Here is a 135,758-nt window from a genome sequence, read left to right on the forward strand (position 1 = left end):
CCATTACGTGCCAGATATGGGCTTGTAAAATGTGGTTGCCGAGGCAACGCCCCTGACTCGCCAGACAATAGTTCAATAGGGAGGCGTGTCCCTGGGGGAAAATTAAATAGTTGACTTGTTGACATGTTTTTTTCGTTCCTGAGGGGTTAAGCCCCAATACGGACCTAAGGGTTAATTCCACCCCCACATCCCCTCCTCCCCCATTCCTTTCTCATGGAAATGTTCCCTCTAGGTGGCGGGGAAGAGACCTGGGTGTCTGAAGAGAGGGGCCCAGCAATTCCTGCTCATGTGGTCGTGCTTCGGGACCCGAGTTATCCGAGACATGACCCTACACAGCGCGCCCAGCTTCGGTGAGTAGCCGTGAGTCGAGTAGCTGTAACGCCCGTAAATGGACAAGCTAAAGCAGGTTATTTATTTATTTATTTTGGGGGCGGGGGGGTAGCAGGGTATCATTATTTGGGAGGTTAAGCTGATGTCGAAGGCATGAGAAATAGGTGTCCCGGCCCTAGTCAGTATTGCAATGTAACAGTAAAATAGAGCAGACAAAAAGAGTTCCTCCTGTGTGTCCTCAGACCCAATAGACCCTCAGTAAAGATGGCTGCACGGCAGTTCCCTCCTCTTTGCTCGACGAGCCACCAGTGCGTGACTATGAGGACTGAAAGAGATAGGGGTTGTAAAAGACAAAAAAGGAGAAAAGAAAAAGAAAATGGCTTCCCTCCCTCTTGTCCTCCCCCTCCTCTCCCACTGCCCTGTCTGTGAATACCAAAGACACAGCTGGTTGCTGTGTTTTGATAAAGCAGCTCCCTGTGCAAAAACAGCTCATTAACAAAGGTGACCCCCCCTCCCCCCTCCCCTCCCCCCCACTGCAATGTGTTTGTCCGTCTTTCCATTTTATGACCGGGCAGAATGGTTTCCCGTTCCTTGATTACCCAACAGTGTTTATGACGCGCACGCTGGTAGGACTGAGCAGGACAGTGTCAGGACTGTGCCCCCTCTGCGCCCCCTCTGCGCCCCCTCTGCGCCCCCTCTGCGCCCCCTGCCCCAGCCCAAGGGGCATCATTGAGGCAGTGACTTTGCAGCAGGAAACAACCCGGCTACTTTTTAATCACAGAGATCTCCCACCATGTCTCTGTTGAGCTGTGCGGGCGTGAAATAATTCTACGAGGGCCTTCCTGAATTGAAGGAAACCCGTATTACTGACTGCATGACCCAGGAAGTCATATTGCTGCACTCTCTTGGTCGGTGATTTAGCCCTTCCTTATTGTGTTGTTGGAGGATGAGTGGTTGAACGGTTTAACCTCACACTCAAAACCTTCTGACTCAGACTGGACTGAAGAGCTTTGAGTAAAGCGCCATGTTGATTTGCATAACCTATGGGCTTGGTGTATGTAAATAACCTTTAAGCACCCTTCCTTCCTTCTTCCCTCCTCCTTCCCTCCTCCTTCTCTCCTCGTTCCCTCCTGCCTTACCCTTCCTCTTCTTTCTCAGGCTCCTTTCATCTGATCCACCTGATGTTTGACGACTATGTCCTGTACCTGTTGGAGTCTCTGCACTGCCAGGAGAGGGCCAACGATCTCCTCAGGGCCATGAAGGCAGAGGGCAGCACAGGTCAGCCCCTCCACCCCTCCACCCCTTCACCCCTCCACCCTCCTCCCCTCAACCCTCATCCCCCACCCCTCCACCCCTCAACCCTCAACCCCTCACTCCTCACCCTCCACCCCCCCCAACCCTCACCCCCACCCCCACCCCTCTTCCTCTCACTTCCTTCTAAATCTGGGATACAGCCACTTTAGTGAATATTCCCACCTTTCCTCTTGATCTAAACCACACCGGCCTCTCACAAAACCAACAGGCTGCCCTTTTCTAGAGATAGGTAGTACATGCAGTACCTTAGAGTCACTACGCCTGTGTGTTGACGGTCGACCATCTCAATCCTTTCAGCTGAGAGAGAAGAGGAGCTGATGCTAACGGAGACCACGCCAACCTCTGCCTCCCCTGGCCCCTTCTCCCCAGCCAAGTCCGTACCCTCGGTGGGGGTCCCCTCCGTCAGCTCCCCCAACGCAGCCCAATCTCCAGAGTACCCAGGGGCAACATCCAGCACAGGTGAGACTGCACTGGGAGAGGGTTGGGTAGGGGGCGGGGGCGGGGGCGGGGGCGGGGAGGAGGGGTGGGGGGGGGTAGTAGAAAAGCGTAGTAGGAAAGAGAGTGGACGCAGGGGGGTTGGGGAAATGGAGAGGGGCTAGTTCACATGGAGGTCATCTACTGAATTATCACCACCTTGTCGCTTTTACTTTTTTGCATATATTTGATCTTTACCAAAAACACTGTGTATGGTTGCACCTACACTTGCTGTTCCAGGTTTGCTGGACATGAGTAGACCTGGCTTAAAAACTATACAAAGATCAAACTATCAAAACATAGACACAGTCATACCAACTGCAAAGACAGCTAATGGATCAGTGCCATAAGTGCATCATGTGAAATAGCATCTTAATTACTTAATAAATACTCTCAAGTAATGAATCTCTGTATTTGACCCAGGTGTCTGAGTGTGGATTTGCTAAGGGTAATGGCATGTAGGTTTCTCTGTGCCAACAACCCCTGTGTCTCTGTGTGTGTACTTGTGTGTGTGCCAGGCGCAGTTCAGTCATATACCTGGTCCCTTACGTACACAGTGACAACGTCCGGTGGGACCCCCCCCGAGGGCGGACAGCAGCTGCCCTGTATGCGCGGTGGTGCCTCTGTGCCCCCCCCCTCCTCTGCCCTCCGGATGCCGGTCTACGCTCACAGGGATGAGCACGGGTGAGCAATCACAGCAATGACCATGGCACTTATAGCACTGTACTTGTCACTTATGTCACTGTATTTTGCCCTTTTGGCAATTTTGTACTTGCCTGTTTTTGTCCTGGCACTATATGTTTATCGTTATGCGTCATCAAAACCAAAGCAAATTCCTTGTATGTGAAAACCTACTTTGCAATAAACCTATTTCTGGTTCTAACCACTGTATAAGTCAAATAGACTGTGTTGTTTACTGACTTGCTTGTGTGTTTTCATGTTAGGTACACAGGCAGCTACAACTACGGCAGCTACACCAACCAGCACCCCCACTCCATCCAGAGCCAGTACCCCAGTCTGGCCCACGAACCTGGCCTCCCAGCCCCCCTCCACTACCCCTCCTACCATCGCACGTCTGCACAGGTCAGTCACCAACCGCACACACCCAACCACACCACCTACCAACGGTCCACAACCAATACTCTGTGAAATCAGTGAGTCATTTCATGAAATAATGTTAGGTGGCCATCTTGATGAAACACAAGCGTCAGTTTCTGGAGTCAGACCTTCTCCGGTACCAAATGGGAAGATGATTGTGGCGTTCAAGATCACGGTCGGATAAAGGTTTGAATTGCAAACTCCACACCTACGGGCCTTTGTTGCTGTTCTTGGATCTGTATCTCCTTGGTGTTCTTCTGACGTCAAAGTAGGCCATTACGTGTTTCATGTGTGGGCGGAGTGAAGCACAATCGCTTCAACATAGTCCATTTGTTGTCCACAAGTAAATATGAGGTATTTGATTTGGTGTAAATCAACTACACTGTGAACTAAAATTTTTGGGAAGCTTAATTTTTTTAGAACCTCACGATTTTTTTAGAACCTCACGATAACGCGACAACGTCGGTTGTTTATTCTCGATTTGAGGTCGTTACCGAGGTGTGAATTCCACTCTTGCTTTTGTGAGGGTGAACTTACCACAGGCTGTAAATCAGTCAGGAATGTTAATACGGACAGGAGGGGTGACGAACCTGCTCCTTAGTATGCAAGACACTGCTCTGATGCTGACAATGTGGTGCACACTGTGGAGAGGAGACCGTGTGGAGAGAAAAACATGGAGAGTGTGAGAAAAAAAAGGAAAAAAATGGAAAATGAGAGAGACAGAGAGAGAGAGACAGAGAGAGAGAGACAGAGAGAGAGAGAGACAGAGAGAGAGAGAGACAGAGAGAGAGAGAGACAGAGAGAGAGAGACAGAGAGAGAGAGACAGAGAGAGAGAGAGAGAGAGAGAGAGAGAGAGAGAGAGAGAGAGAGAGAGGGAGGGAGGGAGGGAGGGAGGGAGAGGGAGAGAGAGAGAGAGAGGGAGGGAGAGGGAGAGGGAGAGGGAGAGGGAGAGGGAGAGGGAGAGGGAGAGGGAGAGGGAGAGGGAGAGGGAGAGGGAGAGAGAGAGAGAGAGAGAGAGAGAGAGAGAGAGAGAGAGAGAGAGAGAGAGAGAGAAAAACAGAGAATTGATCAGTGTACTGTAAATCCAAGAGCTTTTTTCATATGGAAGAAGAAGGAGAAGAAGACAGGGTCCAGCTGTGACGAGGTGTTGTTGATATCGGGTCTCATGTGGACTGTGCAGGGGCAAGTGGTGTGAGTCGACCCCTCTAAATGTAAATCCTTGTCAAGGACCCTCCAGCCTCCTCCCCAGCCTCCCCTCTATCATCCCCTGCCTGTAATGGAAGGAGATAAACTGGCCCATAGCCGTATCAGCCTCTTTCCCCTCAGCCTCAGTTTCCCCATCCCCCATTCCACTCTGTAGCGGAAGCCGCTAGTGAAAGGTGGCTTGGCTGGAGCCCAGAGGGGCCCTCCTCAGTCCCTCCCCCTTCCCGGCACTCAATAGCCTCTTCATTGGTCCCCTCCTCTGGCCATACAACAGGGTAGGAGGCGTTTATTAAAATATTGTTATTCAATGGTCTCTTTTCTGCGCGTGAACAAGAGGTTACAGAACCAGCCGTCCTGAGTCCTGACCCGGGCCACTGGGTTTTTCCATCCCTATGACAGACCCAACTGTTTCCTGTTTATATTTAGTACGAAAAGAGATAGACTTTTCACTTCCACTTTTTCCCTCTCTGCTCAAAACTTAAATCGGGCACAATGTGTTGTCTTTGTCTTCAGGGACTCTGCCAGTAGGGAGTCATGACGATGACACGAATGGAACACTGTGCTAGATTCCTCAGCTGTCCAAAAATGTTTTCTAAGAGAGTCAGGCTTGATCATGGCGGTTATTGGTTGTGTTACCCAGGGCAACAAAAATAATACCGGAAAGCCACTTATCCAAGTCCAGGTTTTTTGGGGGGGGGAACGTTATTGACATTAACGCACATTTAAAGATAATTAACATGGCAAAACAAAATCACCTTGACCAAGTCCTGTCCTAATCTAGTTTTTATTTTCTCTCCCCAACTTGGCTTCATATGTCAGTGTTTCCATCTATCTGTATCGATAAATATTGATCGTCACGTATCAGCCTGGTTCTAGACGGAATTAATTATTTCTATACCATCATTCAAACTGACTGTTTATTTCCTCTATGTTACAGTACCCCCTCAACAGCCAGATGTCTCGAATGGAGCCATGCTTGATGGGCGGTGCTCCCCGGCTCCACCCTGCTGCTGTGGCTCCTCGTTGGCCGGAGGTCTCTCCTGCAGGCAGCTGCTACGCTAGCCCCCCTATGCACTCCACACGTTACGCTTCCCCAGGGGACATGTACTCTCCCCTGGCCCCGCGCAGGAACTCTGAGTACGAACACTCACAACACTTCCCCGGCTTTGCCTACATCAATGGCGAGGCCACCACCGGGTGGGCTAAATAGCACCGCCCCCCTCCGCTCATCCCTCACTGGATCTGGATGCAGACCTCACACTGCCCCCTGGATGCAGACCTCACACTGCCCCCTGGATGCAGACCTCACACTGCCCCCTGGATGCAGACCTCACACTGCCCCCTGGATGCAGACCTCACACTGCCCCCAGCCGCCCAGCCGCCCAGCCCCAGAAGAAGGCACACGACACAGGAATCACAGGCGGGTGCTTTTGAGACTTGACACAGAATCAATCAAGTGTTTGTGGTGCCATCGCCTGTCAGTCCTTCTTCTTCTCAGGCGTCTTGTTGCTCATGAAGAATAAAGGTTTCAAAGCTAAACATCACGTTTTTACAAAGAAATGACGCCAGTTGTGGTCATAGTGGACGTATGAATCGCATCTGCCGACCTGTGCCTTTATGAATAATGATCCCTCTCAGACAATGATTTTCCCTAAGTAAACACCTTGCCCCCCCCCCCCCCCCCCACACCTCCATCTCCGTCACTAATGTACCAGACTGGAACAGTGTTTACGTAGTTCACAGTGGTTGACGTCAGCACCGTCTTTTAACAACACCGTTGACCCTGTCGGCCAAGTGTGCTGTCAGGAGAAACTCAGCTGCTGCCAAGTTCCAGAAGCATTGACATAAGGATCGCCTGAGGGCTGTGTCATGTCACAGTGTTCTGCCAGAAGCACTGTGTCAAAGTCTTTTTGGCCCAAAAACAACTAAACAATCCCAGAGCCTTTATCAGTTATCTACTCGTGAATAGTATGACTGGGCACTGTGTCTCGGCAAAAAAATATTTGTGTGCATATTTGTCACAAGCTGATTTTGCTGTATTTGTGAGAGAACATACTATAGATGTATTTTCTGTAACTTTGTAACATGGTGTTATGGTCGTTTGTGTCTCTGCATTACAGTTGGTATATTTGATTTCTTTTGTTTGAATAGTAAAAGAAACATTAACCTAGGTTTGTGTGTTATATAATGCACTCAAAGCTACTGTGGACCTTTTACCCTATGGGTAGGTTATAAAGGGAAGGATATCAAAGTGTAACACACATGAACTTTAGTCACTTTTTCTGTAAATAAAAGCACTGGACAACTTATGTGGTGACTGGTAAACTGTTACAGTTTAATCTGATATGTATGTGGAATTATTTGTTGCCACATAAATAATTTTTAAAACCCAAATGACTGTGTGGAATTTGTTTCTTCAAGAATTTCTCATTTATTGTGGAATCAAATCAATTTTAAGATCTCCTCTGCATTGTCTGTGGGTAACATGGAGCTTTGGCCTCATGTCAGAAGTACACAACATATTATTCATGTGCACCACACTGTCGCTGCCTTCTGGGCTTGCATACATTGCAACAATACCCTACATTTATTACTGTCTGATATAGAGCACTGCACTAACAAAAATACATCTAGCATCACAGTCTGAAGCCCAACACTATAGTCAAGAGACAGTTGGTAAAACTGATGGTGTTACATAACATCTCTGGTCTGAATACTTGACTTAACCCCCCCCCCCCCCCCCCCCCCCCCCAACCTCAATTTTGGTTACTCTGTTGACAAAAGAGCCCTGATCTTTTGAAATCATCTGAAATGTTCAGCTTGCAACAGTGGGAAACCAGTGGGAAACCAGTGGGAAACCAGTGGGAAACCAGTGGGAAACCAGTGGGGGTCGGGACAGAAGCGAGAGGGACACACTGCGGAAAGAATTACATTTCTATAGAGAGGAGCTCCCGCTGGGGTCATCGCACCTCCGTCCTGTGACCTTTGAGCCTTGACCTTAGATCCCCTGTGCTGTGGGCTCCCAGCCAGGACAGGGTTGATGGACGGGGGCTGGTTTAGTTGTTTGAGGGTTGGAAAGGTACACAGTCCTGTCAGTATGTCATTGTGCACAATAAGCAGGTTACTGATAAACCCTCACACACCAGCCCTTTAATGTGAGCTAAAATCAGGACAGATGATTAAACTGGAATTATTACCAATTATTTCATAGATTTGGACCCCAAATGTGATGTCATATGGAAGGGGGGGGGGCATATGGAAAAAGAAAGGTAGCCTTTGCTAAAGTTTGAGTAAGGCAGAAGGACAGCAGGAAGGAAGGAATGAAGGTGTATCCAGCATGCGCAGCCTGTCGTAGCACATATTAGTAGTACTACTAGATAGGAAATTGAGCGTTGAACCCACACCGAACTGTCGTTAGTGTAGCTAGCTAGCTACCTCTGCCTTAATTAGATATTCAGCTGTTATTATTTTAAAATGGATTTGAATACTATTTTAACGCAGCTTGACACTGAAAATGACGAGAACATTGAAATGCTTTTGCTCCAATATAATCGAGAAGTAAGTGAAAATGCTTGACATGTCAACTTGTGGACGTGTCTTTTCCTTTTTTCTTAGACAGTTTAAATTCACAACATAATGTCTTAAGAATGCAATTTCTGTGTATATTTATAGCTAATTTGGCAGCTACTAGTAGCTAGGTAGGAATGCTATCTGACTGATAGCCAGCCTATGATTGCAGGTTAGCTGTTATGCTAGTTAGCGGTTAAGCTAGCGTGATTGCTAGCTGTCAGCACGAATGATAGTGCAGTTAGTCCAAGTCAATTGCATTATCTACACAGCTTGCTGTGTTTCATAGAAAATATGTTTATTTGTACGTTATTGGGGTCGGTTGCTAATTATATACGTTCGTAGTGAAATCAGTGCCAGAAGGAGTGGTAAGCAAGCTAAGCTAACTTGATGGCTAAGTCAGCTAGCTTTATTCGTGTTGTCAGGAAGATGTCCAGGTTGCTACCAATCACTCTTATGTAGGTTGCTACCAATCCCTCTTATGTTCTCTTTTGCAGAATAGTCACACTTTCACTTTTGACCAGAACGAGGTGGACCTGCGAAGTGTAAGAGTACAATACTTTGATATTTCCGATTGATAACATTTCGTTTTTTGAACAAAAGTTGAATATGTCCAAATAAGTTATATATACACTTTTCCTCTTTCGGATCCTAACATTCCTCTGCATTCTCCCCACCTTTCCCTCCACATGTCCTCTCCCACTCTCTCTCCCCTTGTCTTTCTCTCTTTATCTTACAGGAGCTGTGCCAGGGCTTGTTGAGGGTCCTGGGGAGGCCGGTAAGGCCTCTGTGCCAAAGTACGTGCCTGGAGACCCTGCGCATCCTGTCCCGGGACAAGCGTGCCCTGGGACCTGTGGCCACGCGGGAGGGCATGCTGGTCCTAGCCCGACTTGCCCAACTAAGGGGAGGCGAAGGGGAGGAAGGGGGAGATGGTGATGGGTGCGCCTTCCCTCAGGGTGAACCGCAGACCGAGGAGGAGGAGCGTGTGGTGGTGGAGGCGCTGAAGTGCCTCTGTAACGTGGTGTTCAACAGCGCCGCGGCTCAGCAGGTGGGTGCCGAGGTGCAGCTCGCCCAGGGCCTGTGCTCCCGCCTGCAGACCGCCCGCGCCGGACGCCACGAGGTGGGCCTCTTCTCCCTGCGCCTGCTCTTCCTGCTCTCGGCCCTGAGGCCTGACGTCCGTGGGGGGCTGTGCCGGGATCTGCATGCCGTCCGGCTCCTCACGGAGGTGCTGCAGCGTACCCTGGAAGTGCGCTGGGTGGGGCCCTACGAGGCTGCTCCTCCAGACAGCCAGGCCCAGGCCATCCCCGCTGAGGACAACGAGAGGGCCATGGAGGCCCTGAAGGCCCTGTTCAACCTCACGCTTTCTGACACCGGAGACCAGGTCAGCTACTCTGCTACCCTCTAAGGGTTGCTCAACCTTGTAGTTGGAGAGCTACCATCCTGCTGTTCATCGCTTTAACCCTGGGGTTAGGGTTGATGCTAATACTTGTGGTGGTTTATGAGGCTTCAAATCCCCTAGCTCACATCCAAAAGTGTTGGTACCCTTTAAACCCTGTTTGCCCCACAGAGTAGACCTGCGAGCCCCTTCTCTGCTTTAGCTTTCGCCCAATGACCTGCTTCTTTACTGATCCTACCGTTGCGCATTCTCCATCCTGATAGGACAGTGAGCCCCAGCTACGCCTTATCACCGCCATCATGCGCCACCTCCTGATGCTGCGGACGCAGACGGAGGAGAAAACGGAGGAAGCGCACAGGTAGGAACACCTGATCGCAGCTGCTTAGTACAGCAGCTGGTTAGCACAGGCCTTCTAGGATTCACCCCATCCCTGTCCTCCTGGTTCATAGGCATGAACTAATATATGAACATTTAGTCATTTAGCAGAGCGACTTAGAGTAAGTACAGGGACATTCCCCCGAGGCAAGTAGGGTGAAGTGCCTTGCCACAACGTCATTTTGCACGGCCAGGAATCGAACTGGCAACCTTCAGATTACTAGCCCGCTTCCCTAACCGCTCAGCCACCTGACTCCCTACATGTGGGTCAAAACTGTTGATATTTACATATCTGTGTGTATCAGACACTTCCTTGATCAAACATTTATTCACTCACACGTGTGTTATAAATCTTGATACTAGTTTTCCGATATGTCGCCCATGATAAGAACGTTGTGCTTGAGGAGAGGGAGGTTACGTGAGGAATGTCTGTCTGGAGCATGGGGGTTGAGATGGTGTCATGTTGGAGTGATCGATGATGTAGCCTGTGCGGCTGCAGCTCTCGTGGTCACAAGGCTCGGCCAGAGGGCCAATGAGCAGATGGACAGCCCTGAACCAATCAAACATTTAGGCTCCACTATAACACCTGTATACAAACAGAAAATATACACAAGTAATTAACTTTAGTATAGCTATTGTGCAATTAAAATTTCAGGTTATATTATAGGACCTATATGATTTTCCCATGCCAACAATGAATACTGTTCAACTTCTGTTTAAAGTGTTAATATGTGGACTCTGCTGACTATTATGATAGTATTGATGATGGTTGCGATGGTGTTGATGATATTGACTGTTAATGGCCATCATGATAGTATTGAAAATAGTAGTGACAGCATGTATAATTCACAGTGTTGATGACGGAGTGTTGACACAGTGTCGTTCCCGCAGTCACGCCATCAACCTGCTGAGCAACCTGCCGGTGAGCTGCCTGGAGGTGCTGATGGACGTGCCGGTGCAGGGCGGCCAGGAGGAGTACGGTGGCAGGAACATGGACGCCGTCCAGGTGCTGCTGGACTTCATGGAGAAGAGAATCGACAAGGTAACGGCCGCCTGGCCTGGAGGGTGGTGGCCATGGTGACGGGTGGAAGGAGCCATCATGCTGGTGTTCTCCAGAGCGCTGGCTGTCACCTGCCTCATGTGTGTCTCATTCCAAGCAGGGTGCCAACTACAGAGAGGGGCTGACGCCGGTGCTCAGCCTGCTGACCGAGGGCTCCCGCCACCACCGGGAGATCCGCAGATACATCAAGACCCAGGTGAACGTTCGTGTAGCGGAAGGGGGTCATTATCGTCCACCTAGCTCTCGACGCTCGTTTGGAGTTTCACAGAAATGGCGACAGAATACAACAGATACGTCACAGCATTGTACTGTAATATGTATATGCACACCTGTATGATAACATTACGGTTTTAAGTTCCAATAGGGATACACCTAGGAATGGTATTTTCCTCATTTTTGCCGTTAGCAAGTTAGCCCCATTATTGTCCGTCCAAACACTTTCAATAGAGAAATGTCAAGTTTGACGCTGCTCAAGACAGATGCTACACATATGGTCACACTCTCATACATGTACCATACACCAGCTATGTTTCAAGTAACGGTCTGTATTTATTCAAACAGAGCGAAGTAACGGTCTGTATTTATTAGCTACAGCTCAAGGAAACCACCTCTTAGATACCAGGCACGGTAATCAGATGTAATACTGTCTTAACAGCAGTGCAACAACAACATCTCAGTTACAAAGTGCAAACAATGTCATACCATTACCAGACATCACCCACCCTCAGTGCTGCTTTCAGCGCCCTTAGCCCAAGCAAAAGGGTAGTTGGTCAAGATGAACTTGAAGTGGAGAGTCTCGAGACCATTCCGCCAGGACCGTAGGGACAGAGAGGTGCGTAGAGGAACGGGGAGGGGCTTCCACTACTAGTCGAGCATGGAAGGAGAAGCAGTGCATGATGGGAAAAGAAGAGGACCCTTTGCGCGGGGGTGGCTAGGTGACTCGGATGTTGCTGAGCGAAGCGCCTGAGTGTCTGTGTACAGTTGGAGGAATGCGGGGCCATAGGTCAGGGGTCAGGGTTTTGTGCCTGATCCGTGCGGCAGCCAGTGGTGCGATCTCAGCAGGGGAGTTGCAAGTGAATACGTAGGGGGCTTAAAGATTAGACGGGCAGGCGTATTTTGGATGATCTGCAGAGGGTGAATGGCTCATCCCGGTAGGACCTCAAGAAAGGGAATTACAGTCATCGAGACAGGGGAATGCTGTGGCGTAGAGGAACAGCTGGGTGGAGTAGTCCTGGTGAATGATCTTACTGTTGCGTAGAGAACATGGGCAGAACACGTCGTGCGAGTAATGTGTTTCGTGAAACCTGGTTGTCATTAAGTCATGACTCCAAGGTTTCTTTGAAGAGCGAGAGGCTGCCAGAGAGCTCTCATGCCGGAGAGGATCTGGCAGAGATGAAGAGTAGCTCTGTCTCGTCCCGATTCGGTTTCAGTTGGTGGGAGGACATCCATGAGATGTCAGCCGGACATGCACAGATGATTTAGTTTACTTGGGGACCGCGAGGGGAGACACGGCTGAGTGTAGACAGCAGCAGTGGTAAGAGAAGCCATGGGATTTCGATGACCAAGCCAAGTGATGGGAACAGATACCAGTGGGAGTTCTGCAGAGAGGGGCCCTGGAAGGTCCTCCAAGACCTGGACCAGGAGAGAGATGTTCCAGCGATGCTCATTTTCGCCGTGAGAATCTGGTGGTGGACAGTGTCCAGGCCGCAGACAGGTCCTCCGTCCCCACCAGTGTCCAGGCCGCAGACAGGTCCTCCGTCCCCACCAGTGTCCAGGCCGCAGACAGGTCCTCCGTCCCCACCAGTGTCCAGGCCGCAGACAGGTCCTCCGTCCCCACCAGTGTCCAGGCCGCAGACAGGTCCTCCGTCCCCACCAGTGTCCAGGCCGCAGACAGGTCCTCCGTCCCCACCAGTAGAGTAATCTCTGTTGAATGTCCGGCTTTACTGAAATATATCTTGTTTGTACATCGGTAGAATAAATCATGTTTCGTCAGCATAACTGTCAAAGAGAGGGAAGGAGTCCACTCGATCTGCTTCGTTTGGTTCAGCGGTTCTTTCTTTTTTTTGCAAACTTTTTTTCTTCTAGTTTAAATAGTTTTAATTGAACAAAGCAATCTATGGGTATTGCCGTGGTATGTAAGTATGTGTAATGGCATTGAATCACATAAATGATGAAGCTAACCAACTAAGATACCACAATCTTACAAAACAAAAGAAAGGTTTACCTAGAACAACACATATTTACATATATGAGACACAGGCGTGCACCTGCGCTTGGAATTAGAATCAGGATGAGCTTTATTTGCCATGTAAGTTCACACAAACAAGCAATTGACTGTAGACTGAGGTGAGCTTCAACTGAGGTTCAGAGGATGTTGTGAGCTCCACTGAAGCCCCTGTCTGGGTTCCCCTTAGGCTCTCCCCCCACTGAAGCCCCTGTCTGGGTTCCCCTTAGGCTCTCCCCCCACTGAAACCCCTGTCTGGGTTCCCCTTAGGCTCTCCCCCCACTGAAACCCCTGTCTGGGTTCCCCTTAGGCTCTCCCCCCACTGAAACCCCTGTCTGGGTTCCCCTTAGGCTCTCCCCCCTCTGAAACCCCTGTCTGGGTTCCCCTTAGGCTCTCCCCCCTCTGAAACCCCTGTCTGGGTTCCCCTTAGGCTCTCCCCCCACTGAAACCCCTGTCTGGGTTCCCCTTAGGTTCTCCCCCCTCTGAAGGACGTGAACATCCGCCCTGAGATCGGCACGACCATCAGGAACAAGCTGGTGCGGCTCATGACCCACGTGGACATGGGCGTGAAGCAGAGCGCCGCCGAGTTCCTCTTTGTCCTCTGCAAAGAGAGCGGTGAGTGACCGCATCGCTGACGCCATCGTACGGCCTGGGGAAGCTTCCGGAAGACGCACACATAACCCAGAACCACTCGTAACTCAGATCCATAAATACAAATGCAACAAAAACAAACAAATCTGCAACAGCAATGGTAATGGTAGGTCGGTGACAGTACTGGGGGTAAGTTTGTTTTGTGTGTGTATGTGTGCTCCCTGCAGTGGACAGCCTGTTGAAGTACACAGGCTACGGGAACGCCGCTGGGCTGCTGGTGGCCAGGGGCCTGCTAGCCGGAGGAAGGGGAGAGACGCAGTATTCTGACGACGAAGACTCGGACACAGAAGAATACAGATCTGCCAGGCCCTTGTGAGTGGCTGCAATCTACCTGTAGTGTCCAGTTGATTTTATATATATATATATATATATATATATACTTAGTAATAATACGTAATAATAATACTAGATCTGTCATCGCTCACGTGACATTTTAATGATTGTTTTATGTTTAATGAAACCCCCCTCTGCTTTTCTCTCCCTCAGCATTAACCCCATCACAGGCCACGTGGAGGAACCGGGCCCCAACCCCATCGAGGAGATGACCGAAGAGCAGAAGGAGTATGAGGCCCAGAAACTTGTCAACATGTTCGACAAGTTGTCCAGGTGATCACCCGGCATCCAGCCTGTCGTTAATGACCCCATGTCATCAGAGACACTTGGTTGACCTTTATTTGTACACACAGCTGTGAATCCAGGTGTGTGCGTGATTGTGTGTCGGACCCGGCGGAGGCTGACCGTGTTCAGACTGACCTTTCCTCTCCCGGCGAAGCCAGCGCTCGTCAGACACCTCTCGGAGGGGTCGAACTGAGCGCGCTCCCTGCCAACCAGTTCATTAAAGGAAGAATCTCCCCCGCCCCTGCTTCTCACACCTCAATTAGGGCCGGCCTTCCACCACCGCCACATTCAGCCCCAGTCAATGGAGCCGCCAGCATCATTACCGACGGCTGGGTCATTACCGGCACGCCACTAATTACGGCCTAATTGGCGAGCGCAGCGGGGTCGCCAACTCTGTCTCCTTTATCTCCCCCGTGTGCTGCATTCAGCTCTTTAATAACATATATACGCGTCCCTGAGCCTTTATCCACCTCTCTACTCATTCATCACAGGAGCCAAACATTGTCCCCCCCACCCCCCCCCACCCCCTCCTCGGGGTGGGTGGGGGGGGTGGTGGGGGGGGCTCTGCCTGCGTTTGCAGGAACAAGAAAGCTGACACTGTCATTGTTGAGTTGTAATGAGACGGACGCGTGTGCTCAGCAGAGGCAGATTCCTCTCCGGGGCTTTCTTCTCTACCCCTATTCTGTTCTCTTTGATTCTGTTCAGCTCTTCTTCTGTGTCGGTGTGAAGGAGAGGAGGGAGGGAGGGAGGGAGGGAGAAAGGGAGAGAAAGGGAACGAGTAGTGTTGTCTCAGCACGATGCTTAGGAGATATCTCACAGGCCCACAAGAATGTACTCCCCTCCATGGTTAACTGGTCCTCCAATTAGCACATGTTCTGTGTTGTGAACACGCATCCACCTGCCAGGCACGGCTCCGTGCTCCTGGAGGTGTGGTGAGGAGCACAGTCTGTTATCGGGGTGTTTAGTTTCCTGGGGACACGCACACACGCTCCCCCTCTGCCTGCACCATTGAAAATGTCTCCGAGGTGAACCTCATTTCTAAGACTGCCTCAGTTGTTTGGGTTGGAATGTGTGCGTGTCGACCTGGCCGTGTCATGTTCTGGTGGCTGGAGAGTGTCATTCACCAGAGCAGGACATGGTGCATAACATGACTGTGTCACCGTTGTCTGAGATATTTGATGTTGTGAAACGTTATTCATTGCTCCAAGCAAACGTGACGCCAGATAAGATCTTCAAATTTCCTTTTTTACCGGAGAGCTACGTTTGTTCCTCCACGCCAAACGATATGGCGTCATCCAGAGATTTCTTAATCATATTTGCCCCTGGATTGACCCTGTCAGATTTCTGTAGGAACTATGCAAGAATTACATATTCATCTTCAATTCCTCCAAATGAATTCAAATGGGTCCTTTTTTCATGAAGTCTTTCATTGGATAATTCTGATAAATCATGTTAAAAGAAGCCAGCGACACTCGGTGCAGATGTAATTGGATTAGAATGGAGGGGCAAGCCGTGTCTTTGAGGAGATTAGAGGGTGCACTGATCCTGTAATTAAACTGCTCCAAGGGTTCTTGAGCGCTGGCAGGATGTAAGAGAACAGAGAGATGCGCCACACAACAACCATGCTTCTTTAGAGGGGGAAGGGTACTCAGGCTGGTCATTTTTTTGTGCCTGTTTGGCATGTAATGTGTGCGATTTGCCATCAATTTTTTGACAACCAATTTTCTCTTTGTCTCCCCCGTCTGTCTGTCTGTATGCCCATCTCTCCCTGTCTCTCTCTCCCAATATACAGACAGCAGCTGATCCGGCCCATGGGAGTGAGACGAGACGGCACGTTAGCGCCCCTAGAGGAGGCCCTGAGAGCGCCAGCTGAGGACAGCTGCAACTCTGACTCCGACTAACACTCCCCACTTCCTGTGCTGCGACTCTGACTCCGACTAGACCCTCCCCACTTCCTGTGCTGCGACTCTGACTCCGACTAGACCCTCCCCACTTCCTGTGCTGCGACTCTGACTAGACCCTCCCCACTTCCTGTGCTGCGACTCTGACTAGACCCTCCCCACTTCCTGTTCTGCGACTCTGACTCCGACTCTCCCCACTTCCTGTGCTGCGACTCTGACTCCGACTAGACCCTCCCCACTTCCTGTGCTGCGACTCTGACTCCGACTAGACCCTCCCCACTTCCTGTGCTGCAACTCTGACTCCGACTAGACCCTCCCCACTTCCTGTGCTGCGACTCTGACTCCGACTAGACCCTCCCCACTTCCTGCAGGCTGTGCCCCCCCTTCCCCCACACCCGAGGGTTTCAGACACCTCTGAGCCCAGGTCCTGCCCAGGGCTGCACCAGATGGACCAATCTGAAGGCTCCATTTAAAATACAAGAAGCAGGCTTTGTTACCATCAGTCCATTCTTTTTTTTTCTTTTTCTATGTTGCCTTGTTTTGATGTACTTCTCCAATCACACCTCTCTCATTTGACACAATGGAAGGTAGCCGTTTTATCAGACTGGAATTTCTTCTGTTAAAATAGACTCACAGAACAAATAATAGCCTGGAGTTTGACCAAAGTAGAATTGCAGTTAGAATAAGAAATCACTCATTCCACATTCAATGTTTATTTGTTGTCTTTTTTCTAGTGAGTGCCCTGTCATGTTGAAATAATCCAATTACATATGCTAGTATGGATAGGAAGAAGCTAACAGCTATGTGTACCCAAACCACTCCATTGTAGTGAATGCTTTTATAGGGCTGAATGAATAAGTGTTAGGTCCCAGAGCCCTGAAACTCACAAGTAGTTGTTAGGATCATTCGATCTTCACAGTGTTGATTATCACTATAGCCTATTTAAATTCACAAGCATCAGGCCGGCACAATCACATCCAGGATCCGCGGACAGGGCCGGATCCTGGATGTGCGGACAGGGCCGGATCCTGGATGTGCGGACAGGGCCGGATCCTGGATGTGCGGACAGGGCCGGATCCTGGATGTGCGGACAGGGCCGGATCGAAGCTTGTTACTGACCAGGATTGGGATGGTTTCTGCCTTACCGGATTATGAATTCTTGAGACGAAAAGAAATACTTTTCTACCGTTCCTCTGCCAATTCTGCACAGTCTTTAAATTGTTGCTCTGAAATCTGTGTGCTTTTTTCTATTTTGAGACTCAATTGATTTTCTATATGTGGTCTACTAGTATATATAGATATAAAAGTTATCTTTCAAATGTTTATTTCTTTGTATGAGTAGGGCTTCATGATCAAGCTGTAAGGTGTGGTTGGTGCAGTATTGGAATGGTCCTGTGTGTCCCATATATTCTCTATAACTGGCATGTTAATAGAATGACCTTTTTTGCCAAGTAACATCCAAGGACGTTGTTTAAGTGACTACTTTTGCGAGAAATCCTTTATTTATTTGCACTATTATGTCGATTCACACTACACTGGGAAACTGAAAAGCAGGGTGACCCAATCTAATGAATCACCACTTTCCTGCTCACCTGAACTTTGACAGAAAACATGAAAATTCTCCCAACATGTTTTGTATTGTTAATCAGATTAGCCAAGTGACACACAAACTGCATGTTGAGTTAAATGGTGAATGTCCCCAACACTGAAGGAGAACAATCTTTTAGATTCTTTTTGTATAGTTTTTTTCCTTCTCTCTGACAGTGTAACCAGGATGCTAAGGAAACGATTGTTTTTATATGTGGAGTGAAGCTTCTCTATTGCAATGTTAATAAAAACTGCTACTTAATGTTAGCATTTCTATTTCAGCTGGGAGTGGTCACAACAATTTCACTAATACTTCCAAGTACTAAATGGAAAAGAAAATGTAATCTGTAATCAAAGTCACACCTTTATTATTAAATAGCATATTTTTTACAGTATAAAACAGGGATACAATAGTATTCATATGTCCAACCTTGAGAGCAACTGCATAGTGGTTTCAAGCATGTGGTCCACGCTGACCAGATGAACTGGCAAACTGCACTATACTACATCACACATGCACGACACGATACACATACGGCCCTTTGTTAAAAGGCAAACAAGTACTACCTTCCCCCAGCTTACTAATGATCTCATCTTTGAATATTCCTAAAGGGGGGAGGGAGGGGGTGGACTGTGTGTCAATTGCTTGGACTAGACGACACTGTGCTCTTGCTGTCCGAGTCGCCCTCCTCGCTGCTGCAACTGGGGGACGCTAGGACCCCCGGCCTGGACTTGGGGGGCCGCCTGCCCCAGGGCTCAGGGGCCCCCCTCCTCCCCAGCCCGCTGGCCCTCCTCTGGTCCCCTGACAGAGAACTCACCATCATGGCACTGACGGCCTGACGAAACACAATACCGTCAACATCAAACTTCTGTGCTACTAACGGGTACTCTGTGACAAACACTGGGACAGTCACTCAAATGTTTCAAATCGACACAGGTGGGCCACAAAAAGTACTAATTCATTTCTTTAAAATGACGGAATGAGTCAAGCACTGCCAACTGTTTGCTATTACGATCATGCAGTGGTGGTCCCAGGTGCTAGCCTTAACCCACCTACCCCGTCCTCCTGCGCCCTCATCAGCCTGGCCACGTCGGAGTGCCAGCCCAGCATGTCCGCGAGCGTCCTCACGGTGTCCGCCAGGTCGCCCAGCTGCACGTGATCTCCACGCCGCAGTGGCGTCTTCAGGAAGGGGCCCACGGCGTCGCGGTTCAGCAGCAGACGAGGGACTCCGGGCCTGACTGTGTTCACCAGGCTGGCGAATGGCTCAATCTGGAACCAAGTTACCAGCAGGACAGCGCGTTATCAGTAATGTCAATGTATTGTACGACTGAAAAACCTACCAAAAATAAAACTGTCGTTCTGTACCTTTACATTGGGGTTGGAAGAGGATAGTTTCTAACTCTCTAATTCCCGTTCCTAACTGTTCAGGAAGTAGTTTGGTTTCTTGTGCCCCCTTGTTAGCCTGGTCCTAACCAGACCCTCGTACATTTCATTTGTACAGATGGTCTGGGATCGCTCCACTGACAAGCGTTAACTTCCTTGAAGGTGGGTACTCTGTTGAAGTTTAAAACTATTGGATCTGCCCAGAGCCACTCTGATCTGCCATAACCAATCGCTAGCGTTCGCCTTAGCCAACTCCTTCACCACGGAGCTAGCTGCCGTAGCTGGAAAATCAAACTTTTCCCAAACCCTGTGGGGAGGAGGGCCACAACATCATGACCACCAACAAAACTCAGCAAGGATTGTTCTTGCTCCGGCTTTAACTTATGGATATTCGGCAGCGTTGCCACAACCGCAGAATAGCTTCGCTCGCATCTTTCTCCGCCGCCATTACTGAACTACAACTCAAACTCAAAACCCACTGATGCACTGAAATCCCAAACCTAGTACAGAAGCAAAATCCAAATTGAGCGGAAGTACGTAGGAGGGCAGAGCCAGGCTACCCTTATGTGTCAGTCTCAGCTCTTTATTCTAGCTACGGTTACAGGAAGGAGTTCATTACCTGTAGTGACGTTCCCATGACGATGAGTAGGTCAGCTTTGGGGAAGTCTGCTGCGTGCTGGAAGTACTTCTGGGGGAGGTCCTCTCCGAAGAACACAACATCAGGCTTGACCGTGCCTGCACAGAACGTGCAGATGGGGACCTGGTCACTCATGATGGTGCTCTGAAAGATGGGGAGGGAGGTGGTGGAGAGGGGGAGGAGAGAAGTGGTGGGGAGAGGGAGGAAGGAGAGAGGTGGTGGAGAGAGAGAGGGAGGAAGGAAGGAGAGGGAGAAAACGTGAGGACAGGCCTCACCAAGACAAGGAGAATTATTTCCACTGATGGCAACCTCTGGCCATTACCTTGGCGTCCTTGGCAGGGAACGGAGTGTAGCACAGGTGACAGGAAGCGGTGGCAAAACTCCCATGAGCCTCCACCAGCTTGTCATCTGGGATTCCGCACACTGCGAAGCGTCAGAAAATAATGGTCACTCCCCGAAATAAAGAGTCAAAAAACAGGCCAATAATGGTGCCCATGTTCCTCTGAGATCACCTGTCTCCAGGCCGTCGATGTTCTGCGTGTACATGCGGAGGAGTATGCCCTTGTGGTGCAGCACGCGGATGAAGTAGTGGATGTAATTGGGCCGGTGGAAGCCGGGGTACAGCTCCTTGGCCAGGGAGAAGAAGGGCCGGGGGTCCTCGGAGAAGTAGTCAATGTTGAAGATGGCCTCCGGGTAAGGGATGCTATACTTTTTTAGGTTGGAGTACAGCCCGGTTCCTGGGGTTCTGGTCCACGGGGTGGTGGTTGGAGAGAAGAGAGGGAGGGAAGGATGGAGGATGAAAGCAGATGTGTGACTGCTGTACGTGTGCGTTTGTGTGCATGTAAGGTGTACATGAGCAGAGCAACGCCCCCACCCACCTGAAGTCCGGTATGCCGCTGGGCGTGCTGATCCCAGCCCCAGCCACCACCACCACGTTCTTGCAGCGGCCCAGCTTCACCAGCCGTGCCACAGAAGCCAGACCCTCTCTAGGGCCATGCGGCCGCTGTTTCGACCCCAGGGACTCACCCCCCTGGGCTGGGGAACTACCGCTATTGCTGCTGCTGGTCTTAAAAGGCCTCCCCTTCCTGAATCAATCAAAACAGTGGTCATTAGGTCAGCTTTGATGTCTTACTAGGATGCCTCTTGACTGTCTAGATGTTCATTTGTGAGGAAACACTCATCACAGTGCAGCATTTAACGTATTATTACCTTGCTGGATGAGCTTCCTGTCCACTCATCGTCATCTGACTGAGGCCCTGGGCCAGAACAGAGTCAGTCTGTTTCCTTGGCTGGACACGGTCGGGGCTAGGCCCTGAAGCCTGGGGCTGGAGTAGTTGCGTCTCGCTGGCCTTGGTGCTGGAGCTGCGGGTAACCCGGGTCACGACAGGCTGGGAAGCCTGCTTGTCCCAGCGAGGCCTGGGCTTGCTCATTACTCTGTTTGCATATAAAATATATTAAGTATTTGAATTTGGGTGCACTTCTTTGCTTTGACACAAGTTGGCCAGATCAATTCACAAACATTACTAGGGTGTTAATCAGAACATCAAAAGTAATATTTTCCTATTCTTACTTGTAAATTTAAGTAATGGTAAAACAAAGTGGAAACAACGTAAACAAGCCATGATTAAACAGTAGAGGTTGACTTTTCCCACTCCTGCAACTTTTGATGCCGTCTTTTCTTCATGTTCGACTACCCCCCCCACTCTCCCCATCCAGCTTACTCTCTGACCCATATTTAAAAAGCATTTACAATAAAATCATAGCAGCACTCCTTTTGTGACTCTTTTCTTTGCCCCGGCAATGTTTTAAAACTGTCACCGTTCGAACAAAAGCCAAAGGCTGTAATATATTTACCCCCCCCACTCCATTCACACTCTGTCTCTCTGCAGCTATGCTAATACAGTCCACAGCTGTGGCCGCTTTACTGTTGAGGGCAGGGGGGGGGGCACAGTTAAAAAGAAGATGGTTGGCAGGGTGAAAGAGAAGTCTAGATTGACCGTGTGTCAACAAACCCAGCTGGGAGAGAAAAGAGGATGACCCCCCTGCCTTGGACTGAGGATAAAGGGAGAGAGGGAGCAGGGATAAATGGTATGAAGGCAGGATTCAATAAAGGACAGGAGGAGGAGGGAAAGAGAGAGGGAGGAATGAAGCGGGGGGGGGGGCGGGGGGATTTCCCAAAGCTTCTCTGGGCCTTCAGACAACTTCCATGAGGGATGGAGTGAGAGAGATCTGGGAGAGAGGTGAAAAGGACACAAAAGAGTGACAACCAATAAAACAAGACTGGCATCAGGGTCCGACAGATAAGGCCCGCTTTAAACTGGAGCGCTCCTTATCGGCCCTGGGGGGACGAGGGGGGGACGGGGCGGGTGGAGTCACTAACACTACACACATGGAATAAAAGCACATAGGCTCCCGCGAGGGGTGGGGAGGAGTGCTGTGTAGATAGAACATCTAAATGGCAATAAGTCAGTTAGCTCGAGGCTCTGAAGGAAAGACCCAACTAATAAGGAATACGGAAGGTGTTTCAGGTTTATTTGATAAAAAAAAAGGTCTTAAGCTGTCCAAGCTTATTTACTTGGGGTTTAGCCTACACCGAGAAGACCTGGAGCCCTCAAGTTTGTCTTGACTCCCCCGGAAAGATTCTGTTGGATAGCAGCAATAAATCACTGGTCTGGTTATTAGCCTCAATGCTCCGGTCCAGTCCTGACCGAACCTCCATTTGGACACCACCAGGCCTGTTGAAAGGCAGAAACAACTTCCGACTTCTCTCAAGTAATTTTCTCTGACTCAGAACTGAACAAGAACGGCAGCATCAGTGTGTTTAGGAGGTTACTGGATGTCATGCAGCGGGGTGAAAGAAGTGTGAACAGGGGCCAGGGACTGGCAGGGTGACAGGACTCGCCACTATAAATCAGCCCCACAGAGAGGAGTGTCTTAATGGACTTAAATTCCATCACCCAAGCTGGATCCAACTTCATTACAAACATAACTCATCCAGAATCCATTCCTGCATGTCAGCCTGACTATGCCTGTCTGTGCTATGTAGCCTGTTAGTAAGGCTGACAACTCAATGCTGACTGAGGAACAATAATTACACTGGCTGACTATTCCCTGAATTTAAGGGACTGCGGTCAAATTAAATGTAATTGAATTTAAATGTCCAGGTCCACAGTGCAGGTTGTAAAGTTATCATAATAGCAAGGTTCTGCTGTTATCTCATGTATAATGGCACCACTGGATACCCCTCTGATCCCGCGTTTGTTCTTTAATGACAGATAAATCCTTGTATAAATGACAAAAAGCTTTAAAGGGGATTTTGAGAGCCCTCCCCTTGCCGGAGCTTTTGAGATGGGGGTCCTAGTCCCCCCCCGCAGTCTGGCCACCCTGTGACAAAGCCCCCTCCACCCCCCATCAGGACCACCAGGAGTGATGCCCCCCACCCATCAGGGTTACAGTAATCTAATTAGAGCTCTGAGGAACACAGCCAAACGTGTCCTCCAGTCAGAGTGGCTCTCTCTTCACCACGACCGTCACCCAGCTTGGATCGAGGCAAACAGCAGTTCCATCCAGCCAACCTTCAGGCCAAGCTGAATGTTGAACCTCAAGGTTTTGACCAGTCTGGAAACAGACACAACTCCTGAGTTTTTATGAACGGTCTTGTTCTCCTTGACTGGATAGAGAATCGTCCTCATTATTTACAGAAACAATTACGAGGTTGATAAGAAATAGTTAAAATAGCAGGTGAAAAACGGAATAACTCTCTTAATTGCCATGGTGTTCATCTGGCCTTCTGATCTCTGTTGCCCCCTAGAGGTTGGTGTCAGCAGGATGGTCACCATGGTGACCTTGAGACCACTTCAACATGTCTGGAGGACGAAAGGTCTATTCTCCTTACCCACCCATGTCCACTAATGATACATCACTTAGTGCTGCATAATTTGTTGGACTCTCAATTGACACAAAGCAGGTAATTTGTGCTGGGTGTATTGTTTGTCTGAGAGGGAGGGTGGATGTTGCTTGACTTGAGTCTAGTTGCCTAGTAAGCAAACTGGGATTTCCAAATCAACACAAACGACTGCAATAATGACTCTCCAGTCATATAGAAGAGAAGGAATTAATAAAGATCACTGGTGGTTATTCTATTTTAAAATGTACGTAAACACCAAAACCTCTTACGTGTTAAACCACTATGGTTAATAAACTCATCAATCCTGGTCTTTATTCAAATTAATCTTTGCTAACGTGTTTTTTTTATATCGTTATTGGTGGTAAGAAGAGGCAAAGGTGGCGTAATTCACAAATTAGTGAAGGTTATTTTGCTGCTGCTCAACAACGAAAACTGAGATTGCCAATGTAGGGGGCATTTGCCAGATTTGTCACTATCACTAGGTTTTTGTGTCGCACAGGAAGATGAAAAGTCACTCAATCTAGCGACAAAATCGCTCAATTGGCAACACTGCATTGAAGTAAGACAGAGTTTGACTACATTGATCATTAAACAGAAGTCAACATCGCCATCTAACGGCTTCTAGGGAGAGATAAATAAATTATGTCAAACTTCTTGGATGATGGAAATTTTTTGGATGGGATGTAGCAAGGTCGGAAGCCCTGATGCTGGGTACACACTAAAATATTTGTGTCATAAGATTGTGAAAAAATGTGAGAGACCACAAACATGAGGAAAAACAAAAAACAATATTTAACCATTTTACTCCTAGTGTGTGTGTGGTGTGCCATTCCCTCCACCCACATCCAGGGGCGGACTTACCCATTAGGCAAAGTAGGCAACCGCCTGTGGCCCCCAGCTGCCAGTGGGCCCCTTGAAAGACTCCATAAAAATACTATATGATCAATAATAACTATAATAATAATACAAATCAATTAAAAGTCATAACCTTCCCCAAAAGTATCAACAAAGATACCCACGGAGCGTTTATTCTATTTGTGTCAACGCAGGCTTCCCCTCCCACCTGATACTACTGTGGACTATTCCATCGATTGCAGCAACTGCGCAGCAAAGCACGTCATTTCAGTTGGTTAATAGGTGTGTTCGACTTCATGCAGCAACGGCGGCGCCGATATCTATGGCGCCGACAGCCGGCTGCAGCCGGCTGCCTTGAAGTTAAGAATGCCATTGGCTGCTTCATGTCAGCCGGGCTGCAGGCGGCTGCAGGTGACGCCGGCGCTGCATGAAGTCGAACTCACCTAATATGAGACAGTAGAACAGTTAAGTGAACGCAAAAACCAATTTGCTAAATGAAACGCAACTCCCCGAGCGGAGCACAATAGAGAAAGACAAAAGAGGAGAGTAAACAAGTAGTTGCCAAACTGAAACTACTGAAGGAAACGTAATTTTCCTCTCCACTGGTAACCAATGACGCGGCAGCTAGCACAAGTGCTGCTCAGTGAAGTTTGGCTAGCAACAGCAGCTAGGCTAGCTTTTTCGTAGCACAATTTACCGGGGTCAGCTTCTCCACGCAGGGCTCTAGACTGAGACCAAATTTGTAATTGTTACTGACAATGATCGCTTCCAACAAACCTTTTTTGAACGCCATGTCCCCCTAAATAAATGTCAAGCTTATTTACGTTTTGGGGGGCATATTTTCAATCAGCAGATGGTACTGTTTGAATCGCGATTCCATCTGAAATACTGCCGGTGACAATGGTGTTACAATAGCTTGTTTCAAAGGGGGTTCGTAATGAATTAATGCAATGAGTAGGCTAAATGCTTGGAAATATCGATAGAAGGGAAAAATTGAAGGTGTCATAGAGGGACCGTTTTGCACTATAGCTTATCAATATTCCTTCTTGCAGGGGAAATGAGAAGACAACCGTTTCATTCTACACTTCAATTGTTGTATTTTGAATTGTAAATGAGCAGCAACAAATGTATGCTTTTAAATCTATGCAATCTTAATAAAAAGTATAGGCATACGCATTTTTATATAAAATATACAGAAATATCAGTTGTAAAAATTACAGTTAATAAACGGAAACATCTGCAACCGACGCTAGCAAGCACACCCTACAATTTCCCCAGAAATGGTACCCTCTCTAGTTATTATTATTATATTAATAATTATTAAATGGATTGAAATGAGTGAGAATAGGAGTTAAGGGGGCCCCATGCCTGTCTTTGCCTATTTTATCAGAAAATCTGATAAAATATTCTGTAGAACCATCAAGATAATCGGGACATTACCTAGGATTGTCGGAAGGGGGGAAATCGGCCCAAAATCAGACCGATTATCTTGTGGTGTGTAGCCTACCCAGCATTAGGTGCCATTCATTCACAATTGTATTTATATTAGGCTACTCAGTTTTCCAGTAATAGCGAGTTAATTTGTTATCTCAAGTTAGTCATCTGGAAGTAACAAATGTTGTTTCCACGAGAAAACTCAGGGTAGCAATGTTACCCCGAGCCATACAGAGATGAATATGGCTATGCATTAGGCGTGGAGAATGTGTGGTTACAATTGAGTGTTTAGGGTATAGTAGAGTGTGTTTGGGTTGGGTACAGCAGGGCCATATTCAAATCTGGTCAAAATGCCCCCCCCCCCCCCCCCCAAATATATTGATATCAAAATTTAAATAAAATATAAATGTGCTATGCTACGACAGGCAACCACGCACGTTGTCCGAAATTATCATAACAAATGTTATCATATTCATAACTAAACGTAAAAAGTTTTCAGGGGGTGACCCTCAGAATCCCCATCAGATTTCCTCCACCAATGTTGACTCCAGGGCTACGGCCTTGGGGTACGGTGTGTATTTGGGTACAGTAGAGTGTGTTTGTAAAGACTATAGCAAAAAAAACGCACATTAGTCTTCGCAAGAAGAAGCTATTTCAGCCTGTGCCAGGGGTCTTGATGGAAGAGCTTTGTGAGAAGGTGACCAATAGCTTCTTCTCCAGCTCCTCTGAGTTAGGCTATTTAATAGCCTATATTTGTTTTCTCAATATCTCGAGTTGTCATTGTTTCGGGAAAACAAAGTTTCGTTATTTCGATATGCAGGTTTTCTCGAGATGTCGAGAAAACAAGAGCTTTACCAACCAATAGGAACGACTAGGAACGGCTGCAGCAAACTAAAGTCAAGTTCGCCAAACATTTTTTTCAACTTTTTCCAATTTGTTTCATACAAAAACTAGTTTAAAGAAAACAATGTATAGATTTACCTGTGTATCTCGAAGGCACAAATTTAGAAGGCTGGTGGGACTCGAGCCAATCGAAGGACAGTATCCTAAGAGCACAGTTGCACCTCCCGGAAAATTGTGCATAAACATCTAACAAAAGATGTGAGTAGTCAAAGCAGCTACCCAGCACGACATTTGCCCGTTCTGTTAACTGCCACCGAAATATTTTTTGTTTTTAATGTAGTCCCGTCGCAACGATTTGAGCTGCATCCCCTCAAAAGAGGTAGCTATAGCTAGCAAGCCTCAGTGCGGGAAAACAATGACATAAACCCTTCGATTTCCCGAAATGGACTCTTTCGTTCCATTTCTATTCAACCGATGTATCCTAAACACTACTTAACACGACTACGCTGTTTCATATGTCAAAACCACTGACTAGTGTAATATGACAGATAACCAATCCGATAACAAGCGGAAATTGTTGCACTTGGCACATCCTATCGTCAAACCATGTCAGATCGCCTCAAACACAGAGCGGTAGAACTCTTGTTCGATTTGGAACCCGGACAGTTCTCTCCCGCCAGAAATAAAATTACACATTCTCATAATTAGCCTACTCAATTACACTCCCTGATGTTGGTGTGATTACGTTTTTTCCTCTCCAGTAAACCGCATTTGGGTTTGTTTCTAACAAAGCGTGCTATTAAAACAAATTAAACAAGTAATGTAAAAGATGTTGAACGCCGAGTGAGTAGAAATCAGTAATGTAGAACCCACGTGTGTCTGGTGTGCAACAGAGTTGCGAACTGGAGCGTGAAGTGAACAAGAGGTAGGAGAGGAGACAACTTTCTGGAATCGAATGCAGCCTTAAAAGTTGCTTTTTCGCGTTGCATGCTGGCGACAGTATAGTTCACGTAAGATTCGTTTCTCTTAAATTTGGCTTGTGACATCGAGGTAAGCATACAAAAACACTATTTATTTTACAACCCTATCGATTGATTGATTTTATAAGTTAATCAATGGAATAGGAAAATAGTATGACATTTTTCTCCAATTCAAGTGTCAGCTAGCTAGGCTATAACGACATTACAAGTGATATGACCTCAAATAATGTCAAAGATAGCCTGGCGTTAGCTGTTCTTCGGCCCTTTCAACATTTAGCTGGATACAAGTGACATTCAGTTTTGAATGTGTTATTTCTAGGAAAGCGTAGAGCCAAAGATGATTCAGGATTGCGTTTCCGAGCGAGTTGGTAGATAACAACATGACTTCTTGTTTGCTTTGATGTATCAACTAGGCCTACATTAGCTAGTGTTAATAGTGTTAATCAGTTTAACTAGTTTCACAATTAGCTTCATATCTGCCCTGACTTTGTTCTAGGCATACATTTTTTTTGACATAGGCTACTTCTGTTTGGAGATGTAGGCTAAGTCATGTGCCACGTCAGTAGCTAGTAACTTTGCAGTTAACGTACTTTAAACTACTTGATGGACTTGGAAATGAATTCAGTGATATTTACAATAATCTAGGCTAAATATGATACAAAGTTTCTAGTATTGGGTCACTATTTGTTAGGTCGGATGTAGGTTGGTGTGGGTTCATTCTGAGATATTGGTTGTTTTTAACATTAGACATTTATTTTAATTTATATGGTTAAATTCAAATGTAATTTCCTTCGGGATTAATAAAGTGTATTTAACTTAAATAAATTCAAGTCTCACGGCCAAGATTCCTTCTTGACATAGGCTTAAATATGTCAGCTTGAACCGGATGATGTGGGATATGGTGTATCCTTGATATGAGGCAACATGCAGAGCCATGTGGAGAGCAAAGTTTGCATAAGATGGAACAGCATTTCCTGTAAAGCGACTTGATTGTGAGGTCTTTGTCACCTGCCACAAGTACACTTGTGTACAAGTGAGTCATGTAGGATGCGTTGACCAGTTTAAACTGTTGTTGTGCAACACAGCCATGTGTAATTATGACTTGAGACTGAATGTCATTAAAAAAATTCTATTAGCTATTTCTTGAGAAATAGCTAGTCTTCTGTATTTAGGCAGTGTGTTACAGCTAGAGTTCTGGTCAGTCCTGGTCCCTGATTATCAGAACATTTAGTTTGCTGTAAGTCATATGTTTTTGAATGTACTCAGTTGACAACAGAAAATAGAATGCATTGTAAGGTCTATCTTAGTTGTGAAAACAAAACAGCCCTTGCTGACCTCAGTGTTTGACCAACGGGTCCGCCTAGTTTTGGTCCGTCAGAAAACGAGCACACCCAACCTCAGGTAATCCTGTTTCTTGTTTTCTCAAACTCGACTCGGAAAGTTGAGTTACGAAAGTGATCTGTTTTCATCGGGTGTAACTTGTTTGTTCTGCCCTTCCCTTCTCTAGAGAGATGAGCCAAGACGGACCTGTGGACGATTCTCCTGCATACCTTTTAGATGAACCGCCAGCTGGTTAGCCCAGTCTCACTCTTAAACACACAGTATACCCATGGGCTTCTCCATGGGATGTTAATTGACAGTGATATGTTACATGCAACTTTGTTTTTCTCCCTCTGTGTAGACACTAATAAAGGCCACCCCGCAGCCCAGCCAGGCATGCTGTCCCGGGTGGCAGGAGGCCTCTTTAGTGCCACCAGGGGGGCCGTGGGGGCCACAGTGGGCGGTGTGGCCTGGATTGGAGGGAAGAGTCTGGATTTGACCAAGACGGCGGTCACCTCCGTGGCCTCTGTACCCGGAGTGGGAGTGGGGTTGGTCAAAGGGAGTGTGTGCGCTGTGGCTGGGGGGGTCAGCGCGATTGGCTCAGCTGTGGCCAGCAAGGTACCCTTTGGAAGAGGGGCCAACAAGAAGGACAAGTCAGACTAAGGGGGCGAAGAATCATTATGTCTGCTGCTCTGTCTGTGTTCTTCTGAAGTGAAAAGGCAAGTGGACGGACAGTGAGGTTCGCTTTATGGGTCTTCTTACCCAGTACTGCAGGCACTACCAACCACCTGTCTGTAATTCACAATGACTTAATAAGTTGGAGCTCTAACTGACGTTTGAGGTTGGTACGTTATACAAAAGGACTGATTGTGTTGCAGGCCACTGCTCATTCCATTCGCCAGCTCCAGGAGGGGAGACTCAGCCCTTGGAAGAGATGGTATATTCACAGTCTAAGTGGTTATCTGTGACTTGATGGTGAAATTCTGACCACCACATGCTGGTCTATAACGACTAGTAAATGATGCCTGGTTTCAAATGAGGTTTAGAGTTGGAGCCACAGGAATGCAGGGTTTGATTGAAGAGGAAATGTGTCACGCTGGAAATCTGAAGTTTGATCTTCAATTATACTATTACATTCAAATTGTTGTTTCTTTGAGAAAGTTACTAAGTTAAAAAGCTTTTACTTATTATTTAGTAAATTGACCTGCATCTATGTGGTGAGCTACAGAGGCACAGAAATGTTTTCAATTGTGTGGTCCTTACAACTTTATTGACAGTTGAAATCATCTATTTTATGTCCTGTGAGTGTGATGAAATTGTTTCATATATTCTATTAGGTTTAGAAAAGTAATCTTTAACCATCTATTGCTTCATTGTATTTTATTATAAGGTTTGTTGAAGTTAGTGATATACTGTGCCATCACTTGTGGAATGTGTTTTCTTGGTCAGGAGGACAGGCTGGAAAGAGTTAGCAAGCAGATGACACCTCTGACCTTAATGAAGACAGTAACCATTGTGGAGACATGGAGGGAACCAGACATGAGGTTGGTCACCTGAGATGGTGATCAGTCCATTGGGGGGGGCACTCCTTTAAATATCAAAGCTGAAGATAGGTTAGGCATCAGAACCTGTGAGACGCTGTTGGGGCTTGCAGTACTTCTGATCCCATCTGATTTATGGCCAGATGGTTTTGTGTATTGTCTGTTTGTGTGTTAAGATGGTTGTTTCTGTGTTTGTTCGATAATAAAGACGTATTTGAATTATATCTAATCTAGTTAACTAGTAATCTAGTTTTTATTACGCATTGATCCTCCAGAATTTCTACCACAGTGAGTCACTTGGGTGTTATCAGATGGATTCCTGTACACTGCGCTACCAATTGTAAGTGTTCAATCTAATTCATTCAAATACCACATTTGTTAAGGACTGCAACAAACATACGTTAGCTTTACCAACTATTGTTACTTATGTCTGATACTGTCATGGTTACTATGTTACTCTGCTCAAAGTGTACAAAAAATATATAGTAAGATTTAAGTTTGGTAGGAGAAGAGCATATGCCATCCTATGACCACACACCTGATGCTCATGAACATAAACCTGGGACCAGTAGACCAGCTAGTACAAGCAAGCAAGTACAGCTATCGTCAACTTGTGTGTTTCTACTTTTTTCCCTTTTACCACTCTTCCTTTCCTAACTCTCTGACATCCAGCAGCTTCTTGGCTGCTCCGAAAAGCCCTTCCAAGAACCCCACAATTAATTATACTTTATATATCTTAAAACAAGAAATATGTATCATGAATTCTATTCCCAGACAACATATATGGAGAAAGCAAGACAATAAGCCATCAATGTAGGTCACAACTCTTGTATTTCTTTCAAGAAAGATACTTGCAGGGTTCAGAAGTTACTACATGTATCAGAGCAAGAATGGATTACTCGAGCTGTTCAACAGAGCCCTCTGTCAGGATCACTGCTCCACTGGAAACCACCACTCCTGTGGACGCCCTGGGGTCGTCAGTCCTGGGTTCCTCAGATACATCTCTCCCTGGAGAACAGACAAGCAAAGGGACAGTCAGAACTCAGCTTCACATACAATTTGATGGCTGACACATTCTTCTAGAGCTTCAGACAGTAATCGGTTATCCAACTGGAATAATGCTGTATAATTGGAATTGATGCAAATCCACATACTTTTCCTGAGGCATGACTGCGCGCAGTTGGCGACAGAAGAGTGGCACACTGTGGCGGAGCAGTGGAAGTACACCTGGGGACAAAGCATCATGTTAGAATGGTGACCAGCAGAACATCAAGGGCAGGGAGACATAGTTATGCTCTGGCACGGATTACCTGATTAGTCATAGGAAGCCTAGTTGAGTGGTCGATAAAGGTGAACATCTTGACAACGAAGCGTTTGTAGTGTGAGGGGAATTGGACGTTGGGAGAGCTGCCCACTTGAACCAAAGTGGTCAGGTACTTGTTGTCATTCGGGTTTGGACAGCTTTTAGAGGAGGAGAAAGGGTGTGAGATGAACTGACAACATAACCATAGTCGGTGACGATGCAGAACGCCTGACACCAGAGGACAGTTCCACGATGCACATTGCGGTAAGTTTAGTAAGAGGTGTACGGTGGAGTAGTTACCCGCCAACCAGGAGGTCCCACTGGGGCATGCTGTGAGGCGTGGGGCTGTTGGTGGCCCAGCAGCGGTTCAAGATCAGCACCATACTGTTGTCTGTCTTATCCTTAACACGCACCTCCACGTACACGGGGTCCCGCAGCACCTTGGTAATGGGATAGTCTGCCATGCTGTAATATGAGGAGTAGTACATGTTTTCTGTTGGGGAGGAGAGTTTGGGTTACTTTTCTCATCAGGACACAAGCAGCTCTGGAATACTGTCAAGACAGACTTGAAGCAACTCACCATCACTACAGCCCTTTACTGTGCACTGGCCATTTGCCAGTCTGAGTTCGAGATTAAGGGGTCCTTCACCATAAACGTCCAGGGGGTTGTTTTTGTCCAATATCTCGACAGTCAGAGTTTGTACGGACATCCCCGTGTATCTGATCTGGAATGCCAGCCTGAAAAGAAGGCAGTTCAATTCAGCCAATTTGAGAATGACATTTTAGTCAATTAAAGTGAGGTGAAACCACATTAAACTCACAATTTTAACCTGGCAACTTACAGATAGTAAAATTATGTTAAAATGTTTTTTTACACATAATTATAGTTTAGTCATTCTAAATTTGCAAACTGAAATAATTTCTGGAAACTAAAAACTATAGATGTGTAATTATTTTTGAGGAACTAATAATCTAGGCATTCTACAGTTAGCGACTGTTGTAACCTCTTAACACACTTTTTATACTTGCCAAAATCCACAAAGTTATGGACTGGGCAGCTAAATCAGGAGGTCCACAGTTATGACTAAATAATGTTCATTATTTTGTAAACCTCAACATCGTGTAAAGATTAAATTATAATGGTATCAAACTTGGCTTAGTCACTGTAAATGGCTCATCTGCACCTACTTGAAGTAGCTGTCCCTTGTAATGTATCCCAGAGGCCCAAAGCTGACATCATAAGAAGACTCCATGCTGTTCTCATAGACTATGAAATCAGTTCCTTCCTACAAGAAACAAAATCATGCAATTTACCAAAGTACCAAAATGTAGTGCAGGCTCCTCTAATAAACTATGAAATAGAGTAGTCGATCCATTTTCAGAGATAACATTTTTTGCAACACCAGTTTATCTTACCATTACGGAGGTTCCACAAGCTGTGACAGCGAACTGGAAGACTATAAAGACAGAGTTAAAGGCAATGGGTCTGCATTGCGGGTCTGCATCATTCCGAAGACGAACCGAGGATAGGTCCAAAGTTGGAAGAGTGGCCTCTTTGGACACCACCACCACAATCTGACCGTCTTTGGTGGCCTGTACAGTCACTGATGAAGAACAACAAACACTACAGTGAAAACCATGCCATAGATATTGACCTCAAGGAGTAGATATTACATGGTCCAAAGAACTCACCTAATTTGCCATAGAAGCATCTCTGGCCATCAAAGCAGCAGTTTATGGCTGTACAACCGGCTGCAGAGGTTATGCCAGATCCACATGTTATCTTGACACTTTGTTCTACATCACAGTTTGGAGGTGTCTGAGGATTCTGGACACCAATGATCGACGACAATGTTGCAAACACAGGCGACATGGTAGCAGGCCACTGGGTTGGGTAAGAAGGCTGCTTTGGCCACTCAGGGCTCTGGGTTGGGTAAGAAGGCTGCTTTGGCCAGACGGGCCTCTGGGTTGGGTACGAAGGCTTCGGCCAGACGGGCCTCTGGGTTGGGTACGAAGGCTTCGGCCAGACGGGCCTCTGGGTTGGGTACGAAGGCTTCGGCCAGACGGGACTCTGGGTTGGGTAGGAAGGCTTCGGCCAGATGGGCCTCTGGGTTGGGTAGGAAGGCTTCGGCCAGACGGGCCTCTGGGTTGGGTAGGAAGGCTTCGGCCAGACGGGCCTCTGGGTTGGGTACGAAGGCTTCGGCCAGACGGGCCTCTGGGTTGGGTACGAAGGCTTCGGCCAGACGGGCCTCTGGGTTGGGTACGAAGGCTTCGGCCAGACGGGCCTCTGGGTTGGGTAGGAAGGCTTCGGCCAGACGGGCCTCTGGGTTGGGTACGAAGGCTTCGGCCAGACGGGCCTCTGGGTCGGAGGCCAGGCGGGCCTCTGGGTCGGCCAGAAGGGCTTCTGGGTTCGAGACGTCTTTTCCCAGGTACCTTGAGCGTCACTCAAAACTCCTAGCAGGACCACCCCCACCAAACAGGTGGTGCAACAGTGAATCATCATGGTTTCACAGCAAAAAGAGACTGTTCAAATCCATGAGTCCCATGCTGCTCCTGGTCCCACTTATATACAGGGCTAGAATTTGTCCCGCCTCCAGATGATGTGAACCTGATTGGTTAAACACCTACTCTATCCGTCCAAGTGATCAGTCGAGTAGCCACTGATGGCCTGTTGATTCTTTTTACTTATCTTAATGTCTAAGTGACCTGAATGTTTGTTTGTTAGTAAATGTTTATTTTTCTAGTGCACTGTGACACTGTGTGTTCTAGTTACATATGTCATTACATCATCGTTTCTTAGAATTGCTATCACACTTTTTAATAATGGCTTAATAGAGCTAAACCACCATTTAAGACATTTTAAATCCATCATCCTGAACATAACAATGTTTACATAATCTATTATATCGATGAAATCATACTGTACTATCTGTATACTGTAGTTTTGTACAGTACTCCAGAACATTAGATTTGAAATTAAACAATAACTCTGAGATCAATTGTCAGATTGTCAGATTATATTTTAGATCATTTACATGTATGAGCCATTTAGATAATAGAGTAAATTAGATAAAGTGTAGTCTACAGATGAATTCAGATTACAACACATTGAAATGCAAAGCATTGACCCTGCTCTCAACTGCTCTGGGACAGGATGAACTAGGCTACTAGTTAACTAAAGTAAGTCACACTACAAGTCATCAACTGTCTGATATAGCAAGTATTAAGGAATTAAGGGCCAAATAAAAATTATCTTTGAGACACATTGAAATGAAAAATGTTTCACCTTAAACATTTGACAGCTAATGAGATGCCATGAGTGGGAGTTGGGTGCTTCTGGTTAATAGATATGCACTATGAAACATTAATATTGTATTTACATTGGACAGTTTAACATTATGTAACTTAACTTAAGTAATCAAAAGGGTCATTCGCAAATACCCTCAAACTAAGTCTGACAGTCTGTACTTTTAAGTTCATGTACAGAGCCAAAACAACAAACGTGTCACTGATACTTGTACTGTAAACAGTTGAGTTTACGGCCTGACAATTTAGGACTGGGTCAAGTTGGTGGACAGACCTATCTATATTTAATCAGAATCAGATCAGAATCAAGATTAATCGCCAAGTAAGTGTACACAAACAAGGACTTTACTTTGGTGGGAAGGTGCATACAATAAACAAACGCAGATTAATGCACTGGCTGTATTAATGCACTGGCTGTATTAATGCACTGGCTGTATTAATAGTACACTGTACCCCCTGTCTGGAGGCCCAGGGGGGTGTTCCATCAACGTAGATTAAGGAAAACCCAGGTTTTTTTGTTAAAGTCTCGCTTACTTCAGCGAGAGTTCCATTCCATTAGGTGGCTTATTCTAGTTTTACCGTTGCGTCGTATACCATCCCGACCAAGATTTTAAAAAAAATCTCAAACAAAATGTCTCTGATGTCAATTGAAAGTGAGGATCTACGTAATTTGGTTTTCATTAGCCTTATTACTAACGACTTTACTTTCCCAGAAGATCAAGGAGGAAGACATTTTAACCCTCCTGTTGTGTTGACCAATTAACAAGTTTTCCCTCTGAAAAATGTAGTTGATTAACTGATTGTCATGAGGTTTTATGACTTTGTCCTTATAGGCCATCTGAACACACAAAATACATTTGGATGATTTCCATACAAAAGTTTCATTTAACTTATTGGGGGAGACTACAATTACTGTTTAAAATTGAGTTCAGGCACATGCCCTTTTATCAGATGGACACACTTGTTGTCCTGTGTTTGAGCACACCCACATTCTTCACTCCCATTCTTGGCTTCCATGGCAACCCCCACAGGAACCGTTCCCAAATAGAATCTTTCACACACAGGAACCTTTCCTCAATATTTTCCCCACAAACTGTTGGAACTTTTCCCTAATATAATCTTTCCCTCTCTGGACACACACACCTGTTGGCATTTTCACGAACAATCTCGACTTAGTTCCAACAATGTACATATCTTTTCTAGCAGCTTTTGTATATTACATTTTTTTGAGGCATTGCTCACAATACATTCTTTGGAAGCACAATGACCAACTGAAATACTGTATGTGAGGCTCTTGATCATATTTTTGATCATGACACTTGAAGAGGTCTGTCATTAAACACTGATCAATTAACAATGATTAAAGTTTACAACTAATGATTTCAAATTTGTATTACTTTTATTCTGTTTTGAATGTTCTGAATACAATAAACAATGTTTGATCTATACCCTGCTATTATGACAAAGGCTGTAGCCATGGAGTCCACATTGGGGGGGTAGGAAATCTGCTGGGGAGTCTGAGGGCCCCCCTGAAAACTTTTTAAGTTTAGTTATGAATATGCTAAAAACATTTATGATCATTTTGGACAGCGTGCGTGGTTGCCTGTCGTAGCGTAGCACATTTATATTTTATTTACATTTTTATATCAATATATTGGGGGGGGGGGACATTTTGACCAGATTTGAATATTGGGGGGGGGGATGTGTTTGCCTGGCTCTGCCCTCCTACGTACCTCCGCTCAATTTAGATTTTGCTTCTGTACTAGGTCTGGCCATGAGGTACTTAAGTCAGTTCCTCCACATCTCTTCTGTACGCTGTCTCAGCCCCACCAGTGATCATTCCAATGACCGTAGTATCATCTGCAAACTTTATGATACTGATGTTTTCCTGGGAGGCCATACAGTCGTGGGGAAGACAACGCAAAGACTTCAGCCACGCTGGGCGCCATCGCATAGGATGGTTTTGTACCTGTGGAGTAAAAATATAAAAGTTGATAGAGTGTGTGCGTGTGGGTTGGGGGGGGGGCACAAAGATTAGCCTTGGGGCCTGTGACCACCTTAATCCACCACTGACAATAAACATATCTTAAAAGATAAGATGTGATAAGTGTCTGCAATAGTTGAGCCAGTTGTCATAATTGTAGGCCTAATTCACCATACAGCGCCTGTACATTTGCAATGTGCTGGCAGTTGACATCAGTAACACACTAATTTATATAATTTATATTGTCGTTCTGGTGGGAAACGTGGCATAAAAAAATAAAAATAAACGTTTTGTCTTTTGACTTTTATTTTTTAATATTTTTGAAACAACCAACCGGAAATAAGATGCCTGGTGGATCCTTCCGTCGGCAGGGTACAGCCGCGATCCCCGCAACAGGGATGGGAAAGAAAACTCGCCCCGGAACAGGAGGACGTAGAACAATACTTCAGCTCTCACCGCCTGGCCTTCGTAGTGGGACTGTCGGAGGTACTAGAGGAGAAGCTTTAGGTTCAAGATCAGACGGTAATAATAAGGATGACGTTAGAGCTTGCTACAGTATCAATATATTTGTGTAGCGTTAGCTCTAGCTGGAACTCGACTCGAGTGTGCAACAAGCTAACAATAACATTAGCTATCATGCGCCTTCAGCATTGGGCCCATTTTCTGATCTGTCTTGTCTAGCTAGCATGCTACATTGCAAGCACACAGTAGCATGCAGTTTAGCTACTTCGATTGAAAATATTAGGGTAGACTAGCTGAGTTACAAAGTCAAAAGTCTGTAGACTAGTCTAGCCCATGCTATTTTCTCTTGCCCGTTCAGTGAACGAGTAGAACCCAACTTCAACTTTGTCCTATTGAGAAGTTAGCTAGCTAGCTAGCTTGTTATAGAAACGTAGACCACTGATATAGCTACAAATGACCAAGAAAAACTATAATTTTTCTTTGAAATTCTAGAAGTCGAAGACGAACGGTTGCTGACCGAGGCAAGGGCCGGTAAAGTTAGTTTTACGTTCAATATATTCGACATTCAACCGCATATAAGGGACAGTCTGCAAAATTAATTGCTTCTCACATAATGTCCGTACTCAACAAAGTGTGTTGAAAGTGTACAGCACAGCAGGAGGGTTAATCTGCGGCTAGGAATTGTTTGATGGCTTTTCGGTCATTGTCGATTTTTCTTTATGTTACAGTAATTACAATTCGTTTTATATAAATAACTGATTGCCAGGGATTGACCCTGGTGTACGCTTTCTGACACTTGGTTTAGTGTGATTTTGACTTTTTATACGGGAAGCTTTAGAATTTTATGAATACACAACTGCACTGCAGATGGATCCTCAAATGCGGTTGAATGTCGAATATTCAATATCAAACTTTAAACTAACTTGGCCACGGTCTGTCGCCACGCTAGGTTTGTCGAGATGCTGTACGAGAAGTCTGATTGTAGCATAAAGAAACGTCATGTGCTGCAAGAAAAAATGACACTAGCTTGTTGATATTTTTAAATCACTTGTCTTAATTTGTGTCGTGATAACTTGAGAATAGCTTTTACATTTTACGTTGTAGATATAATTAGTTGTTAAAGACGAATTATGTTCGATGTTATTCAATTCAGTTAGCCATTCCATCACACCAACCTCTTTCATACCTTTTAGACTTCCTGGCTAACTTCCTGTATCGTTAAGCTACTGGTTGTATAATTGATATAGCTTGACAGACTATTGTGTTTTGCAGAGGAGCAAGAGGCTAATTGTGATGGGCATAAATTAATAGGAGAAGAAACTACAAATATGAGGACCCCCGCAGTGAAGGCCACAGGTGAGATCACATCATGTATGCACTCGATTTTGGGTTTATGTGGCCTTGGATTGACACCTTATTATGAGAGGAAGAGCGTAAGAGTGTAAGATCAGAGCACATTACACTACCTCAGCCATTTTATCTGTTTTTAGAGGGCTTGTCCCTCCTAGGTGCCTATGAGGACAGTGATGATGAGGACACAGATTATCAACCCACAATTGGGAGATCTCAACACAACCAGTCAACGGACATTGACAGCACGCTTGCTAACTTTATGGCTGTAAGTATGAGACTTTAGGAACCCCTGACCCAAGTCTGTCACATGTAATGTTGATTATTACAATATATTGCACTCATTCTTAGGAATGGAACAAAATCATATCCTTCCTTAAAAGTGCCTTATTACTTATCAACACACAAATAAAAATGTTGGGGTAGATTTAAAAATATATATTTTTAAGGATTGATGTACATTGGAGGCCACAAGTTTAAAATAACATACAGATTTTGCTCTCATGGGAAGAAATTGGTAAAGAAGACAACAAGGTAATGAAAGTGAGGTTTCAAAAAATAAATAGGTGTAATATAATAATCATGTTTGCTTTTAAGATGTTTTTATAAACATTTTCAAAAATCTTGTTTCTACAAAAGTGTAATTTAATCAGCCATAAAAATAAGTTATAACCAGTAATGGCTGTTACAGATTTGTCTATTGTTTAATCTGGCAGGAAATCGATGCCATCACCACACAGCCAGGTTCAGAGGAACCGTCGGCAGACCCACAGGCCCCAGCTCCTACCCCTCCACGGCCTGAGCCCAAGGCCCAGCAGCCGGGCACAGACAGTGCAGCAGAGCAGAACAGTACTGGGGCTGAGTTTCAGTATAACACTCAGTGTTCATTAGCTGGAGGTGATGTTTTTATATATACAACTTTTGTCATATCATCAACATCACTGACTTTTCAGCTCTCATCTATACCACCGAATAGACTGTTTGGCATTTGGAACAGGAACACATGGTTGGTGATTACATACTAACTTTGTGTGCCCTGGTTGCAGTTGGGGTTGATATGGGGGACTGGCAGGAGGTCTGGGATGAGAATACTGGTTGCTACTACTACTGGAACACTTTGACCAATGAGGTTGCCTGGGAGCTACCTCACTACCTTGCTGACCAGGTGCAGGGCCTCCAGCACTATGCAGACAGGTGTGGTGCTACTTGTTTATAAATTATTATTATTATTATTATGGGGTCACATAAAAGTGATGTGTATCTGACTTTCATATGGATGTTGGAAAACTGGGATATGAAAGCCCATGTAAACTCAAATTGGATGAAATTTCTTTTCTTTTTGTAGCACAACTGTCAATGGGAATGGTACATCCCAGTCTGCAGGGTATTACTCTGAGCAAAACACATCCACCATCAGTGTCCTGCCATCCAAAAGGGAGACAAAGAAGAAGGCAAGTTTATTGTGGATGTTGCGCCTGCATTATTCTGACACCTTTTGGCATGCTGACCCATGTTACCGATAAATAAAAAGATCAGGACCACTATAGTAAAACCTTTAACACTCTATTCTCTAAGTCTGCTTAGGGTTATACAAGCGTCTTCAATTGAACAACCTCAATTTACTTAAATTATTCAAATGTTGTTCCTTGCAGGAGGTGATGGAGAGTGTTGTGGCACTGACTAGCGAAGAAGAAGAGCATCGTGGTGTGGCTGCAACCCTGCTTGCTCCTCTCATCCCTTCTGAGGTGAAGGAGGAGGAGGATATTTGGAGAAAGAGGTTGTTGGGGGGGCTAGATGACAAAGAGAACAGCCTGGAGTCTGACGGAGAGCGGGTATGCCACCCAGGGTCCCCTGCTGCCCCCCTCCGTGACCTGGACACCCCCTTTAGCCTCAGTCAAAGAGAACAGCGCAGCGGGAATCAATCACAGGACAACTCTGATGCAGAGGAGGAGGAGCCTGAGGAAGATACCATGGAACTGGAGCTGGCATTGGAGAGGAAGAAGGCGAGTATATAAAAACCTGTTGAGTTCTGAATTTCAAACAATGTTCTGTACACTAATACACTGTGGTCGTATTGTTAGAGTTGACTGTCTCCTCTTCGCCCTGATACTTAGGCTGAGCTGCGTGCGCTGGAGGAGGGGGACGGCAGTGGAGGGGGGTCAAGCCCGTGTTCGGAGACCAGTCAAGAGCCCTCTGGCCCCCGTTGCCTACTCCAGAAGAAAGCTCGGTGGAAGACATCCTTCCTGCGCACAGCTAGCCCCGAATCAAACAGCAGGGAGTCGGACACACAGGACAAACCTGAGACAAGTGAGAACCAGATCTGGGTCAAATGCACAATGTTCATGAAATTATTTGAATTCCATTTGAAAATGTTTGTCTTATGGAGCATTATGCCGTATATTGTATTGAATATACCGTATGTATTTTACAAATTCAACCTGAATCACAAATTAGCTTTCATATTCATAAAATTAAAGAAAGAGCTCTTGTTATGGTTCTTGCACTAAGTATTGTTTCTAAGTATACAGTATTAACTCTTGTGTTATCTTCGGGTCATTGTGACCCTTCAGTCATTGTGAGCCCCCTACGTGTTGCGACAACTTTACCTCATACAAAAATAAAGTGAAGCATTTTCTTTTAACAGTCGGGCTGTCTCACACCCCCCACAGTGCAAAGGTTAAAAGATATTGTGACCCGAAGGCAGCACAAGGGTTAAATAAATAAAACAGTATTAAGTAATTGGCCATTAATGCAGGCATCGATAGATATCTGTCCTAGGGTATGGTCAACAAACCACCTCCCTAAAGCCTTCTGAACCTGTGATAACTGTTCTTTGTGTGGCCCTCAGCACATTCCAAAGCCCTAGAGAAGGCCGGGGAGACAGATGAACAGGAGGCAGCCAGGGGGGAGGAGGAAGCTGTGTCTAAGGCAACTCCTAAAGAGGAAGTGGAAACTCCTGAGCTCAAGGTACAGCTGCAGTTTGACAATGTTAATTGTTGGAACATTCCAAATTACATTTCCAATTAATCTATCGGTAAGTGCTAAAATTCAAATGTTATTGTATGCTCAGTTTCAGATTGGAGAACTAGCCAACACTTTAACCAGCAAGATGGAGTTCTTGGGCATCAACAGGAAGGCAATCTCCAACTTTCAACTGCTTCTGTTACAGACTGAGGTGAGAGGACTATACTGATGGCTCAACTTGTAACCAACCTGTTATCCCACATTTATATTTTGAATGTCAAATTCCAAAGGTTTGCTAGTAGCTTTTTTCATCCACCCCAACTCATAATTGTTCTGTTTAATCTTTTGCACACATCTCTCCCACCTTCTTGTCTCATCTTTCACCCCAAAAATCTAAAGATTTGTCTTTGTCTCTCTCCCGTCACTCTCAGATGCGGATCGCCGACTGGCGTGAAGGAGCTCTGAACGGGATCTATCTCCGTCGCAGGCTGCAGGAAGCCGCCGAGCACATTAAACATTACGAACTTAACGCCGCCCCTAAAGGCTGGTCCTGCCACTGGGACAGGTACGCGCTCCTTACCTTTCACAACTCTAACTCCTCCCTCCCCCCATCTGACGGTGACCCCCCTCAGTCCTGGGGTCGCAGCCTTTTGTAACATGATATGGGGAGATGTTTACCAATGCAAGCGGGAAAAAGCCCCAAACAGACTGATGAGGTCTCTGTGATGCCCTGCTGTCACTGTACCCGGTTAAGGAAGCAGCCACACAGGCCAGAGATACAGAGGACCCCTGTCCTGTACTCCTAGCCCAGACTCTGTAGACTGTTATGGGGTCCAGTCAGTGGAAAGGGGTATGGTAGCTCTAGGAAGGTGGTCGCGTGCGAGAGCTTTGCACTTTACAGGACTACAGCCCCCAGAATGCAATGTTGGGCGAATGATTGACACAGAGTGACGCCCCGGAAACGTGGAGTGTCACAGGCGTGAATAAAAGCGAAGACGGAGCGTTGACGGGGACCCAGCAGGTCAGACCAACTCTATTTCCTGTTTCCTGTTATTTTTTTCCTTGATTGTGAAACATTATTTGAATATTTCTGGTGTAAGAACTTTGAGTGCTTGATGGAATTACTTTCCTGGTTTGGTTGTTGTGGATAATGATGCTCTCTCTTTGGCATCAACACATGTTTGGGGGGGATGGTTATCAGAATCTATGTGAGTATTTTGTTATGACAACCAAAATGTCCTCATTTCTGAACGCTGCTGTTGATCAACTTTACAGTACCCAAGCTGATTGTTTTTGGTTTATTTGATTTTGATAAGGTGGGTTCCCTATACATGTCCCCAAACCCTTCTCCAATCTGGCCCCTTCCCTGGATGGCTAATCTAACTGTCCAGCCTAACATTGGCCCTCTCCTGCCCTCAGGGCAGCAGGCTCCCCCTCTCCCTTATCTCACCTGATCAGGGGACCATGCGATGCAGCCAGATGCCAGCTCAGCAATTGAGATTCTGTCTTCTATCTCTGTTGTCCCACTTTCTAGGGAGCACAGGCGCTACTTTTACGTGAATGACCGCACCAGCACCTCCCAGTGGGACTTCCCAAACAAGGAGACAGAGGAGGAGGACCAGAAAGGCAGCCAGACCGCACAGCCCAGGGCTACCAGTGACGGGGAGCCAGCGCCCCCAGCCGTCGCACCGTCGGGTGGGATAGCAGGTCAGTCGTCAGCTCCCTCAACTGGACCTAATGATCCAGAACCATTTTTTTCATTGATCATAATTACCTTGCCTCTTCAGTAATGAGAACCTTCACAGACCTGAACTGAACCACTTTTATTCTAATGAGAGACTTGCATAGAACAGTTATAATCAAGATTCATGAACATTAATGGAAGTAGACTAACTAAACCTTTTGTATGTTTGTTTATTTTAAAGGTTCCTCCACCTTAGCCCCCATGCCCCCCCCTGAGCCTGTCCTCTGGTCTGCACCTCAACCCCCCCTTCCCCCTGACCAGCCCCCTCCCCCTTCAGACTACCCCCCACCACCGCCTCCTCCCCCTGAGTCGCCTCCCCCACCTCCCCCTCCTCCAGACAGTGACGATGGCGAGATCATGGAGGTAGAGATGGAGGATGAAGAGGGAGAGCCCCCAGCACCGGGAACAGAGGAGGATGGCAGTCTAAGGCCTCCCTTACCCCCTGGCTCTTCCAGCACCAAGGTGGGATGCCTGTTTCCTCAAACATGTCCTCTGCTCAGTGCTTTTTTTAATGTAATAGGATATCCTGATTAGAAGATGCTCCTCTCAGCCAGTGTGTGCAGCAATGGATGGCCCTGACCCTTTGCTTTGTGACCATGTTCTACCAATTAAGCTACAAACTATATTTCTAATGCGTCTGTCTTCCTTTTGTGAACAGAATGTTGAGTCCTCAGTTTCCTTGGGTAAGGGTCATAAACGCAAGGCTGCTGGAGCTGGGCAATCTTCCAAGGCAGTAACCATAGGCAGTAGCCCAATCCTATACACCCAAACTGCCAGTGCAGGTGAGGACGGACGGACAGACTGACTGACTGAAAGATGGGTTTTGCCTGTCAATCCTTTTACAGCACAGTCTCAAACTGTAGTCATTGGGGACCTGGAGTTGTAACGTTGTTCCTGTTTGTTTCCTCAGCCCCTGTAATGTGTGGAAGTGCATACTGGGGTGTGCCTGTAGTGGCTGCCCCTTCCCTGCCGGCTGAAACTCTTGCACCGCCTCTCCCTCCACCCCCTACTCAGCCCCCATTGCCCACCTCCCAGCCTCCCTCAGACCCCCCTGGAGCCAAAATGGTGCCCACAGACAAGACCAAGAAGCTAAAGAAGGATAAGGTGGGGGTCTATTTCATGTGGTAGTTTAGTTCAAGTTGGCTGTTGCTAAGTGACAACATTTCAGGCAAGTCTCTGATGTATAAGGCCACACATCAAGCATTGAATCATATCACCACTAAATCACTCTAAACATCGCCTCCCCTTATCCATCTGTCTGCCCTGTTCCTGGGTGCAGTCGAAGAAGAGTAAGACCAAGATGCCATCGCTGGTGCAGAAGTGGCAGAGCATCCAGAAGGAGTTGGACGAGGAGGAGAAGAGCAGCTCCAGTGATGAGGACAGAGATCAGTTGAACAAGAGGGGCATTGAGGAATGGAAGCAGCAGCAGCTCGTCACGTAAGACATGGGAACGCAGACACAGACCCAGTCTAGAAGAAATCTACTTTGCCTTGTAGTCCGTGACCAGATGGTCAAACTCATTTGGCCATCATCTTTGAAATGTGCTTCTTGGTTAATTCTAGTAGGATTGCCCAGGCCATGTGTATGTTCTGTTTCAGAAGGTCCTTTTCATGGTAGACGATGTCATAAGATGTTTTTTAATGTTTATCTGTTCCTACAGAGGGAAAGCTGGGAGGAATGCTAACTTTGAGGCGCTCCCAGAAGACTGGAGGGAAAGAATGCTGAAGAAGAGGAAAATGATGAAGAGCAAATAATGTCTTTATACACACACGCGCACACACACACACACGCACACACCTGACTCCTTAAAATGTTGCCATCCCCATTTCATACAATGGACAATGATCAGTGGGCAACTAGAATAGGGAACTTTAGACTCTTATCGTGTTTTCTGCAAATTCATTGGATTAGTTCGAATGATCTTGTAAAGACTTATTGACTAGCAAACCCACTCTTTTATGAGGTTCCTGTACCTACCAAACCTTTATCCACCACCCTGAACCTAATATGTACCCTCTCTGCCAACAGTTTAATAATTAGACGGGTTCGAAATAGGGAGGTCTATCGAAAGCTAGATAGCAAATCTGTACCTCCCATAAATTTTCAAAATACAAGGTGACATTTTCTTATTAACTTTTAACGTTGCTGTAAGACCTGTGCTTTACAGAAGTAGGACCTTTCATTGAGTGCAGAAGATGAGATCTGTGTTTCCATTACCCTTATGTGATTGCATTGCATATCCTACTTTGTTCTCAGTAAAGTATAGATGTTGTAGAAGTCTATTTGATTTGGTTAAAAACCAGTGGTGGGACCCTATCATTGCTTTGCTTTTCTCAACATTTTAATACTCTACTGAAGACAGGTGAACTGACCAAGATATCTGTTAAACAATTGGTTATTTTGTCTGCCATTTTCTTTAGTGCAGTTTATTTTATGTAATGTTCTCTTGTCCAGTTGCATGATAAAGCGTCCCCAATACTGATGTGCCAATGGCTTTAACATTAATCTGTGCTGGTCATTTTGTAATTTGTCAACAATCACATAATCAACAACAGAGACTTGGTTTTGTGTAGAGGGATGGTCCATTTTCTGATGTCTGTTTAGCTGCTTTGTACAGCTGGAAGTCTTAGTACAATGTGTGATCCTGGTGTTCATTATGTGTTTGGGAGGGAAGGGAATGACGACTTCATTGTATATTTTGTAAAAAAGTAAAACTTTTTGAACTTCTTGATTTGTATTTTTTGTTATTGAAAGTCATAATTTGACATTTGTTGTTCAAATGTATGCTGACACATAAGACACTCGCACACATTGAATAATCTATGAGGACAAATTGCGGGTCCCTTCACTGAAGACGTTCAACGTAGGTTCTTAAACACACCAAAGAGAATGGACTCCATGGTAACGTGTAAAGAACAACTGTTGCTTGGCAATGTGGTAAAAAAAATATGTTGCTGGCATGGTAGTAGCTAGCGAGTCGCTAACGAGAGTTTGGGTAGGGTTAAGTTAACCTGTTCTGTGTATGCGATACAGAACTGGGGTTTGATTTTAAAAGGTAAGTAACATTTTCTCAGTTTGTTGGCAGTTTTGCAAGTTTACATGTTGTACTAAATTGGGAGCAAAACAAGCTGGGATCTCAAGTCTAACGCATTCGCCATGAGACGTCACGCATTTCAACCATTTCTCACGCTCTCACGCAACACCTTTGTATTTCTCACGCATTTCAACCATTTTTCACGCTGAGAAGAGATAACTTGTCCAGCTAAATACAGTTAATGAACGAGGTTCAGGCAGATTGAGGGAACATTTCTGCCGAGTTGATAGTTGTCTTGAGTAGTTACAGTAAAAAATCAGAAACATCACCAGTCCTGTACTGTCTCGCACTTCAAGACAGGTACCTAGAATTGATGCCCGAGTTGATGCTTTTGAAATGTTAAACTGGCAAACTCCATGTTCAAACAGATTTGACTCTTACAGGTCCCTCACAATGTGTCCAGCATTGAGACCAGACACAGAGATACTGGTCAGTTTTTTTCAAAAGTGTTCTACAGTATACAATACCATGTAACTAGTATTGGGCTGTGCTTGTCAAGTATTACGTTTGTCACATTATAGTGTAGGCCTAAATTAAATATCAATGCAATGCAACATAAAGATGAAATCTCGTTTTGCTGTGTTAAGAGGACATCAGAGGATGCGTATGAAAGATTCATCCTACAACACCTTCAACACTACGGACTCTTCACAGGTAGGCTGGTGGAACACTTCAAGGTCAGGTCGAGTGTAGTTTGTAAAGTCATTCGAAGATCAAAAGACTGGCCTTTTTCTGGAAAAACTTGACTTGTCATACTAAGTTGTCAAAATCAGTTTTATTGGCCAAGTATGGACATACAAGGAAGTTGGCTCCGGTTTACAGTGTGCTCTCAATGTACTCACGCAGAATAGACATGAGTTAGAAAAAACAAGGGCGAGTAGACAGTGAAAAATAAAGTTATGGTAAAAAAAAACATAGTTTTCAAAATATATAAAAATCGGTATATATGACAAGTGTAGACAATACAAATTCAAAGGAATAATATTGGATGGATGGCGTGGATAATTATGTACAATATGTGCAAGTATGTCTATGTACTGTAGTGTATTTAAAGTGTCTGTGCATATTTGTGTCATCAACACAATGGCACTAACCCCCAAAGCAGTTGTCCAGAAGTTTCGGGAGGCATTTAATTTACCCTCTCTCATCAGGCAGAGAAAACCCACGCCAGAGAGGTCTCTCCAGAGGCAGCAGATGGAGGAGCCACCGGTACCACCACTCATCCCCCCTCACTGACAGACTGTTCCCAGACAGCCAGGACTCCAACCTGGAGGAGGAGGAAGAGGAGCAAGACTTGGGGAGGCCAAGTACAATGTTTTCATACAGATACATAATGCCCAAGCTCATTTATTTAAAGGTTTTGTGAATCTGTCAAGTAGCCTTAATATTTAAGAGATATAAGAGACATCGGGTTCATCAATGCTGCTCCGCTAATGAAAACAGACAAATTCAACGGAGCCTGATAACCACTGTTTAATATTCAATACCAGATAAGATGATCCTTTAGGCTAATACTGTTGTGTAAATCAAATGATTGAAGCAAGTTCGCACATTCTTTATTTCTGCCAGCCAGAAAGGTTTACAATTGTTTAGAGACTGAAAGGTGTCACCTTGCAGGTCTTATCATGTCTGTGGAATAGCTCTTTTGGGACCCTCTTTTGTTATAAAGATTAATCTTATTTTGTTCCGAGTTTCTAAGATGGCGATGTTTATCCCCCCTAGTCTCCTTGCTCATGGGCCAGGTTCAGAAGACCCGACAACTGATCATAGACCTTGACGGAGAGCGCCCTGTTCACAGGCTGCGGGAGCCGCTGGACCTGTTTGCCATCCCCTCGCCTTCCAGACCCTTCCAGGGCGTCCGCTGGCCCATTGAGTGTGAGGTCATTAAGGAGCCCTCCATTCATCACATAGGTATGAGGTTGTCAGGGAACAAGGCTTAGCAATCCGTCGGAAGTCACATGTCAATCAGTTGTTGTAAACAAAGCAAATGTTGCTGCCCTAAGAGTCCAGGTAGCCCAGCAACCTTGGCCTAGGGGACCAACGGCTGTGCCCCAGCCAACGTTCCTGAGACATCTGATTAACACAACCTTTTAGATTCATAGCCGTGTGAAACACATTACTGTTGTGCTCTGCTCTTTTCAACTCGCTCAGTAGTAAAGTCAAAGATAAGAAAACAGCTTAAATACATTGTGAACCAGAAGGATTGTTAAGCAAATGTCTGCCAAATAAAAACAAATCTTCGCTGCTGTCGTATCCTGTAAAGAATGGAACCCCCCAGATCCAGAGCCCTTCTACCAGCCCACAGGCCACGAGAGAGCTCCCATCCCTGTTGGAAATGAGATGGGAAACGTTGTGTACTGCGTCAACCCAGGTACTTGAAGCAGGACTGAATCACCTCCTTCCATCATCTAGGCCTTTTCACTCCTGGGATTCCCTCCTATCTCTTTCTCATCCGTATTTCTCCCGTTTGACTTGTTATTGTATTTTTTCCTACCTGACCCTTGTTCCTCGCCTGTCAAGCTATGAAAAGCTCCTACTTCACCTGCTCTCGGGTAGGAGGAAGTAGAGGGCCCCTTAAGAATGCTTCGGCCTGTACCTCTCAGCAACGGGAGCCGATCCTGGCCTTCGAGTCACGCTTTGAGAGCGGTAACCTGCAGAAGGCTGTGCAAGTGTGAGTCTCTGGAGCCGGGGCAGCCAGACCCATGTGTTACTTTACAATCACAAAATGAATCATTGCAAACTGATGCTCGCTCGAAGGAATCAACTACAGACATAGAACACACTGCTCCATCCTCCCTCTCTCTGCCATCTCACTCTCTCTTGTCTTTGATCCCTCTCGTTCTCTTGCTCCATCCATCCCTCCCCCCCCCTCCCCAGTGGTGTCCATGACTACGAGCTGACCCTGCGTACAGACATGTACACCACCAAGCACACCCAGTGGTTCTACTTCCGAGTGATGAACATGAAGGCGAGCGTCACATATCGATTCACTATTACAAACCTGATGAAGTCCCGCAGCCTGTATAGCCTGGGCATGAGGCCACTGCTCTACTCTGAGAGGGCTGCCACGGAGACGGGCATCAGCTGGAGGCGGGCCGGCTCCAACATACGCTACTACCGTAACCAACAGCACGTAAGCTTGTTTTATAGGTAGCCAATCGAGCTTTGCAGTCCAACCACATAACTAGGTATACTACGCCACATAAAAGGTGTATCTTTAAAGTCGCCCTCCCTCTCTCCAGGCTGAGCAGGACAACAGTGGCAGCACCAAGGCCCTCTACTGCCTGACTTGGACCTTTCAGTTCCCCTTTGACTCAGACACCTGCTACCTGGCGCACTGCTACCCCTACACCTACACCCAGCTGCAGCGCTACCTCAGCCAGCTGACCTCCGACCCCGACACCGCCGCCTGCTGCAAGCTGCGCGTGCTGTGTCGCAGCCTGGCGGGGAACCCGGTGCACGTCCTCACAGTGACGTCGCCCGGCGGGCGCTGGGAGGAGCGGCGGGCCAGACGGGCGGTGGTGCTGACGGCCAGGGTGCATCCTGGGGAGACCAACGCGTCCTGGATGATGCAGGGATTCCTGGACTTCCTGCTCGGTCCTTCTGATGACGCGCGGCTGCTCAGGGACACGTTTGTGTTCAAGGTGAGTCGGTCAATTGAGTCAATCGGGCCTAGATAAGCCCCTTCCTCCACTAACACTTTCTCCTGTCTGTCCATCCCAATTCTAGATTGTGCAGTAGAACAGTTTGTACACATTGTAGTGATGTACTTGCTCTCTCTTGAACCTTAAGCAAGGTTATTTAATCCATATCTCATTGTCTAGAGCCAAAGGTTTGTAACTGTAGACGGCCAGCATACTCATAGCCACTTCTGCATTCCCACATACCACAAAACTGTCCCAATGTGATCCTAGTTAAATCAAGTCTTATATTGGTTGAAACCTAATCTGTGAATCTGTTGCTCTGCGTGTGACAGGTGGTACCAATGCTTAACCCAGATGGGGTGGTGGTAGGGAACTATCGCTGCTCTCTGGCAGGTCGTGACCTCAACAGGAACTACCGGACCCTGCTCCGAGACTCCTTCCCTTGTGTCTGGCACACCAGGAACATGGTCAAGAGGTGGGGTCAAAGGACAGACCACACATGCACAGACATACACATACATTGAAGCCAAACTGGCAATGATGTGTGTGTGTGTGTGTGTGTCCAGGCTGATGTCAGAGAGGGATGTGGTGCTGTACTGTGACTTCCACGGCCACAGCCGTAAGAACAACGTCTTTATGTACGGCTGCGACAACCGCCACGACGCCTCACGCCGCCTCCAAGAGAGAGTGTTCCCACTAATGATGAGCAAGAACGCCAACGACAAGGTAGCGTTGTGGCAGACCCCTCTGTTTTGTCCTTCTCCTTCCCGTATTCCCCTCTGTCTGGTGTCTCTCGTACACTCTCTCCAGTCCCTCGCACGGTGTCCCCGGACGCCGTGCGTTCAATGCGAGAGAATGCCTGTGTTCCTCAGTTCTCGTTCAGGAGCTGTAAGTTCCGGGTGCAGAAGACTAAGGAGGGGACGGGTCGCATTGTCATGTGGAAGCTGGGCATCAAGAACAGCTACACCATGGAGTCCACCTTCGGAGGCTCCACTCTGGGTCAGCACAAAGGATGTGTGTGCGTGTATTTGCTGTTTTTATCCTCACTTCATTCTTTCTGAAACCAATATTTCTTACCACAGGAAATAGAAAGGGGACACATTTCACCACGGGTGACTTGAAGTCTTTGGGATACTGCTTCTGTGACACCCTGCTGGACTTCTGTGATCCAGACTCTACCAAGGTGAGTGACAACACAACGCTGACAACCTGTGCTGCGGCCCTTTGAATGTTTCACTGGGTTTGTTTGTTTATGCATGTGCTGTCTCAACTATACTAGTTTGGGGCTTTGATACTAGTGTATTAAGCAGTTGGACATGTCAGATATATTTTATGCCTTTCTTTTTCCATTCAAATTAATTTTCCCAATACTTACACTCACATACAATGGGGGGATGGGAGCACTTTTGGGGACATTTTTATTATTAATAAAACATATCATTCCAAGTATTGAAGCAGACAGAAATAGAAGGTGTGCATATCCAATTAGCAGTTTGACTTAACGGTCTCATTACTTATGGAAAGCTCTGTCTGTGTGGGTGTGTGTGTGTCTGTGTGTGTGTGTGTGTCTGTGTGCGTGTGTGTGTGTCTGTGGGTGTGTGTTTTAGAAGAGTCAATGCCTGGCAGAGTTGGAAATGTTACTGAGGCAGGAGGTCAAGCAGAGACTTGGACGAGAACTCGACTTAGGCAGGTCTCTCTGTGGTGTCTCAGTCTCTGACATGGAGTCCAGGTAACATACAGACACACACATGCAGTACAACACACACGTCTTCAAACTCTCAAGCACACAGACTCACACAAACATGCAGGCTAAACCTGTTCTACTGTCCACAGTACCAGTGGGTCCAACAGCACAGAGTCAGATGGCCTCCCTGCTCATCTGCTGAACCTACCAAGGGAGGTACGGTAAACACACTATACTAGTTTGGGGCTTTCTCCCTCATCATAAATACTATTGTAATACATGTTTTACAATACGTGTTTTTGTTTTAATTTAACGTCTATAATTCGCAATTCTATGACCTAAATCTGTGATGCTCTCTCTCTACTCTCCTCAGTCAAGCTCTGTCAAGAAAAAACACCTGCGGAGTCGTAAGGAGAGAAACCGTCTGAGGCTGGAGAGACACAGGACTGCAGAACCCAAGAACCGCAACATCAGACAGGTGGTCAGACATGTTCCCGCATGTTATGTTCTGTGTTCTACACAGGGTTCTGCTATAGAGGCCAGTGTTTCACAGCCACTGCACTGTTTTGGCCGCTGGTTCATTTGAAAAGAGATGTTGATGTCCGTGTGAGTTTCCATGAACAGAAAGCGTAATGGGTGTGTAGCATTCATAGACTGTGTGATGAGAATCATGCTACCGTTCTTTTCCCGTTGGCTTCGTCTACAGAAGCTGGTCCTAGCACAGGAGCTGGAGGAGGCTGCCATTGAGATCCAGAAGAAGACTGTGGCTTCAAGGAAATCAAAGCTTAGGAGAGATAGGGTATGGAGGACAGTGGAGAGAGAGATGGTGGTGGTGAAAGGTAGGGTCCAGCAGGCATATGACTGCTGTCCTGCTGTGCCGACAGGTGCCCTTTGTAGTGAAGATCAGCAGCCAATCAGTACGCAGCTGGATTCCCAACCCAGCCAATCGTGTTGGAGTCCTTGGTCAGGTTACCCTGTGGCAGGACGACAGTTCTGACAAGGTAACTGTAATTACATTTTTTACATTTACATTTACTCATTTAGCAGACGCTCTTATCCAGAGCGACTTACAGTAAGTACAGGGACATTCCCCCGAGGCAAGTAGGGTGAAGTGCCTTGCCCAAGGACACAACATCAGTTGGCATGACCGGGAATCGAACTGGCAACCTTCGGATTACTAGTCCGACTCCCTTACCGCTCAGCCACCTGACTCCCACTTTTTGCCACTTAATTTGAGTTAATCAAAACTAAGTATGGCCCAGGAGCCTGTTGCATACCTGATGCAACCCTTTCCATGATTGTTCCTAACCTACTCAGTTTTGAGTAGGTTAGAATTTAAAAAAACAAACAAGCTTTTGTTGCAATGGTTTCATGTGGAGTGGTGTGTTTTCCAGAAAAACGACCTGAAAGCAGTGACTGCTGCATACCTGAACAGGGAGCAGCCCAGGCAGATAAGCCCAAAGACAGACAAAACAGGTAAGAGACACAGCAGGTCTGTTTACAGGGCCGAATACAAGGAAGATCATTATGTTTTTTGATAAAGCTCACTTCACTCATGATCGAGGAGAATCCCCACCATTATGAAGATAGCCCACAGAGGGGCCACTCTAAATCTCTCAGTGTGGGGATGGGCTCCTCTCTAAGTGTGGGGATGGGCTCCTCTCTCAGAGTGGGGATGGGCTCCTCTCTCAGAGTGGGGATGGGCTCCTCTCTCAGTGTGGGGATGGGCTCCTCTCTCAGTGTGGGGATGGGCTCCTCTCTCAGAGTGGGGATGGGCTCCTCTCTCAGAGTGGGGATGGGCTCCTCTCTCAGTGTGGGGATGGGCTCCTCTCTCAGTGTGGGGATGGGCTCCTCTCTCAGAGTGGGGATGGGCTCCTCTCTCAGAGTGGGGATGGGCTCCTCTCTCAGTGTGGGGATGGGCTCCTCTCAGAGTGGGGATGGGCTCCTCTCTCAGTGTGGGGATGGGCTCCTCTCAGTGTGGGGATGGGCTCCTCTCTCAGTGTGGGGATGGGCTCCTCTCTCAGTGTGGGGATGGGCTCCTCTCTCAGTGTGGGGATGGGCTCCTCTCTCAGAGTGGGGATGGGCTCCTCTCTCAGTGTGGGGATGGGCTCCTCTCTCAGTGTGGGGATGGGCTCCTCTCTCAGTGTGGGGATGGGCTCCTCTCTCAGTGTGGGGATGGGCTCCTCTCTCAGTGTGGGGATGGGCTCCTCTCTCAGTGTGGGGATGGGCTCCTCTCTCAGTGTGGGGATGGGCTCCTCTCTCAGTGTGGGGATGGGCTCCTCTCTCAGTGTGGGGATGGGCTCCTCTCTCAGTGTGGGGATGGGCTCCTCTCTCAGTGTGGGGATGGGCTCCTCTCTCAGTGTGGGGATGGGCTCCTCTCTCAGTGTGGGGATGGGCTCCTCTCTCAGTGTGGGGATGGGCTCCTTCCGGTACCCCCTGCAAGGCTGGAGAAAGACCTGATGTTTTCTCTCCTCAGAAGAGCTGGAGGGAGAGAAGCCTCAATGCCGCAACAACCAACTAAGGTTTCGCTCCTACCATCCCTTGATTGTGACACCTATCCAGCATTACAACCCAGCTGGGCCTATCCAGCCTCAGACACTGCCCTTCAACCACTCAGCGCTAAGAGGTGATTCAGGACTAGAGCACAGAACACTTATATATATATATATTGGCACAGAAAATGGACAGAGTCCACTGGAATACTTTCATGAAGCATTAGGGAGTCAGGTGGCTGAGCGGTGAGGGAATTGGGCTAGTAATCCGAAGGTTGCCTGTTCGATTCCCGGTCAAGCAAACTGACGTTGTGTCCTTGGGCAAGGCACTTCACCCTACTTGCCTCGGGGGAATGTCCCTGTACTTACTGTAAGTCGCTCTGGATAAGAGCGTCTGCTAAATGACTAAATGTAAATTACCCCTACATCCAAAATCGGGGTGATGTTTTGTGTTGACTCATCCATTCTGTCTTCCAGGCAGGCTCACAGCTCACCCCTCTGCAGCCCGCAGGTACCACATACTGTATAGCCAGGCTGTCATCGTTCTAATACAACTTTCAGTGTCAGTATTAGTGAGTAACAGTTCAGTGCTGGGCCATACTCGAGTATAATTATCTGTATTTTTCTAAAAGGGCTATTTAATTGACTTGAAATGTCCAGGAAATGAACCATCCATTCATGAAAATAAAAAAACACCTTGTCAGGTTTGCTTCGGTGGTCCCTGGCCTGCAGTGCAAGGTGGTTCCAGAGTGTGTCCCCTCCAGATCCCTGGAGTTCTGCCCTCCCTCCAACTTCTACCGTGCCAAGTCCCACTACCAGCAGGCTTCTTCCTGTGAGACGCAGGGCCAGGCGTCGCGGGTCTCCGTACGCTACTACTTACCTGAGGGCTCCTCCTATACAGACAACTCTGCAAGCCAACACAGGAGCATCAACAGGGCGATGGCAGCAGGTAACACAGCAACACACACATCATTTACACGTGCATACACACCTGATCTATCTCCTCACTGCCTGGGGTGTTTCACCCGCAGGTTCTCCTGTGGGTGTGGGTGCGGCGGAGGCTGGCGCTCTGGAGGAGCAGGACCATAGAGCAGGAGCCCCTGGACCAGATAACCTGTTCAGAAATTCTCGCGCAGATATGAACTGCTTCCTTCGTGAACTGAGGACTATGGACTTCAGAGGGAGAAGGTGACAGGCATTGTTATGACAGGGCGATTTTAGAATTCTGTGATTTGTTTTGATACTATATCTTTCCCTTAACATGTATTACCTGAGCATATCTCCCTCATCTCCTGCCTTTGAATGTACAGTACGTTTATTCTACAACCCTGGCAAGTGATGGCTTCCTGAAAGGAGGGGGGTTGATATCAAAAAGAAAAATGGAGGATCGAACAAGCTACCTAACCTCTCTGGTTTCTCCCACTGCCTCCACAGCCAGCCATGGGGGGACCAGGCTGGGCTGGGGTTACAAAGGACTGGACCCTCCAAGAGAGACCAGCTGAGGGGAGGGGGGCTCAGAGAGCCTAGAGGAGACACTGTCCCAGACACAACCAGGAGCCTGAATAACATCCACAGGTATGGAGAACAGTCAGTAGTTCCTCGGTAGCCTTTGCTGGGTCCTACATGATAGCCTCTCCTTCCTTTTCCCCTCAGGTCTGAGGGACATGCCAGGCCTGGGTTGGAGCAGGTGCCAGAGGGTGACGGCACCACAAGACCATCAGAGTCGGCTCCTCCCTCCGGTTCTGGACCTCTGGGCTAATTCCTAGGAACACTTCTCTCAGTTTGGATAGACATGCATCTTGTCTTTTGTTTTTAAGTAATATGTATAAGTCTCTACAGCACATGTTTGCTTATTGTATGCTTTCATCATAGAAGCATGAATATAAAAAGCATATAGCAGAACATTTGTATTTCTTACAAATGACTGAAATAACATTATTTGCCATGAGTCTGTGCCTATCCCATTTCACAACCAAATAAGACAACTATTATTTGTTTAAAAATAATTATACTGTAATGTTTATGAATCTCATAATGAAAGGACAACCTATCTTGGTATGGTTTGTATTAACAATGGGCCAAAGTACATACATTTATGTCATAACATAACCATAGAAATTGTATTTTCAGTGCACTGTATTGATATAAAGTCATGTAAAAAAAACTTTTATTTATTTATTATAGAACACAGTACCGGTAACTAGAAATCCTATCTTCACAGAAGACACTGCCGCTTCTTAAATATATTTAGTAGCGTTTAAATATATGAAAAATGTATCAAGCCAAACATTGGATGAATGTCTTTACAACTGTACAAACTCAAGGCACATACACATGGTGTGAAAGACAATAAAAAAGTAAGTATAAACAGTAAGTACTAAGGAGACCCAAAGACATGTTTTGTGCTCTGTTTGTGTCATCTGAGCCCTGGGCGCGTCAGGCTCGAAGCTCCTGGACTCCATCAAACTGACGCAGGTGAAAGTGTCTCTCTGTGTGCCGGACCATACACCTGAGGGCTACAAAGCCTGACAAGGCCTTTAGGAGAGGAGGAGATGAGCCGGAGGAACAGGTTGTGTGGAAGAAAAGTCCAATTAAACACAAGCAGGATAAAACATGTTAGTACCAATACTGTTGGTATAATCACCAAAGGGATGATGGCGGTAGGGATATTGTATTATTAAAGCCATATGGAGCAGAATGGTGTTATTATTCTTAATATTACGAGTGAAGGGTCAGTGTGAGTCACCTTACCTGTGTAAGTAGGAAGAGAGCCAGGACGATGTGGACTCCTCTCTCCAGAGGCTGGATAAGAATGGCCTCATTGAACAGCTGGAAAAGGATCAGAGGAAACTGGAGGAGGAGACTAAGCAGCCAGAATCCGGCCAGTTCTGGAACCTAGCAGAACACAAAACACATGATTTGAATTTAGGGCAGAAACATACGGAGGCTGCGTGTGTATGCGTGTTTGCTGCTGACCTTTTCTTGCAAATTTCCTGCATATCCCAAGTAGAGCCTGATGGCTTCTATGAAAGTCATGAGGATGAGGACGGTGATGAGGATGAACTTGTAGTAGTCGGGAAGAGCAGAATACTGAGAACAGGGAAGGATGTCATAATATAAGTTATATTTCAATTCTACGTACATCCTTACACACACAAATGCTAACATTTTGCGAACTTAGAACTATTTGCTACCTTGAGGTGCAGCATCAGTACCTCGCTGATCCACCACAACGGGAAAAAACACATGTTGAAGAACAGAGACATCTGGAGAGGGAGGCTTGAGACCACCTCTCTATCTGGAAACACCGTCACAAGACATTAGTTAAGATCCTGCAGATAACCTACTAGTAACCTTGTAGCCATAGAAAAACGGAAATATAAGCCAACTTAGATAGTCAACTAATTTGTTATTTCTCTGCGGGAAGTCGAGAGGTACCTACAGCAGCTAGCTCTAAAGTCTGTCTACATTAGCAAGCTAAATTAGCTACAGTTGCTAGCATGCCAATAAGGCACGCCTTGTAAACTTGCATTCTGTAATGTTAAATTTCACCCACTGTGTCCCAAGAACGTGACATTATCTTCGTGTGTAGGCTGAGTACGGGTCGGATCAACGAAAACTGTCCGGGATAAATCCCCAAGACGTTTTCTGATCGGCTCCGGTAGCTCCATAGCTATGATGGGCAATGCAATAGTTGTATGAAATCATCTCACCACCAGACAAATACAAAGCTCCCGCAGTTTCCTAGGCTACGGGGAAATCTCGCGGTCTACATTAACATCCCGTAGGATGTTAAAAGTTACATCCATTACGTTAGTAATTAACACAGGTAGCTAATTAAACAACGGGTAAAAGAGCCTCTTATAAGCAGTTCAGGTAAATATGCACATAGTCTTCTTATATACGCACAGTGACAAGGTGTAGATAAAATAATGCCACAAATGAATAGAACAGGTTTTGGCCTACACAGCACCAAAGAATGATTGGCCAACGATATTCCGTGTCTAGTAAAAATACTCTTTTGGACCTACAATAAGGAACAGAACAGTGGCCTATGTTAGATGTGATGTAGCCCTTTTACTTTGTCGTATATGTGAGGGTATCTTTTATTAAAGCTTAGTTTGATTTTATTATTTTTTTTACATTGTATAGTCGTGGTTTGAATTACTTAGATACTGTTGTACATTTTCAACATTTTGATATATTCTACATTTTATATTTAAAACTCATGTTTACCGTATGTACCTTCCCGCCATAGTAAATGTTGTTTGTGCAAAGTGCAAACTTAAAGCTGATTCTGATTCTGATTACCAGGCCATAAGACGAGTAACGCCACTCCCACTTCTGTGCTCTCATTACAACGAAAACGAAACTTAACTGAGTTGTGCTCTGTTTTCACTTCAATATCGATCAGGATGGCAGAAGTAGTTCTAAATAACCAAGATCCATTCATTTGTTCTATATGTTTAGATCTACTGAAGGATCCGGTTACTATTCCATGCGGGCACAGCTACTGTTTAGTATGCATTGATGGATGTTGGGATCAGAACAGTCAAACAGACGTCTTCAGCTGCCCTCAGTGTCGTCAAAGCTACACCTCGAGGCCTGTTCTTAACAAGAGCACTGTGCTAACTGAGGTGCTGGACAATCTGAGGAAGTCAGGAGTCCACATCAACGCACACAGTTATGCTGGACCTGGCGATGTGGAATGTGATGCCTGCGCTGGAAGGAAACACAAAGCTGTGAAGTCCTGTCTGGTCTGTCTGGCTTCATACTGTGCGCCTCACCTTCAGCCTCACTATGAATCACAAGCCTTTAAGAAACACAAGCTGGTTAAAGCCTCCTTCAAACTAGAGGAGAAGATCTGCCCTCGACATGACAAACTGCTAGAGGTCTACTGCTCCACCGACCAGCAATGTGTCTGTCTGCTGTGTGTAATGGACGAACACAAAGGCCATGATACAGTCTCAGCTGCAGGAGAAAGACTTGGAAAACAGGTACAGTATTAACATTTGCACACTGTAGTGAATCTAAAAGGACTGCCCAAACCAGAAAATAGCAACCACAAACTCCATTTGGTTCCAAAACAAGGTCATTTGGTTGGCAAACGTGTGGTTTTCATTTGACAGTGCTTCCAAAACAGTAGGCAAGTCAATGTCATGTTGTGCAACGTGTCATGAACAGAAGCAGGTGGGTGAGTTCCAGAAGACTCTCCAGAACATCATCCAGAAGACAGAACAGGAGGCCCAGGACCTGAGACAGGCTGTGAAGACTGTTATGGTAAACATTGTTTACAGTATGATACCTACGGCATGAAAAGACCAATGACATATCTGTAAGACTGTGTGCCGGATGCTGAGGCATGTTTAATGTCAAAATAAGTCCAGTAGGTGCTGTGTGTAAATTAACTGTAAGTTAACCAACCCTAACTTTCAAATTTCAAATACATCTTCCGAACCACAGTTTTACATTTACATTTACATTTAGTCATTTAGCAGACGCTCTTATCCAGAGCGACTTACAGTAAGTACAGGGACATTCCCCCGAGGCAAGTAGGGTGAAGTGCCTTGCCCAAGGACACAACGTCAGTTGGCATGACCGGGAATCGAACTGGCAACCTTCGGATTACTAGCCCGATTCCCTCACCGCTAAGCCACCTGACTACCTAGTTTTAGCAGTTATCAGTCTTTGCATTAGCCTATTTTGTTGTTTTGACCATCTCCACTTCAGATGTTTATCAGTTACATTTTCTGTCCTGAAATCAGTTTTTGCACTTAAGGCCTCAACATGCTAAATGGGTTCTCCCATTTTTTCTGTGTCAACAGCAATCTGCACAGGCGACAGTGGATGACAGTGAGAGAATCTTCAATGAGATGATCCGCTCCATGGAGAAGAAGCGTTCGGAGGTGAAGGAGCAGATCAGGGCCCAGGAGAAGGCTGCTGTGCAAAGAGTTGAAGAAGTGCTGAAGCTACTGGAGAAGGAGATTCTAGAGTTGAAGAATCAAAGCGCTGAATTGGACAAGCTCTCACATACAGAGGACCACATACATTTCCTCCAGGTAACACTGACACATCTATGTTTTGTTATGGTACGATTCCTGTTGACCTCTTAGTCGGCTCATGTCTTGTTAATGGAAAATGTTTGTCTTTCCTTGCCGTAGAGTTTTCCGTCTCTCTTGTCCCAAGCTAAGCCTGAAGCTTTACCCAGCATTAGCATTAAGCCAAACTTGTCTTTCGACCAAGTGCGGAAACTGGTGTCGGGACTGAAAGTGCAACTGAATAACATTTATGATAAGGAGATGAGCAAGATATCAAAAAAAGGTAAAGCCAAACTGTATTTCTTTAAAGTCATTCAATACAATTATTTGTTCAATTGTATTGATTGGTGTCAAAAATAATCCTTATCCCTACAGTGACTGAAGTTCAAATAATTCTACCTTTTGAACCCAAGACCCGAGAGGAGTTCTTAGAATGTAAGTAACATACACACACACACTCACACCCACACCCACACCACACTGTTCATTTAAGTAATACACACTCTGTCCTCTCAAGATACAGTTCCCTGCCAACCCACTTTCAACAGTAACACAGCAAGTGGAGCATTGTGGTGTTCGGAAGAGGGTCGGAAGGTAACGTGGACTGAAGGGGAAAAGTATCCTGATCATCCTGAACGATTTACTCATTTTGATCAAATCCTGTGCGAGGAAGGTCTGTTAGAAAGATGCTACTGGGAGGTTGAGTTTCGTGGCTGGATTGCTGTCGGAGTGGCATATCAAACCATGGAGAGGAAAGGAGATGGTAAAGAAAGTAAATTAGGAGGTAATGACCTGTCGTGGAGTTTGGAGTGCTCCCCATCCTCATGCTATTTCCTCCATGATAATATTAAGACTAAAATACGCTGTCGCTGTCCTCCCACAAAGGTAGGAGTGTATTTAGATCACAAGGCAGGTACTTTGTCTTTCTACAATACCTCTAAAAAAGTTAGCCTCCTTCACAAAGTGCAGGCTACTTTCACTCAGCCCCTATATCCTGGGTTTGGGGTGGGCTTGGAGTCTTATGTAAGAATCACATCCTCCTAAAGGTATATTGAGAGTTGATACAGCGGTAGTTATTGTTTCGGTCGGCACATTATTCGATGTAAAAAATCCCCAAAATATAACTGCTAATATTTACCACTGTATTCACAACCAATCGCACAACCCTTTCAGAGAGCTATACTTATAACCCCCAAAAGTGTTATATCTAGAACTGTCTGGGAAAGATTCCACCCAGAACTCCCTATGCGAGGTTCTACAGAGAACTCTTCTATGATGTGATGGTTCCACCCAGAATTTTCACATTCTAAGAGTGCTTACAAGAACCCACCTAGGGGGTTCCACCAAAAACTTTTATACTTCAAGGGTTTCTAGAACCCACCCAGAATGATTGAATCCCAACATATTGTAAATTGTAATCATCCATCACTTTAACAAACTATGTTACAATTAACATTAGCATTTTTTTAATGAGAAACAATAGTATTTACAAATGATGGAACAATGATGGATATGGAGGGGAGACTGACAGTAAGCCAACAGAACAGGTGAGGCTGTGTAGGTCCCATGAGGAACAAGTCAAATGTTAGCATTTGAAGAATAGTGGAATCAGCAACAGAACAGATAGGACACCAGCCATGTCAGACCATCCTGTCAGACTATCCTCAGCAGGGGAAGTCATGTCCAGGTATTGTGACATACTGGAGCAGAGAGGGAAGAGGGACAAACACAATCAGTAGCAACATGCCAAGGTCCACTCACCACACCAGATAAGGCAGTAAGCCATCTACAACCAACGTGTTATAGGGTCCAATGAGAGCAGTACGACTTCTTAATAATGGTGACCGTGGAAATTATTGTAAATGCCTTGTCCTCCAGCTCCTATATTAACAGTTGAATATTTTTCAAAGAAGAAAACATATATATATATACTGTATTTGTGTTCTGGTTTTGATAGGACAAGCAGACATTGATAACACATAATAGCATCTCACCAGAAAAGGCATTTCTGCAGTGACCCAAACCCTCTTGTTTAAGCCACGGCACACTTTAACTTACCTTCTCTGAAGTTTCTCATCTGTTAGTCAGTCATGCTTTGTATGAACAGAGTATAGGGGTATTACCAAATGTGGAATCTTAGAAGGTACTAGAATTGTAAAGATGCCCAAATAATCACTATTGATATGTTACCCCTTTTTAGAGGTCATGTGATGACCTGGATTCTGCTGGGTAGATTGGTAATGTAGTTGTTATGTATCTCAGCCTGCATGCTTTTTGTAAGTGATTTTCTAATTAGTTCACCTACTGTATATCTTCACATCAGTTGTGTTTGTACCTATGCTCTTTCTTTAATGTTTTAAGCATAGTAAATAAATATAAATAAAACAAATGTATGTCTGCAGGATGTTTTTAATTTTTATTGGCAGCAACATTGAATACATGTACTGTACATGGATATACCTACCATCTTTGGTGGTGTTAGCTCACACCTACAAGTATACAGACATTTCATTGTGGGCTTATCCACTCTCAGGCGATAAGTGCCATCTGAGCCCTGCCTCTCAAAGAAGGATATTTGATAAATACTATTCCAATAGGGATATTGTAAATACCAATATAATAATCCACAGGAAAAAATCCAATCAGACATATATGTACATATTCTCTAGTTGTAACGCCAGCGCTACAGCATTTAAATCATCGGGAGGTTACAAAATAGTTTCAATGGAGGCAGTGGTGTAGGAATGTTCCATGGTGTCATAGTAACGCAGACAGGTCTTGTAGCGTTGTAGCTTCTCCGCTAGCAAGCTGCAGCGCATCGCTCTGCCGTGCACCACGCTCAGATCCTTGTACCTTGAAGGAAACCAGGACATACTCAAACACTGAACACACGCTCATGCAGATGCTCATGCACACCCATGATTTGTGCCCTATTTACCTATATGAGATCCACCAGAAAACCAGGGTGTTGATGGCCATCAGCGTAGCCAGGAAGAAGAAGAATCTCTCCAAGTTCCCATCATGCAGTGTGTTAGGGTAGAAGTTACCTGATCAGAAAGATTCGTCAGTGACTTGAGCCCCTAGAATGAACAACACTGAAGAAGGTGAGACTGTCTCGTTGTCTCAAACCTTTAATTTGCTAGCCTCTATTAAGCAAAAATTCATACATCAGATACTTATATTTCAGAAACGCGTCATCATTTTCCAACCTCCAGGACTGATCAAGTGGGTTTCATTGTGTAGCTGATGTCAGGGATCTAAATAAAACGCATCACAAGAAATAGAGACTGTCATGCTTACCTCCAGAGAGCAAATAAACCAGCTGAATGATGAGGGCACCTAGGAAACAGCCCCCTCCGTATGACAGCGTGAGGAAGTGCAGGGAAATGCCTCTGATATGGCTGGGGGTCAGGTGGAAGGAAATGAGAGAACCTGCCAGAGAGGAGGAAGCAAAGCTATGGCGTGTTCAGAGAGAATATCACAAACACACATACAAAGAGAGCAGATAGACTCAGTTGGGAATCAACAGCTTCAGTGGTATAACAAAAGAGTTATTTGGTGTGTAACCATTTTTTCCACAGCAAATTAGCTATGAATAGTCCCATAATTTTATTATTATGAATCTAAATGAATTAAACAAGTAACATTTTGGACAGCCACTGAATGTGGTTATTATTTCCCCTGGAGTTAATTAAGAAAGCTCTGTGACTCACAGGCAGGGGTGACCAGGGCCTCGGCTAGGCCCAGTAGGATGTACTGAGGAGCTAGCTGGAAGCAGGCCATGGAAGACACCTGGATCACCTTCCCTGACAAGGCCTGCTCCACCAAGGGATAGCCCTTCCTGTGTATCTCCAAAATGCCTGCCACCAGCATAGACAAGGCTGCACATGCATGGCCTAGAGCTGGAATGAAGATAAAGGGGTGAGTTTGTGTGTGTGTGTGTATGGGTGTGCATACTTAAAAAGTGAGTGAGTTTGGGAGGTGCACTACTGACTTATAACTTGTGCTGGGGCCAGTGGTGTTTTCTCCATGGTGAGATAACAGGTGGTCACACACTCTATAAGCGGGGCCAGCAGCAGCAGAGGCAAGATGCTGATCACGTTCATGGCCGCTATGGGCAGCAGGAAGCCGTTCAGGTGCAGGTTAGAGTTCATGGTCTGAATGTAGTAACCTGAGGGAATCTGAGGGACACAGCCAGGAGCCATCGAAATCAGAACATTTAAAGACAAAGATTTAAAAACATAGTATGTACTGGTACAAAGAAATAGGCTACTTATAGCCGTAAATGGATATGCTAAATGGTTGTTCCTGTGGGAAAGGTCTCAGAAAACATTTGTTTACAACCCTTTCGAGGGTAAAACCACAAAGGTTTTTGCCAGAACTATTTGACCAATAAAATGCCAAAAAGGGGCCAAGTAGATCCAAAGATTCCAGTCTTCCCAGTCCCATACCTGAGTGATGCAGGCTCGGTAGAGGAGCTGGAGGCCATAGAGGGGGAAGAGACGAGCCAACACCTTGACGTTCTCCACATGGGTCTCACTGTAGCAGCCTCCGTTGTTCTCCTTGGCACGATCCAGCCAACTGCCCACATCTCCTCCCAGGTGGTGGCGGCGCAGGCAACACATCTTCAGAGAGTTTAGGAACACACCCAGCGTGGTGAGCAGAGAACTGCCTGCATAGAACAGACACACCATGTCCAACACTGGCCAACCAAAGAAGAAAGTTGTAAAAACCCTGGAGACTTGGCGGTACCTTTCTTGGGCTTGAAAGTGAGGTTGTTGCGGACCATGTGGATGGCCAACAGAGCTAGCAGGACGGAGGTGAAGGGGATAAGGAAGCCCAGGTTCCTGGCCACAGACTGCTGGATGTAGGCAATGCCCAGGAACACCACAGTGGAGTTCAGGTTCACCAGCCAGTAGAACCTTTTTGAAAAGATGAGTATCAATAAACCAGCATTCCTGTTTCTGGATAATATTGCTTATACTCTGCTTGAAGTATGCGGAGGGGGTTATAGGAGAAAAGGAAGGAGCACATCCATTACTACTGAATATTGAATGTTTGAAAAGTCTGTGAAAAAACGTTTGTAGTTTTTTACATGTCTTTCTGAGACTCCTCCTCTCATGATATCTCTACACAACCACTCCCCCTCGTAACTCGAAGCACAAACATGCAGTCATGTGGGTTGCACTTCCTAGTTGAAACAGAAAGAGAACTCTCTTTGTAGACGGAAAGAAAATGGCGGACGATCAGGAACATTTTAGCTGTCCTATGTGTTTGGAGCTATTAAAAGATCCTGTGACGACTGCCTGTGGTCATACCTACTGTATGAGCTGTATCAATACCTTTTGGGATCAAGACAATGAGATAAATGCTAAGTACTGCTGTCCGCTGTGCAGACAGACTTTCACTTTAAGGCCTGTTCTGAAGAAAAATACCCTGCTGGCTGAAATGGTGGAAAAACTGAGGAACACAACGTTCAAAGATATGACTCTTGATTTTAATAAGGCTGAACATGGCGATGTGGAGTGTGACATCTGCGCTGGGGAAAAACGCAAAGCTGTTAAATCATGTCTGGTGTGTTTGGTTTCTTACTGTGAACCTCACCTCCAGCCCCACTTGGAGTTGCCTATCCTCAGGAAACATAGGATGATTAATGCCCACAAAAAACTAGATGAGAAGATCTGCCCTCACCACGACAAACTGCTGGAGGTCTACTGTCGTACTGACCAGCAATGCATCTGTTTTCTGTGTGCTATGGATGAACATAAAGACCACAAGACAGTCTCAGCTGCAGCAGAAAGATCAGAGAAACAAGTCAGACATACATACTCTACATCTTCGAATGGGGATTTTCTATTATTTGATGTTACCCTTGTAAACACTGAAAGTGAAATTGACGTGTCCCAACAGATGCAGCTAAGTGAGACCCAGCAGAAAGTCCTGCTAAGAAGATTGGAGATAAGTGTGGAGATACAAAAGATAAGAGAGGCAGAAGACTCCATCACAGTAGGTGCCACCCATTACAATCTACTGCTGACTACTATGCTTCATTCTTTATTCCTTTTTGTATCTTTATGCTTTAATAACTGAACAGATATTTTCGGTAGGGAGAGGTATAGTGAGTAGGTGAATCTTTAGTTCTCTGTATGCACCTGACAGAACTCTGCATGGACAGCAGTAGATGACTTTGACAGGGCCTGTGACGAGCACATCCGTGTGTGTGTTCGCTCCGTGGAAAGAAGACGTTCAGAGGTGAAGGAGCTCGTCAGAGCCCAGCAGGGGGCAGCATGGTCGCAGGCTGGGAGTCTGACAGAGAGGCTGATTAAGGTGGATTGTGAGCTGACTAAGAGAGACCGTGAGATGAAACAGCTTTCTCAGACAGAGGACCCCATACACTTCCTAAGGGTAATTACATTCTATAAATCAACTTGTTTTATCCAGTAGTGTCAGACTGGCTTTAGCTAATATGTGTTTGAACTGCTTGAAAATCTATGAGCAGAGTTTCCAGTCACTTGGTGATCTTCCTGGATCTCAGACCTCATCTGCAAACTCTGTGGTAAAGTGTATTACTGAACAAAGAGAAAAACTGGAAAATATGGTCAAGGAAGAAACGAGGAAGATGTTCAACTCTCTGCCTCTTCATAATGATATGGGTATGCCAGTCTCACAGTATGACTAGAGTCACGAAAGCTTGAAAGAATGTCATAGAGCTCACTTACCTATATTTATACATATGACTATTTTATGCACTGAGTTCTGGCTCAACATCATTCTGTTGAAACTGTCTGATGTAAGTTTATGGTAAAACTTAACTTTATTTTCACAGTGACAGAAAGCCCACATCTTTTTCCAATCATAGAGATCAAATCAAAGAGAGATATAAGCGGTGAGTCAGTCACTCACACACATATACAAACACACACACACACGCTCAGACACAGCTAACTCTGGGTTTATATTAACTGTATATATATTCTGATCTACAGCTTGCTACTGCAATGTGGAGGTGGATCCCATTACAGTGTGTCCATGTCTCCACCTCTGTGATGAAAACAGAACAATCTCCTGGAGTGACCAGGTCATGTCCCACCCAGACCACCCAGACAGGTTCAGCTACTACCAGCAGGCCCTGAGCAGGGAGGGTCTGTCAGGGACCTGCTACTGGGAAGTGGAGTGGAGTGGTGGTGTTGTTAATGTGGCTGTCTCCTACAGAAGCATCAGGAGGAAAGGCTGGGGGAACGACTGCTGCTTCGGGCACAACGACCAGTCCTGGTGTCTAGCCTGTTCTTCATCATCTTGTTTATTCTGGCATGATAAGATGTTCAAGCCTGTTCCTTTCCCTTGCTCCTCCAGAGTGGGAGTGTATCTCAACCACAAGGCAGGGGTTCTGTGCTTCTACAGCGTCTCTGACACAGGCACAATGAGGCTCCTGCACAGAGCGCAGACTATATTCAGCGAGCCCCTCTACCCTGGCTTTAGTGTTGACCAAGGAGCAATGTTAAAGATATGTGCAGCTAAGAAGATAAACTGACAATTTGATACCTTTCATTTTAATGATGTACTTCTGCCATTCATACAGTATTTTGTATTAGTTCAAGGATAAACATGAGATTTGTTTTAAGTTGAATTAACTATTTTAAGCAATGGATGGCAAATAGAAATATCGTAAATTAAAGATTCAATGCATAAATTGAGCTGAATAACAACTAAAGGAACGGTTTTGTGTCCACCCAAATGTAACAGTCCAATTTGACAACGACAAAATTCTTGAATGTCAGCCTTAAAATGTTATGAAAGTAAATGATTTCTTATTTTTGGTTGTCAAGTTGATTGTATGAAAAATTGCTGTATATGAATATTAAAGGACATACTTTAAAATGGGATCTCCACTGGAGATTGTTCTAAGTATGGTAATAATTTTTAGACCTGTAGAACATTCCTGTTATTTGACAACAGTAGAATGACACCCACAACTTGTCTTGGAATCGAACATCACGGAACATCAGAGGTTTGCAAAAGCATATAGACATCGGCTCTGTCGGAAAACTTCTTAAATGCAACCTTCCTCCCTCTCTTCCTCTCAATCAATCAATCATGTTTGGGAGAAAAGCTGCATTTCTGGAGAATCCAATGAAGCCATCCAGAGGATAGTCTCACTCACCAGTTGAAGAATGAGAGGAGCTGGTGCTGATCGTAGCCCTGCAGGCTGTAGGCCCCCATGGGACAGAGGATGGCTCTGACGCCCCCGATGCCGAGCGCGGCGGCCAGCAAGCCCGTGTAGAACAGAACCTGCTGCTCATGAGGTTCCAGATGGTGGGTCATGTGGTGCGTGTCGATGTAGAAGTCCTCGAACGGGAAGGCCACCACTGGCAGCATGGCAGTGCCTGCAAGGATGGAGAGCTATAGGATCGACACTTTCTTTTTGATTTCACGTTCTTAAATCATCCTATGTTCGAGTGTCTGTCTTGAGATTTGCCCAGTTGATTGATGCAGTGTGCAGTTACAATTCTCCAGACTTAAACTTACTCATGGGTAACCCAAGATAACTGACACTGTCACTGACACTTACCAAGAAAGTGGAGAAACGCACAGAGGTAGAGAACCTTGGTCCTGCCCAGGCAGGTCTCAGCAAACCATCCCACAAGGACAGGAGTCAAGGTGCTGGCTCCCACAAAGCACAGGTTAACAGTGGCAGCTTGGTGGTTGTCATAGCCCAGCTTCACGGTGCAGAACAGGATCATGTTACAGACGATGCCGAAGAAGGTGAACCTCTCACACAGTTCCACCAGCAGGACGCAGATGATCACCTGGAGCTTTTTACGGGACTGCCGAGGACGGTCCTGGTGGGACCTTCGCTCGGCACGCGCGGACTTGGAGGAACGACGTGGCTGGGGGTGTGTCCCCTCCGGCACCCCCCTACGGTCCACGGCTACCATGCTGTCCGCTTGGCCTGGCCGTCTGGCTGCTTGGTTGCCTGACTGGCTGTACGTATCACAGGCTTGGTTTCTTCAACCTTGCTTGCTTCCTCCCCCAGAGGCAGACTGACTGTAGAGAGCCCGGGTTGGAATTCTGCAGTCCTCTGTGAGTGTTCTAAATCAGTGCTGGGGTGTGGAGGATCAAAGAGCCTGTAAACACTCATCTGCATGTTGCATGTGCTAAGGCTGTGTGCTTGGTCAGGATGGGCATCAGGTCATTCGGATTTGGGTGGGGGAGCGGGGGGGGGGAGGCGAAGGTGGGCACCAAGCAAAGGGTTACAAGCCTGGACTTTAAATACAATTGTTAAGGATGCACGCTATTTATTAAGTATCCTTGACATAGTTGCTAAATTAATTTCTGGAATTTCTGCACGTGTTGATACAAACAAAACACAGCAGACATCAGACGTAAGGACAATAACTATTGTTGTTTTGATTGCAGGTGCTGACAATTGTATTATTCACTTTTCAGTGTAACAGATTTGGGTCAACATAGCCTGTAGTCAATAAGACAATGTAATATATGGCCTATTTACAAGTCTTTCCTTTAAGGTAACTCATTATATGCATGGCACCTTAATAGGTCACACACATCAACAAAGCAAGTAGAACCAGAGGTCAACACATTACAAATTCTTAGAAAATGTCACACCCTTCTGTCAGAGCAGCAGTCCACAGAGGCAGTTAATTTGTGTTTACTTTGAAGAGGTACAGTCACAATTAGATCACTGGTGTGAAATATAAAACCGTGTCCCTTGGATGTCACCCTAAATAGGACTGGGCTGTTCACTCTGCAAGTTTAATTCCAGAAAAATAGGGGGGTAAAAAAATGTAAACCTGGCAACCCTATCAAAAAAGACAATAGTGATGTTGTTCACTTTCCTTCCAGTGGTTGGCGATAAAGAACTTGCGTGCGGGTCGAGTAACGTTGTCAGTCTGAGACAGAAAGCTTTATGACTACAATTCCCGTAGACCTTTTAGCAAGTGAGGAATGCGGGGGTCTATGTTTTCGGGGTCTGCCATCGGGGTCTGCGCCGAACACTGTAGCTGTCCTCATCTCGCTAATATTGCCAGACCTGTCGAATTTAGGATCAGAGGAGGCTTAAAGAGAAGCAAAATCCTTAATCAGACATTTTGGTATTTTAATTACGGCTACAATACACTTCTTGCTTCGTTGCATGGATGGAAAACGTCATATCACAGTACATTTTGCTGAATGCACGGTTGTATTGTTCCTCACACTGAATCGTTTACAGAAAAAGTGAAAAAATGCATTTAGATTCAGACAGCGTGATCGAACCGTGGCTGGCAAACGCCGTCAGATGCGCGAGACCATCGAACCCTGAGCATCTTTTTGTCAATGAAGGACAGCACCAGTAAAGAGGGTCGCTCGTGCATTAAGAGTTTTGTAAACTGGACAGCGCAGGATCTTTGTTTGGTAAGAATTTTTACAATTTGGCTTTATTTAATATGTAATAGTTCAAGCAGTAGCATATAGCAGTTCTATGGCGACTATGGATGTGAGGGATTTAAGCATGGACTTGCATGGTTTTGTTCGGGTGTCCTATCTTGTTCACATGTACCAGCTTTATTGTAACCTATATCGGTTCCTTAATCTCTGCACAACCCCAATTCCCACCCCATATCGATCCGCCAGCGTTGCTAAGATACTGCAGCAGTATCGGGAAGGATGGATGGACTGCTCGAGCAGAAGAATGCCAAAGACCAGACTTTCACACTGCCTTTCGTTATAGCCTATAAGTTCCCCTGTCAGGCAACACATCCAGAGCCAGAAATCATGCAGTATATAATACATATGTACTTGTGCGTTCCAAAATGCTCACATAGTAGGCTATGTACATATTATCTAGGCTACAACTATTTATACAACTATTTCTTTCTGTTTGTTCGCACTTCGCATACAAGTTACAAGAGCAAATTAAGTCATATAAGATCCTTAACATTCCAATTAGTTTGTCACGCCGCCGTTCTTAGCTCTATTAACGGCCCGACAAATTTAACAAAGATTACTGGGAAACTCATAAATAGCCCGATTAAAGCGATTATAGCAAGTAAACTACGTTAAATTACAATAGGATTATCTCCAGGTGCCGGCACCAAGGTGGTATGTATGTATGTAGCGGTACCGTAGCCAAGCTTAGACACCGTGTGGTGATTTAAAATACAAATCCTGCTTGCTAAATTCATAGAATGTGCCTTGAGCCCTTGTGTCACACGGTCTGCGATGGCATGGCCAACCTACCGGTCTGTCTGCATTCAAATATACTTTTATTGTCAGATACACAACCATGACACTTATATAGGTTTTAAGCTCTTGGTAATACACTGCTAGAGCTAATAGGCTTGTGTACTGAAGTCTAAACAGAAGAAAAGTACCTAGAGCCTACTTAAGCATAGCCTACTGTGAGAACATGTCTCCTTTATTTACTTAATGATGCTGTCATTGTTCCAATCACCTATTCTTAACCAACCAACTGGTGTTGAACCATTACACTATGGGAATGATGGACCCGTAACAAAGATTTACGGGAGCTATGGGGGTGAGATGAGCATCACGAGAAAAACACAATTTTCTTTAGACAGACTTTATCAGGGTTGTCAACCCACAATTTGGGGTTCAAGGGCCTTGTCGAAACCTGTGATTGGAAAACTGGGTCTTCTGGTTGTCGGACTCAGAGCCAGTACTGAGTTACTGGACAAAACATGTATGTCATGTGGACTATTACTGTATAGACTGATTTAGAACTAGACTTTGATGCTGCACTGTAAAGCAGACATTCTGAGACTCGTTTCAAAGAGCGTCCAGAAATGTGAATTTATATTTGAACAAGACGCTCTGAAGTCTTTTCCAATCTTACTCCAAACATTCATCCATTTTAGGCCCAACTAGGTTAATCTGGTGCTTGGGGACTGGAGAGTGGCAACAGCAGCAGATACCACTGTAACTGGGTTAGCTCAATGTGCCAGACTACGCCAGCCCAGCTAGGCCCCTCCAGGATGCGGCTGTCAGGTGGTCCGCTGGGGCTGCTAAATAGGTTACCACGCAGAGTTGAACTACCCCTCCGTCACTGCCTCAAATAGGTTAGAGCACACAGAACGGTGGTGTGGCTGGCTCACTGCCGAATCCAAATAACTGGAGCTTCTCTGAATATTTGGATGGCTGGAAGGAAGGATGTGTTAGGAGCACATGACTCCAAACACTGGACCGGAGTGTGTGTGCTGTCTTCGTCTGGAACCTGCCTGACCGAACGAATGCAGAGTGAGAGTATGAAAGACTTGTAAAAAGAGAGCAGGACAAGGGGAGTCATCAGGAGACGTGAAGCAGAAGGACAGGAGGTTACCACGACGATCGATCCAGAGATATCAGAACACAGATCTGCAGAGGAGAGGGTCAAGAAAGGTTGAGGGGGAAAGGAAGACACGGGGAGGAGGAAGAGTAGGACACCCGTAACCTGAGACGGCAAGGTGGGGGAGTGGTGAGACGACAAGGAGGGACATGCAGCAGGGGTTCGACCTTCTGGGATTAAGGTGATTTTACAACTCACCTCTCAGCCTTCTGCAACATCATATTCAGCCTGTGAAAAAAACGATGTGTGTTTATGTTTACGTGCGTCAATTTGATCTCTATAGAGACCAGACAACAGTTACGACAGGCCTCACCAGTAAGGAAACACTACCAAGCCTGGATGAACTCATTAGTCACCATGTTGTTATCAGTGAGGAAGGGAAGAACAGGAAGAAAGGTATGGGGAGATTAGAAGTAGAGAAAAAGAGACACACAAGGAGAGAAAGAGGCCGATGGAGTGTTAATGTCTGGCTGCTGTAAGTAGTCAGAAAGATTCTGAGGAAACCTGCTACCAGTTATGTCTGGGCTTCTGTGTGTGTGTGTGTGTTTGAGGTGTTCATGTTTGTGGCAAGTGCCTGTCCGGACATTTGGAAGGTCTGCCTGCAAACCTGCACTGACTGATTCATTATTTCTCTCCCACTCTGCTCTTTTTGATACATTGCCATGGCAGCCAGCTGTGATGTGATGTTACCAGGGTAACAAGGAAACCTCTGCCCCCTCTTTCCATCACCCTGTATTTCCCATCAGTTTGGACAGTATGCCCCTGCTATGTGTGCTTGTGTATGTATGAATGTATTCATTTACGTTAAGTGTAAAAATCAAGTCCACTATCTTGATGTATGAAGGGTAAGAGATCTTCTGTGTGAGTGTGTGTGTGTGTGCGCGTGTGCGCGCATTTCAGTTAATCTGGCAGTCCATGTGTTCCTTTGAGTTTAGGCAGTCTGGATAAGGTCACTCATGGCTTTGCAACAGGTCAGCTGCATGTAGACATCCAGCACTTACCCAGGTCGATAGTCAGGTTGGTCTGAGCTTTCACTGTCTGCTCCCATACTAACTGATCAGAGGAAGGTGAGTAAAGAAGAGGGGAGGAGAGAAAAGGAGAGGAAATGACAGAAGAAGAGAGAAGAGAAGGGCGGGGTCATGTTGTGTTTGTGCTCTAGAGCCAAATCAAGCGTTTCCCGCAGTGTGTGTTCAATTGGTATGTGTTGTGTTGTATATCAGTATATAAGATGAAAGAAAGCGACATTGACGTCAGTGATTTGATCAGATAATCTTCAGTTTGCCACGGTCAAGATTTCCTTTCACTGTATGTACTGCAGGGGTGAGTCACAGTAGCCACCCAGCCCTCAGGGCCGTCCGTCCAATACCCACCACCCCTCTCCTCTCCACCTTTCTTTCCCTTTCCTCTCATCTTCCCTTCCCCAAGCACACTGGTTGGTCTTTTCTCCATGGATGGGTATCTATAAGAAAGCCCCCCAAGAGATCATCCCAACAGGCCCCTACAATCAACAATATAATCTAAACAGTCACTCAGTTGTCTCTCTGCATCCCTCTGTCCTGCTCACGTTTCTGTCTCTCTGCATCCCTCTGTCCTGCTCATGTTTCTGTCTCTCTGCATCCCTCTGTCCTGCTCATGTTTCTGTCTCTCTGCATCCCTCTGTCCTGCTCATGTTTCTGTCTCTCTCCATCCCTCTGTCCTGTCTCTCTGCATCCCTCTGTCCTGCTCATGTTTCTGTCTCTCTCCATCCCTCTGTCCTGTCTCTCTGCATCCCTCTGTCCTGCTCATGTTTCTGTCTCCCTCCATCCCTCTGTCCTGCTCATGTTTCTGTGTCTCTCTCCATCCCTCTGTCCTGCTCATGTTTCTGTCTCTCTGCATCCCTCTGTCCTGCTCATGTTTCTGTCTCTCTGCATCCCTCTGTCCTGCTCATGTTTTTGTCTCTCTGCATCCCTCTGTCCTGCTCATGTTTCTGTGTCTCTCTCCATCCCTCTGTCCTGCTCATGTTTCTGTCTCTCTGCATCCCTCTGTCCTGCTCATGTTTCTGTCTCTCTGCATCCCTCTGTCCTGCTCATGTTTTTGTCTCTCTGCATCCCTCTGTCCTGCTCATGTTTCTGTCTCTCTGCATCCCTCTGTCCTGCTCATGTTTCTGTCTCTCTGCATCCCTCTGTCCTGCTCATGTTTCTGTCTCTCTGCATCCCTCTGTCCTGCTCATGGTTCTGTCTCTCTGCATCCCTCTGTCCTGCTCATGTTTCTGTCTCTCTGCATCCCTCTGTCCTGCTCATGTTTCTGTCTCTCTCCATCCCTCTGTCCTGCTCATGTTTCTGTCTCTCTGCATCCCTCTGTCCTGCTCATGGTTCTGTCTCTCTGCATCCCTCTGTCCTGCTCATGTTTCTGTCTCTCTGCATCCCTCTGGCCTGCTCATGTTTCTGTCTCTCTGCATCCCTCTGTCCTGCTCATGTTTCTGTCTCTCTCCATCCCTCTGTCCTGCTCATGTTTCTGTCTCTCTCCATCCCTCTGTCCTGCTCATGTTTCTGTCTCCCTCCATCCCTCTGTCCTGCTCATGTTTCTGTCTCTCTGCATCCCTCTGTCCTGCTCATGTTTCTGTCTCTCTCCATCCCTCTGTCCTGCTCATGGTTCTGTCTCTCTGCATCCCTCTGTCCTGCTCATGTTTCTGTCTCTCTGCATCCCTCTGTCCTGCTCCTGTTTCTGTCTCTCTGCATCCCTCTGTCCTGGTCATGTTTCTGTCTCTCTGCATCCCTCTGTCCTGCTCATGTTTCTGTCTCTCTGCATCCCTCTGTCCTGCTCATGTTTCTGTCCCTCTGCATCCCTCTGTCCTGCTCATGTTTCTGTCTCTCTGCATCCCTCTGTCCTGCTCATGGTTCTGTCTCTCTGCATCCCTCTGTCCTGCTCATGTTTCTGTCTCTCTGCATCCCTCTGTCCTGCTCATGTTTCTGTCTCTCTGCATCCCTCTGTCCTGCTCATGTTTCTGTCTCTCTGCATCCCTCTGTCCTGCTCATGGTTCTGTCTCTCTCCATCCCTCTGTCCTGCTCATGTTTCTGTCTCTCTCCATCCCTCTGTCCTGCTCATGGTTCTGTGTCTCTGCATCCCTCTGTCCTGCTCATGTTTCTGTCTCCCTCCATCCCTCTGTCCTGCTCATGTTTCTGTCTCTCTGCATCCCTCTGTCCTGCTCATGGTTCTGTGTGTCTCTGCGCTCAGACAGCCTGTGAGTGTGTGTCTATGTGTGAGTGTGCAGCTTTAAGGGGCTGGAGTACGGAACATCTACGCCGCTTCAGGAACTGTAATCTCAAATTCATTTTTCTAATTGAGAACAAAGAGAGGCATTATGGGAGATTTGCTGCTACGCCCGCAGACGCAATCACAGAAGCCTGTCCTAATCATAGGATGGAGACAGGGCTGTGGATATTGTCAATACTGAGATACAGTAATAGACATTCCCTACATACCACATAGCATGCTTTATCTTTTTACTTTTTCTAATACTGCAGCTGGAGTTAAAAAGCATGTACTGTTGCATGCAGATGCATACAATTAGGACATACTACTTCATCAAAACATTGTGCCTTGAACTTTGACCCTCTAGCTCATACATTTGTCACGGTTCGTAGCACTGAATTTGCATATTGTTGAAAAAAGGTGTATACATTGTTTACCTTGGATATTAAAAACCCACCATGGAACTTACCAGAAACCTGCACACTGTCGGAAGGCAACCAGGAGCGCTCTGTTGTTGTTACTTTGTAATGTATGTAGTTCAGGTGACGTTTCATTTGCTATGCTGAGGATTGTGGGTCAGAATAGCCAGGAAAGCATGCGACTGGACATCCTGGTATTTTGGCATACTGTATTGGACATACTATGTATTGGGACATAAAATATTTTATTTCTGTCATACTAAATAGTTCGGATATTGGGACGTACCCTATGTATCTAAAATGCTTGTAACAAGGGTCTATTTAGTCTTGGTTATTCTAGGGGTTATCTAAACAGCCAAGTACGATAGGCTTAAATAGACATGTTTGTTTAGTTTGTAGCCTTGTAACTGCTGCTTAGTGTTTTATAGAACCTATATTGGTTGCCATGTTGGCTTTAGCAACACTGTCTCAACCACTCCCCTTGAGAGCATTGATAGCAACTCTTCACTTGCAGTATGGAGTTATGGAAGCCTTCACCCTGTAACCTTCTGTAGCCTGCAGCACCTGGAGGATGCAGCCACCTGTGCTGTGGATCGCAGGTGGCTGCATCCTCCCTGGCTGCCAGCAGAACTGGCCTTTTGTATTTGTTTGTTTTGTGTGTTTGCCGTTCTGTTTTGGTGTCTGCTTCGACTTGATTTGGGAGCCTTTTTTGGTCTGTAAAACCAATTCCTTGTTCTTAGAGATGTTGACGTGTGGGGTGGATTAATAGTATTATCTACTCCATGTTGCTCTTACATTTTTTATCTGTCTATTATCCGTTGTAGAATGTGCGTGGAAATGTGTGTCTTTTTTGTGTAATTCCCCATCAAATTATACATGAAAATGCGAGCACACACACACCGTACACATACATACAAGTGCAGGCAGCTCAGTTCAGCACTGTAGGTATCCATGGAAACCTGTGGTCGTTTCTTTGTCAAGAGAAAATTCGTTTTGTGGTGAACGGTGATGCTGTGTGTGATGGATTGAAGGACTAAACTCTCTGGTAAACTAACGCATGGTTTCAAGCATGCATTGTCAGTTTAAGAGCTGTATTTGTCCTACCTGCCACTGTAGCCAGTCAGAGTGTAATCTTTCTCTTTCTCCCTCCCATCTGTCCAGGAGTCTACAACCACCTGAGGAGCAGCGAGCTGGTGTCTGACACACGCACAGTTCCTCGGTCTCCAGACCGTGGACAAGATCAGTCGTGGCCTGGCTAACTGGGGGGCTGATTGTGGAGGGCTGGCAAGGAAGAGGGTACAAGGAGGTCACCTGGGTGTCTTGGGAGCAGGCAAGCGCCGGCAGAACACATATTACAGATTAGGAGATTACAGAGAGCAAATTACCAGGCCACATCAGCCCAAACCAAATCTACATTTCCTCACCCAAACACACACACACAGTCACCAGAATTCTATCCCAGCTGCTACTGGTGGGCCGTGCTCAAACAACACACACACACACACAAACACACACACACACACACACACACACACTGCTGCAGGACAGCTGTTGCCCTCTTCCCTGGACTGGCCAGCTGGACGAAGATGAGATTGTTGTGGGATTGGTTTGTCTTTTCCACTCCTTTCAACCCTGTCTTGGAGATTGGAGACTGGTGCTCGCTAAACCCTTAACCAGTTATCATATATTCGTCGTAGACCAACCAGCCAATAGCCTTGCTAGATTATCACAGTCTCATCCAATCCCTGTGCAGTGTGATCACAATCTCGATGCCTTGATTACATTTGTTTCTATTCTTGGCAGCGCCCTTCTTTGTTTCTCCGTGGCGGTTGGACCGATACGATCACCACCCCTCTGATAGGCTAACAGCTTTTCTGAGGGGCCGTCTTGCAGTGACTTCTCCTCTCCTGTCAGTCGGGCGGTCAGACACAGCCAGTAGGATTGGTATTTGTGGGGTTGGTAGGTGCTCAGTGTGCCAGTTTAGGAACAGACACTTCCTCCCATGCGTGGACTCCAGCTGCTCAGCTGTGTCTGGACGGCTCTGCTCGTCTGGATATAGTCACAGAGGGGAGCGACTGAGGAGAAGAAAAAAGCAACAGCAAAGGAAAGAAGAAGAGGGAAAGTACAAAGCACAGAAGAGAAGAAAAGGCACACAGAACAGACAGGAGAGGGGGGGGGGTAAACGCGAGGAGAGAGAGAGTGTTATTTTAATAGGATGACTGAATACTGAATTGAGCGGTCTTCATGCAAGGCTGCTCTTTGTCTCCTCCCCCGTTAACTCTCTATCCTGGCTAGCCTGCTGGTGTCTGTCACTATCGCTGCTGCGAGTGTCAGATAGAGAGACACTGGAGAGAGAGAGAGAGAAAGAGAGAGAGAGAAAAGGAAACGAGACCTGGATATCGCGCCACCCACATGTCTGGGAGAGCAGTATGGACTAGCTACCAGGCTGAACACAAGACAACGGGGCTACTGACATGCAGGCTGATTCACGGTGACAGAGAGAGTTGACTAAGTCGTAGCTCAACTGCATCTCTCAGAATTGAGCTGGAATAGAATCTGGAGGGAGGTGTGAGAACCGGTAAATAGAGCGAGGGGGGGGGAGGAGAGAAGAGGACAGTGACGAGGAGCGAGCTTCTGCTGGGGCCCAAGTGAGAGATCCACAGGGCAGAATAGACAAGAAGACTGACAGACGGTGAAGCGAGGTCTAACTCCGTGCACGGAACCGTACCTGTTTGTTGGAGTTTGGGAAGCGCAGCACACTGAGCGGGCCCGAGGCCAGCGGGAGGGTGGGGACGGTGGCAGGCAGCGGGGCGTGGCCGTGGGGAGGCCGCCTCCCGCCCTCCCTGCACCGGGATGGGCGCTGGGGCTGGGGGGGCTGGGCGCATGGTTTAAATAGGGCTGCACAGCTGCGACCCTGGCTGACCGGCGGACCCGGGCAGGGATTAGGTGTGGAGCGGGGGGCTCGTATTGGCACCAGTGGACCTAGCCCGCCCCCGAGTAGTGGTGGTGGGGTGAGGTGCTCCCTGAGGGTGTGGGTCCTGCTGGGCTCGCTGGCCCTCGTCTTCCTCACCTCGCTCTTCTTCTCCGTCTCGCTGCGCGGGGGCGGCAGCCTGCCATACCTCGACCCCTCCGGCTGGGAGGAGTCTCGGAGGGTGAAGCTGGTTCCCAGCTACGCAGGGGCGCAGCGCCACCCCGGGCCTGTGGAGGGCGCTCCACAGAAGACCTGCGCCTGCGACCACTGCGTAGGAGACCCTGGAGTCTCGGATTGGTTTGATGAGAACTATGACCCGGACATCTCGCCAGTCTGGACTCGAGACAACATCCAGCTCCCCTCCGATGTGTACTACTGGTGGGTGGTAAGTGGTCCAAATGGAGTCAGGTGGCTGAGCGGATAGGGAATCGGGCTAGTAATCTGAAGGTTGCCAGTTCGATTCCCGGCCGTTCCAAAATGACATTGTGTCCTTGGGCAAGTCACTTCACCCTACTTGCCTCGTGGGAATGTCACTGTACTTGCTGTAAGTCGCTCTGGATAAGAGCGTCTGCTAAATGACTAAATGAAATGGATTTGGGTTTTGTTAATGAGAATTGGCCGTTCCACTAGTGATGGTTCAACTATTGTCGCACACTCACCCTACCCTTTGCTTTGCCAGCTTTGGAAGTTCCCATGTTACAGATCTTCAGTGGAGCATCGAAACTTTAACCCATATACAGTGACAGACTTTTCCAAACTAACTTATGGTCTATGTTCATAAGCCATGCCAGCCTGGCTTCTATTTAATAAATGGAGAGCTTTGCCAATTATATTAACAAGGGAGAGTGCTGGGTGGGTCCAGAGAGAAGACATTGAGTAATGTCTGAATACTGAAATGACCAAGTCAGCAAAGCCCTGTGGAAAAACAGCTTGCTTGTGTGTGTGTCTGTGTGTGAGAGTGAGTGAGAAAGACAGAGAGAAATCGAAAAAGATATTTACTGCTAGAAAAGACCTGTCTTTGTAAAACTGGGTTTTATAGAGTTCTGTTCCTGGTGTTCAGTAGGCTACCTTCCAATTAATGAGCAGAAGGGGTTACGGGTGTGAGTGTTTATGTGTACGTGGGTTCTTAGTCCGAATCCTCTCAAATTGAGTGTGTTGTCCTTGAGTTGCTGACCAGCTGTTTTGTGCTGTGCTGTAGCTACAGTCCAGCTGTAATAGGCTCAAAGTGCTAACGCAGGCAGAGTGGTGCCAACTGGCCAGTAAGTCACAGAGTACGCCACAAATGATATAGTGGAGGACTACCGAGAGGAGAGGGAGGGAGGGATGGGGGAGGGAGGGATGGGGGAGGTAGGGAGGGCGTGGGGGAGGGAGGGCGTGGGAACAGTGTGTGTTGGTAGAAACTGTTCAGACTTAAGATCAACAAGCACTTGGCCTCCTGAGATGAGTCAGAGGATGTTGTAAAACTCTCTCTCTCTCTTTCTCTCTCTCGCTCTCGCTCTTGCTCGCTCTCTCGTGTGTCAGGATTTTAGATAGGACAGAGGCAATGTTTGGCTTGCCGGTACAACATCAGCCAAGTGTCAGCATGTAGAATGCTGTTGAGCTGTACAAGGTGGTTCTGGCCCTGCCTTCCATGAGAGAATGAGGATAGGAAGATATGAGGGGGATATGAAACAGAACAGTAGGTTGGTTGGAAGGAAAGCAGTTATGGAGGTAGCAGAATTAGCTAACCTTCTGTGCTTACCTAGCTATCTTCTCTACAGTATCACCACACACACACACACACACACACTAGTCACCCTCCATTCCGCTGATGGCCTTGTCTCTCTGCTGCCCTCTCTAGATGCTCCAGCCCCAGTTCAAGCCCCACAGTATCCAGCAGGTTCTGCAGCGCCTCTTCCAGGTGATCCCTGGCCACTCCCCCTACGGCTCCTGGGACCCCGCCCGATGCCTCCGCTGTGCCGTGGTGGGTAACTCTGGCAACCTGCGGGGGGCGGGGTACGGCCCCGCCATCGACAAACACAACTACGTCATGAGGTGAGAGGGTGTTTGTGGAGGACGGGAGGTCCTGTCAGGTGTTGTCAGAGAAGGAGAGATTGAAGTGACCACACCATCCCACATGTGCCACCACTCAAACTATTGAGATTCCTTTTAGCCTAGTCACCCATTGGCTGGCTGCCTGGCAGGTCATGTGACCTGTGCCGGGGTCCCTGCAGGGCTGTACTAGTGAAGGCTTTGTGTGTTAAGAAGATCAGAGTGGAGTGATATATATAGATTATAATAAACATGAATAGACACAGATCAGAAGTGTGTGCAGCTCAGCTAAAGCCTTCTGTCCCAGTAGTGTCACACAAACATGCACTGTCGTACACAAACACACACAGCACATTGTGTCCATGTAAATTCATACAGCCTGTATATTGAAGTATATACATCCATGCAGCATTTGCACAAAGCACAGTGAGGTGCAAGAACAAAAAACTTATACTCTATTCATTATTATTAATTTGCGTTGGAGGGTGTTTTTGTGAAAGGAGTGTGAAAGATTTATGAAGAAGGGGAGATGGAGAATAATAAGAAAAATGAATTTCAATAACGATGCGAGAATTCTGTGTGTGTTGGGGGCGGCATAACAAACTGTAATTAAATCCCTTAGCAACATCAGCAGCCATTTGCTTCTTTCTGAAACCTGAGTGGGCTGAACCTGCCACCGGTTTGACAGACTGGAACCCTGCCACCGACTCTTTCCTTTTTTTTACTCCCTCTCTCTCCCTCTTTATTCCCTATCTCTCTTAACCTACCCGTGTCTGCCTTCTATCTCTTCCCCTCCCTCCCTCTCCATGCCTTTCTTTTCCTTCTCTGTCTTCTCCTCCCACCCTCCTTCCCTCCTTTATCTCTCTCCCCCCCCCCTCTCCCTTCCCTCTCCCAGGATCAACCTGGCCCCTACTGTCGGCTATGAGGAGGATGTGGGCAGCCACACCACCCACCACTTCATGTACCCAGAGAGTGCCAAGAACCTGGCCGCCAACGTAAGCTTTGTCCTGGTGCCCTTCAAGACGCTGGATCTGCTCTGGATCACCAGCGCACTTTCCACTGGACAGATACGCTTGTAAGAGACCCCCACACACACACACACATACACACTATCCTGACCGATCTTCTCTGTAATGCACCCTTTTCACATGGTGCAGCCACGTGGACTGTTAGAATCACACAGCCGCGTGCACATTGCTTTCATCCCTCTTGTCACTCTCTCTCCCTCTCTTCACACTCTCCCCTCCCTCGGTCTCTCCCTCCTCCTCAGCACCTACGCTCCAGTCAAGCAGTTCCTGAGGGTGGACAAGGACAAGGTACCTCATCGTCCTCGTCTGCGGGCCCGTCCTGTTACTGTCTGTGCTCCTTCTGATCACACAGGGGGTTCTGTAAAAGTCAGCACCTTGATTTTGTTTTCCTTTTCCTTTTTACTTGGTTTGCTGTCTTTTAAAATCTCGAAACCCCCCCCCCCCCCCCCCCCCCTCCCCGCCCCCAGGTCCAGATCTTCAACCCCGCCTTCTTCAAGTACATCCATGACCACTGGACGAGGCATCACGGACGCTACCCCTCCACTGGCATGCTGGTCCTGTTCTTTGCCTTGCACGTCTGTGACGAGGTCAGCGTCATCCACATGCACCCTCAGACACACGCTCACACACACACGCACTCACACACAGAGGCAAACACGCTCACGTGTTGATTGTGGAAATGAACAGGAGAGTGATCCCTGTGTATGATCTAACACCGCAGGTGAATGTGTTTGGGTTCGGTGCCGACAGCCGGGGAAACTGGCACCACTATTGGGAGCAAAACCGCTACTCGGGAGAGTTCCGGAAGACGGGGGTCCATGACGCCGACTATGAGGCCCAGATCATCCAGAACCTGGTTAAGGCCGGCAAGATCACCGTGTTCCCTGGGAAGTGAGAGCTCCGCTCCTGGGGAGAGAGGACAGTGGGTGGGGGGGTGAGCAGGACGTGGGGGCAGGAGAGCTTGGACCTTGGGAGGGTGAGGAGGAGAACCATGGAAGGGATTTGGGACATGAACACTGTCGAAAACAAGTCTGCTGGTCGTTTGTTGGTGTACAGGATGGAGATTGGGTTGCGTGATGTGCAAAGATACTCTGACAGCCCCCAGAATCTCACCCCCCCCTGATGTTTGAGGAGGACAAACACACCTCCTGAGGTCCTGGTGAGGTTGGACATTGCCCCTCTGCTCTGCTCTCTCTGCCAATAAAGGACACAAGGACATCCAGGGACACCTGCTCCCATATCCGGAACAATCTATATCAAGGACCCTGAGAGTTGTGGCCTTTCCCCTGGATAAACATGTCAACATGACCCGTCAACCCCACTCTTTTGCTCAATCATGATGCGCCTTAGGGTCTCTTCAGCTCAGAGGCTCCACCTCCCAGTGACAAGCCACACCCACCTGTAGAGTTGCTGCTGTTGCCGCTCCTCTGGGGGCGGGGATTAGCTAGTTGAAGTTGACATGCTGTATATGTGAGACTGTAGAAATTCTGAATGACAGTGTCCGTGTTGTAACTAGGTGACTATCATGGTATAGGTAAGACCCACAGACAGGGATATGACCACACATATAATTATATTAACCCTTTTTCTTTCAGTATTGTTTAATAGTTCTAGTCGACTAATCATCCTGCTGATTGGATTGGATAGACGGATCACATGCACATGAAACCCCACTAGCGCAGGTATCAGTTGGACTAAACCACTTGGTCACAGTCCTTCGCAAACACGCGCACAAGAAGATCATTTCAGCGGTGTCTAGCAGTTATTGTTAGCCACATGTCGCTTAAACTGAGCACCTAGTGCTGAAAGGCAGAGAATGGTCATAATCGGCCTGCTGCCCTCTGCTGGTATAAGAAAGAAATGCTACTCACTATTTCAATCAGACAGGATGTGTAACATTGTATAGTAATAACATGATGATGATAACCACACTATTATATACTACCTTCCATCTGCTTTAGTTATGTTTTTTACTTTTGTACATGTTTAGTTTATATCTGACACTAGAGATATGTGCTGGACTGGTCTTAAATTCCAGTATTCAGTGAGTGAGTTAAGTTGAGTGAGACAGACAAAAAGACTGTCCATCATTTTCCTGTCGTATTTTCTGGTTTCTCTTGTCTTGTATCAGTGAGTCTTTACATATGTATGTGTGTCTAAAGTTTAGACTCGAAACACACACACATCCATGCTTACGTGCCTTGTCCTGCTGATGGACACACCAGCCCTGCAGTGTATCATTGACCTCAGCCACACAAATACATCCACACACACACACACACACACACTACATGGTCATATGTAACCTGTACATTCAATGCTTCAAGTTCATCACTCACACACATCTCGGTCTTGGCCTTGCTAAGAGCTGTGCCTTTCGATCTTCACTCCAACACACACACACACACACACAAACGGACACATACACTCTCTGCCTAGTGGAGTGGAATACGTATCACTGTACTCTGCCTTTCTGGAGGTTTGTAGAAACCTCCCTCACCTCCTGGTATTTGCTCTTCACCTTGGCAGTATTTCTTCTTGATGACACGGGACTGTGATAGACAGATGTAACCATATTCCTTTTGAACCTGTGGCTGTATTTAAATGCTACTCTTGCAGTGTTCTATTCTCTGTCTGTGACTGTGGTAATTTTCCGTGGATGCTAATGTGTTGAACATGACAGAGAAGCCTGTGTAGGGGAAATGTGTGTGGTGGCTCCTCAAACATATCTTCACCAGACATCCAATAAAGGACGTTTGAATGACTGGTCTGAAATCACATTCAGCACTGTCCATTCACGTAAAGCAGTGAATGAAGCACCACAGAAAACCAAACGACATGGTGAGGTATTACCAGTAACTAGTAATCTGTTCAATATGCTCACAGTACAGTTATCTGGAGGAGATTGCATTGTCATGTTTTCTCAGGATAAGGACACCATTTTTCCTTTCAGTGCTGTTCCACTGCAGAAGGTTCACCTCTGGGAGCAGGCTTAGCTCCACCCTGCTCTGTTGCCCCACATTACAAAAGTGGATAGACTCTAATTTGGGGTGTGCTTAATTTACCTTTCTTGAAAAAGCAGGGAAGCCTTCCTCCTATTCAAGCAGCTCAGGCACAAACCAGGAAATGAATGGAGGGTGAGGGAGGAATCGAGGAGACAGGTTTAACCGCTCAGCTCAGCATCTCCACGTTCAGGCAGAGTCTGCATAGTGACTCTTCAGAGCACTGCGGCATACACGGACATTAACCTCCAGATCATTGTGTTCCTCCATTACAGCAGTATTACCATAAGTATCCTTGTGTGTTGTTTGGGCTATTGCAGGGTTAGCAGTGTCTGATATACTGTTGCTTAGCACCAGTGCATATGTGATAAAGGACTCTTTCTGATTATACGTGCAAACAAACACCTAGTGAGACTTGATGTCAGTGGTCACGTGGGCTTTGGTCATGTTAGCGGGTCACTTCCGTGAGTCAGTACATCACATCCTGGAGGGAGAATGGCGTTGCAATATAGGCATCAGAAAATCGGAATTTCTCAGGATGGCATAATCTTCATTTGCAGACTCCTACAAATAAAATAAATAAGATTACACAAGTGGTGGTATAGACAGATGGCACAACACAGCATTCAAGCATTACCAGTAGTTTTTATTCCACATAATAGGCTTCATCAGGTCAGAACTAGCATCAGTGACACTAGTATAGAGCAGTATACTGCGATAGCCCATACATGTCAATGTTACAGAACAGGTGGAAAATATTAGGTTGTTACTTGAATCACTAAATGAATCCTATGGCGTTACTTATGAAAGAGACTACTAATCTGACAAGACAATGAGGTGATGGTAAGATAGTGGCTCTGATGCCGACAATCGTAGAGCTCTGACAGACAAAAATGATTATTGCAAGGTGCTTTTGTGATCGAGTTATGGGCCAGATTCTAACACTTAATCAAAAAAACATCTTCCAATGCTAGGTCTTGGCTAGTCACTTGTCCCGACTTCCCTTAGACAAGGCTAAACAACAGTGGCTCAAAGAGACCAGGACTAGACACCAGCTCACAAATGAACCATTTGGACAGCGAGAACAACGGACAGACTAAGAAGGGAGTCAATAAAGAGAAGAGGACGTTCTTTTTACAGCGGCAAAGTTCAGGGAGAATGCATCCTTTAAAACGTGTCATTTATTCAGGAGCCAACCAAAAGAAGTAATTAGTCAGAGATTGGCCCTGCCTCTCCCTGTGTGCTTTAGGCAATTCTGCTGAATTCATACATGTCCGTTGATATCATCTCAATGACATCAACATCTCCCCAATAAGAATGTAGATTATTTCCATTTTGTCTACAAAAATCAAATAATGTTGAGTCTATGGTGGTCAAGGGTATTGATTAGGAACAGTATACCATGTCCCTCTCCTGCATGCACACCCTTCCTAGGCGGGTTCCCTTTCTAAACAATGGGATGAGAACGCTCCTGTCTGAAGCATCCACAGATCAGGACAGTGAGGGTTATGGGGAGCTAGAGGGGTCCGTCAAGCTCTCATAGAACACTTTCATGCATCTTTCCACCCTGCCTTCGCTCCTCCATTTCTCCTATCACAACTCTCCTCATCCCAGATCTGACAGCACAAGATGGGCACCAGCAGCCAGACACCTGTGTGTTTTTCCATCCAGGTCACGTCAGATCAGGGATTACCCTACGGAAGATCCCAAAGGATGCACATTTAAAACCCTCCAGCAGGGGCTTCGAGACCCCTCTTCACCCCCCCCCCCCCCCCCCACCTCTTCTTCCTTGGTTTAGTTCTCGCCTAGTTTGAGGCGAGCAAACTCGTTGGCTAGTTGCAGCGCCTCCTGCAGGCAGTGTGTGTTCCTGCCAGTGGCCTGAGCGGACATGTCTTTGCCTCCTCCCTTCCCATCCAGCAGGGGGCAGAGCTCCTGGACCCACTCGCTGGCCTTCAGGCCCCGGCTAGCCACCTCCTGGAGCACACAGGTCAGAGGACAGACACTGATTTAGGCGTGGACAAACTCCCAGAAATGGAGAGAGCGAGGGAAAGAGCGGAAGAGGGAGCTGACATCAACAGTCAGGTGGACTCTCGTCCCCAGACGGTGTCTTACCTGAGGCACCTGACAAAGACAGATGATCTTGCCGGCGTCGGGGTCGACTGTGAAGAGCATGGCAGCGGTCTGGGGGGAGTTGGTCTTCAGCAGCTTCAAAGACTCATTTAGGGCCTGGGAGATGGGGGGCAGAAAGAGGGTCAGAGGTCAAATCTTTGACCCTTTGATCAGACAAAGAGATGCTGAAGAACCACAACCCTTCTGCTAAGTGAAACTCATTGCCAGATGGGACAAATAGAGCACATTATAGGCACATGAAAGCAGTGTCCATCTTTACCTGATCCAGATCCATCTCATCATCTGTTAGATACAGGGAAAAACAGCATGTCAATACCTTAGCAGAGGCTCCACTCTCCATCTCCATGACAACCAGAGGCTGATTTGGGCTGCTGTCAATCATCTCCTTTGTCTTTTCCAGAACCTGAGGGACAGAAGGTAGGATGAGGAAGAGAGTTGTCCCTGAGTCTATCTCTGATAATCCCATATGACCATAACCCCCCCCCCCCCCCCCCCCCCCATCCATCCCACCCCCCCCCCCTCGATCCATCCCCCCCTCCCCCCCCATCCTCACCCTCTTCTGGACGTCGGCCTTGCTGGCACGGTCCAGGTCATCCATGACCTTCTTCAGGCCTTTCAGAGCCTCCCTCATCTCATCTTTCTGCCACTGGGAAATCACTGCTGTTCCCAGGGACTGGAACACACACACACACGAGAATAGGCATGTCTGCTCCCAACACTACAGCCATGACAAAACAACACCAGCCCCTCACTGCAGACACCTCCTACCTCAGTCATGTCAGCGATCTCCTTCTGTACATCCTTGTTTGGGGCGGTCTGGGCGTTGACCTTGTCCCCCAGGGCAGACAGGCTCTGTTTGAGGGCCTCTGCTTTCCTCTGGGCCTGGAGGGGGGAGGGGGGCCCTTTAAAAGAATCCCTTACCGTACCTAAACCTCACCGACAGTCCTGAACTGTAATATACAATCTTTACTACTGGTGTGTGTGTGTGTGTGTTCCGACCTTGTGGGCCTCCGCTCCTGTGACGGCGACAATGCGTCTGATGCCCTTAGCGATGGCCTCCTCTGACACGATGACAAACGGAGCAGCGTGGCTGGAGTTCCGGAGGTGGCTGTGTGGAGACGGCAGTGCTCACAGTCCAGCTCTGCTGCACGGCAGCTTTAATACACCTCATCTACTGATCTACTGACACCACAGCAGGGGTGGGTCCATACAGTTGCCAAAAATACACTTTTAAAAAGGCAAGCGTTCCCACATGAATCGTCTTATATCTTCTGCGATTCGTCAGGATCCACTAGAAGGTCTCTGCGCCTGTGAAACTCACGTTCCTCCGCAGAACTCGATGGAGGTGAGGGAACCGGCGGCGCTGTTGGGGTCCGACAGCAGGTCCTCCACACGGATGCCGATGGAGACCACCCGGACGGGGTCAGGGTAGGTCTCATCAAACACGGCCCGCAGACCCTGGATGGCCTTGGCTTCAGCCAGAGGGGTGTCCATGGCGTACACTGGCTACAGGGCACAGGGAAACAAACTCATCAGTACACTCCATGTGGTGGTGATTGGGGAGGGGGGGGGGGGGATAGAGGGAGTGCCCTCTGACCTTGGCGTCCTGGATCATGGCGCAGGCGATCTCCTCGGCGCGGCGGACCTCGCCCGTGCTTAGCGCTCCCTTGGCGGTGAAGTCGAAGCGCAGGCGGTCGGGCGCCACCAGAGAGCCGCGCTGGTCCGCCTCCCCCAGGACCCCGCGGAGGGCAAAGTTCAAGATGTGGGTGGCGGTGTGGTTACTCATGATTGGACGGCGACGCGCCTGGAGGGAGGGGAGGCAGACAGGGGGAAGAGAGGGGGTCAGGGAGGGGAGGAAGAGAGGGGGAAGAGAGGGGAGGCAGACAGGGGGAAGAGAGGGGTCAGGGAGGGGAGGAAGAGAGGGGGAAGAGAGGGGAGGCAGACAGGGGGAAGAGAGGGGTCAGGGAGGGGAGGAAGAGAGGGGGAAGAGAGGGGAGGCAGACAGGGGGAAGAGAGGGGTCAGGGAGGGGAGGAAGAGAGGGGGAAGAGAGGGGAGGCAGACAGGGGGAAGAGAGGGGTCAGGGAGGGGAGGAAGAGAGGGGGAAGAGAGGGGAGGCAGACAGGGGGAAGAGAGGGGTCAGGGAGGGGAGGAAGAGAGGGGGTCAGGGAGGGGAGGCAGACAGTGGGAAGAGAGGGGTCAGGGAGGGGAGGAAGAGAGGGGGTCAGGGAGGGGGAAGAGAGGGGGTCAGGGAGGGGAGGCAGACAGTGGGAAGAGAGGGGTCAGGGAGGGGAGGAAGAGAGGGGGTCAGGGAGGGGGAAGAGAGGGGTCAGGGAGGGGAGGAAGAGAGGGGTCAGGGAGGGGAGGCAGACAGGGGGAAGAGAGGGGTCAGGGAGGGGAGGAAGAGAGGGGGTCAGGGAGGGGAGGCAGACAGTGGGAAGAGAGGGGTCAGGGAGGGGAGGAAGAGAGGGGGTCAGGGAGGGGGAAGAGAGGGGGTCAGGGAGGGGAGGAAGACAGGGGGAAGAGAGGGGGTCAGGGAGGGGAGGAAGACAGGGGGAAGAGAGGGGGTCAGGGAGGGGGAAGAGAGGGGGTCAGGGAGGGGAGGAAGACAGGAGGAAGAGAGGGGGTCAGGGAGGGGAGGCAGACAGGGGGAAGAGATGGGGTCAGGGAGGGGGAAGAGAGGGGGTCAGGGAGGGGAGGAAGACAGGAGGAAGAGAGGGGGTCAGGGAGGGGAGGAAGAGAGGGGGTCAGGGAGGGGGAAGAGAGGGGGTCAGGGAGGGGAGGAAGACAGGGGGAAGAGAGGGGGTCAGGGAGGGGAGGAAGACAGGGGGAAGAGATGGGGTCAGGGAGGGGGAAGAGAGGGGGTCAGGGAGGGGAGGAAGACAGGAGGAAGAGAGGGGGTCAGGGAGGGGAGGCAGACAGGGGGAAGAGAGGGGGTCAGGGAGGGGAGGCAGACAGGGGGAAGAGATGGGGTCAGGGAGGGGAGGCAGACAGGGGGAAGAGATGGGGTCAGGGAGGGGGAAGAGAGGGGGTCAGGGAGGGGAGGAAGACAGGAGGAAGAGAGGGGGTCAGGGAGGGGAGGAAGAGAGGGGGTCAGGGAGGGGGAAGAGAGGGGGTCAGGGAGGGGAGGAAGACAGGGGGAAGAGAGGGGGTCAGGGAGGGGAGGAAGACAGGGGGAAGAGATGGGGTCAGGGAGGGGGAAGAGAGGGGGTCAGGGAGGGGAGGAAGACAGGGGGAAGAGAGGGGGTCAGGGAGGGGAGGCAGACAGGGGGAAGAGAGGGGGTCAGGGAGGGGAGGCAGACAGGAGGAAGAGAGGGGGTCAGGGAGGGGAGGCAGACAGGAGGAAGAGAGGGGGTCAGGCTAGAGGGTGAAGACCTCCTGATATGGCAGGTGGATGTGTTGTATAACCCGTGTTGTATAACCCGTGTTGTATAACCCGTGTGCTTTACAACCAGTTGTGATGAAGGTACCTCATCGACGTGCAACGTGACGCGGTCTCCGACCTTCAGGGTTCCGTACACCGTCCCAACATGCAGCACGTACCCTCCTCGGACCTGAGTGTTCTTCACCGTGAACTCCATCCTCTGGAAGCGGGGAAGGGGGTCGGGTTAGACGAGGTCACACTTTTAAAACACAACAGAAAGGGTGTTTACACCCCTGTGTGTGTGTGTGCGTGTGTGTGTGGGGGGCCTCACGTCGTCAGCAGAGTCGTTCTCCCTCAGCATGTAGCCCTCGTCAAAGCTCTGTCCTCCCTGCTCGGCGTAGAAGGACGTCCGGTCCAGCAGCACGCCGCACTCCTGGCCGGTGCACGCCTCGTCGCAGAAGGCCCGCTCCCGCCTCAGGGCCAGCACCGTGCCCACCGTCTGCTCCATAGCTGGACGATGCGTGGAGGGGGAGAAAGAGGAGAAGAAGAACATAATTAAAATAAGCACGAACCCAACCACCACGAGGCCACGAGCGCGTCCGAATGGGCGACTCGCCACACTTCTTGTTGGGTGTGATGCGTGTGCGTGTGTCTAACCGTAGCTTCCAGAGTCATCTGAGCTGTAGCTGTATTTGGGGGCATCATCTGTGGCAGCGATGCCCTTGTTCCTCAGGTCCTCGATAGCATAGATGTCCAACATGAGGTGGTCTGCATCGCCCGACCCCTTACCCTGGGATTTCACCTAGGGCACAAACACACACACATTAGCCTTTCAGCCTTATGATGATATTATAAATGATAAAAATGATTACGATCTTGTGAAGCAGAGGCCGCTTGGAGTGGAGACAGTTTACAGACACACAGTTGGGCTGCAGTAAGGTTTACTGTGCCGTGTACGTGAGGCTACGAGCTACCGTGCACCAAGGGGTTAACATCTGGATCATAAACACACACAATCACCTTTATCCAATGAGCCGAGCCAGGCTATTCTGTTCTACAGTGAGCACTCAAGAGGGCTGGCACAGCCAGTAGAAGCCAAGTTTGGAGACAAAGCAGTATTTGGAGTTTCCCCCCTCCCCCGCTCATACGTACGCTGAATCAATCCACTCTCTCCTGGTTTGAACTGGGGCTGCATATCAATACGAGGACTGCAAAATCCCGGTTCTCCACGGAACGGTTCTCACCTGCGCAGCCTTCTTCTCCTCCTCAAAGGCCTTGACGTCCACCCCCATGCCCCTCTCCTCAGCGATGAGGGCCGTCAGGTCCAGGGGGAAGCCGTAGGTGTCGTACAGCAGCCAGGCCGTGTCCCCTGGAGAGAGGGCGAAGAGGGGGGGGTTAGCCTCCGCATCACACCGGGGGGCGGGGCTGAGGGCGAGGACAGAGAGAGCAGGTGGCAACTGGGCACGTCCGTCACACCTGGGATGGTCGTGCTCTCCCCCAGGCTCTGGATCTTCCTGTCCAGGATGCGGCGCCCTCTGCTGAGAGTCTTGAGGAACTGCGCCTCCTCTTCGTTGACGATGTCCTTCACCATGTCGGGGTCCTTCTTCAGCTCGGGGAACGCGTCGCCCTGGGGACGGAGGGACAGCTTGGATGAAAAACAACCGGGAATAACGCTGTGCTTGGGAGGACTGTCACCGTCTACTATGATCCTGGCTAGGGAACAGAGCAAACAGGAGGGAGGGTTAGAGGGGTTCTCACCAGGGACTCCACCACCACGTCCACCAGGGAGGCAAAGAAGCCCCTCTGAGCGCCGAGCTTCTCGTGGGAGTACCTGACGGCTCGGCGCAGGATCCTGCGCAACACGTACCTGGGGGGATGGGTGGTCAGACAGACATCAGACTCCTGTTCTCAGATACAGAGCCACGTGGAGAAAATAAACATTTACATTTAGTCATTTAGCAGACGCTCTTATCCAGAGCGACTTACAGTAAGTACAGGGACATTCTCCCAGAGGCAAGTAGGGTGAAGTGCCTTGCCCAAGGACACAACGTCATTTGGCAAAGCCGGGAATCGAACCAACAACCTTCTGATTAATAGCCCGACTCCCCAACCGCTCAGCCATCTGACCCCCTGAAACATGCACACCAGAACGCTGCACGCACGCAAACATGTACCCGTACGCTCAAGAGCGTTCAGGGAGCGGAAAGGAGAGCCCCTCTCACCCTCTTCCCGTGTTGTCGGGTCTCCCTCCGTCTGACAGGGCGATGGTGATGGTGCGCGCGTGGTCCGCCAGGACGCGGTAGGCCATGTCGATGCCGTCTGTGTCCTCGGCGCCAACTTTCCCCGTGTAAGCCCTGGCGCCTGTTCCCTACAGGTCAACGCAGTCATACAGAACCTCAATCACAATCATCATGAGAGGTCAGTGAGTATACTAGGAATAACTAAGTTAATTATGACAGTTATATTCATTTCCATCGGCTGGACTTTGGGGGATTTAAGCATTACACAAGACAGACACTAGTTCCAGACCTCAAGTCAGATTTCACTAACATTAAATGTTTTCTCCAAAGCTACATGCAGGGGGTGTTTAAACTTGCAAACCATCAATCCGTAATCAAATGCTCTACCGGTGAGCTTTACCAATCTGATACCTCCTTATACATACACACATATATGGATTGTAACTATACCAATCCCTCTCATTAAGTCAAATAGGGCCCCCAGACAGCTATGTTGCGTGCTCACCTTCTGGATGGCCTGAAAGTACGGGATGAAGAGGTCAGTGTCATAGTTGGACATCTTGTTCTGCAGCACCGACACCAGGCGCTCCAGCCCCATGCCTGTGTCAATGCTCTTCTTAGGAAGAGGCTTCAGCTCCGTCTCCGACTCCCTAGACACACACACAGGGCAGGGTACATGGAACATACGGTGTGGTAGTGCGGTAGTGAGAAAGTGAAGAAGGATAGTGTTTTGTGTGTAGCAGGCCTTGACAACAGCAGGCCTTGGCAACAGTATTGCAGTCTTAAGACTTAAGTTCATGTATGTTTAGGAAGTGTCTAGAAGCGTGTGCGTTACCTGTTGAACTGGATAAAGACCAGGTTCCAGATCTCAAGGACATTGGGGTCATCCATATTGACAAGGTGGGAGGCGTCGCGGCCCCCGATACGGTCAAAGTGGATCTCGCTGCAGGGGCCGCAGGGACCAGTGTCCCCCATCTCCCAGAAGTTATCCTTCATGCTGCCCGGCAGGATACGAGCCTCATCCATCCTGACACACACGCACACACACAGAGTGAGGAGTCACCCAAGAGCGCCAGACGGGCCCAGCCTCCCCCTCCAGACCCAGCCTCCCCCTCCAGCCTCCAGACCCAGCCTCCCCCTCCAGCCTCCTCCCTCCCCCTCCAGACCCAGCCTCCTCCCTCCCCCTCCAGGCCCAACCTCAACCTCCAGACCCAGCCTCCCCCTTCCAGACCCAGCCTCCCCCCTCCAGACCCAGCCTCCCCCTTCCAGACCCAGCCTCCAGACCCAGCCTCCCCCTCCAGACCCAGCCTCCCCCTCCAGACCCAGCCTCCCCCTTCCAGACCCAGCCTCAACCTCCAGACCCAGCCTCAACCTCCAGACCCAGCCTCCCCCTTCCAGACCCAGCCTCCCCCCTCCAGACCCAGCCTCCCCCTTCCAGACCCAGCCTCAACCTCCAGACCCAGCCTCAACCTCCAGACCCAGCCTCAACCTCCAGACCCAGCCTCCTCTCTCCAGACCCAGCCTCCTCGCTCCAGACCCAGCCTCAACCTCCAGACCCAGCCTCAACCTCCAGACCCAGCCTCCCCCCTCCAGACCCAGCCTCAACCTCCAGACCCAGCCTCAACCTCCAGACCCAGCCTCCCCCCTCCAGACCCAGCCTCAACCTCCAGACCCAGCCTCACCCCAAGTCCACCCAGATTTGTTTGCACTCCAGGTCGGGCTCCAGGCCTGCGTCAGGGTGGCCTCCAAAGTAGGTAACGTACAGACGCTCAATGGGGATGCCAAACTCCTGAGTCAGCAGCTCGAGGGCCATCGTACAGGCCAGTTTCTGCAGGACATAGGATGAGGAGAGGGCAGTGATTCACTGTTGTTTTTTTACCAACCCATTAAGGACACACCCAGTATAGATATCAGGCTAAGGTCAGGTCAAAAAGAAACAGCTCAGTAAACTACAGTTAACCAGCACATCTCCCTCTGTGTTAACTTTTCCCCAGCTTACCTTGAAATAGTCCCCAAAGGACCACGAACCCAGCATCTCAAAGAAGGTGTGGTGGTAGACGTCCTTCCCTACGTCGTCCAGGTCGTTGTGCTTGCCCCCGGCGCGGATACATTTCTGAGTGTTTGCTGCCCGACGTAGGCGAGCCATGGGGTGGGAGGGGTCTATGGTGTTCAGGAAGATGGGCTTGAACTGGGAAGAAAAAGAAGGAATTGGACAGAAAAAGCCAGATAGGGTGAGTGTGTGAGGACCGAGACGTGTAGGCGGATCCAAAATCACCACGGCAACGAAAACAAAAAAAACAGTTATGATAAGCAAGATGGAGGGAATAAAGGAGTGATGCCTGAGTGGTCGCCTGGTACCTGGTTCATGCCGGCGTTGGCAAACAGCAGAGTGGGGTCATCTAGCGGGATGGTGGCAGATGAATGGACGTACTGGTGCTCATGGCGACGGAAGAAGTTGATGAACTTCTCACGGATCTGAGAAGCAGTCAGGGAAGAGTCCATCCTGGCAGAGCTGCTCGAAGAGACACAAACATTGGCATTGAGACACAAACACACATATAGCACATATGGACATATAACACATGTTGTTCAATAACAATTAGCAAACTGATGCAATAGCAGTCCTGTGGGCCTCTGAAAAAAACAGGCTTGGGACAAATTCAGATATATGGAAACATGTGCTCCCCTAAGGAGACCCGGCTCTGCAACAACATTGGAAATAATGCTCCCATGTTTTGATATCTTAAGCCCATAGCATATCTGCATTAAACTAGCATCTATATTCCATTGCAATTGGGGCTACAAGCCCTCTTAGTTCTATGGTTGGTTCTCGTTTATGTGTTAGTGAGTTAGACTGTCTGAAGCTGTGGTCATAGACAAGTTTATTTGGCTTGAGACCCCACGACAACTAACCAACCCATATCATAAACCCTTGTCTGGGAGGCCTCCCACCATCACCATTATAAACACCCCAACAAAACAAAGCTTTAAGGCATTGGCTTATCAATCAGGTCTAGGTCTACAACACGACACTACAACTTTCATTCATTTAACCGTCAAGGGCTAAATCTGTGTGTTTTATATTCATATTGTTCAAGAATATGACACGTATCTTGATCTGAAGGTGGAAGGAACCTGAACACCGACACAGAACTGTTAGGACAATCTAATCCTCCCAAATTAACTAACGACCCAAATTTCCCTGAGTGAAGATTAATAGTTTTATTTTAACTCCATAAAGACAATCAGCCTTTATCCAAAAAACATGTTCCTAAATCTTATATGTTACTCTTCCAAAGCTGAAAAAAGAATGTAGCAGGTGGAAACTCCAGAGCTGGCGTCTCGAATCTCATAGTACTAAGTAAGAAGATACGAAGACGATGTTCCCATCCTGCCAACGCAACAAGCTACCTCGTTGTTAATAACCGTGAACGGAATGCCATTACATTTACATTTACATTTAGTCATTTAGCAGACGCTCTTATCCAGAGCGACTTACAGTAATTACAGGGACATTCCCCCGAGGCAAGTAGGGTGAAGTGCCTTGCCCAAGGACACAACGTCAATTTGCATGACCGGGAATCGAACTGGCAACCTTCGGATTACTAGCCCGATTCCCTCACCGCTCAGCCACCTGACTCCACATTACCTCACTTGCCAGTGGTACCTGCCGTTTCAATGCCTAGTTATAACAGGATAAACTGATAGTGTTAGAACATGGATGAGTGGTATTTGGTATTTAACATTGTGCTGTTTCACAAGTTGTCTTCTGATAATGTTTTGTGCCGACAACAGCTAAACAGTCCAGCCCAAAGACAAGAAATTCCTGCGTAAGGCGGGAGCAACCTGGAAACGGTATATTAACTTGGTGCAAGCCAACCATCTCACCTAACCAACTAGCTAACCAGTACCGGCTAAACTACTGTATGATAGCACGCAATATGGCTTGCTAAGCTAATAGCTAGTAGCATTGATTGAGTCAGGTTTGTAACGTCAGCCGAAGCGATTCGCCAATGAATCGGCTACGCAAACAGTAACTGCTACCTCAATTCTACAATACTGCTGAGCATTTGAAACATATTTGATTCAATAAAACATTGGTGTATTAGACAATTGTAAGAAATACTTACAGAAGTCGCAATTCCTTAGATATTACTCTGTCACTGATCACACTGTCAGCCTCCCCACGCTGCTGCACTCAAAGGGGTGTTCACAGCCATAAGCAAATCCTATTGGTTGAACTACACCGGTACTTTACTGAGACTGCGTTTCTATTGGCTAAGCCTCATATCCATCATCACTCCACCAGAGATCTTTTTAGCTTGAACCGCAGAAGTCGTCTGATGCAATGAAAAAGAAATTGATGTTTGTAGGCCTACTTATAGTGATGCAACATCTTGTATCTTGATTGTGACAATACTACTCTGCATGGTCATCTTAATTTCCCCCCCAAATCTATACTTGAAATTGATTCTAAATTATAACCATACCTCACACAATTAATTTGTGTTTCCAAACGGAGTGTATGCTGCAATCATTTTGTTTGTAATTAGTAAACTGCCGAAGCTCATAATTGCAGCCATTTTCACTGCATTGAAATCTACTCGTCAAGGACTGACTTTCCTTGCAGATGCAGCGGAACTCGCAAGATCTCAGTGCACTGCATATGCAGCAAGCGTGGAACCTTCTTTTGCTTGCCATGTTGTACGGGGGAACCGTCTGCGCTGCGTAACCAGAAATCATTTTGAATTACAGGATAACCAGACGTAAATCACGTGGACAAACATCACGTTTGCAACTAACTTGACCAAGAATGCCGACAGACACTAAAAGGGTACGAGGCCCAGAAGTATCTCAAAGTCCGTCTATCTTCTGCCAATCGTCACCAAAGCGTCCCGTTGCCGATTCTCGGATAGATGGGAGGCAACGAGGCCAATTGGACGTCCGACCCGTGTTTGTCCGCTGCGGGCTGGTCAGTCAAGCAAAAGGGTCAGCCTATATAGAAGCGGGGAACACAAAACTGATGTGCTGTGTCTACGGCCCCAAGGAAATTGAACGAAAGGACGAGCTAGATATGAAATGCGGGAGAATGATGACTGACATGAGATTTGCCCCGTTCTCCTGTAGGGAGAGGGGGTCGTGGATCCAGGGCAGCGAAGAGAAAGACCTGTCGCTGATGCTACTAGAAAGCCTGAGGCCAGGGGTCCGCCTCCACAAGTACCCCCGTTCCCAGATCGAGGTGAACGTAATGGTGCTGGAAAATGACGGTTCAGTCTTGGCTCACGCCGTCACGTGTGCATCCCTCGCACTAGCGGATGCTGGTATCGAGATGTACGACCTGGTCCTTGGGTGCTCAATCCGACAGGACGGCGCCACCTACCTGATAGACCCCACTTGCGTAGAGGAGAGCAGCAGCACAGTGGCTTCGGGAAGCGGTGAGAACCAAGGCAACCTTACCGTTGCTTTCCTCCCTAGCCTAAACCAGATATCGGGTTTGCAGTCGGACGGCGAGATGGACGAGGAGACTCTGACTTCCGGAGTGCGCATCTGCATCGAGGGCTGCTTTAAATTATACCCAGTCATCCAGCAAGCTCTGTCCAGAGCCGTAAGGGGGAAAGCCCCTCTACCCGAGAGTTGAGACTGGGTTTCATTAACCCAAACCAATGCATAGTGTTTTCATGCAATGTTGGTTGTCAGTGATTAAGATGTAAATTCTTTATTAAAAAAGTAAAACAAGTCTTACATAGTTGTATTTAAAACCCACACATGTAAATTCAGTATAAAATGTTCTGCTTCAGCTATACAATGCAAGTTGCTTTCTTTAGGACATGAAGGTGGAAGGCTACAATGTTATGATCAGAATCAAAACTTCTCAAGTGCAATGCAATTATCAGGGACTGATATACAATGTAAGACTGAAAGGTTATTTCACAACAGTTTGCAAGGCCTACATTGGCCAATGCTCATGTTTATTAATGAGCTATTATTTATAGGCTTTAGCTATTTATATAATAAAAACAATAACCTTAGATACTGTGGACTCTATACTAATACTACTTCCTCCTGACAATCACAGTGACCACACCCTTCACATCCTTCAGCCTGTCAGAGTCAAAGTCCACCAGCAGCTTCCTCAAACCAGGGCGACTGGGCTTGAAGGACAGCTTGACAGACACCTCCTCACCCGGACCAATATTACCCCTGGCAGAGAGAAGGGAAAGAGAAATGGGGAATTAGTCTTATTTTATCATGTGCACCCCTTTAATGACTCCGCAGGGCCTAGGTACAATCGTAAAATCTGTATGGGGCCTTTTACGACAAAGTTAGGTTGGTATTTTTCTCACAAGACTAGAGCTAATGTGGTGTTTACTAGTCCAGAAGGCTGCCTCGGTCCAGAGAATGTTTACATTGGTTTTGAATTATTCCCTTCCCAGCAGTATATGTTGTAATAGAACAAGAAGACCCTGAATAATAAACTTCATGAAATACTGCCCGTAACAGCCAACTGGTCAGCTGCAACCCAGCTGGATCTTAGAAAATGGTGTTTAGTCTGTGAGAGTTGGTATGCACTGACTTCTATCCATGTGTTGGAATGGTGTGTGTTTTCCTGGTTTCAGCTGAACAGTGGTCCTGGAAGGCAGGCAGCCTCACTGTGAGGGATTCAGTGTTCTTTGGCCTAAGGTTCAGGGGCCCTGTCTGGCTGGATGTCCTTGTCTCTCCAGGGGAGGTAGGAGACAGAGAGAGCAGGCCGTGTTCTCTCGTCTGAGGAATTCACCCTGGCTGCCAGGAGAGCAGAGCTGTGACCTGGCAGAGCCCTGCTCTCAACTCCCAACATCTGCCCAGGCTCACCTTCCAGGCCTTGAGACAGGCTTTACTGTGTCAGGTCTACACTTTAAACAGCTACATCTACAATCAGCCCCTCTACTATTATCTTTAAAGGTGCATAGAAGGTGTTTGTTGAAACAGACTGATTTTCACAAGCATTCTTATGTAGAGAGACTGGTTTTCATAAGCATCCTTATGTATATTGTGTATATATTATATAAGAAAGAGGGATTATTGAGATACTTACGGTGCAGGGATTTCTTGTGCAGACGTCAACCCTGCCCCCTCCACAGTGAACACGCCTCCTTTCAGCGTCACTGGCAGTGGATTGTTGAAGATGATGTAAGCCGTCAGTTTCCTGGATACAACTGCTTCTCCTACTACCTGAAGAGCAGAGGAAGGCAGAATATCACCTCTGTGCTGTTCCACGTGTTTTATCCCCCCGCTGTGTACAGCTTCCCCCTTCTGAGGAACCTGTCCGGTTACCTTGACGTGGAGCTGGGGCGTGCTCAGTGGGATGTTGACCTCCTGCAGGATGAGGTCACTGTGTCCGCTGACTTGGAGGAGCGCTGTGACCCTGATCAGGTGGTGCTCCGACACACACGCTCCGTAGTGGTCGTAGCGCAGACGCAGCACCTCCTTGTGAGCTGGGGGGGGGGGGGGAGGGGGGGGGGGGGCGAGAGGGGGTTACAGTTCACCTCTGCTTCTTTTGTCTCATACAGTTGTACAGTTGTCCTAATATGTAGCTCTGTTTTTCTGGGGTTTCTCCTGTTGCACTACTGTCCTGTTGTGTTGGAACTGGGAGACTGGAACCTCAGGCTCAGTACGACCCAACGCAGGTGACCTGGACGACACTGGGACTACCACAACTCCCCCTTAGCACTGGGACTACCACAACTCCCCCTTAGCACTGGGACTACCACAACTCCCCCTTAGCACTGGGACTACCACAACGCCCCCTACGCACTGGGACTACCACAACTCCCCCTTAGCACTGGGACTACCACAACTCCCCCTTAGCACTGGGACTACCACAACTCCCCCTTAGCACTGGGACTACCACAACCCCCTTAGCACTGGGACTACCACACCTCCCCCTTAGCACTGGGACTACCACAACTCCCCCTTAGCACTGGGACTACCACAACTCCCCCTTAGCACTGGGACTACCACAACTCCCCCTTAGCACTGGGACTACCACAACTCCCCCTTAGCACTGGGACTACCACAACGCCCCCTACGCACTGGGACTACCACAACTCCCCCTTAGCACTGGGACTACCACAACTCCCCCTTAGCACTGGGATTACCACAACTCCCCCTTAGCACTGGGACTACCACAACCCCCTTAGCACTGGGACTACCACAACCCCCTTAGCACTGGGACTACCACACCTCCCCCTTAGCACTGGGACTACCACACCTCCCCCTTAGCACTGGGACTACCACAACCCCCTTAGCACTGGGACTACCACACCTCCCCCTTAGCACTGGGACTACCACACCTCCCCCTTAGCACTGGGACTACCACAACCCCCTTAGCACTGGGACTACCACACCTCCCCCTTAGCACTGGGACTACCACACCTCCCCCTTAGCACTGGGACTACCACAACCCCCTTAGCACTGGGACTACCACACCTCCCCCTTAGCACTGGGACTACCACACCTCCCCCTTAGCACTGGGACTACCACACCTCCCCCTTAGCACTGGGACTACCACACCTCCCCCTTAGCACTGGGACTACCACAACCCCCTTAGCACTGGGACTACCACACCTCCCCCTTAGCACTGGGACTACCACACCTCCCCCTTAGCACTGGGACTGGCCATATGAAGCACCTAAAAGCCTTTTAATAACACTGATATGACACAATAATGAGGGCTTGGCTCCAGGCATCATGAGGTTGCCACCCACCCTTCTGTGCTGGCACGGTCACACTGGCAGTGCGCCTCTCACACTCCCCCCGGTGGAGGCTGTTGTAGGTGACAGCGTTGGACATGACGGTCAGCTTTGCCAGGGCGTCCTGCCCGCCCACATTGTGCACCTCCACGATCACGTCAAAGTCGGTCCCGTGGACGGCCTGGGCATGCTTGATGGACAGTTCCAGCTGCCCTGGTTCACCGTCCATCTGAGACACTCGACGTCCTGCCTTCTCGTACACCTCGCGCTCTTGAATTGAACCTGGAATGAAAGAGGAGACAGACATAATGCTATAATAATAACACTCTTTATAATTCCCTTTGTATTAGCTAAAATCTCAAAGCGCTACAGGTTAAAAACGAGAAAGGGCGCAAAAAGAAAATGTCGGCGTTTATCCGTTTTTCTTTGTTTGGCGCATCTGCATATTGGTTCCCGTAGGAACTAACCAGGTGTATATTATTCAGGAGAGCGCCGCACCTTCAGGGTATTTGTAGTGTGAGGTGACGTCCTCTCGGTAATCTCCGTAAACACTCTTGGTGCTGATGTTGCGTCCGACGGTACGGCTGCTTAGGGAGGCCCGCGAGCGCTGGCCGTCGGGACGAACGACCCAGTACACCAGGTCGGCGTTCACCTCAGAGAACACAAAGGCGGCGTCATACTTCACGCCTACGTTCCCTTCTCTCACCGCACGCACGGGACAAGGGCCGCAGCAGTACACACCTGGAGGGACAAAATCGTGATGTGAGTGTGACGGAAACAAAACAACAACAAATGCTGTTCTAAATAGGCCTTTCCATAAAGTGGAAACACATGAAACACAGTTTTAGTGAACTGATGACCGGTAGCTTATGAGTGAACATTGTACCATCACTCCTCTCCTGAGGAGTGGGGTCCAGAGCCTGCCACCCATCATAGCCTTTACTAAGATCCTCTCTGTCCATCCAAGACTCCACCCAACAGTGATAGTTCCTGCACACAGAAAAGACAGGAAAGGTCAAAGGTCACTCCTTAAGGGATATCACACTGGAGAAAACTGGGATTTTTCAACGAATTCTCTCCTTGATCCGTACCAGATCATGTCCTTACGTCCGGTGGCCACACTCTCCAACTGTTCGTCGTACAGGAAGTCCACTGCCAGGTTGCCATCTGTGTCATGGGCAGAGGAGTAGTTGGTCACGGAGCGCGTTGGAATGCCCAGGCAGCGCAGCACTGGGGAGGGAGAAGAGGGAGGAACCAATCAGCAAACAGGACATGACAGCTCTGGAATCACAATGACAAATGTAGTCGGAACAAATCTTGACCCACAATGTTGGTGACAGTCTCTGACGTGTCTCTGTTTTAGTGTCGTTCTGTGCATACTCCAGTCTCCCTTGATGTTTAACTGTATGACATGATGTATTTACTTTGACAGTGTACTCCCTTACGTGTTCCATCTCCTCACCTGTGCAGGCCACACCAGAGAACACCCAGCATTGCCCATATCTGACCCTCTTGGCGCCAGCCTCGCTCCAGCGTCTCAAAATGGGTACGCTCCCTGTCCAACGCGTCGGTGCCACCCCGTCCTTGTACTCTCCGTCCCAACGCCCGGACACCACGCCACGGTCGTCGTTGGAGTTCACCTGCAGAGAGACGGAAAGAATATCAGTCTGGATAAGTTTGGCTGTCTGCTGGGAGGTAGTGAGAAGGAATTCTAGCTGTAAAGGTACGCTAGGTCATTCAAACTGGGTCTCACCATGGCTGTGATGGTGCGGCTGACATAGACAGGGTCAGCCCTGTTTTCTGTGTCCATCTCTGGGTTCTTTAGAGCAGCGGGAGAGTTGTCCAGGATCTCAAAACAAATGTCCACAATGCCGTCCTCAAACTAGGAAATCATAGGACATGAGAGGACTCTCCATAAACCACCTCCATACTCCATAACAGTTATAAGAGAAACTCAACCAATAGTTTCTTGGGAATATATATACAGTATGTCAGCTTCCCCATTCTATGTTTGCTCTGCAGTCAGTTGTGACAACCAGAACATTGCTTTTTGTCCGGAGGAATGTTCACTTGAGAGAAAGATCAAGCCATACTGTACTACTGAAAAAACTGAAACTGAAAAAATATTTTTTATTTGTCCTTGAGTGGGTCTGTCTTTGTTTGACTGTCTCTCAGCCTCTAGCTATCACCCCCTCCCCACACTTTTCTCTCTCTCTCTCTATTCTTGTCTTTGCGTCCTCCCCGTCTAGAAAGACAAGCCCTTGTTTGTGTGGTCTGTTGAAATTCTCACACGTCCAGACCAGAAATGCCTTACATCCTCCAAAGACATGTCTTGCCCTAGCCCTGCTCCCACCCAGGGCAGATAGACTGCCCTGTCACTGAGCTCTGACACACAGGCCACATCCGTCACCAGACAGTGAACCCAAGCCCCCCTCCCCACACACCCACACCCACACAGTGCACTGTAACTAGTTAGAGAAAGCCATCTCCAACGCCAACAGCAACATCAACATTGTATTTATCTACTGTCTTTTGTCTGGACCTCAGACTTTGTTTGTATGCGTGTTTCACCTGTCCATAGTTCCAGGGCAAGGCAGAGATCTGGTCCCAGGAGCCCTGATACAGAACACCGCTCTCATTCAGGATGTACTCCTGCAGCTGCTCGTCATCAGGGAGATGAACTGCATCACCTGGGACACACGCAAACATGTTATTACAAAAACATACACTCACGTGTTTAGCTCTGCCTTATTCCTAATTAAACCATAGGAAGACAGGCTAGGGAACACAAACACACAGGAGTGTGTCCCAAGGAACTTCCAAAGGTGTGATTGTGTGTGTCTAGCAGCTGACCTTTACACCAGGGGTTAAAGAGCAGGTGGAAGCTCTGAGGCGGGGTCTGCTCCAGGATGTCTCCATCAAGTGAAGTCATCAACACCACTAGTTGATACTGACCAATGGGAGCGTTTGCTGGGCTATAAACTGTCAGCAGCATCTCGCTTTGCTCCGCCCCCTGCTGTCGGAACCACCACTGGCCACGCCCCCCTCGCACATCCAGAACCTTCACAACCATCTCCTTACCTAAAAACAAACACGTACACACATTACAGTCCACTCATTTCCATCGCTGTCTTCCTCTTGATCTGAGTCTTTATAGAAACCATCCCTATAGATAAACTGCATCTTCGCCCCATCATCCCCTCCTGTTGGTGTTTCCTCTCTCCGTCTGGGATGCTAATTGGCTCACCCAGGTGGAGGACCAAGGCAAGGCGGTGCCCGGGTGGCGGGGGGGCAGAGCACTGCAGGGTCAGAGAGAAGGGTTGTCCCCTGCGGACAATCAGCCTATCCTGATCCATCTCCTCAGTACGGTGGGCCTGGTTATTCACCTGGCAACGCAGGTCCACACCCATGAACACACCTGTCAGGTGGAGAAGACGAGAGAGGGAAACACTAGTGACTTAGAGGTTAGGTAAAGACATGGAACAAATAGACAATACAAACATCAGCAACGCTCTCCAATGAGGTTACATTACCTATCATGTAATTATATAGCAATACCTTTAGTAAAAACATTGTAGGTACATAGGAATTGCTATGTATTTAAATGGTATTAATTTGCTAGAGGTACAGGTTATACCAACAGTGTAAGAATGTACATAATGAGGGAGGGGTATAAGGAGTAATTAGATGTTGTAAAGGCAGAGTTGAAGGTTGTATCTTTTTAAAACAAGATCAATGCTAACATCCACTTGCCCAATCTCCCCCATACCAAGTTTCACTCGTGTAACAACTTATAAAATTCCTTAGGGATTGCTTTTTAGTTGCATGGTAGTTAATGTCACTTCAGCGTAAAGTGTTTCCCAAACTTAAAACAACAAGAGAATAACCATGAACTGTTAACTTGGTGAAAGGTGCAGTCTTCACAGTCACCTGAGAGCACCCTCCCCTGCTCTAACCATGTCCAGACCAGCCCTATAGCGGCCAGACCACTCAGCAGTCACACTGAAACTACTTATTACTAGAAGTATAAAAAGTCACGTCGCTCTCTGTCCAATCGAGAAAGATGTAACCATCATCCATGTTGGTCAACACAACACAGTGTGAAAATCACCCCTCTGCTGTCATGGTTCTGGAATGTTTTAAAATCATAAAGAAAAGTACTTTAGAATGTATACAGTAGTCCTATGACATGGATAAGAGAGCTGTTTCTCTAGAGATTTGATGTGATCTTGATAGAACACTGTATGGATCTCATCACAGAGGACGAGGTAAATGCTGCTCTTTAACGCGCCACGTTCGACTGCCAAACGAGACAACAGTTTGAGCCATGGACCTGAGGTCATCATCATTCTTGAGGTTGCTCACACAGAGTTTCGTGCCACACACACACAGACAAGACACTAATGGGATGTGACATACATATGACATTATACAGTACATACAGTTTGAATACACATATCACGCTTTAACTCACAGGTATTCTGTGTAAGGGCAATGTGCAATGAGGATCAATGACATCACACACATTTGTGAATTCATTCAGCCTCGCACTCATAACAGATCCACTGCATGTGATGCGATAGTTGAAGGGACTGTGTCGCTGGGTTAGACAAATGAAAAAATTGACCCAAAAAATGTTGAGAGAGGAGATTGTTGGAGAGTTGTAATATTGCTAACACACTTACTGTTATGGTTTTCCATTGTTTAGCTCCTTGATGTTAGAGTGGACGTTGGATGCTCCTTTCTCTCTGGTTGGAGTCTCTCGCTGGAAGCCTCTCTGTTCACACGGTCTTGGAGTTGGCTTGGGCACCTCTCTGGCCCACTCTCCTTCACATCCCTGTATTTATACTGGGAAAGACTGGCCTCATCCCACCACTATGGCAGACACACACACACAACATACACACCCACATACACTTTCTCTAGCCTCGGTAACCTCTGACATCACAAATCCCCTCCACAACTTACAGTTCCTCCTGTGTGTGTGTGTGTCTGTCTGTCTGTCTGCACTGCCTACGTCAATATTTTGCAACAAATAGAGACAAAAGGGGTGGGAGCTCAAGAGTGCAAGTTGTCCCTGTAGCTGCTGCCCTCCCTGCTCCTCTGCTCCAGGCCCACACAGTGGGCTCTTTGTGGGACGGGGTGGGTGGGTCCACGTGGGGGTCTCAGGGAACACCTCCACATCACCAAGCCCATTCCAGTCAAATGTTCTACATCATTTACTGTTTCCTGTTTTAGAGTCTGTCCCACATCCTGCGCATACGAATGTACCTGTGAACCCAGGTCATACGCCAATGGCAGCCCAGAAAAGATCTGCTTTAATTTATTCGTCATGCATGCTTTTATTTGTACGTCACACTAAAGAGGGAAAATAAGCTGTGATTCCAAGTTTAAATTCACATGAAATTTTGTCAGAGACCTAGATAGGAACAGGTTTTTTCCTGGTGTTCAGAAGGGCAGTTTGGAGCTAATTTCACCATTTACTCTGTCGGAATGTCTTCAGTTCCATAGCAGAGAGCGGTGATGTTATTGTAGAGCTGCACCATCTACAATAGATCTATAACAGATGTATGCATGTGTGCAGTTCTTCCATTACTCTAACATCATAATTGAAGATCATTAAAGTCACTTTTGATCAACATCGCCCAACAACATCATATCAAATCAAACTATATTTATATCGCGCATTTCATACCAAGAGGCAACCAATGCGCTTCACACATGTCTTTAGAAGGTATTTGTGCTTTTTTAATACAATATAATTGAACACATTACTAAAGTACTCAATTATAAAGAAAATAGATCATTGTTCTGTTTTCACGACGGTGCTAGATTCCCCTACTTTAGTGTGTCGCGTCTGGTTGGTTCAGTTACTATTAATAAAGAGTGATGGAAGTTACATTGTCTGAGAGGGACGGAAAAGAAGGAACAATACACTCTGAAATCAGAGTCCTGACAGAGGATTCACACTCTGCTGTCACATAGCTGGAGTGGTACTGCTGTGTGCTGACACAAACACACATGCATGCACACACACAAACACACACACACACACACACACACTGTGCATGGACGGGTGTGTGGTGACGTGACGCCAATCTGAGGAATGTTGGGATAGTCATGTTTCGGGAAATTGGGGTGTCCAGTATCTCCCTGTACACAACCACACATCTTGCCTCTCACACTCGCACCTAGTTGATGATGTGACGGCTTAAAAACCAACTCTGGACCTATCAATACACACTGCATTAATTATTCCATTCCTCTCTGTACTCCTTTAAATGTAATTTAATCTGAATATTTTATGTTTTTTGTTATTGTAAGAGTTTGGAATGGAACTAAAGAGGAACTCTTCAACTAATACAGGAACACAATGACACAGAGCCCAGAAGGGGGTCTGAAGTATGTGGTAGAACAATAGGGGGTACAGGGTAGAACAGTATGTGGTAGAACAGGAGGGGATACAGGGTAGAACAGGCCTTATGTTAAATAACCACTGGTCAGGTCAGCATGTAGTGAACCCCTTTAGAAACAGTACATGTTTCTAGACTTTTACTGAAGAAATAAACTCTCCTTTTATCTTCCTCAGAACTAGGGACTGGAGCTGGCACCAACACAGGCTAAGGCTGTAGCCTAGGCCAGGTTAGAGCTAGTATACTAGTGCTAGGGTTAAAGACAATACTGTCAAGATGATTCACATTTACTTAGGGATTTGTAGCAAATGGACAGACTAACATTGGCAGACCAGACATCCAGAAATGAAAGAGAAATATTTGCCTCTGAACTTTTTGGCCTTCAACTGTTTCTAAACTTGAGTTTTGGCGTAGAAAGGAGATTCGTTGAATTTCAAACCACAGATGGTGTGAAGCAGTTGAAGAGCAAGTGACCCCAACGGACCCGGTGTGACACAGCCCAGTGAGTCACCAGTATCCCTAGGTGAGTCATAAATCCACTCTTTCAGTGAGAAAAGACTGACTCAGACAGACAGACAGACAGACAGACAGACAGACAGACAGACAGACAGACAGACAGACAGACAGACATGCTGACAGACAGGTAGACACAGGAATGGTTGACACAATGAAAGATGATGAGACAGACAGGTCAGTCAACATGTACCCTGCCTTGAGCTCCACAGTGATGCTTGCTGTCTCTCCTCTGACCAATACCTACAGAAAGAAAAGTAGTCAGGCTAGGGCACTTGGTGCGCAGACATCTTCCACATTAGCAAAATAGTAGTATGGCCAAAACCCAACCACCCAGCTGTGGTGGGATCCTAATCAAGCAAACTGCTTACCTCATCTGAAACACCAAGCAAATGTATCAGAGACGGGTGAGTTCTACTAGCTAGCGTTTGAAGGGTGAGTTCTACTAGCTAGTGTTTGAAGGGTGAGTTCTACTAGCTAGAGTTTGAAGGGTGAGTTCTACTAGCGAGCGTTTGAAGGGTGAGTTCTACTAGCTAGTATTTGAAGGGTGAGTTCTACTAGTGAGCGTTTGAAGGGTGAGTTCTACTAGCTAGCGTTTGAAGGGTGAGTTCTACTAGCGAGCGTTTGAAGGGTGAGTTCTACTAGCTAGCGTTTGAAGGGTGAGTTCTACTAGCTAGCGTTTGAAGGGTGAGTTCTACTAGCGAGCGTTTGAAGGGTGAGTTCTACTAGCGAGCGTTTGAAGGGTGAGTTCTACTAGCTAGCGTTTGAAGGGTGAGTTCTACTAGCGAGCGTTTGAAGGGTGAGTTCTACTAGCTAGCGTTTGAAGGGTGAGTTCTACTATCTAGCGTTTGAAGGGTGAGTTCTACTAGCGAGCGTTTGAAGGGTGAGTTCTACTAGCGAGCATTTGAAGGCTGAGTTCTACTAGCTAGCGTTTGAAGGGTGAGTTCTACTAGCTAGCGTTTGAAGGGTGAGTTCTACTAGCTAGCGTTTGAAGGGTGAGTTCTACTAGCTAGCGTTTGAAGGGTGAGTTCTACTAGCTAGAGTTTGAAGGGTGAGTTCTACTAGCGAGCGTTTGAAGGGTGAGTTCTACTAGCTAGTATTTGAAGGGTGAGTTCTACTAGTGAGCGTTTGAAGGGTGAGTTCTACTAGCTAGTATTTGAAGGGTGAGTTCTACTAGTGAGCGTTTGAAGGGTGAGTTCTACTAGCTAGCGTTTGAAGGGTGAGTTCTACTAGCGAGCGTTTGAAGGGTGAGTTCTACTAGCTAGCGTTTGAAGGGTGAGTTCTACTAGCTAGCGTTTGAAGGGTGAGTTCTACTAGCGAGCGTTTGAAGGGTGAGTTCTACTAGCGAGCGTTTGAAGGGTGAGTTCTACTAGCTAGTATTTGAAGGGTGAGTTCTACTAGTGAGCGTTTGAAGGGTGAGTTCTACTAGCTAGCGTTTGAAGGGTGAGTTCTACTAGCGAGCGTTTGAAGGGTGAGTTCTACTAGCTAGCGTTTGAAGGGTGAGTTCTACTAGCTAGCGTTTGAAGGGTGAGTTCTACTAGCGAGCGTTTGAAGGGTGAGTTCTACTAGCGAGCGTTTGAAGGGTGAGTTCTACTAGCTAGCGTTTGAAGGGTGAGTTCTACTAGCGAGCGTTTGAAGGGTGAGTTCTACTAGCTAGCGTTTGAAGGGTGAGTTCTACTATCTAGCGTTTGAAGGGTGAGTTCTACTAGCGAGCGTTTGAAGGGTGAGTTCTACTAGCGAGCATTTGAAGGCTGAGTTCTACTAGCTAGCGTTTGAAGGGTGAGTTCTACTAGCTAGCGTTTGAAGGGTGAGTTCTACTAGCTAGCGTTTGAAGGGTGAGTTCTACTAGCGAGCGTTTGAAGGGTGAGTTCTACTAGCGAGCGTTTGAAGGGTGAGTTCTACTTGTTAGCGTTTGAAGGGTGAGTTCTACTAGCTAGTGTTTGAAGCCTGCACTTGCTCGCCATCTAGAGGATGCTTAGTACAGTGTGAATTTGTGTTGCATTTGCAAACTGATTTTGATTAATACTGGTAAGTCACACTCTTTGGGAAGTTCGGGATAAACAATGCTGTAATTGATTTCTAGTACAGATAGGCCTATGCCAAATGTTGTCATGCAATGTAGGCTACTTGTAATGATTACATGTTGTTACATTGGGGCCAGTGGTTCTGTTAGAGGGGCCAGTTACATTAAACATTATTGTTGTCATATAGTTTGCTTCAAAGAAAATGCTTCACTTTGTTTTTGTATGAGGTAAATTTGTCGCAATACGACGGTGGGTCACAATGACTGATGGGTCAGAATGACCCGAAGATAACACAAGGGTTAAACATTATTGTTGTCATATAGTTTGCTTCACTGCAGTGCAGGCATTAACAGGCAAAAGCAGTGGCGCCCCTCAGAAATGTTTCATCGAAGTAGCCAGATGGGGCCACTGACAATCTTGGGGTGGCACTCCAAAATCAAAAGCCATAACTGAATTTCAGGAATTGTATTCTGCTGTTGTAGTATACAGGTTAGTTGAAAACAGCAGCGGGCTGGGGAAAGGTGATCTGAGTGTGGAGATACGTGGATTTATATGCCGGAATGTTTTGATATACAGTACACAGTCATCTTTTGTGCAGAATGCAGAGAAAATATAGTGTAGAGACTTGTCTAAACTATTTGAAAGTGTGAGAAGGTAAGAAGTGAGTGGAGAAAAAGAGAAGCAGAAAAGTGCAACACCCTCCCATTACCATCATCTCTAATTCACTCTCCTCAGTCTCATCTGTGTTGTATGTCTGCAGACTGCTATAGTATGGGCCTACACCAAAGTTATAAAGTCATTGTGTGGGGAGGGTTTGACAAGTGTGATGACTGTATTCCTCCACAGATACCATGGGCTTGGACATGGAGTTGGACCAGTTACTATTCGCTTTGACTTGATGGGTGTGATCTGTGAAGAATGAATGGCACCATGCAATGGTGAAGGGCTATAACCCAGGGCTGACTGTAACTGGTGTTGGAAAACACGTCTAGTATGGCAGAATAGAAGAACTGGGAACAAGGTACTGGTATGGAAAGTCCCCCAAAATGTTGCAGAATCAGCAGAAAAGATTAGATGGCATTGCATCAAGGCCCAATTGGGGCAGGTCATAGGAGATTTACAATTGTAGTAGGCCAATAGATCTGTTTTAAAAGTTCAGTAATTTGTTGGATATAAAAGGTGTCACACAGACAAGAACCCTCTTGTTGCTGCTCCGTGCTGTTTTTGGACTTTGAAGAAGAGAATTTGGACTTTGAATATGATCAGAACATTGAAAAAACAGTGCCTGTTTCACTTGTGTGTCTGTTAACTGCAACTGTATCCCACATGACCTCACCTTGCTCGCTATGGTGTCCTCAATGCACTTCATTAAAACCTACAACAGAGCTGAAAGCGGTCATTTAGGTAGGGGGGGAGAGAGGGTGGGGGAGGGTTTCTTGCACGGGTGTGATTGTCTTTTTCAACTGATACCGTTCTGCACTTTTGGCCTTGTTAGAACACACACTGGAGCCCTGTCTTGTAATGTTTCTAATATATATTAAAGAAACTTGGGTTCATCAAAGATCATTGTTTGTTAACTCGGTATCAACTAGCAAACTCTGTCAACATGTGCACCCAGCTTGGTGTGTGTCTCTTCTACTACAGAACCTGCTGCTGTGTCCTTGCTGCCCTCTGGTGTTCGGAAGTAATAATCAGAATCAGAATCAGAATTCGGTTTATTCGCAATGTATGTTATACAAACACAGAATTTACTGTGGCAGGGAGGTGCAAAACACTAAACATATACGAATCTTAAATTAAGTAAAGTACAAAAATGTAACTATTTCTAAGAACTAAACAATCTAAGAATAAAATAATTTAAATATAAAATAAAATATATATAAAAATAAGAATAAGAATGAGCAGCGTGTTCAACATCGGATACTGAGATAAAGTGGCTTATGCATACTGTAATTGCCATTAGATGGACTTATAATAGTTAAATAAGTGAATAAATGTCAATGGGAGTCCTTGGCCTTGTTGAAGAGGCCAGTAGCAGATGGAAAGAAACTGTTCTTATGGCGTGAGGTTTTGGTCCTGATGGACCGCAGCCTTCTGCCAGAGGGGAGTAGCTGGAACAGGGAGTGACCAGGGTGGGAGGGGTCCTCATATTCAACCTCACATTCCCACCACTGGGTACCATCAGCGCGATCATCCCCAGACTGCACTCTGATTGGCTGTACAAGTGGAGCCATAAGGGATGCATGCACTAACGGAATGACCCAGCAGCAGCGAAAGGGCTGTTCACGTGTACAGTCTAAGGGGCAAACCATCAGTCCTTTGCAACAGACGAAGTGTTAAGGTGTGTCAAAATGGGTAGTGGAAAATGATACAAGGTTAAACACCGGACCAAGTTATTTGTAGTTTAATAATAAGAAATGATGCAATCACAAGAATACACAATGAAAACAACACACCAGGATGTTCTTCGTCTAATACAGTGAATCAGTCGATGATGCCAATGCAGCTTCACAGAAACTCAAAAGAGTCTCAGAATAGATCAAACAAAGGCCTTCGTTGAGAAAGTGGTCGTGACAGAGATCAGAGAGAGTTCTGCCCAGTCCAAGTTCTGTCTCCCTGTCCTCGGGAGACAGGTCTTGTACCCCCCTGACAGGGAGAACTCTGATAGGTGATTGGTCAGAAGACCATGGGGTGGGAATGTGGCAGTCCAATTAAATGTCCAGGGCGTTCATGGTGGCACACGGGGGCAGTCCAAGGATCTGGTGATGTTCAGAGAGGGAGGGGGCGGAGAAGACCCACAGGTCTGCTCAGGGAGGGGGGAGACAAGACCCACAGGTCTGAGGTAATCCAAGGGGTTCTCCAGGGAAGGGAGTAGATCACCCAAAGGTCCTGATGGCGTGCAGGGAGATGGGAGCTGCGTCTCCAGGGAAGGAAGGGGGGGGTTGTGTCTCCAGGAGAAGGGGTGAGGCCGACCAGGCCAGGGTCGATGATGTATAGGGGGAGGTGGGGCAGGGTCTCCAAGGGGATGCAGGTGGGGCAGGGTCTCCAAGTGGAAGGGGTAGATCATCCAGTGAGAAAGGGGGGGGCAGGGTCTCCAAGGGGATGTGACCTCAGAACAGAGTAAATGAGAGTAAGGTAGGCAGACCGGCCGGTCCTGCAGCAGAGAAGAATTACAGTCCCAGCATTACCTTATCCCTCATTTTGACACTCTGCTCCCAAGAGCTGAGTAGCCCATTGTTCTTGCACCACTCCCTGAACGCCACAAACTCGACTCCCATGTTGCTTACTTGACCGTCGGCATTCTTGCACGCACACCACAGTGTTACTTAGAAGGAAACATTTCAGCAGGACATTTTGGTGCCTTCTTGTTTTGTGGTTATGGCCCCCACCCATTGGTCTTGTGTCTATGCGTTGAGTGGCATCTGCCCCACATGTGGCATCTGGGGTGGATTGCTTGGTGGTTACTGTGGTTGTTGTGGCATGCATGTTCCTCTTTCTCTTCTTCGCTTGTTGTAAGCAGCTCTATGTCTCTGTTTGTTGTTGTAGTAGTTATGGCCTTGAGGGCAGTCTCTGGCCCAATGATTTAAATTCCCACATGTGAAACATCCAGGCTGGTTTTGAATGGAGGAACCTCTTGTTGGGCCTGCTCTTCCGCTGCCTCTCGGGTGGCCTTGTTGGTATGGTCTATAGTTTCCAGGTGGGGAAGGAAGGACACAGCGGCGGCTCTGGGTGACGATACTGAGGAGCATATTGTTGAGGTGACACAGGTGGATACTGATATTGAGGTTGTGGCGGTGGATATTGGGGATGATATAGGGGTTGTGGGTATTGGGGTTGTGGGTATTGGGGTTGAGGGTATTGGGGTTGAGGGTATTGGGCTTGAGGGTATTGGGGTTGTGGGTATTGGGGTTGTGGGTATTGGGGTTGAGGGTATTGGGGTTGAGGGTATTGGGGTTGAGGGTATTGGGGTTGTGGGTATTGGGGTTGAGGGTATTGGGGTTGTGGGTATTGGGGTTGTGGGTATTGGGGTTGAGGGTATTGGGGTTGAGGGTATTGGGGTTGAGGGTATTGGGGTTGTTGGGGTTGTGGGTATTGGGGTTGAGGTTGTTGGGGTTGTGGCTGTGGGGGTTTTACTTCCATTGCAGTTCCTGTTATTGTTACGGAACCTGTATTTCCCTGGCGGCTTGTCCTTGTTTCCGCTGCTTTCCACTGACTCTGTTTGAGTAGTTGTTGTCTTTCCTTTTCCTCCAGTCTTTCCAGTCTGTCTTCCAGCGCTCTCCGTTCTTCTTCTGGCATTTCATCTCCACACTCCCCGTCAATCAGGCTGCTCTGGTCGGATGCATAGCCAGTTCTTTGGGGGAGGTCGAACTGAATCAGGCTGTAGTCGCGTTTACATTTACATTTTACATTTACATTTAGTCATTTAGCAGACGCTCTTATCCAGAGCGACTTACAGTAAGTACAGGGACATTCCCCCCGAGGCAAGTAGGGTGAAGTGCCTTGCCCAAGGACACAACGTCATTTGACACGGCCAGGAATCAAACTGGCAACCTTCAGATTACTAGCCCGACTCCCTCACCGCTCAGCCACCTGACTCCTCCGCGTTGTCTTGTTTGGCTGCATAGAGAAACTGGGGTTCGACAACCCCTTGATTCATTCTCTTCCCTCATTTCTCGCTCTTTCATCATGCTTATCTCAGTCCTGATGATCCTGTCTTCCAGCCTTGATGCCATTTCCGTCAGCTGATCCGCTGAGAGGTCATCTGAGATATCCGAATGTCTTTCGTTAAGTTCTAGGTTTCCAGACTTGACTTCGAACACTGGGGCTTGGGTAAATGGATTGTTGGGTGAATAGGGAGGGGGAGCTGTTGGAGTTCTTGCCTCTGTGATATCTGGATACAATTTCCTCTCCTTTTTAACTTCATTTGTTCTTGGCGGCTCGTGGACTTCTTCAAATGTTGGTGGTTTTGTTGTTGCTTGTTGGTTATCCTGTATGGTCAACATCATTATTAATTCTGTTGCTCTTGCATGTCTTATCTTAGCTTGTTCAAAAGCCTGCTTGCTTCCTCCGATTTTGTGGCTGCCTGCCTTTTCCCACTCATTTTTCTTAGTACTCATTTCTTGTCTTTCGAATTCAGCTATCTTCTTCCTGTCGGTCAGTGCTACTTCTATCCTGTCATTATTTTGAATCAGCCCCCTACTTTCCCAATCCAGATATAACTCCTGGATGCAGTCAAGTCAGTGATGTCGTCAGGGTCGATGATGTCTCTGGATGCAGTCAAGTCAGTGATGTCGTCAGGGTCGATGATGTCTCTGGATGCGGTCAAGTCAGTGATGTCGTCAGGGTCGATGATGTCTCTGCTGTGACCCAATTGATTGTCTTCCTGCTGCCTTCAATTGGCCGCATTTTTTCTAGTAGTGCTTTCTGGTCGTCGGTTCGCCTCCCCAGTACTACTACCCGGTAATCTGGGTAGCCAATTCTTCAATATACTCTGCTTGTGATGGATATTGTTCCTTTATTTCCTCCTTGTTTATGCACTGAAGTGATCCTGCAAATACAAGTTTGTATTCTTCCTCAGTTAATTGAAAAACCCTCTTCTGTTGGTCGAGGTTTTTTTTGTGACCACTGCCCTCCTTAAACCCTGTACTTGGGTTCACTGTATACTTAGTTTGCCACCAGCCTAGATTTATATAACCTGGCCTTAATTCAACATGAGATGGACGCCATTCATCCATTTGTTCTCCCTTTAGAAACATACAGACACACACTTACTACACACATAATATTCATTGTTCAGTTCAAGACAAACACAAAACAGACAGTACAAACACATTCAGGACAAACAAGGTCACGTCTGACCAGAAGGTACCAAATCCAGGGATTTCACTACCCTGCCACCAGTCGGAGCCAAACAAGAAACCGTTGTAGTACCACCTGACTGACACTAGTCGGAGCCAAACGAGAAACAGCTGGAATATCACCCAACTGCCCCTAGTCGGATCCAGACCAGAAACAGCCGCAATACCACCCAACTGCCACTAGTAGGAGCCAGACAAGAAACAGTAGTACCACCATCAATCTGCCACCAGTCGGAGCCAACCACAGCAACCTGACCTCACAATCTATTCGTAACATAGTGTACGTCTTTCTGTGTCCCTCGATTTCGTATACTATGTTACGAAAAACCGAACCACAAGGTGGCGCTTCACCCGAAATGTCACCCCAAATTTGTGTATCTTATCGTAAATTAATATTCAAACACTGCATTCATATCCACAATAACAATTATACAAATATAAAATATATATTACTTTACAATATTTACATATTGCTCTCTGCTTTAAAGATAAATTCCGAAGTGCTTTGCGAGCACCCGTTTGTGGCATTTTAACGGGACGGATCTTCAGTATTTTCAGTATGGAATTACGCCTTGACCTTCATCAATCGCCTGTCAATCAAAATGTGACATCCTTGGTTACGGCGCTGACAAGTGACGTCCATTGTTTTAGAAGTTGGCGGTAAGTACCTACCTAAAGATGTTCAGATTTTTTTAATTTATTGTAAATGCACCCTTTCAGGCCGAAGATGTGTCAAAATAAAAAACTGTTCTTAGTTTAATATCTGATAGGTCCCCTACTCGGGGACCATATATTACATTTATTTTTGGAACAGGGAGATGGAAGAGGGGCTTGCTCTGTCCACCACGCATCGACCTGGTATTGCAGTACCTCCAGGAACGGTGCACTTCTCCTCCTGGGGAAAACAAGATGTCTGAGATAAAGTCCTCATATATTGGATAAGGTTAGGAGATGGTGGTGTGTTGATCGCAGCTAGTACTATGTATTTCACGTTCTGGTAAGGCAGTCATGAAACGCTGCCAAACCAACTACTTCTGATTTTCGAACATTAAAAACCTAGTGCCACAGAGAGATTTTTGGAAACAGGTTTTCTCTGAATACGGGTGGGGACCCGCCTCTATGAGAAGTCCAACCACTGTCAGGAAGGCTCTGTGGTCCTCTCATCTTCATCTGGGTTTCTGTTCAGGCTTTGACTGGATATTTCATGTGACTGGTGTGTTGGTACTGCAAGCTCTCTCCACCACAGCCAAGAGAACGCGGACTGAGCTGGCTCCTCAAGTCAACCTGGCAGAAATACTAACGTTTCTGCTGTCAGTTTAACCACAGCTAATGAAACATAGATCCATAAACACTGACTGGAGTCAAGCTGACGTGTAGTCCTGCAGGGATGTTGTTGTTTCAGCCTTTCATAAGCAGACAAAGTTCAGAACAGAGCATTTTTGTGAGTGCCTGTGTGCTATTCATGAACACAAGATGTTTCCCAAGGAAAGCTGGACTCAATATATAAAATATATGTCTGTTATGAAAATGGCAGCAAATGAAAAGCATACAGGGAAGTATTGAGAAGTTTGCTATAACTAGACAGTGTGTGGACAGTTTAAAAGATGGTGATGAATATAAATATGATGATAATGATGATGAGATTTTGGGTGACTGGGGGGAAGTTTTTGTGGCTACTAGCGATCATCCGGGAGAGAGAAATGCAGTTGGGGCCCTTTCTCTCTTTCTCTCACTCAGAGAAGCTGATAACTACCATCTGTCAGTACTGACAGACTGGAAATCAGCTGACCAGAGGGAGAGAGAGGGAGGGAGGGACAGAGAGAAAGAGAGAGGGAGACATAGGGAGAGAGAGAGAGGGAGACAGAGAGAGGGACAGAAAGAGAGAGGTGGACATAGGGAGACAGAGAGAGGGAGACAGAGAGAAGGAGGGAGGGAGAGAGAGAGGGAGGGACAGAGAGAGGGAGGGAGGGAGACAGAGGGAGGGAGAGAAGGAGTCCGGCTCTATGCACTGAGGCGAATTGAGTCTGAGGATTCTGATGAAGGATGTCTGAGGTCTGATTCTGTGGTGTCTGTGGCACTGACGTGTCTAGAGACAGAAGAGACTAGACAGGAGACTGCGTGGGGGTTACAGGTCACACTTGGGAGTGGGTCGTGCTCCACTCCATCCTGGGTCTGGAAGCAGGGGGCCAGGTCACCATGGCACCCTGGAAGGTGGTCGTGGTAACTCTGTTCTACTGCGTGATGGAAGCGTGCATGGCTCAGCGGCGGAACAAAGGTGAGACGTTGTTCTGTTTAGTCCATTATGTGGCTGCAGTTTCTTGATATTTCTAAAATTAACATTTGAAATGTCCTTAATAGGTATTGAAAATGTGTATTTTTCCTAAAGACTATTTTGCATTGATGTGTTAACAATATATAGTCTCTAGATTACTTAGACATTTACTTATTTGAAAATGCTAAACCCTTTATTTCTATATCTGTATTTAGTTATGAAAAGGCAACATAAATCAACTGCTTTCAGTTGATACAGATGACAGGTTAATGACCACTGTTATGATAGCAGGAGCGCCCTATATTATTCCAATGATCATATATCAAGATAAAGTTCTTTTAAACTTGTCTTGGCCACAGCAGGGACTCCTGCAGACACAGGGTCCTATCAGACCTGCAGACTGATATAGTACAGGTTCAAGACCCACACACTCTAGGAAGCACAGGGTCCTATCAGACCTGCAGACTGATATAGTACAGGTTCAAGACCCACACACTCTAGGAAGCACAGGGTCCTATCAGACCTGCAGACTGAGAGTACAGGTTCAAGACCCACACACTCTAGGAAGCACAGGGTCCTATCAGACCTGCAGACTGATATAGTACAGGTTCAAGACCCACACACTCTAGGAAGCACAGGGTCCTATCAGACCTGCAGACTGATATAGTACAGGTTCAAGACCCACACACTCTAGGAAGCACAGGGTCCTATCAGACCTGTAGACTGAGAGTACAGGTTCAAGACCCAAACACTCTAGGAAGCACAGGGTCCTATCAGATCTGTAGACTGAGAGTACAGGTTCAAGACCCAAACACTCTAGGAAGCACAGGGTCCTATCAGACCTGCAGACTGAGAGTACAGGTTCAAGACCCACACACTCTAGGAAGCACAGGGTCCTATCAGACCTGTAGACTGAGAGTACAGGTTCAAGACCCACACACTCTAGCCCTGTAAGACCCGACCCTATACTTTCGGAACGACAACATTTACATAACCAATGGGTCCTATTGTTTCGCCTTGCAATGCTATTGGATAAATTTGGTCTTTCAAAAAAAAGAAACAAGCAATTAAAGAGCTCAAGGTGACGTTGTCATTTTACAACAAGGGGTCTTACAGGGCTAGGCAACACAGATCCCTGTCACATCTCTGCTAACACAGTAGAGAGCCCTGTGTTCAATACAGTACAGAGAGGCCTGTGTTCAATACAGTACAGAGAGGCCTGTGTTCAATACAGTACAGAGAGGCCTGTGTTCAATACAGTACAGAGAGGCCTGTGTTCAATACAGTACAGAGAGGCCTGTGTTCACTACAGTACAGAGAGGCCTGTGTTCAATACAGTACAGAGAGGCCTGTGTTCAATACAGTACAGAGAGGCCTGTGTTCAATACAGTACAGAGAGGCCTGTGTTCAATACAGTAGAGAGAGGCCTGTGTTCAATACAGTACAGAGAGGCCTGTGTTCAATACAGTACAGAGAGGCCTGTGTTCAATACAGTACAGAGAGGCCTGTGTTCAACACAGTAGAGAGGCCTGTGTTCAATACAGTACAGAGAGCCCTGTGTTCAATACAGTACAGAGAGGCCTGTGTTCAATACAGTACAGAGAGGCCTGTGTTCAATACAGTAGAGAGAGGCCTGTGTTCAATAGCATCTTACTCATCATCGTCCTGCCACATCTGATAGTCTCCTGAAATTCGTAGCACATACTAACATATAAGATTATCATCGGGTGTACGTTTCCTGACATTTTTGTCAGTTTCTTCTGTTCAAATGAATCTGGTGTTTTTACTTGATGAGGTTCTGAAGAAATCCATTTAGCAAAGATGGAATTCCTGTTAAGTGACTCACACTGTGTTTAATTCCATCCTTATCGCTCAGAGCTCTTCTGCTGTCTTTGGGATAAACATTGGGACAGTTTTGTCCCAAATTAGGATTTTCACCAAAGTTTTCAAAGGCTTAGCTCAAATTCCAGGACATCAGCCAGTTTGTGAATTCATCCTTTGGCAACCGCAGTTCAGTGCTTCTGTGTTATTACAACATTGTGAACACAATTTATAATCCTATGATTATGGTTGTATTGTATTTTTCAACACTAAAAAACACACACACACACACACACACAGCATCCCTTATCCCACCCTGTGGACACACCAGCACGACAGACTCTCTCTTGATATTTTTGGACCGCCAGACCCATCTGTGTTGGTTTAAGGTGGTGGAGGAGGAGAGAGGATGTGACATGGAAGTAGTCTCTCTCTCCAGCTGGCCTGATCTCTCTGAAGTGCAGATGTATCCCAGATGGGCAACACTGATGTTTAGATACTGGAAGAATTCTTAGCACACACCTAACCTTGGTATTCCTACAGGATAGGATACCTCCAACCACATTCAGATACGGTCTGTGGTAGACGTTTTGGACGGTTGTTCTGTATTGTTATGGATATTTGAGACTGGTTCTTTTTTTCCTATTCACTCACTGGCATTTATCTTGTGTTGGAAAGCAGCTTCCTCATCAGGATGACCTTTCATTTAAAAAATACTTTTTTAAAGACTGTAACAGATGTCTAATGTAATGGTTCACTGTAGTTTGACACTTCCCAGCACCATCAGTTCTACTGAATAACTGGTTCCTTAAACGCTGACTGATTGAACCTACGGTTGTTGACATGTTTAAACCTTCATTCCAGTTCTACTGTCGGCTACTGAGTGTGTTTTAACTGTTAGCAGCTGCTGCGTATATGAAAATATTTGAAACATTCCAACCATTAGCTGCTGCAGGAAACTGATAGCCACCAAAGAATGACGACTATGTCTCCAAGATTTCTACTGATGTAGATCTGGTCAAATACAGGGGCGGACTGGCCATCGGGGATACCAAGGGAATCCCCAATGGGCCAACGCGGTTGGGATGGTCCAAAATACCGGCCCACTTCCATCACCAACCGGCCATCCCTCTGACATCGCCGGCACCTCCAACTATTCCATATTACACAGCTTGAACACGTATAATTTGCTCTAAGACCTATAACATTGTGATTCACTGACTGACTTTTATACTCCTCCTCCTCACGATCTGTATTTACACTCACGGTGCCTATTTTTCGAAAATGTTCTAAAGTGTCTTCTGAAATGTGTTCTTACGGACTTCGGAAGTTCAAAGATCCAAATGTTCTTAAAAAAAACAAACATATATGATGTAATTTCTTTGTAATCATCCAAAATACTGTTAAGTCTATGGGTATTTTTACAAGTTGGACACTGACTGATCGATACAGTACGTGCGATGTATTGATTGGTAACGCTCCGTGTATTGAGTGGGCCGGTCTGACAGTAACTCCCGGGCCACTTTTTTCCCCCAGTCAAATATACAGCATATGTGTTTTTTATGTAGGTTATTTGAAAGATGTCTCGGTTCGTACAGCAAGAGGAAATAATAACTATATCATAACTTGTGATTTGGTTTCACTTGTTGTCTTGGCTACAATATTATTATTCCAAGGATTAAATCTTTTAAAAACTGTGAATGTTTTTAAAAGTGACAGATGAAAGTGACTAATGATCAAACAGTGTTTGATCATTTGTTGCTTTAACGTTCATTCTAAATAGATACCCGTTGCTAAGTAACATCAAATAAGCTATCTACTGAAACACAAGCACACAATGACCACTTAAATTGTCATGGAAATGTTGAGCAAAGGTTGGACAATAGTCAGTTGAAGGTTGGCCAAAGGTCGTCCAGATCTGGACCTGTAAGAAGCCTTTCGTCATATTTTAGCAAAAAACGTGACCTGGCAGTGTCGGTGAAAATGACCTCACTGAGCTGTAGGCTAACTAGGGCTTAGAGAGTATTATGATTGCTAACTCTATTAGTCCAGCAGTTCCTGGAGGAACGATGTTAGCCCAGCGACAGACTAAGGAACACAATTTGAACTCATTCTTTGAACTCATTTAAAATATTTTCTTGCTAATCAATTCTTTGCACAGTGGTCTGAAGGATGCCTGCTATGCTGGTTAAAAGTAAAATGTCTGCTGGTCTTTTTGCTGTAAGCAAATAAAAAAGACCAGAAACCATTTCCTTAGATAGTCAGTTCATCTTCAAGTAGGAATCCCTAGTCCGTCTGTTCCTGGGTTCTTGGCTGCCTGCTTGACTGTCTGCTCACTACATCTTCAACTCATCTGGGATATTATGACCCCCCCCCCCCCATACCTCCTGAACTGTACGTCTTAACAGGTCCAGATTTAACACTCAAGTCTGAACCCTGGCTCAGTTCTAGGGAGGAGGAGACCTGGTGCTGTTAAAGGGTTTTACTGGACAATAAGTGGAAACAGTAGCTACACCGTGTCTGGATCCTCTCCATCTACTGTACCTTCCTGTCTCTCCTCTCCAGCTTTCTTCATCCTCTCTCACCCCCTCTTTCTCTTTCACACTGTTGTCTCTCTCTTTTTCTCTGTCTCTCTCCTTTCTGTCTCTGTCTCTTTCTCTCTGTCTCTCCTCTCTGTCTCTCTGTCTCTCATTCTCTCTCTCTCTGATAAATGATAACAACGCTTACCTGTTATATTAACTATTATACAGTGTTTCAGTCTAAGACACAGGTTTTGGACCAAACAAGCATGCTGTTCTCATTTACGCTCACATCAAAACTACGGTCCGATTACGACCCGTCCTGAGCTGCATTTGTCTGAAGGACAAACTTGGGCTCGGCTCGGCTTCTGCCCTGCGTTCATCCACAATCTGCTGCCCACGTGCTGGTCTGACGGGGTGACACGTCTGCAGTACCAGCCTCTGGACTGGGCCTCTAACAGGTCTGACGGGGGGACACATGTCTGCAGTACCTGCGTCTGGACTGGGCCTCTAACAGGTCTGACGGGGGGGGGACATGTCTGCAGTACCAGCCCCTGGACTGGGCCTCTAACAGGTCTGACCTCGACCTGCACTGATACGCTGTGTTAGTCTTGCCCTGGGAAGAAGAGAAGAAGAATTCTGCTGTTTTGTGAAAAAGTGGTGCAAGAAACAGAAAAAGTGTGAGAAAAAGTTGGTTGGTTCTTTTTTTCTCATTCCATCCCTCTCTCCTTAATCTATTTCTCTCTCTTTTCATGATCAGCTCTCTTTCCGTCTGCGGTCCGAGTGAAGAGAGGGATGGCATCGATGGTGAACCCAACCTTCCACAACTCCATACAAGACGTCAACCTACTCTTCGAAGTGAGCACTTGTATAAGGACCAACTAACGCACTGTATACTGAGTAGTACCTAACCTCTGAGTTTCTCTCATCCGTCTGGCCATGCTAGATCCTGCTGGCAGGCCTGCAGTTCGGGGGCGAGGCGGGCCCCTTTTCCCTGCCGGACGCAGAACTGGCCTCCCTGCGCCAGACCAGGAAGCTGGAGGTCATCTGTGAGGACGTGATCCCCAGGAAGCTGACCGAGGTGCGACGCCTGACCTCTGACCTCAGCAGTCACCTGGGCCACCTGAGACCAGAAGACTTCGAGCGCACAGTGCTGACCATGGTGTACACTGCCCAACGAATCTCCAATTCCACCTCCGGCCACCAGAGGGAGGTGTGGGCAGAGTCTTTTGTCAGTTTGTTCCAAGCCATCAAACAAGACCTGATTCCGGAATAAGAACCTCTTGCCGGGGACCTGCAAAACCACCACCGAAATGACAGTTTGTCTGTGGAGGTGTTTGGCATGTGGTTCTGGAGGACTCCTAGCCTATGCCAGGGAAGGTTAGTCAGACTTGACTTCAGACTGTAGATCTGCCTTTTTGTGTGAGATTTTTCCATGACTATGATTTTTTTTTTTTTATCTGGACTTCCTGGTTTGAATTTTAAATGATGTGTACAGATTGTAGCAGTTGTAACCAGGAAAAACACTGTGGAGATTTTTGGACAGGGCCTATACAGCCACCTTGAATGAAACAAACAATATTAGTGCCGGGTAAACATATTACAGATTCTAATTGTTGAGAAGTTTAGTATTGCTATTGATCTGCATTTATTTACATTTAATTTCCATTTATATTGATTATTAGCACCGTGGCAATGTTGTTTGACTTGACAACAGGCACATATTGTGAACATGCTCTTTGCAAACTTGAAAATGTATATATAAAGGAATCAATATGTTTACAGTCTGTTAATGTTTAAGAAATATATCTCCTTGAAAAAACACATTTTGTAAAATTCCTGTACAGTTTTTAAACATTTAGGATAAATGTACAACATCTTATGCATAAACATTTGCCATACATTCATTTTCCATACACACATGCCATACAACTCAAATATTTTGCTTCACACACTCCCTGACCAATCCGTAAAGAAATCACTTATTTTCAACACAAAGTAACACATACCGTATTTCTTCGAATAAACGCTGCGGCCTTTATTAAATAACGTTCATTTTTGGTGCAGCGTTTATTCGAGGGCGACGTTTATTCGAGGGCGGCGTTTATTCGAAGAAATACGGTATCTGACAAAACCCAATAGTAAAGCACAGCAAACAGATTGTGCTTTTACAGTGACGTTAAGTGTCTGCAGAGCGGGACCCTTAGGTCCATACTCAGCCTCTGTTCATCCAGTGTCTCGACCGCCCGATAGCTCATAGAGCCGCAGCTTTAATGATCTGTGGCGCCTCAGGATTCCCAGGAAGCTGCCTGACCTCCAGTGAGTTAGCGCCTGCTTTAGAATTAGTGTTAGCATGATTGTTAGCATTAGCGTCAGCGCTAGCCTCGTCCAGTGATCTAGTGGCGTTGGGAGGGCAGAAGGGCACATAGCGGACCCAGGACGAGGACGAGAGATGTGAACTGATGCCGAAGGGCAGGTTGTAGACCTCTCCGCTCTCCAGCGTGTTGCTGGAGTCGTCCTGATGTGCCTGGTTCCATGCTACGATACCTCGCTCCCGCTTCGATCCTGACCAACACCAAACAGAAGGGGGAGGGACACACACACACAAGGAAAGGGGGAAGGAGAGAGGAATGATGAAATGAGATGAGTGATTTCATACCACATATCAAAAACACAATTGACTGTTTTGTTGGTTTATCTGCCGGAGTGACTGACTGACTGGCTGGATGGCTAGCTGACTGGCTGACTGACTGAGTGGGTCTCACCAGGTATGGTGTTGTCCAGGAAGAAGCCGAAGAAGCCTCCCACAAACATGCTGGTGGTCAGGAGCACCTGCAGCACCTGGTCTAGCTCCACCACTCCTGTTATTGTCATGGTAACAGTACACAGGGTCATTCCGGGCTATGACCTTATTTTGACATGGCAAGCAACAGCTACTTATTGGCAAATATAATGCAACAACAACAACACACACAAATATAAAAAAACTGCAATATAACAATACTAAAATGGTAACAACACTATACATATGACGTGAAGAGTCCCAGACAGTTTGTATGTTAAGTTAGGTTAATTTTGGCTATTGCAAATATTGAGGTGATCGTGTGAACAATGGTTAGCTGAGATTAATGTTGTTGGTTTGAGAGGCCTGATCGCCTGGGGGGAAGAAACTGTTAGTGAGTCTGGTAGCCTCATATGAAGCCAAATATAAACCATGGCATGGCTCCTACCTGTGGCTATTGCTTTGGGGTTCTTGAACAGCCAGTTGGGTATGACTAGCCCAGAGAACATGGAGAATCCGAAGATGAAGATGTTTCTGGACGAGTTCATGTCTGCATACTGAGAACACCAGGGATATATTTGTCAATTTTTAATCAGTGGTGACAACCATGATGTCTGGACAGTCACCAGAATCTACTCATTTCGAGGGACCCCTTTGTAGTAAATGTAAAGCCATATAGTCAATCAAGGAAGTGCCCATACACATAATTCTCGCCTAATGAAAGTTAGCAGTAACAACTTTTAATATTTCCACATTTTAACTGTGAGAGATAAAAGTTCACCTGGAGGTTGGAGACTCCAGCAGCCGATATGACCCCGAACATGACCATGAACATTCCCCCCACCACAGGGGTGGGGATGGTGGTGAAGATGGCCCCCACCTTACCAAACACCCCCATGACGATCATCATCACACCGCTGGCCACGATCACCATGCGACTGCCCACCTGTGAGGAGGCCCAGCATGCCTGTGTTGAGGTCACCAAGACACACCCTGACTGTGCTCGCTGTTATGTTAGGAGGATGTACCAAGACACACCCTGACTGTGCTCACTGTTATGTTAGGAGGATGTACCAAGACACACCCTGACTGTGCTCACTGTTATGTTAGGAGGATGTACCAAGACACACCCTGACTGTGCTCGCTGTTATGTTAGGAGGATGTACCAAGACACACCCTGACTGTGCTCGCTGTTATGTTAGGAGGATGTTGACGACCTTGGAGACAAGCTGAAATAACTCTCACTCTGAGAATGAACAATCTCCACTCTGCAAAAACTCTACTACCCTACTGAATTTGATCATCTTGTTTTTAGATTTTCAATCTAGTTGTTTGACTTGTTTCTATAAATTGCTTGTCTAGTGAATTAACCAAATGAAACATTTTAAGAAATGATATCAAGGGGAAACTGCACTGGCAGTCAAATATACTTGTTTTAAGTATAAGCAAGCTCATTACTAATATTTGTGCACTTCAAGTTGATAGGGCACGTTTGCACTCAAGCCATCAGTGTGTCTGGGTCTCACCTTGGTGATGCCCAGCGCTCCTACGTTCTCACTGTAAGAGGTGGTGCCGTTGCCCGTGCCCCAGGCTCCGGCCAGCAGACACCCCAGTCCCTCGATGCCGATCCCCCGGTTGATGGCATGTTTGGGGGGAGGAGGTGCCCCTGACAGCCTGGCGCAGGCATGGTAGTCGCCCACGGACTCGATCATGGAGGATATCACCCCCGCCAAGATCCCCACCACCCCCGCCAGACTCACGGTGGGAAGACCCCACTGACCTGGGGAGAGATTCAGCGGATGGTCAGTGTAGTTATATAACATTTTATGTCTGCCTTTCTATATTTATATACCATGGGCCTGAGACGTCATTTCAGGTTGAAAGCTCACTGAGTGGATGTGATAAACATCCTGTTTTCGGTCAGGTTTCAAAACCTTTTGCCATTTGGAACAAGTACAGGTACATTGGAATTATTTTGGTCCATCGCATGACATTTTCTTCCTGCACTGGCAGCTAAATGTACTTGTTTTAAGCATAAGCAAGCTCAAAACTTCAATTTGATAGGGCATTCCTGCAGCGTGTCTGGCTCGGATTGACCAGCTCAAGAGTGTGTGTTGCCGTGGCGTCCGCCCTACCTGGGTACGGGAAGCGGAACCAGGGGGCGTGGCCCACCACATCCCCCTTCAGGTCGGTGCGCGCCAGGTGCCCGTACTGCTCCGGGTTGGGCGGGAAGACATCGTACACCGTCAGGATGTAGCAGATGAGCCAGGACAGCGTGATGCCCAGCAGCACCTGGAGACAGGTAACACATACACACCTTATAGAACTCACACACCTGGATTAGCTTGCGCTGTTTGTCTTCCTGTTCGACACATTTTCAACCCGGTTCCCAGACACATAAGAAGTGAGGCATTCGGAGGAAGAGATTTATCACCCCACCTGGGACCCAGAATTCAGGTTCTTTCATTTGGCAAAGTTACACTAGCCGTTAAAAAAGGCTGACGTTCCACAGGACTTACAGGGAGGATCTGGAAGATGTATATCCTGGAGGTGTGGAGCTTCTTGGTTTTGGTGTACGTGGGGAACGGGACTGGGATGTGACGCAGATACTGGGAGAACAGGATGATCAGCACTGTAGTCCTGTGGGGGAGAGAGAGAGGGGAAGAGAGAGAGAGAGGGAGGGGGAGAGCGAGAGCGAGAGAGAAGGAGAAGGAGAGAGAGAGAGAGAGAGAGAGAGAGAGAGAGAGAGAGAGAGAGGGGAAGAGAGAGAGAAGGAGGGAGAGAGAGAGAGAGAGAGAGAGAGAGAGGGAGGGGGAGAGCGAGAGCGAGAGAGAAGGAGAAGGAGAGAGAGAGAGAGAGAGAGAGAGAGAGAGAGAGAGAGAGAGGGGAAGAGAGAGAGAAGGAGGGAGAGAGAGAGAGAGAGAGAGAGAGAGAGAGAGGGAGGGGGAGAGCGAGAGAGAGAGAGAGAGGGAGGGAGAGAGAGAGAGAGAGAGAGAGAGGGGAAGAGAGAGAGAAGGAGGGAGAGAGAGAGAGAGAGAGAGAGGGAGGGGGAGAGCGAGAGAGAGAGAGAGAGAGAGAGAGAGAGAGAGAGAGAGAGAGGGAGAGATGGGGGGAGACATCTCTCCATTGTTACTACACTTGACCTGCTGTTCAGACCCAGGAGGCCTCATCAACTCTGAGGCTCACGTACATGGAGGAGATGCCCCAGTGGTTTCCAGCGCTGGTGCCGGCAGAGTCGAACAGGGACAGGCCAATCAGGGCGATGGTGGGGGCGATGGTGAGAGGGCCGATGAAGCGCATGAAGAGGCCGATCAGGCCAGAGAACCCAACCAGAATCTGGAACAGAGAACCCACCATGATGGAACCCTGCAACTGGAGACAGGAGACATGAAGGATGGTCAGTGTCAATCAATCAATAAAGAACATCTGTCCATAAATATATCATTTAGTAATTTAACATATTTATCTATCCAATACAGAATATCAAAGGGCAATTGATGGTTATTCCATAATCAAAAAGAACAACTTTGCAATGTGGTTTAGTTCAAGTTTGTGTTGGTCTCTCTCCATTGGACTTCACCCTCCTGTACAGTGGGTGGCAGTGATGCACCTTTAGGACCACTTATAGAGAAGAAGAAGAGGACTCACAGCTCGCATGCGGCTCTGCCACACCTCTATGAAGACGGGCGAGGAGGCGTTGACCAGAGATGCATTCTGGGTCCAGGCTGGGCAGGTCCACTCCGGCATGGAGAGCATAGCCATGGAGGGAGCGAGCAGGGTAAAGGTACCCCCCTGGAGGATGGGCAATCTAGATGTGTGTGTGTAGGTTTGTGTATATGTGTGTATATGTGTGTAGGTGTGTGTGTATGTGTGTGTGTATGTGTGTGTATATGTATTTGTGTGTGTGTGTGTGTTTGGGGGGAGGTGGCAGACAGACGGACAGGTACACAAAGACACAGAGCGTCAGAGAGGTACAGAGAGGTCTGGTTTGGGCGGTGAAGTGAAGTGGAACCGTTGTGTGCTAAAGTGAGGCGTTGTGTGCTAAAGTGAGGCGTTGTGTGCTAAAGACAGGCGCTGTGTGCTAAAGTGAGGCGTTGTGTGCTAAAGTGAGTCGTTGTGTGCTAAAGTGAGGCGTTGTGTGCTAAAGTGAGGCGTTGCAGAGAGCTCTCCTGTACAGTTCAGTGGACAACGGCCCTTTTTCCTCATGGCGGCCCCTTCTCCTCCAAGGCTGATTTGAGTCTCGTGAGGAGATGAAGAGAGCATGTTTCTCTAATCTGCAGTTACACAACCTCTGTGTTTCTCCCCCAAAAATACTGTGTTGCCCACATATTGATGAACAACCAGGAGACTTAGCAGAGTCAATAATCTAGTCATTTTCTAACTGACATGAACATTACCTTCACAACAACATTGATGAAAACCCGAATGTAACCTTTCAACCTTGCTAATCTTAGCGCCGTTCAGGTCCAGCTTGTGGAGAGAGGGGCGTGCAACCACAAGGTTCAGTTGACTTTCCAGTGTGCCCTGAGCGTGTGTTCTATAGGCCGTATTGACCCTGGTTAGATCTGGCCTGTGTTGTGGTCACCACACTCCAGCCAATGTGTTCAACACACACATTGGTCCCCCACAGCTGATCTCCAGTTATTTGAAGAAAGACACCAAAGCATCCGTGCTGATAAGCTTGAGGAATGTGTGGATTTAATGTGAACCAGATTCCAAACCTAATAAGATGGAAATTCCAACCTAATCCTATTATGATACTAATACATGGGCCAAGTTGGACCTTCCAGAACTTCGGTACACTGACACCTGGAATCCCCACAATGCTGATGCTACCAGATAGTTCTAGAATTAAGCGTCAAAACGCCATGAGAAAATTGTAACCTTTACATTATATTATACTATGTATATTCAGTATGTTATATTTGATTGATGTCATCAATATCAATTTGATGATGTGGCTTTGGGAGAGTCCCATTAAACATGTTAACTGCAGTTTTATGGGACTCTTTATAAGTTATCTCATTTTTGGTAACTTGAACTTTAGACATTAATGAACCATCCAGTAATATCTCACCTCCTATTATCACTCTCATATAGAAGAGTAACTGATAGTGTTAGGCTATCAAAACAAGCAAAAAGTCCTTGGCATCCAAGATTTTGTACATGAATTTTATCTTATTTCTGTATTTGTACGGCAATACTGCAAGTTCAACATTGTTAGTGTTTAGCCTTTTCATTTGATGGACTTGTGATGGATGAATGAGTCCCTTCATGTTGAGATAATCCCTCGGTTGACATTGTGGCCAGAGCAGAATATCCTATTGTGTTGTGAATCATAAGCCTAGGCCACTGACCTGAATAGTGCAGCTGACCACAGCCAGGGAAGACTGAGAGGAAAACAGCTAGTTCTCCTCTGGCTGGTTCATCACATGGTATGGCTGTGTTGGGCTTTTTAGGATAGCCCTATTACTCCTGTTGCTAGGACAACAGGAAGTGTAGCGACACAAGATAGCCGCTTGGGAACGTTGTTCCTGGTGATGATGTGGGTTTTGTGTGACTGACGCGCTCGTGTCGGCTAAACTACCCCCTCTCTATCTCTGCTTTCTTTTCCCGCCAAACAAAGGGAATTCTTTGAAGACTGTCCCCCAAAACAGGACCATAGAATTCCTCCTACAGCGCTACTTTGACATGTTAGAGCCCTCCACTGTCAACATACTCACCATCTGTTCCCTCCCTGCTAATTGTACACGTTTTTTATAGTAATGTGTAACAACAGATACACACCCATGACTGGTGATTTGGATCAAATCACCCGTAACAACCCTACCTGTCTAATACTGTACATCTCTGTGATTCAGGTGGCTGAGCGGTTAGGGGGATCGGGCTCGTAATCTGAAGGTTGCCAGTTAGATTCCAGGCCGTGCCAAATGATGTTGTGTCTATTGGCAAGGCACTTCACCCTACTTGCCTCGGGGGAATGTCCCTGTACTTACTGTAAGTCGCTCTGGATAAGAGCGTCTGCTAAATGACTAAATGTAAATCTCTACTCAACTTTACCTTCCTGTTAACGTCCAGACAATCTCTATATTGCTGTTGTATCGGTTTAATCATTATCCCTCTATAGGCTCTATATTGTGCTGTGAAGCAATCCTATGGTCTATACTCACACATTTTATGACCCTGCAACACCATATGCACATATGCACACACACACCCAAACACACAGAGACACACCCACAGAGACGCCCACACACACCTGACTCCAAAGGTGACCTGCAGCAGTGTGCAGACTCCGGACACAAAGAAGATGGTGCTGATGAGGTGGCTCTGAGTGAGGCCGTCGTGCTGCAGACACAGGCCCTGGGACAGGATCAGGGGGATGGCTATGATGCCGCCGAACGCAGTCAGGCAGTGCTGGAGACACAAACGGACGGGGTTCAACAGCGGGGAGGGAAAGAGACGTCACTGTTCGAAGGGACAGTTTGAGCCGTAGAAAGGAATGGATGAAAAGCACAGTTAAAGTCAGGGAGAATACTCAAGGAACGTATCGGGTTATCAAATCGGGATCAGAATTTGGCGGTTAGCATCGCATCTCTCTGGATTAGCAGTAGTCCTTCAACAACTCGTGCTGCATTCGGTCTGACTGAAACATACTGTAATTGCTGAGAATGTACAGGTCCGCTAGAGCTTGTCATGTGACGCTGTAGATGATGTCCTTTCCGTTTTCCTCCACATCCTACTAATTAACTGCTGATATGATCATGTGGGTTAATTACATAAATGGATCCCAAGGGACCCCCAGCCTCAACCATATCTGCATATTCAGCGTCTGAGGAAGGGCTTTTAGGAGTACATGGTAGTGGAAACAATGTTGAAATAGAATACAGTAGAGAAGAATAGAGTAGATTGTAATATAGTAGGGTAGAGATTCGTAGATTATGCTGCAGTATGGTTGAGTAGAGTAGGGCAGAGCATGAGAGGGCAGGCCAGGGCAGGGTAGATCAGGACAGGGCAGGGGAGAGCATGAGAGGGCAGGCCAGGACAGGGTATATCAGGGCAGGGCAGGGGAGAGCATGAGAGGGCAGGCCAGGACAAGAGGCAGGGTTGGTACCTGGATGCCCAGGATGATGCAGAGGTACCACGGAGGGACGTCGGTCACGCAGTAGGCCAGTTTGTTCCTGTTCTCTTCCCCGGAAAACTCAGACTCGTCGCCATCCTTCTCCTCTGACAGGTCGCACAAATGGCTGTCGGTCTGCATCACACACACGTACGCACACACAAACGCACACACACATGTACATGCACACACACATATAAACACGCACACACAAACGCACCCATGTGTTCATGTTTCAATACAACTGACAGTATGTTGCTTGGCAACAGAATGTTTTATAAGATGAACGTATACGATTATCTGGTAAAGATTAACATCAACATTGTTAACACTACATTTGTTTCACGACAACAATAATAATAATATGCCCTTAAACAATATGCATCAAAGACGCAGACAAGTGCAAATATCTCGAGAACCCCCTGATCTCTGTCAACTCCTTGTTTGAGTTTCATTTCTCTCAATGTACCTGTGCAGATTGTGATAAGCTTGCTTTCCTCATACCAACAAAGCCTGCATCATTGATTAATCCTGCATTCCAGAAGTTTCACACATTTTATTAGCTAACTCTCCAACCCATTTAGATATAGTGTTGCATAAGATGTTCATAAGATGTTCCCAACATAAGGTCAACTTTTCTCAGAAAAAGTAATGATGGCAAAATACCGCTTTAGTATTTTCTAAGGGGTAACAGTCCATTGTAAATCTCTATCGTATCATATAATTGGCATTTTCATACTTACAAACACCCGTAAAAGAAGAATGTAAATAATTTTTTTAATACTCACAGCGAATGCATAGCTGTCCAGGCCATTGCTGTCTTTCTCAGGGGGCATTGTCTAATCTCAGGTAGAATTCTGGGCCAGGGTCCCAATTTCAATAAATACAGAAAGAGAGAGAGAGAGTGTGTGGATGGTTTATGTTTGAGAAGTGTTTGTGTACAAGCAAGAGAAGGTGGGAGGAAAGGGGCAAGGGGTGGGACTAAGAGAGAGAGGGAGAGAGAAAGAGAGGGAGGAGTGACAGAGACACAGAAGGCAAGAGAGAAAGAGGGGGAGGGAGTTAAAGAGGGAGTGAGAGACAGGAAGAGAGAGAGGGGGAGGAAGAAGGAAAGAGCGATAAGGGGAGGGAGGGAGACTGAGTAAGCAAGAGAGAGAGGGAGAGAGAGAGAGAGAGAGAGAGAGAGAGAGAGAGAGAGAGAGGGAGAGAGAGATAGAGAGAGGGAGGGAGGGAGGGAGACAGAGTGAGGGAGCTAAGACACGAGACTACTGCTGTTGCTGATTGTGAGTCAAATGAATCTCACCAGATACACATGTGAACCCAATTTCAGACAGGCAGCTGATCACCCCTACGGAAACTCAGGGCAGGTTGAGAACTGAGGACTGGTTTCTCTTACTCTTGTTTCTCTTTCTTCCCCCCCTCTCATCTCTCTCTCTCTCTCTCTCTCTCTCTCTCTCTCTCTCTCTCTCTCTCTCTCTCTCTCTCTCTCTTCACCAATAGTATCACAAGACAAGGGTCCTTGTAGGCATACACTTGAAATATGCTCCCTCTATATTATCCCTGGAACATGGTCCACAGTCCCATTGTTTTACACCGCGTTTGTTTAAGTAGATGCGCTGTTATATCGCAATTTCTGTGCTTCAGTGTTTGTTCAGTGGCTGAGGGGCCTTGATGAAGGGTCTTGGGTAGCACTCTCCAGCTTTAGGGTTACTTTGGTCATGTACTTATGTACGTATGAAGTGTTGAAAACAAATATGCAAATGCATTATCACTGACAAGCCGTTTTGACAGCTACATCCCAGTGTGTGCCAATGCTAGTCTCCAAATAGAAGACCTTTTTCACTTACACATCTGAGTGGTTTATGAATATTTAAACGTGATGTCATCGTGTCATGTGCTTCTGTAACAGCTCATCAGTAATGTCTTGGAAATGTTTAAACAAATGTTAAACTATGAATGAAAACTACGAATAACTGATCGACTCAAGTCAAATGACAGCATAACCTCATTTCCTCAATTACTGGAAAAAAGTAGGCTAGATAATGAGTAGCCATGCTACTCATTATCAATTATTCAGTTAGTTAAGAAGATTAGACATTTTTGCTTCTAAAATGCACAATTAGAGCGGTTTTATTCTTATGAAACAAAGGATTCAGAATGTGTATATCAACAGTAAGATAGATATGAC

General features: G+C 47.1%; 17 protein-coding genes and 1 non-coding gene across 26 annotated transcripts in view; 11 read left to right on the plus strand and 7 right to left on the minus strand.

Moving 5' to 3' along the window:
- Window positions 1-5,671, plus strand: part of rfx4 (regulatory factor X, 4) — a 14,629-nt gene extending 8,958 nt beyond the window's left edge. The window contains exons 13-18 of the mRNA XM_067234806.1: window positions 233-350; window positions 1,489-1,608; window positions 1,942-2,103; window positions 2,637-2,802; window positions 3,063-3,201; window positions 5,358-5,671. Of these exons, the coding sequence (XP_067090907.1) occupies window positions 233-350; window positions 1,489-1,608; window positions 1,942-2,103; window positions 2,637-2,802; window positions 3,063-3,201; window positions 5,358-5,630 (978 nt within the window). The 3' untranslated portion in view covers window positions 5,631-5,671. The remainder of the gene's footprint in view (window positions 1-232; window positions 351-1,488; window positions 1,609-1,941; window positions 2,104-2,636; window positions 2,803-3,062; window positions 3,202-5,357) is intronic.
- A 2,072-nt stretch (window positions 5,672-7,743) lies between these two features.
- Window positions 7,744-18,161, plus strand: ric8b (RIC8 guanine nucleotide exchange factor B). Of its 2 annotated transcripts, none has more exons than XM_067234431.1 (10): window positions 7,744-7,978; window positions 8,485-8,532; window positions 8,727-9,368; window positions 9,647-9,741; window positions 10,650-10,800; window positions 10,916-11,014; window positions 13,513-13,657; window positions 13,861-14,005; window positions 14,180-14,299; window positions 16,104-18,161. In XM_067234431.1, exons 1-10 carry the CDS (start codon window positions 7,895-7,897, stop codon window positions 16,210-16,212), a joined length of 1,638 nt encoding a protein of 545 aa, XP_067090532.1. In that variant the 5' UTR covers window positions 7,744-7,894; the 3' UTR covers window positions 16,213-18,161. The 2 variants fall into 2 exon arrangements, with proteins under 2 accessions (XP_067090532.1, XP_067090533.1); XM_067234432.1 differs by having other exon boundaries at window positions 10,919-11,014.
- Window positions 18,151-27,307, minus strand: si:dkey-103i16.6 (uncharacterized protein LOC557125 homolog). The gene is made up of 8 exons (XM_067234433.1): window positions 26,998-27,307; window positions 21,030-21,254; window positions 20,699-20,905; window positions 20,333-20,565; window positions 20,143-20,243; window positions 19,803-19,964; window positions 18,857-19,069; window positions 18,151-18,635 (listed from the first exon to the last, which is right to left on the minus strand). Exons 2-8 carry the CDS (start codon window positions 21,248-21,250, stop codon window positions 18,438-18,440), a joined length of 1,335 nt encoding a protein of 444 aa, XP_067090534.1. The 5' UTR covers window positions 21,251-21,254; window positions 26,998-27,307; the 3' UTR covers window positions 18,151-18,437.
- Window positions 27,308-27,795: 488 nt separating this feature from the next.
- Window positions 27,796-30,924, plus strand: tmem263 (transmembrane protein 263). 3 transcript variants are annotated; one of them, XM_067234798.1, is made up of 5 exons: window positions 27,835-27,909; window positions 28,701-28,872; window positions 29,180-29,240; window positions 29,347-29,411; window positions 29,521-30,924. In XM_067234798.1, coding segments are annotated over exons 2-5 (429 nt in total). In that variant the 5' UTR covers window positions 27,835-27,909; window positions 28,701-28,871; the 3' UTR covers window positions 29,823-30,924. The 3 variants fall into 3 exon arrangements, with proteins under 3 accessions (XP_067090900.1, XP_067090899.1, XP_067090901.1); XM_067234800.1 differs by lacking the exon at window positions 29,180-29,240; XM_067234799.1 differs by lacking the exons at window positions 28,701-28,872; window positions 29,180-29,240 and having other exon boundaries at window positions 27,796-27,909.
- Window positions 30,925-31,514: 590 nt separating this feature from the next.
- Window positions 31,515-33,876, minus strand: LOC136941783 (zona pellucida sperm-binding protein 4-like). The gene is made up of 8 exons (XM_067234375.1): window positions 33,696-33,876; window positions 33,420-33,607; window positions 33,192-33,289; window positions 32,584-32,741; window positions 32,304-32,496; window positions 32,011-32,161; window positions 31,855-31,927; window positions 31,515-31,708 (listed from the first exon to the last, which is right to left on the minus strand). Exons 1-8 carry the CDS (start codon window positions 33,874-33,876, stop codon window positions 31,596-31,598), a joined length of 1,155 nt encoding a protein of 384 aa, XP_067090476.1. The 3' UTR covers window positions 31,515-31,595.
- A 3,801-nt stretch (window positions 33,877-37,677) lies between these two features.
- Window positions 37,678-46,539, plus strand: fnbp4 (formin binding protein 4). 3 transcript variants are annotated; one of them, XM_067234967.1, is made up of 18 exons: window positions 37,692-37,779; window positions 38,248-38,286; window positions 39,028-39,111; window positions 39,246-39,373; window positions 39,822-40,002; window positions 40,152-40,299; window positions 40,451-40,556; window positions 40,758-41,108; window positions 41,220-41,412; window positions 41,954-42,072; window positions 42,176-42,280; window positions 42,501-42,634; window positions 43,604-43,776; window positions 43,995-44,275; window positions 44,472-44,595; window positions 44,724-44,917; window positions 45,093-45,250; window positions 45,474-46,539. In XM_067234967.1, the coding sequence occupies exons 1-18, from the start codon at window positions 37,692-37,694 to the stop codon at window positions 45,565-45,567; spliced, it is 2,700 nt and encodes an 899-aa protein (XP_067091068.1). In that variant the 3' UTR covers window positions 45,568-46,539. The 3 variants fall into 3 exon arrangements, with proteins under 3 accessions (XP_067091070.1, XP_067091069.1, XP_067091068.1); XM_067234969.1 differs by lacking the exon at window positions 38,248-38,286 and having other exon boundaries at window positions 37,678-37,779; XM_067234968.1 differs by lacking the exon at window positions 38,248-38,286 and having other exon boundaries at window positions 37,685-37,815.
- Window positions 46,540-47,300: 761 nt separating this feature from the next.
- Window positions 47,301-56,598, plus strand: agbl2 (AGBL carboxypeptidase 2). The gene is made up of 24 exons (XM_067234983.1): window positions 47,301-47,336; window positions 47,495-47,561; window positions 48,059-48,214; window positions 48,630-48,818; window positions 49,171-49,278; window positions 49,428-49,578; window positions 49,785-50,040; window positions 50,150-50,551; window positions 50,884-51,026; window positions 51,118-51,277; window positions 51,424-51,550; window positions 51,634-51,734; window positions 52,159-52,280; window positions 52,385-52,451; window positions 52,609-52,713; window positions 52,942-53,034; window positions 53,120-53,236; window positions 53,630-53,711; window positions 54,712-54,861; window positions 55,205-55,238; window positions 55,432-55,676; window positions 55,759-55,915; window positions 56,162-56,302; window positions 56,381-56,598. Exons 1-24 carry the CDS (start codon window positions 47,301-47,303, stop codon window positions 56,484-56,486), a joined length of 3,315 nt encoding a protein of 1,104 aa, XP_067091084.1. The 3' UTR covers window positions 56,487-56,598.
- A 64-nt stretch (window positions 56,599-56,662) lies between these two features.
- Window positions 56,663-58,398, minus strand: tmem17 (transmembrane protein 17). The gene is made up of 5 exons (XM_067235116.1): window positions 58,284-58,398; window positions 57,922-58,025; window positions 57,704-57,817; window positions 57,479-57,622; window positions 56,663-57,262 (listed from the first exon to the last, which is right to left on the minus strand). The coding sequence occupies exons 1-5, from the start codon at window positions 58,396-58,398 to the stop codon at window positions 57,164-57,166; spliced, it is 576 nt and encodes a 191-aa protein (XP_067091217.1). The 3' UTR covers window positions 56,663-57,163.
- A 738-nt stretch (window positions 58,399-59,136) lies between these two features.
- Window positions 59,137-62,054, plus strand: LOC136942262 (tripartite motif-containing protein 16-like). 2 transcript variants are annotated; one of them, XM_067235114.1, is made up of 6 exons: window positions 59,137-59,724; window positions 59,912-60,007; window positions 60,553-60,786; window positions 60,889-61,048; window positions 61,141-61,200; window positions 61,283-62,054. In XM_067235114.1, exons 1-6 carry the CDS (start codon window positions 59,143-59,145, stop codon window positions 61,807-61,809), a joined length of 1,659 nt encoding a protein of 552 aa, XP_067091215.1. In that variant the 5' UTR covers window positions 59,137-59,142; the 3' UTR covers window positions 61,810-62,054. The 2 variants fall into 2 exon arrangements, with proteins under 2 accessions (XP_067091215.1, XP_067091214.1); XM_067235113.1 differs by having other exon boundaries at window positions 59,138-59,724; window positions 61,289-62,054.
- Window positions 62,055-63,473: 1,419 nt separating this feature from the next.
- Window positions 63,474-69,701, minus strand: slc15a5 (solute carrier family 15 member 5). The gene is made up of 9 exons (XM_067235133.1): window positions 69,335-69,701; window positions 68,927-69,149; window positions 65,518-65,687; window positions 65,217-65,437; window positions 64,760-64,946; window positions 64,479-64,667; window positions 64,066-64,197; window positions 63,704-63,812; window positions 63,474-63,618 (listed from the first exon to the last, which is right to left on the minus strand). Exons 1-9 carry the CDS (start codon window positions 69,699-69,701, stop codon window positions 63,474-63,476), a joined length of 1,743 nt encoding a protein of 580 aa, XP_067091234.1.
- On the plus strand, window positions 65,992-68,637 carry LOC136942468 (tripartite motif-containing protein 16-like). Of its 2 annotated transcripts, XM_067235376.1 has the most exons (6): window positions 65,997-66,579; window positions 66,676-66,771; window positions 66,925-67,170; window positions 67,265-67,418; window positions 67,592-67,651; window positions 67,752-68,637. In XM_067235376.1, the coding sequence occupies exons 1-6, from the start codon at window positions 66,001-66,003 to the stop codon at window positions 68,294-68,296; spliced, it is 1,680 nt and encodes a 559-aa protein (XP_067091477.1). In that variant the 5' UTR covers window positions 65,997-66,000; the 3' UTR covers window positions 68,297-68,637. The 2 variants fall into 2 exon arrangements, with proteins under 2 accessions (XP_067091478.1, XP_067091477.1); XM_067235377.1 differs by having other exon boundaries at window positions 65,992-66,771.
- Window positions 69,702-71,254: 1,553 nt separating the features above from the next.
- st3gal2 (ST3 beta-galactoside alpha-2,3-sialyltransferase 2) lies at window positions 71,255-83,701 on the plus strand. Its single transcript, XM_067235135.1, has 7 exons — window positions 71,255-71,260; window positions 79,500-80,114; window positions 81,570-81,763; window positions 82,656-82,835; window positions 83,031-83,076; window positions 83,256-83,375; window positions 83,510-83,701. Exons 1-7 carry the CDS (start codon window positions 71,255-71,257, stop codon window positions 83,681-83,683), a joined length of 1,335 nt encoding a protein of 444 aa, XP_067091236.1. The 3' UTR covers window positions 83,684-83,701.
- Window positions 83,702-86,415: 2,714 nt separating this feature from the next.
- Window positions 86,416-97,712, minus strand: aars1 (alanyl-tRNA synthetase 1). 2 transcript variants are annotated; one of them, XM_067234804.1, is made up of 21 exons: window positions 97,653-97,712; window positions 95,881-96,037; window positions 95,522-95,710; window positions 95,205-95,350; window positions 94,358-94,549; window positions 94,028-94,172; window positions 93,505-93,650; window positions 93,041-93,149; window positions 92,759-92,909; window positions 92,527-92,651; window positions 91,940-92,084; window positions 91,614-91,792; window positions 91,389-91,502; window positions 89,518-89,724; window positions 89,242-89,426; window positions 88,920-89,028; window positions 88,689-88,802; window positions 88,474-88,593; window positions 88,237-88,323; window positions 87,903-88,016; window positions 86,416-87,764 (listed from the first exon to the last, which is right to left on the minus strand). In XM_067234804.1, the coding sequence occupies exons 2-21, from the start codon at window positions 96,022-96,024 to the stop codon at window positions 87,585-87,587; spliced, it is 2,901 nt and encodes a 966-aa protein (XP_067090905.1). In that variant the 5' UTR covers window positions 96,025-96,037; window positions 97,653-97,712; the 3' UTR covers window positions 86,416-87,584. The 2 variants fall into 2 exon arrangements, with proteins under 2 accessions (XP_067090905.1, XP_067090904.1); XM_067234803.1 differs by having other exon boundaries at window positions 95,881-96,034; window positions 97,653-97,709.
- Window positions 97,713-98,200: 488 nt separating this feature from the next.
- exosc6 (exosome component 6) lies at window positions 98,201-99,258 on the plus strand. Its single transcript, XM_067234540.1, has one exon. It carries the CDS (start codon window positions 98,336-98,338, stop codon window positions 99,158-99,160), a length of 825 nt encoding a protein of 274 aa, XP_067090641.1. The 5' UTR covers window positions 98,201-98,335; the 3' UTR covers window positions 99,161-99,258.
- Window positions 99,259-99,287: 29 nt separating this feature from the next.
- tgm2l (transglutaminase 2, like) lies at window positions 99,288-106,952 on the minus strand. Its single transcript, XM_067234539.1, has 13 exons — window positions 106,937-106,952; window positions 105,499-105,669; window positions 105,105-105,332; window positions 104,823-104,941; window positions 104,005-104,133; window positions 103,714-103,891; window positions 103,343-103,481; window positions 103,138-103,241; window positions 102,750-102,992; window positions 102,267-102,533; window positions 100,834-100,994; window positions 100,595-100,731; window positions 99,288-99,723 (listed from the first exon to the last, which is right to left on the minus strand). The coding sequence occupies exons 1-13, from the start codon at window positions 106,950-106,952 to the stop codon at window positions 99,576-99,578; spliced, it is 2,040 nt and encodes a 679-aa protein (XP_067090640.1). The 3' UTR covers window positions 99,288-99,575.
- A 10,817-nt stretch (window positions 106,953-117,769) lies between these two features.
- On the plus strand, window positions 117,770-117,951 carry LOC136942637 (U2 spliceosomal RNA). Its single transcript, XR_010876631.1, has one exon. It is a non-coding gene; the product is annotated as a U2 spliceosomal RNA (small nuclear RNA).
- A 1,257-nt stretch (window positions 117,952-119,208) lies between these two features.
- On the plus strand, window positions 119,209-125,437 carry LOC136942456 (protein FAM180A-like). The gene is made up of 3 exons (XM_067235361.1): window positions 119,209-119,334; window positions 124,432-124,529; window positions 124,618-125,437. Exons 1-3 carry the CDS (start codon window positions 119,256-119,258, stop codon window positions 124,945-124,947), a joined length of 507 nt encoding a protein of 168 aa, XP_067091462.1. The 5' UTR covers window positions 119,209-119,255; the 3' UTR covers window positions 124,948-125,437.
- A 488-nt stretch (window positions 125,438-125,925) lies between these two features.
- On the minus strand, window positions 125,926-134,409 carry slc23a4 (solute carrier family 23 member 4). Its single transcript, XM_067235136.1, has 12 exons — window positions 134,362-134,409; window positions 133,568-133,708; window positions 132,713-132,870; window positions 130,102-130,261; window positions 129,644-129,825; window positions 128,973-129,093; window positions 128,589-128,745; window positions 127,980-128,233; window positions 127,235-127,399; window positions 126,902-127,010; window positions 126,437-126,532; window positions 125,926-126,236 (listed from the first exon to the last, which is right to left on the minus strand). The coding sequence occupies exons 1-12, from the start codon at window positions 134,407-134,409 to the stop codon at window positions 125,926-125,928; spliced, it is 1,902 nt and encodes a 633-aa protein (XP_067091237.1).
- Window positions 134,410-135,758: the final 1,349 nt, after the last annotated feature.

This window comes from Osmerus mordax, chromosome 4 (genome assembly GCF_038355195.1).
Source record: "Osmerus mordax isolate fOsmMor3 chromosome 4, fOsmMor3.pri, whole genome shotgun sequence".
NCBI classification, from domain to species: domain Eukaryota; kingdom Metazoa; phylum Chordata; class Actinopteri; order Osmeriformes; family Osmeridae; genus Osmerus; species Osmerus mordax.

Coding starts and splice junctions, on each gene's coding strand:
- ric8b (XM_067234431.1), top strand. CDS start 7,895: ATGGATTTGAATACTATTTTAACGCAGCTTGACACTGAAAATGACGAG. Junction 14,006..14,179: donor TACAGATCTGCCAGGCCCTT/GTGAGTGGCTGC, acceptor TCTCTCCCTCAG/CATTAACCCCATCACAGGCC. Junction 14,300..16,103: donor ATGTTCGACAAGTTGTCCAG/GTGATCACCCGG, acceptor CCCAATATACAG/ACAGCAGCTGATCCGGCCCA.
- si:dkey-103i16.6 (XM_067234433.1), bottom strand. CDS start 21,250: ATGAGCAAGCCCAGGCCTCGCTGGGACAAGCAGGCTTCCCAGCCTGTC. Junction 20,244..20,332: donor CATCGACGGCCTGGAGACAG/GTGATCTCAGAG, acceptor GACGCTTCGCAG/TGTGCGGAATCCCAGATGAC. Junction 19,965..20,142: donor TCCCTGCCAAGGACGCCAAG/GTAATGGCCAGA, acceptor CCCATCTTTCAG/AGCACCATCATGAGTGACCA.
- tmem263 (XM_067234798.1), top strand. Junction 29,241..29,346: donor ACGAGCACACCCAACCTCAG/GTAATCCTGTTT, acceptor TCCCTTCTCTAG/AGAGATGAGCCAAGACGGAC. Junction 29,412..29,520: donor TTTAGATGAACCGCCAGCTG/GTTAGCCCAGTC, acceptor CCCTCTGTGTAG/ACACTAATAAAGGCCACCCC.
- LOC136941783 (XM_067234375.1), bottom strand. CDS start 33,876: ATGTCGCCTGTGTTTGCAACATTGTCGTCGATCATTGGTGTCCAGAAT. Junction 33,608..33,695: donor ATGCTTCTATGGCAAATTAG/GTGAGTTCTTTG, acceptor GTTCTTCATCAG/TGACTGTACAGGCCACCAAA. Junction 31,928..32,010: donor GGCTTCCTATGACTAATCAG/GTAATCCGTGCC, acceptor CTTTGTCCCCAG/GTGTACTTCCACTGCTCCGC.
- fnbp4 (XM_067234967.1), top strand. CDS start 37,692: ATGGGAAAGAAAACTCGCCCCGGAACAGGAGGACGTAGAACAATACTT. Junction 42,281..42,500: donor TGCTTCTGTTACAGACTGAG/GTGAGAGGACTA, acceptor CGTCACTCTCAG/ATGCGGATCGCCGACTGGCG. Junction 44,918..45,092: donor AGAAGCTAAAGAAGGATAAG/GTGGGGGTCTAT, acceptor TCCTGGGTGCAG/TCGAAGAAGAGTAAGACCAA.
- agbl2 (XM_067234983.1), top strand. CDS start 47,301: ATGTGTCCAGCATTGAGACCAGACACAGAGATACTG. Junction 51,551..51,633: donor CTTCGGAGGCTCCACTCTGG/GTCAGCACAAAG, acceptor TTCTTACCACAG/GAAATAGAAAGGGGACACAT. Junction 53,712..54,711: donor CCCAAAGACAGACAAAACAG/GTAAGAGACACA, acceptor TTCTCTCCTCAG/AAGAGCTGGAGGGAGAGAAG.
- tmem17 (XM_067235116.1), bottom strand. CDS start 58,398: ATGGAGCTACCGGAGCCGATCAGAAAACGTCTTGGGGATTTATCCCGG. Junction 57,818..57,921: donor TACTGATGCTGCACCTCAAG/GTAGCAAATAGT, acceptor CCCTGTTCTCAG/TATTCTGCTCTTCCCGACTA. Junction 57,623..57,703: donor CAGGAAATTTGCAAGAAAAG/GTCAGCAGCAAA, acceptor GTGTTCTGCTAG/GTTCCAGAACTGGCCGGATT.
- LOC136942262 (XM_067235114.1), top strand. CDS start 59,143: ATGGCAGAAGTAGTTCTAAATAACCAAGATCCATTCATTTGTTCTATA. Junction 60,787..60,888: donor ACCACATACATTTCCTCCAG/GTAACACTGACA, acceptor TCCTTGCCGTAG/AGTTTTCCGTCTCTCTTGTC. Junction 61,049..61,140: donor GAGCAAGATATCAAAAAAAG/GTAAAGCCAAAC, acceptor TTATCCCTACAG/TGACTGAAGTTCAAATAATT.
- LOC136942468 (XM_067235377.1), top strand. CDS start 66,001: ATGGCGGACGATCAGGAACATTTTAGCTGTCCTATGTGTTTGGAGCTA. Junction 66,772..66,924: donor AGGCAGAAGACTCCATCACA/GTAGGTGCCACC, acceptor TGCACCTGACAG/AACTCTGCATGGACAGCAGT. Junction 67,652..67,751: donor ATCAAAGAGAGATATAAGCG/GTGAGTCAGTCA, acceptor TCTGATCTACAG/CTTGCTACTGCAATGTGGAG.
- slc15a5 (XM_067235133.1), bottom strand. CDS start 69,701: ATGGTAGCCGTGGACCGTAGGGGGGTGCCGGAGGGGACACACCCCCAG. Junction 65,438..65,517: donor CACTTTCAAGCCCAAGAAAG/GTACCGCCAAGT, acceptor TGTTCTATGCAG/GCAGTTCTCTGCTCACCACG. Junction 64,668..64,759: donor GGCCCCAGCACAAGTTATAA/GTCAGTAGTGCA, acceptor TCTTCATTCCAG/CTCTAGGCCATGCATGTGCA.
- st3gal2 (XM_067235135.1), top strand. Junction 80,115..81,569: donor ATGTGTACTACTGGTGGGTG/GTAAGTGGTCCA, acceptor TGCCCTCTCTAG/ATGCTCCAGCCCCAGTTCAA. Junction 83,077..83,255: donor TGAGGGTGGACAAGGACAAG/GTACCTCATCGT, acceptor CCCCGCCCCCAG/GTCCAGATCTTCAACCCCGC.
- aars1 (XM_067234804.1), bottom strand. CDS start 96,024: ATGGACTCTTCCCTGACTGCTTCTCAGATCCGTGAGAAGTTCATCAAC. Junction 92,085..92,526: donor AGGAGAAGAAGGCTGCGCAG/GTGAGAACCGTT, acceptor TTTGTGCCCTAG/GTGAAATCCCAGGGTAAGGG. Junction 87,765..87,902: donor GTCTTTGTCAGGTGCCTCAG/GTAAGACACCGT, acceptor TGTGTGCTCCAG/GAGGTGGCTAGCCGGGGCCT.
- exosc6 (XM_067234540.1), top strand. CDS start 98,336: ATGCCGACAGACACTAAAAGGGTACGAGGCCCAGAAGTATCTCAAAGT.
- tgm2l (XM_067234539.1), bottom strand. Junction 105,333..105,498: donor TGCCTTGGTCCTCCACCTGG/GTGAGCCAATTA, acceptor GTTTGTTTTTAG/GTAAGGAGATGGTTGTGAAG. Junction 99,724..100,594: donor GCACAAGAAATCCCTGCACC/GTAAGTATCTCA, acceptor TCTCTCTGCCAG/GGGTAATATTGGTCCGGGTG.
- LOC136942456 (XM_067235361.1), top strand. CDS start 119,256: ATGGCACCCTGGAAGGTGGTCGTGGTAACTCTGTTCTACTGCGTGATG. Junction 119,335..124,431: donor GGCTCAGCGGCGGAACAAAG/GTGAGACGTTGT, acceptor TTTCATGATCAG/CTCTCTTTCCGTCTGCGGTC. Junction 124,530..124,617: donor ACGTCAACCTACTCTTCGAA/GTGAGCACTTGT, acceptor TGGCCATGCTAG/ATCCTGCTGGCAGGCCTGCA.
- slc23a4 (XM_067235136.1), bottom strand. CDS start 134,409: ATGCCCCCTGAGAAAGACAGCAATGGCCTGGACAGCTATGCATTCGCT. Junction 128,234..128,588: donor GTTCCGCTTCCCGTACCCAG/GTAGGGCGGACG, acceptor ATCTCTCCCCAG/GTCAGTGGGGTCTTCCCACC. Junction 127,400..127,979: donor GAGCGCTGGGCATCACCAAG/GTGAGACCCAGA, acceptor GCCTCCTCACAG/GTGGGCAGTCGCATGGTGAT.